The sequence below is a fragment of the Populus trichocarpa genome, chromosome 3 (assembly GCF_000002775.5).
Source record: "Populus trichocarpa isolate Nisqually-1 chromosome 3, P.trichocarpa_v4.1, whole genome shotgun sequence".
NCBI classification, from domain to species: domain Eukaryota; kingdom Viridiplantae; phylum Streptophyta; class Magnoliopsida; order Malpighiales; family Salicaceae; genus Populus; species Populus trichocarpa.
The window spans coordinates 11,569,243-11,707,168 of NC_037287.2; the positions used below are offsets into that span (position 1 = coordinate 11,569,243).

At 34.7% G+C, this 137,926-nt stretch overlaps 16 protein-coding genes, 1 long non-coding RNA gene, 1 other non-coding gene and 1 pseudogene across 44 annotated transcripts; 10 read left to right on the plus strand and 9 right to left on the minus strand.

The window, feature by feature from the left end:
- The first annotated feature begins 638 nt into the window (after nt 1-638).
- LOC18096942 (serine/threonine-protein kinase BSK2) lies at nt 639-7,676 on the plus strand. Its single transcript, XM_024596819.2, has 10 exons — nt 639-1,052; nt 1,306-1,529; nt 1,970-2,105; nt 2,815-2,948; nt 3,130-3,235; nt 4,126-4,211; nt 4,818-5,006; nt 5,138-5,296; nt 6,373-6,486; nt 7,189-7,676. Exons 1-10 carry the CDS (start codon nt 986-988, stop codon nt 7,438-7,440), a joined length of 1,467 nt encoding a protein of 488 aa, XP_024452587.1. The 5' UTR covers nt 639-985; the 3' UTR covers nt 7,441-7,676.
- Nucleotides 7,677-9,691: 2,015 nt separating this feature from the next.
- Nucleotides 9,692-13,789, plus strand: LOC18096945 (uncharacterized). Of its 10 annotated transcripts, none has more exons than XR_002981103.2 (4): nt 9,702-9,892; nt 10,784-11,919; nt 12,361-12,408; nt 12,509-13,789. It is a non-coding gene; the product is annotated as an uncharacterized LOC18096945 (long non-coding RNA). The 10 variants fall into 10 exon arrangements; XR_008058861.1 differs by having other exon boundaries at nt 9,705-9,892; nt 10,784-11,684; nt 11,793-11,919; nt 12,361-13,789; XR_002981106.2 differs by having other exon boundaries at nt 9,692-9,892; nt 10,784-13,421; nt 13,515-13,789.
- A 1,910-nt stretch (nt 13,790-15,699) lies between these two features.
- On the minus strand, nt 15,700-17,035 carry LOC18096946 (glycine cleavage system H protein 3, mitochondrial). Its single transcript, XM_006385563.3, has 4 exons — nt 16,828-17,035; nt 16,632-16,720; nt 16,132-16,302; nt 15,700-16,013 (listed from the first exon to the last, which is right to left on the minus strand). The coding sequence occupies exons 1-4, from the start codon at nt 16,937-16,939 to the stop codon at nt 15,888-15,890; spliced, it is 498 nt and encodes a 165-aa protein (XP_006385625.1). The 5' UTR covers nt 16,940-17,035; the 3' UTR covers nt 15,700-15,887.
- Nucleotides 17,036-18,186: 1,151 nt separating this feature from the next.
- LOC18096947 (uncharacterized) lies at nt 18,187-22,058 on the plus strand. 2 transcript variants are annotated; one of them, XM_006385564.3, is made up of 7 exons: nt 18,187-18,465; nt 19,044-19,170; nt 19,968-20,047; nt 20,150-20,228; nt 20,308-20,417; nt 21,362-21,426; nt 21,600-22,058. In XM_006385564.3, the coding sequence occupies exons 1-7, from the start codon at nt 18,328-18,330 to the stop codon at nt 21,691-21,693; spliced, it is 693 nt and encodes a 230-aa protein (XP_006385626.1). In that variant the 5' UTR covers nt 18,187-18,327; the 3' UTR covers nt 21,694-22,058. The 2 variants fall into 2 exon arrangements, with proteins under 2 accessions (XP_006385626.1, XP_024452637.1); XM_024596869.2 differs by having other exon boundaries at nt 18,201-18,388.
- A 10,333-nt stretch (nt 22,059-32,391) lies between these two features.
- Nucleotides 32,392-40,035, plus strand: LOC18096949 (protein phosphatase 2C 29). Its single transcript, XM_006385566.3, has 4 exons — nt 32,392-34,511; nt 37,063-37,176; nt 38,031-38,295; nt 38,951-40,035. The coding sequence occupies exons 1-4, from the start codon at nt 32,667-32,669 to the stop codon at nt 39,073-39,075; spliced, it is 2,349 nt and encodes a 782-aa protein (XP_006385628.2). The 5' UTR covers nt 32,392-32,666; the 3' UTR covers nt 39,076-40,035.
- Nucleotides 40,020-42,927, minus strand: LOC18096950 (pentatricopeptide repeat-containing protein At5g46580, chloroplastic). Its single transcript, XM_006385567.3, has one exon. The coding sequence runs from the start codon at nt 42,449-42,451 to the stop codon at nt 40,286-40,288; it is 2,166 nt and encodes a 721-aa protein (XP_006385629.1). The 5' UTR covers nt 42,452-42,927; the 3' UTR covers nt 40,020-40,285.
- On the minus strand, nt 42,619-42,748 carry LOC112327056 (U6atac minor spliceosomal RNA). Its single transcript, XR_002981132.1, has one exon. It is a non-coding gene; the product is annotated as a U6atac minor spliceosomal RNA (small nuclear RNA).
- A 348-nt stretch (nt 42,928-43,275) lies between the features above and the next one.
- Nucleotides 43,276-48,879, minus strand: LOC18096951 (protein ABCI7, chloroplastic). Its single transcript, XM_006385568.3, has 3 exons — nt 47,622-48,879; nt 44,416-44,675; nt 43,276-43,799 (listed from the first exon to the last, which is right to left on the minus strand). The coding sequence occupies exons 1-3, from the start codon at nt 48,495-48,497 to the stop codon at nt 43,478-43,480; spliced, it is 1,458 nt and encodes a 485-aa protein (XP_006385630.3). The 5' UTR covers nt 48,498-48,879; the 3' UTR covers nt 43,276-43,477.
- A 6,435-nt stretch (nt 48,880-55,314) lies between these two features.
- LOC18096953 (NAC domain-containing protein 71) lies at nt 55,315-58,265 on the plus strand. Of its 2 annotated transcripts, none has more exons than XM_024598190.2 (6): nt 55,315-55,785; nt 55,941-56,110; nt 56,743-57,020; nt 57,109-57,438; nt 57,522-57,759; nt 57,846-58,265. In XM_024598190.2, exons 2-6 carry the CDS (start codon nt 55,954-55,956, stop codon nt 57,956-57,958), a joined length of 1,116 nt encoding a protein of 371 aa, XP_024453958.1. In that variant the 5' UTR covers nt 55,315-55,785; nt 55,941-55,953; the 3' UTR covers nt 57,959-58,265. The 2 variants fall into 2 exon arrangements, with proteins under 2 accessions (XP_024453958.1, XP_024453959.1); XM_024598191.2 differs by having other exon boundaries at nt 55,945-56,110.
- Nucleotides 58,266-60,020: 1,755 nt separating this feature from the next.
- LOC18096954 (uncharacterized) lies at nt 60,021-60,919 on the minus strand. Its single transcript, XM_024598193.2, has 2 exons — nt 60,710-60,919; nt 60,021-60,635 (listed from the first exon to the last, which is right to left on the minus strand). The coding sequence occupies exons 1-2, from the start codon at nt 60,882-60,884 to the stop codon at nt 60,115-60,117; spliced, it is 696 nt and encodes a 231-aa protein (XP_024453961.1). The 5' UTR covers nt 60,885-60,919; the 3' UTR covers nt 60,021-60,114.
- Nucleotides 60,920-65,869: 4,950 nt separating this feature from the next.
- LOC7465482 (MND1-interacting protein 1) lies at nt 65,870-71,185 on the minus strand. Of its 4 annotated transcripts, none has more exons than XM_024597413.2 (3): nt 71,017-71,182; nt 69,229-70,885; nt 65,870-66,556 (listed from the first exon to the last, which is right to left on the minus strand). In XM_024597413.2, exons 1-3 carry the CDS (start codon nt 71,139-71,141, stop codon nt 66,038-66,040), a joined length of 2,301 nt encoding a protein of 766 aa, XP_024453181.2. In that variant the 5' UTR covers nt 71,142-71,182; the 3' UTR covers nt 65,870-66,037. The 4 variants fall into 4 exon arrangements, with proteins under 4 accessions (XP_024453181.2, XP_002303476.3, XP_024453182.2 ...); XM_002303440.4 differs by having other exon boundaries at nt 69,229-70,935; nt 71,017-71,136; XM_024597415.2 differs by lacking the exon at nt 65,870-66,556 and adding an exon at nt 67,285-67,510 and having other exon boundaries at nt 71,017-71,185.
- A 2,586-nt stretch (nt 71,186-73,771) lies between these two features.
- Nucleotides 73,772-76,539, plus strand: LOC18096955 (plant intracellular Ras-group-related LRR protein 5). The gene is made up of 3 exons (XM_024596379.2): nt 73,772-74,456; nt 75,142-76,058; nt 76,151-76,539. The coding sequence occupies exons 1-3, from the start codon at nt 73,922-73,924 to the stop codon at nt 76,271-76,273; spliced, it is 1,575 nt and encodes a 524-aa protein (XP_024452147.1). The 5' UTR covers nt 73,772-73,921; the 3' UTR covers nt 76,274-76,539.
- Nucleotides 76,540-86,502: 9,963 nt separating this feature from the next.
- Nucleotides 86,503-89,082, plus strand: LOC18096957 (protein LOL1). Of its 2 annotated transcripts, none has more exons than XM_006385574.3 (6): nt 86,503-86,724; nt 87,048-87,240; nt 87,561-87,674; nt 88,071-88,184; nt 88,304-88,413; nt 88,748-89,082. In XM_006385574.3, the coding sequence occupies exons 2-6, from the start codon at nt 87,150-87,152 to the stop codon at nt 88,784-88,786; spliced, it is 468 nt and encodes a 155-aa protein (XP_006385636.1). In that variant the 5' UTR covers nt 86,503-86,724; nt 87,048-87,149; the 3' UTR covers nt 88,787-89,082. The 2 variants fall into 2 exon arrangements, with proteins under 2 accessions (XP_006385636.1, XP_024452725.1); XM_024596957.2 differs by lacking the exon at nt 86,503-86,724 and adding an exon at nt 86,744-86,816.
- Nucleotides 89,083-91,464: 2,382 nt separating this feature from the next.
- Nucleotides 91,465-96,940, minus strand: LOC18096958 (ferredoxin C 2, chloroplastic). Of its 8 annotated transcripts, none has more exons than XM_052451778.1 (8): nt 96,612-96,940; nt 96,449-96,512; nt 95,784-95,872; nt 94,774-94,842; nt 94,576-94,620; nt 93,503-93,547; nt 92,065-92,085; nt 91,465-91,963 (listed from the first exon to the last, which is right to left on the minus strand). In XM_052451778.1, exons 1-6 carry the CDS (start codon nt 96,870-96,872, stop codon nt 93,503-93,505), a joined length of 573 nt encoding a protein of 190 aa, XP_052307738.1. In that variant the 5' UTR covers nt 96,873-96,940; the 3' UTR covers nt 91,465-91,963; nt 92,065-92,085. The 8 variants fall into 8 exon arrangements, 6 of the variants coding, with proteins under 6 accessions (XP_052307738.1, XP_024452428.1, XP_052307737.1 ...); XR_008058894.1 differs by lacking the exons at nt 91,465-91,963; nt 92,065-92,085 and adding exons at nt 92,116-92,451; nt 92,762-92,839; XR_008058895.1 differs by lacking the exons at nt 91,465-91,963; nt 92,065-92,085 and adding exons at nt 92,116-92,451; nt 92,762-92,854.
- An 868-nt stretch (nt 96,941-97,808) lies between these two features.
- Nucleotides 97,809-98,721, plus strand: LOC127905143 (late embryogenesis abundant protein 6-like; annotated as a pseudogene).
- Nucleotides 98,722-99,080: 359 nt separating this feature from the next.
- Nucleotides 99,081-102,679, minus strand: LOC18096960 (uncharacterized). Of its 2 annotated transcripts, XM_024596472.2 has the most exons (4): nt 102,207-102,351; nt 101,396-102,076; nt 101,225-101,282; nt 99,081-99,589 (listed from the first exon to the last, which is right to left on the minus strand). In XM_024596472.2, exons 2-4 carry the CDS (start codon nt 101,497-101,499, stop codon nt 99,353-99,355), a joined length of 399 nt encoding a protein of 132 aa, XP_024452240.2. In that variant the 5' UTR covers nt 101,500-102,076; nt 102,207-102,351; the 3' UTR covers nt 99,081-99,352. The 2 variants fall into 2 exon arrangements, with proteins under 2 accessions (XP_024452240.2, XP_006385640.3); XM_006385578.3 differs by lacking the exons at nt 101,225-101,282; nt 101,396-102,076 and having other exon boundaries at nt 102,207-102,679.
- Nucleotides 102,680-103,400: 721 nt separating this feature from the next.
- LOC18096961 (AP-2 complex subunit mu) lies at nt 103,401-110,242 on the plus strand. Its single transcript, XM_006385579.3, has 12 exons — nt 103,401-103,713; nt 104,784-104,961; nt 105,365-105,455; nt 105,674-105,768; nt 105,937-106,026; nt 106,103-106,151; nt 106,266-106,404; nt 107,104-107,220; nt 107,827-107,917; nt 107,997-108,139; nt 109,530-109,689; nt 109,768-110,242. Exons 1-12 carry the CDS (start codon nt 103,631-103,633, stop codon nt 109,846-109,848), a joined length of 1,317 nt encoding a protein of 438 aa, XP_006385641.1. The 5' UTR covers nt 103,401-103,630; the 3' UTR covers nt 109,849-110,242.
- Nucleotides 110,243-113,230: 2,988 nt separating this feature from the next.
- Nucleotides 113,231-121,463, plus strand: LOC18096962 (AT-hook motif nuclear-localized protein 13). Its single transcript, XM_006385580.3, has 5 exons — nt 113,231-114,009; nt 114,087-114,142; nt 116,733-116,864; nt 120,409-120,570; nt 120,744-121,463. The coding sequence occupies exons 1-5, from the start codon at nt 113,502-113,504 to the stop codon at nt 121,011-121,013; spliced, it is 1,128 nt and encodes a 375-aa protein (XP_006385642.1). The 5' UTR covers nt 113,231-113,501; the 3' UTR covers nt 121,014-121,463.
- Nucleotides 121,464-123,759: 2,296 nt separating this feature from the next.
- Nucleotides 123,760-132,433, minus strand: LOC18096963 (uncharacterized). Of its 4 annotated transcripts, none has more exons than XM_024597639.2 (11): nt 132,266-132,433; nt 131,246-131,323; nt 129,767-130,585; nt 129,424-129,678; nt 127,669-127,754; nt 127,110-127,552; nt 126,244-126,934; nt 125,896-126,126; nt 125,695-125,819; nt 125,217-125,602; nt 123,760-124,501 (listed from the first exon to the last, which is right to left on the minus strand). In XM_024597639.2, exons 2-11 carry the CDS (start codon nt 131,246-131,248, stop codon nt 123,977-123,979), a joined length of 3,564 nt encoding a protein of 1,187 aa, XP_024453407.1. In that variant the 5' UTR covers nt 131,249-131,323; nt 132,266-132,433; the 3' UTR covers nt 123,760-123,976. The 4 variants fall into 4 exon arrangements, with proteins under 4 accessions (XP_024453407.1, XP_024453408.1, XP_024453404.1 ...); XM_024597640.2 differs by having other exon boundaries at nt 132,332-132,403; XM_024597636.2 differs by lacking the exon at nt 132,266-132,433 and adding an exon at nt 132,115-132,198.
- Between the last annotated feature and the right edge of the window lie 5,493 nt (nt 132,434-137,926).

Genomic DNA, 137,926 nt, shown 5'->3' on the forward strand with positions numbered 1-137,926 from the left:
AAAGGCCGAATGAATTATTTAGTGATAAGATTGCAACTAATTTAATGAGACAATAAAAGTAGAACCTTAATATCACATTGTTGTATTTTTGATGTGTTAATAATCTGATACATAATAATATAATTCAAAACTACATGTATTTTTTAGTTATTTTATTATCAATATCATTTTTAAAACCAGTTTTAACCAAATATTTTTAAACTACTTTTTATTCTACAACAGTGTGAAACAAAATTTTAATAAAAATACTTATTTTATAAAACCAACCATAAAAATTAATTATTTTAAACTAGTTTTTTTAAACCACAACAACTAAAGCCACACCTGTTTGTTTTTACATTTTAAAAACGGTTTTGAAAAAATTTAAATTTTATTTATTTATTTTAAATTAATATTTTTTATGTATTTTTATATCATTTTGATACGCTAATATTAAAAATAATTTTTTAAAAATAAAAAAAATATTATTTTAATATATTTTTAAATAAATATCATTTAAAAAAACAACACAACCATACATCCAAAATCAATACCAATACGAGCCTAGATTCTGGCCCAAGGGAAAAAGGACCCCGAAGACTCTCTGTCTTGATATGTTGACTGCAATCAATGGAGCGGAAAAGAAAACTTTTTTGGTTTTGTGAAAGGTGTCCTTTAACGTGGATGTATGTGATGACGTAACTATCATCATCATGGTGGCCGGACCAACCACACCTCTCTCCTCTGTACTCTATAACTCAATAAATCTAGTACTTGTCCCTCTTCACAGATTTACTTTTGACGTCCTTCTACACTCACTGCCTTGCCTTTTTCAGTGCCCCTCTCTCTGGCTCCCTCCTCTGCCAAAAACTAAAGAAAAGAAAACCAGCTAGCTGCATCATTAATTCCCACCCTCTTCACCCTCTCTTGTGCTGCTGCTGCTGCTGCTGCTGCTGCTGCTGCTGCTTCTTCTTCTTTGTTTTGTATGTGAAATATTACAAGGCCAATGGGTTGCTTTTATTCTCGAACCATCCACCTTCCCTCCCCCGACGACCTCTCTAAGCTTCACTCAGGTTTCTCTCTCTATCTCTCTCTCTCTCTCTCCCCCCTCTCTCTATCTGGGTTGTTTTCTTTTCTTTCTTTCCGTTTCTGTTTGGTATCTCCAGCATTGTCATTAATGTGTTTTTTTCTTCTTTTTTTATGATTTGTTTTTTCTATTAATTAGCTAGTGTTGCTTGCATTTGCCTTTTTTTCTTCTTCTTTCTTTCTAGTGCATACTTTTAAATTATTGATGGGATTTGGTTGTTGTTTCTTTTTTCTTTGAAGAAAATGGGGATGAGGGTGGTCAAGTCCAACAAGTGCCAGCATTCAAAGAGTATAGTTTGAGCGAGCTAAGAAAGGCCACAAATGGGTTTTGCCCAGATTTTATCGTCTCTGAGAGTGGTGAGAAAGCGCCTAATGTTGTTTATAGGGGTATTCTTGACAACAATCATTTGGTGGCTGTTAAAAGGTTCTCTAAACTGGCATGGCCTGATGCTCAACAGTTTGTGGTGAGTCTCCATTTTCTGTCTGTTGTTGACAAAACGAGAAGAAAGAAAATCAAGTAGCAATAGTAATTTGGAATAAGGAATAGGAATGTGGGTTTAGCTTGTGCCTTTTTTTCTTTTAATTTGAAAATTAAGAGCCTCGTCGGATTTAGATTATGTAATGAAGTAGTTGTTTGGACTAATAAAGAAGCGGAGTAGAAATTCAAATGGGTTATTGACGAGTAAGGGTTTTTTTTTTCTTTTTCTTTTGGAGATGGATGCTCCAGCTGGAGTGTCAAAGGCCCTACATTTTCTTAGAAACCAAACACACTAGTTCTTTTCCAATTCGGTTGAAAATTCTCTTATAGTCTTTTGTTTTTCTTAACATATCCAAAATGCTGTTTATGGTTCCTGGCTAATTCATAATCGAGTATGATTGCGATGGAAATTCCTTGGCTGGTCAGGTGGAAGCGGCAGGGGTGGGGAAGTTGAGGCACAGGAGACTGGTAAATCTGATTGGTTGCTGTAATGAAGGTGATGAAAGATTGTTGGTAGCGGAGTACATGCCCAATGATACCCTTTCCAAGCACCTCTTCCACTGTACTATTCAATGCCCTTTATTTAAGTTTCATTCTAAGAAATGTTTCACGGTTTCTTCTTGCTAAATCATGGTTGTTTTGAGCCTAATGAGAAGGTTCGTTAGTGTTTAATTTAAGAGTATGATCATCTAATAAACTGCCTCATTACTGATTTGTGCGATCATTTAAGAATTTTCTCAATAGGCTCTCCAGTGCCAATGGAGGATAAAACATTTTGGTTGTGATATGTTTTGAACATGCTGTTATATTTGATTTGTGCTTGTATGCCGAAGCTATTGTTTTGAGATTATTCCTTATCCAGAATTTTCAAGATTTACTACTCAAAAGAATCAGAAGTTTTAATATGCCATGAAATGCCCAAATTCCATTACTTTGTACTTCTGTTACCTAAGGGCAAGATTCTGATACTGTATTTGAGAGTGGTAGGCATCCATTACTTACCTACTTTTGTTTTCTTGTTAAGTTCTGTTTTAGACTATGAATATCAGCTTGTATCTGTAAATAAGTGGTTTTTAGTGGGCCTTCCATTATATTGTTGAGAATGCCTTAAGGAATATTGGGAGATATTGTAGTTGCTGCTGATCTATCTGTTGATATATGCTCACGTTTTTATGTATTTGTATTTGATGTTTGTTTTCATTTCTCATCTTAATGGGTGCTTTCTTTTTTCATGTTAATGGCTTTTTGTAATTGTTTTTATTTATTTACAGGGGACAAGCAGCCACTGGCATGGGAAATGCGCGTTAGAGTTGCCCATTACATTGCACAAGCACTTGATTATTGTAATACAGAGAACCGGAAGATCTATCACGATTTGAATGCATACAGAATTCTTTTTGATGAGGTATATATGCAACTCATTACTATGAGTATGGTAACATCATACAATGTGGAATTAATGTGGCTTGTGCCCTGGTCTCTTGATACGACCACTTGTATGTACTGTTTCTTAGATGCTGTTTTCAGAAAAATGGCCCACTCTCTTAATCTTTGTTTGGTTAGATCTAATTTGTGGCTCCTTTCAGGATGGTGACCCATGTTTGTCGAGTTTTGGCCTTATGAAAAATAGTAGAGATGGAAAAAGCTACAGTACAAATTTGGCTTACACTCCACCTGAGTTCTTGCGGACAGGTATATGTGTATTTTACAATATAACCATTTTTGATATTTCAATGAAATTTAATGAGAAGAATTTGCCTAATTCACTAATATCATTGCATGTTCAGGAATTTCTACGTTGTTTATACTTTATCTTGTACACTCAAAGCATTATTTTACAGCAGCTAATTATAAGATAAACAGCATGTGCCTAACCTATTCAAATTTTTGTACTCTAGGTTTTATTTAAAGGCAATTGGTATGTGTATAGAGTTGGATGATGATTTGAAGAATTTATCACAAGATTTCAAATAAACACAATGTATTTTTCTGGCTTTTCACTGTAGCATATATACTATTAATTTCATCATTCGAGAATTTTATATAAGTACGATATGTAGAATTTTATATAAGTACGGTTATGTACTATTCATTTTTTGGTAACTCAAGTTTTTTAGTCAGTTCAGTGTGCAATGGAACATATCAGAAGAGACTGTGTAGATCATATTCATGACTCTGACTAGCTTGTGAGATGGCATATAAATTCAACATTGAGTCTTAATCCATCGCTCAGATTCAAAGATCCCTGGTCTCTGATCATAGGGCAGGAAATTATCATTTGAGAAATGGCTGCAAGAGGCCATGCCAATTTGTGAGAAAATTACTCATGAAAAAAAATTCAATTATTGTATATTTGAAATAATGGAGTAATGGAAAGTAATCAGATTTTCATTTCAAAAATAAGTTTCTTGTGTGAGCGAAGGTACATGTGCAAATACAGCATCTTCTTAGTGGTATTGCACTACGCAATTAATACATGATAGTGACATGACATATTTGACTACAATGGTAGATATGCTTAATTTTATAGAGATTTTTTAGAACCCACGTGCCCTAAACTTGATTGGCGTTGTACTCTGCAGGCAGAGTCATTCCAGAGAGCGTGATCTACAGTTATGGAACTGTTCTATTGGATCTTTTGAGTGGAAAGCACATTCCTCCTAGCCGTGTATGTTGCCTCTCATTGAATAAAAACTTAAGAATGTTGGGATTTACTATACCTTTTTTTCCTGTAATCCATTTGAAATTAGTAAATTAGAGCTGCATATCTAAGGTTGCATGATCACAGGAGTGGAGGTGCCACTGCATGTGCTATAGACTTGCTTATGTATGCAGATTGCTGTACATTCCATGTGGTTCCGGTTTTGCTTGTATACTTCTGTGTGTTTCCTTGCATTTCGTCTCTTTCTATTGATTGTATGGTGCAACTGATAAGCAGATCATCGAGACTATAAGAACATGGTAAATGGTTCCATTCACACTGTGTTCTCATGTACTTCACTTGGTTAATTTTTATATTGTTTAATTAATTTTCTGTTTTTATTTTCTAGCCAAGTTCTGAAAACTGGAGGATCTCTGAGTTTTTGGTTGTTACGATATGTTCTTTATTATTATTATTATTATTATTATTATTATTATTATTATTATTATAAATCTAATTGATATTTGTTGACCATTGGGTGAAAAAATCTCAACATGCATCATGTTCGACAAAATCATATTCAATTCCATTTCCATAATATAAACCTTGCTGAATGGATGGTAACATCTGCAGGCCCTAGACATAATAAGGGGAAAAAATGTTCTGATGTTGATGGATTCATCGTTGGAGGGGCAGTATGCCAGCGATGATGCTACTAATTTGGTGGAACTTGCTTCAAAATGTCTTCAATCTGAGGCTAGGGATCGGCCTGATCCCAAGTTTCTCCTCGCAGCAGTTGCACCACTTCAAAAACAGAAAGAGGTGAAAAAATTGTAATCTTAATTAAAGCTGCAAAAATTCGATGCTTTTATTGTTTTTCAGCTTCTGTTGAGTAATATTCAGCACTGTGTTTTTCTTGTCTACATTTTCTGACTGTTTCATGTGCTGTTTAGGTTGCATCTTACATTCTCATGGGCTTGTCTAAAGATACAGTTACTCTGCCAACCATTCTTTCTCCAATTGGGAAGGCTTGTGCCAGGATGGATCTTACTGCTGTACATGATATTTTGCTTAAAACTGGTTACAAAGATGAAGAGGGCGCAGAAAATGAGGTATGTTGAACTCTATGTTCTCTGGACTTTAATTGCCTGGCTCTGTTAACTAGAAAACATGGTTGTCATCAAATCAGAAGATGTGCTGAACAATGAAAGTGTTAATCCCAAATGACGGGACTATAGATTTAGCTTACAAGACAGATCATGTAATGCTAAAATCAAAATTTGAAGTACCAGAACTTTTTCATTTCTTGTTGATGCCTAACCTTAGCAGCACTAGAAACACTTGGGGCAAGCCATGTTGGTATTGGATACTTTACCACAACAGTTCCATATGTTAAATGTCATTGAATAATGTTAAATTTAAAACCATGTTTGTGAAATTGTGTGGATGGTCTGTGTGGATAAATTAGCAATGGACATGTAACACCATAATTGCTTTTATATCATAATTAGAAAAACAAAATTGTTAAGAAGGAGAGCTAGCTGGAGAAGGATGGCGATGAGAAAAAGGTAAGCATACCAGCAGAACATAGTGAGGAAGCTCTAATCTTTATTATTAATTTATTGGTATGTCCTTACTCTGTTCTTTAAAGAGTTTCTGACTTTTGTTTTCTTTTTTTGGGTAAGAGAAAAATGCATTAATATAGAAAACAATTGCAAAAGTTTGATGGGAGAATCAAGTCTTCCTACCAAGAAAGGATGAAAATGGAATGTCAAAACAATTGCATTAATATCTAAGGAAACTCCCCTAAAACCACCTGAATCATGACACCATAAAGTAGGAAGGAAAACCATTTTTCCCACAACAATTGTCTTAAAGTGTATTGGTTTTTAAAAGTTCATGCATTCCTCTACAACCAGGTATGCCATAGAGCAGCACAAATGACAGAAAACCATGACGAGTGACAATCTTTCGTCCTCCCGAAACCCACAAAATATACTTAAGAATCTCCACCATAAACTAACAATCTACACCATGTATCCTTCCCATGTGAGCAATGTAACAATAATTGACAATCAGACAAATCATTTTGCTGACACAACACAAATACTGGGAGATATGTTGGTCCAGTATGATATCTTGATCCTGTTCTTGCAATGTTCTGAAAAAGTTGACCTTTTGTTCGTAGCTTTCATTTCAAGAATGGACACAGCAAGTGCAAGATATATTGAACACCAAGAAGTTTGGGGATATTGCATTCAGGGACAGTGATTTCAATAATGCAATTGAATATTATTCAAAGGTAGGTGTATTTCTCCCCATGTGTCATAGTTATATATGTTGTCCCAAAGAAAGAAATTCGGAATCCATTGATTAATGTTTTGTTGGCTCTGCATGGGCTATCTTGGAGATGGTGAATCCTTCATTAATAAGCAGACAAATGGACTATTATGTCTATGTGCATATACAGAGAAAAACCAGTGTTAAGATTATTTAGCACAATTTGCAAAGTAACTGATTATTAGCATTTCACAACTTGAACACTGTAATTGGTAGATGATGCTTGTGGTGTTCAAAGTTAATAGGAAAAAAATCCGTACAATAATTTTCATTCCATTGCTTTCTGCATGTCGAAAATTCTGTCATTGCAATTCTTTTGTCTCATATGTGAATGGTTTAATATGATATTTTAGTAAAGCTGATGATCTAATGGTAACGAAGTTATTCTTTCCTCAAATAATTGAAATTCTTCTTGCATGTAATACTGATATAGTGCTCTTCTGTTCAGTGGTGAACTAATAATAACCCACCAGGGCACCAAAATATTAGGTGGTACAGTGTTTTTTTATTTTTAAGACTGTTCGTGAATTATTACAAATAAAATTATCTTGCTCAGATTAAAAAAGCGAAACCTATAGTTATGGTGCCGTGGATAAAGCAGTCTTGTAGTCTGCAGATTGTCTGTCCCTGGTTGATTGTCTAACATATCCTTTCCATGAAACAGTTGGTAAATCTGATGTCAATTCCTTCTGCAACTGTCTTTGCAAGGAGAGCCTTCTCCTGCTTGATGAATGGCCAAGCAGAACTCGCACTGAGGGATGCCATGCAGGCTCAAGTGTGCATACCAGAGTGGCCAACTGCATTCTACTTGCAGGCTCTTGCACTCTCAAAGCTTGGAATGGAAACTGATGCTAAAGACATGCTTAATGATGGGGCAGTCCTCGAAGTGAAGTGGCAGAGTAGATACAAATTTTAGACCTCATGGTTAAAGGTCCCAAGTCTCTGTGATATCTGGTCTATGCTACTGCTATGTAAACAATAACTAGAATAGACAACAAGTAACACTTAGGAGAATGTACTGTGGTATTTGTGTTCGTGAATTCTATCGAATACTGTGTTTTAGCACGCAGTTACTGGTTTTGCACAACACAATCCCATAACATAACGCTTAAACTGTACTGAGTTGATTTATAAAGCATAGGAAGTTGCCAATGGATTTTGTTGGTTCAGTAAAGGGTCATTATGCTCAGAATTTAGCTAGTTTTCTTCCTTGTTGGTTCATAGCCGATATGTCGTGGGCAACGGCCCGCTATAATAAAATAAAGAGACTAAGCTGACACATCAAGCTATTTACATGGAGCTTTTTAAGAAGAAAAAAATGAACAAAGATAAAGAAACAAGCAAGCAATATCAACAACTTAAAACTCGAGCGTTTCCTGAATAAACAGTGTCAAAACTGATTGCCTCTATAAAGTCCTATCAGATGTCCAGACTCAATTTCCCAACCCACCAGCACACACCTGAACAAACACCCAATCCTTAATTGAATACTCATGATGCAGATGGAGTTTATGAGGCAATCACACACAAGATAAGTAAGTAAAAGATCCCACAAAGCATAACTCGCCAGTGCTTTGGTTTCAATGCTACGAGTACAAGTCCCTACTTTTATATTCCATATCGTAATGCATCCATCTCCGGTGCCTCCTCCCGAGGCCAGTCCATTGAATTGATAGGGACACCAAGCAAGTGCTTTGGGCATTGAGTCGACCCAAGAAGTTCAACGAGCTCATTTTTGAAGCTTCCCACATGTATATAAAGCTTTCGTTTCCTCCACTTGCCAGTACACCACCTTCAAATGACCATTTCAAATCACACACTTCTTCGGTGTGTGCTTTTATGCATGAAGTTGGACTCTCTCTTATTGTCAGTGAATTTGCAGATACAAGGAAATAGGAAAGTTATAATCATCTCACTGTGTTGAAAAGTAATAATAAGTAAAAAAAGTAAAAGAAAAGGTGAAGTAGATTAATAGTGCCACGGCTTCCTGATGTTAGAGATTGACCATTCCAAGCAATGGATGCTCTGATGGCCTCCCAAGCTTCCAACCCGTGAGTCGTAAAAATAATGGTTTTAATTACCATAAGAAATTCCAATTCCAGAACAGTTTTCAAATCAAAAGAAAACATAGAAAACTTGCACATTCGGAAGCCTCAGGATCCCAAATTTTCAAATCTGCTAGTATAGTTACTTAGCATTAAACAAGTGAAGAATAAAATAGTTAGACAGTTGAAAGATTAGTTAGTTAGTTGATAAGATTGTATAAATAAGGCATGTGATGGGAATGGAATGTAGGTATGATGAAGTATCTTTTTCCATAAATTTTGTAGAGTACTTTCTTCTCTCTTTTCTTCTGATTCACAATCTCCTTTTCTCACTACATTAATCTCTTTGTTAAGATTGAGTTCTTAACAAACTGGTATCAGAGCCTTGCATCCAAGGCAATTACAACAGTAAAGAAGACCTAAATAAAGATGGTGGAAAACCACAAAGTCAAAGCTTTGAATGAACATGGAAGACAGTTGGATGATAGGATGCAAGTTCTTCATCAAGAATTCCAAGATTCCATATCAGATAACAAGAGGCGGTGGAAAGAGCAAGCTTAGTACTGGAACGATAAACTTAATGCACAAATGGAAACCTTGATGGCTTCTATTCACATATTTATTACTGGAAAGGAAGCAGAGAGGGATGAAAGGAATCAAGTTAACAGTAAAGGAGTGGTTCGTCTACAATAAAATCACAATCAAGAGGAAATTATGGGGATCAATGAAGGCCATAGAGGTGGGTACAATGCAGCCTTATCCGTTATCTAAATTTCATGGAGATAATCCACTCGGATGAATTAGAAAATGTAGGAAATTGCTTCACTTTACTTGGAAGGCAAGGCAAAAATATGGTTTGACCTTCCTAACTGGGAGGGGTCTATATATCTCTTTGTATAAGACTTTACAGCAAAAAAGACGTGGTAGAGGAGTACTTAACAAGTAGGCTAGGGGTATTTGACAGCGCGGTTAAAATATTATTTATATAAAATTTAAATTATTTTTATTTAAAATTATATTTTTAGTGTTTTTAAATTATTTTAATATACTAATATTAAAAATAATTTTTTTAAAAATATATTATTTTTATATATTTTAAGTTTAAAATACAATTTTAGTAGACTTTGAAATAGTATCCAGAGTCCTCAACAATCCCTCCCTGCTTATACAGTTACGCTTGACCCCAATATCTTATAATATTCGGTGGAGAGGGTGGTTTTGTAAAATTGTCGATAATAGAGAGTTTAAAAGGATTTGCTATCTCAGGCCGCAGTCCAGACGGAGGCACATGAGTCGTTAGATCTATAACACCGAAAAAAAGGGGTGAGTTAATATTTCTATTTTTTACCTTTTTTTTTCAAATTAATTTGTTTGTCTACTGATCTTGGTGGTTGCGATTCTCCGTAACTTCTGTTTGTTTCTCGAGAAATAAGGAATGAAAATAAAAAAGGAGAGAAATCAATTTCTTCGACACTCGATCGAGAAAGAAACATAATATTTCTTCACGGTTTCAATTTCAATGACTTGAGAATCGAACTTTGACTTATCTCCCGCAAATAGAAATTTATGTTTTATGAAATTGAAAAGGACTCTTTAGAATTTATGGTTGATTTGGTATCTATTGGTTGTAATTGAAAAGATATGTTTTATGACTTATCTCCCGCAAATAGAAATTTATGTTTTATAATATATTTTTAATTGATTGTAATTGGAATAAATTTCATATTTGACTGGATTCAGTTTGATAACTTTCTTTGAATTGAATGTAAATGTATTTTGCGAGAAGAATGTTCAAGTTGTGTTTACAAAACAACAACAAAAAATATTGAGGAATTGAAAAGGGTGGGAAGAAGATGTATATAGTGGTGGGGATGAGGTGGTGTTGTGAAAACAGAAGGCAAAGAAATTAGGATAGTTTGATGCGCTCCATTTGCAGGATTTTGACTCAAATCTTATTTGTTTTTGTACTGTACATCTTCCCTGCCTTGCTTCTAGCTCCCATCTATGTAACTCTAATTTTGAGTTTTTCTGCTGACTCCTGTCAGACTAGAGGAACAATATTTACCCTTTAATTGTAAATGTAAGGTGCAATGCATGTGAAGTTTGATTTAAATTTAGAAACATAAAAAAAAGAGTTGATTCCTTTTCTTTGTTCTCTCTCTGAGTTTCTTTTCCTTTTGGTTCAATATTTTTGTCCTGTGCTCAAATCTTCAGATTGAACTCTTGGAGAAAAAAGTAGAGACATTTTATGGATAACAAAGCAGCAGCTTGTGAGAAGGTTTCTCAAGAACTGGCCCGTGAGTCACTTATTGGTATATCTTATTGCATACCAGATAAGGTTCCAAATTCAGAAATTGTGCCTCAGGCGGTCAACGTTGAGGAAAAGCTTCCGGTCATGAATGGCGATGGAGCTGAAATGTATAGATCCGAACTGATTTCCATTTCTTATAGCCAGTCTACTGATACTGCAACATCACCAGAGGCATGAAAAAACCATTAGGGTTAGCAAGAACCAAACTTGCTTTGAAACGTTGTTGTAGCATATTTCCCATTTCCTTTTCTATCAGAAGTTGCGTCGTGAAAGGTTAGTTTGTCGTAACTGTTGTGTTGTGGGTTTACAACCAATCACGGGTTGTGCTGTCTGCTTCTGTTGATGTCAATACGAACAAGAATATGCAGAAGAGTTTACGTACAAATTAAAGTACTTGATACGGTGAATATGTGTTTCTATAAAAAAATAGATGGATTTCAGAAACAGTTTGTTGTTGTCACTCGCTTTTTGTGGTTTATATTGCACAGCCGCGGAAGTGTGTTATGTGAAAAATAAATGTACTTTGGTAACAGTGCGTTGTTGTCACTTGCTTCTCGTGGTTTACATTGCACAACCGCTGCTTGACTTTCCTAGGAGTTGTATGAGCCTGCATGTATATTCCTGGAATTTTCTTCTTACTTTAGTAGTTTAGTTCTGCAAATTCTTTTCTTAACATGGATTTGATTATTAGCTTAGCAGAAATATTCACTCCATTCCTGCTCACTATTTTGATGACACTGGTTTTCTTGAGCTTTTTCTCTCATTCTTGGGCAATTACCTGGCAGATTTACTATAAGCTGGCCAGTAAGTAAACAAATTTCATGAGGCTGTCTCTTGCAGAGCAGAGTTGTAGGAAGGGACAGAGTGTGTCATTAACTTTGTATTGTTTGTTTGCCGCTTATATGCTTTCAGGTGCTCCTTGAATCATTGCAGTTTTTCTGCGTGAATTACACTGTCAAGCTGTTAGATATAGATGCTACCCAAGGGTCAGGCCCAGCATCCATGCAGGAAGGCCACATTTCTTTTAGCAACTATTGTGGTAATTTTAATTGCCAATAAAAAGTTCTAACGCGTCGACATCCCTTACTTCTGCTAAATTTCTTTTTTCTACCCTTTGTCTTTTTGTGTCTCAAGGTGGGGGTTCATTTTTACTTCAGTGGTTCTGATAATAGAACTGTTGCGTATCGAATAGTTATTGGAACTTTACTATATTCCTTGGTATCCTTTCGGGTTAGGAAGGTGGAATTCAGGATATGGTGCCTGGTTAGAGAAATCTCCAGTACCGTGTAGGATTTCCACTAGCTTTATCCGTTATGTGTGATTTTGATAGTTGATTGTTGGCCTTGGTGAAGAATTTAGGTTTGATTTGCTGAGATCATTTAGACCCCTCTAGCTTTTTACATCTTCCATGGAAAGAACCCCAAAAATACAGCTATTGAATCTCATTTCAACTGTGATCAATCTCTATTATGTTTTCCAGGTCACTTTGCTGGCTCAATCCAAACATCGCCTTGCACTCGTGATTCTGGTATGCCCTGTGTAGTTAGTAGGGTACAAAGTTCACCTGTCCAGAAGTGTTCAGCTCTTCTTCTCGTTTCTTCTGACTGATCCTGCTGTTGGAATTTTAGGCTTTATCCTTGATGAACCAGCCTGATAACTAATGAATAAGGTTTCCTTCTCTCCTAAAATCCTTGATGAACCAGTCTGATGTTGCTGTGCTCATTCCAGGCGAAGAAGAAGTTGTTAAGGATTCTACAAGCTGTTCTAGATGGAAGGAGGGCGAGAAAGAATGGTAATCTATCAGTCTGAGAGACGCAAAGATACGATTGATATGCTAATAGAAATTGAAGATGAAAAGGGTAAAAATTTTGAGGAGGAGATCATAGAGTTAATCCTTATGTGCTTAATTGTTGACCATGAGTCTTCTGCCCATGCCAATAATGTGGGCAATTGTCCTCCTAGATGAACATCCAGAATATTTCAATCATGCAAAGGTGAGTGAAAATCTCAGTGGTTCTTGAATATATATAGTTATTTAAGCTAAACTTGCACAGTCCCTTACAATTTGGAGATATGTATAGTGATTTTCATTTTCCAATTAACATTTGGTATGCTGTTGAATTACTTGTTCAACTTTTGTTAGTAGAAATTCCTGCTTGCAAATGACTAGAGTTTTTTTGTGCATCCGACTTTGTTATACAAAACTAGGACCCATATCTCATGGGCCTCTCCCTTAAGTTTTGGCAGAACAGGAGGAGATATTAAGAAGAAGATTTATCCGGACCCGAATAAATTCAATCCTTCGAGATGGAATGCAAGGGAGGACACATTTCTTGCTTATTAGATGAATGTGTTCTCATTTTTAATTCAGTCGCATATGTTGTGTGCTAAAAGCATGCAGGACATAGATTCTGTGTAGGAACATAGACCGAAATCTAGCTCTGATATTCCATTTGGAATAGGAAGTAGGCTGTGCCCTGGAGGTGATCTAGACAACCTTGAAATTTCTATCTTCCTTCATTGTTTACTCCTTAACTACAAGTGAGTTCTTTTGCTGTTTCATGCGCTTGCATTTTCTTTTGTATAACAGTTTTATGGTAGGCCCGAATTCCTCTCATTTCTAGCTGGTTTCAGCAAAACCATGCTGGTGGACTCGTGGTCATCTTTCAGCAATCAATCAGAAGTGATTGTATGGTTTCTGATGTCGCTTGTTAAAACTTCACTTGGACCTCGGCTCTCTTCACAGATAAATGAGGCTCGAGATGTTGGTGTTACCTGTAAAATGATACTATAATAGTTAAGTCAATATAGTATTTGAAAGGTTATAAGAAAACTGTAAAGAGAGTAATTACAAGTATATAATTGTGAATGATATTCTTCATCTTTATTTTACCTTATATAATTATTTATATAGTTTATCTCATAAAAAAATATCAGGAATAGCTCATGATAAGTATAGATAAAGTGTAATATGTAAAGCATGATGTCTTCCTCGACATATAGGTAATTGAGATGAATAATAATAAACTAGAGAGACGGAGAAAGAAAAAAGAAGAAAAAGAGAAGGAAAAGACTGAATTGTTCAATCAAACCAAGCCCAAGGTGGGCTAGGTTTAACCATGGTCAAATTGAGCTTAAAAGGTATCAAACTAAGCCCAATGTGGGCTCAATCGGGTTTTGTTTGATGAGGTCAAACCAAACCCCACATCAGGCCAGGTTTAATCATGGTAAAATCAAACTTGAAAGGAGTTAAACAAAGCTTGATATGAGTTCGATCAGGTTTGGTTTGGCTGGGTCAAACCGAGCCTCATATGAGTTCGGTTTTATCATGTCAAACTAAATCCATGTTGGGTTAAGTTTGACTATGGTCAAATTGAGTTCAAAAAAAACCTGAAAGAAGTTAGATCGAGCCCACAAGGCACAAGCTTAGCTAAAACCCGTGCTACATCTTTTTTTTCTAATCCATATCATCAGTTTCCATGATGATGCGCGCAAATCATGAAATCAAAATACAGCCTTCTATTATTCTATACACTAGAATAAAATGCTCCTTTTCTTTTCCGTAGCTACAATGGGCATTTTGATGTGCAGGCTAGGACGATCTAATCCAACATGCAGGTTGAGATTATCCACCTCGTGTCGTGCAAGGCCCATAGACAAATGCCTTGCAAAAAATGAAAAAAAAAATCGTTTGGAAAAGAAAAGTCAATTTTGATATCAATGCATCCTGTGGCTTCAGTCATGCGTTTGGCATTGCTGTTGGAAAGCACTTTTCAAAAAATTTAAATTTTTTTTTTTTTTTTTGCTTTGAAGTAATATGTTTTTGATGTTTTCAAATCATTTTGATGTGCTGATCTCAAAAATAATTTTTAAAAAATAAAAAAATATTGTTGGCATACTTTTCTGAGTGAAAAGCACTTTGAAAAGCAACCACAACCACACTCCCAAACACCCTAAGCCGTCTCGCAATGTTTTGTGTTTTACTAAAAACCCATTCTGCCATTCAAGACATTTCAAATCTGGGATAGGATCCTGGCAGAGGAGGCACTGTGGTTCACCATTTACCTTGGCCCGACTACTTTTATGGTACACCAAGTCCCCTAACCAACAACGTACAATGAGAGTTTCCTGTCCTACTCTATTTGATAAGACTGAGCGATGTTTCTTTAAATTTGAGATTTCTTGGCTCAATGATTAAAAACCAAAACACTTCAGTTTTTTTATTTTATTTTATATCTTCTTCTTCTTCTGATGCTTTTCATTGAGCCAATCCTGCAACTAATTCAAATCCATGGTTTCATCTGTAATTTCTCAATGCTGCACTTGAAATACTGGAAATCATGTAGTGCATTATTGGTAATGAAAATATGCGATTCTGCTGCTGCTTTGTTCCTGGGAGCTGCAAATTAATATTCTGCTGTCTTGACTGGTTTGTTAAGGAGGGTGTTTATGTGGGTAGAGTTTTCCAAAATCCAGAGCTCTGTAGAAGAGTTCCAAGGAAAAATATTGACTGAAGGAGTAGGGATGCGATTCAATGTTGGATGGATGCAACTTGCAGTGCTTCATTGAACCTTAGCTCATATTGGCTGGGATGTTTCTGTTATATGGAATTGTCTTTTTTGTTTAATAGGATATCAGGTAGAAGAATGAAGAATACTCCCACCAATTCTTTTCTCTGATTCTAATATTTGATATTTCATAAAAAAAATATGTGAGCATGACCAAGCATTAATTATCCTCATGCAAATATATATATATCAGAAAATTCGTGAAAAATCCAAGGTAGAACATAACGCAATCAACAAAGAAGCAGAGGAAGTGAGCGAAGAAACGGTTCCCGATTAGAAGAAACATGCAGAATTACAACATAAAAAACAAGAAAATACTGGACAAAGTTGGAAAATATTTTTTGTGATAATTGACAAGAATTCAGAGGACATGAAACCTTTTTACGTTCTTAGAATAGGTTAGTTCAAGACAATAACATTTGCAAAGAGTACTAAAATTCTAATGAGATTCTTCTTCCTCACAGAATTTTGTGTATTCCTTTGGACCAAGTAGGGACTGTAATTCTGATGGGTTGCTTGGCTTCACCTTGATCATCCATCCCTCTTCATATGGACTTTTATTTATCTTCATAACACAAACAGTCAAAGTCAGACGTGCGTATATAGAAAATGTATCTCTCAGCAATTAGAAATGGACTTGTTGTAAAGCTGAAACAATCTGGCTGATTTGATTTTATACTTACCAGTCCAGGAGTTTCACTAAGCTTTGTATTAACCTCAACAATCTCGCCGGAGATTGGAGAATTGATATCACTAGTTGCTTTCACGCTTTCCACTGCTCCAAAGCTCTTCCCTTGGCTGACAGCACCTTCCGGTTCTGGCAAGTCTACGAACACTACTTCTCCCAGATGATCCTGTAAAATGTACCCGGTATTTCCTGTTGTGATATTCCATTGACTTCCCAAACTATGTAACGAATATGTATATCAAATTACAGTCAATTGTGATTTTCCTGAAGAAGAACCAAGTAGTTAATGCCCCTTGGTCTTGCCCTTGAATGGTTTGGTGCTGTGCAATCCTAGACTATCAGCTAGGGTTCAAGCTTTGGTAACAGCAGGAACAGAGCAAACAGCAGTAAAATAAAGTAGACAAGCAGAAAGCAAAGTAACAAGAAATACTAAACTCAGGTGAAGGCAAGAAATACTAAACTATGAGTGAGGAGGGGAGATAAGGAAAAGATGACCTGAGCATGATCTGTAATGCCAATAGTGGCCACCGGCCCTTCATGCTTCACCCACTCATGTGAAGATGCATACTTCAACCCATCTACAACTGCGCAATCCAACAGTGTTCTAACGTTACCCCCCCTACACTACAAAAAAAAAAAGCCTGCAAAACAGGTTTTAAAAGGACAAATGCAAGGAATAAAAAGAGAGTACCAGTAGAGAAGCATCTTGAGAGGGAGTAGGAAGGAGAGAGGTGAGCTGTGGAGGAGGCAACAGAGATTCTCAGTGCATTGGCCGTTGAAGAAGCCCACAACCTCAGTGCCATGTTATCTCTTCTTTGTTTGCTTTGGTTATGCGTGTTTTGGCTGGCAAATAAGAGGCTGTGTCTATATATTTGTCGGAGGTTTTATCCTGGATGAATGGTGGGCAGCACGAGCCTCATCCTCAGACCTATTGTCATCCTTATCATTTGTTTTTGTGATAGAAGAATCTGCCTTGTGATCTAATCAAGTCTTTAGCCCCACACTCGAGGGATTGATTAACTGAGTTCAGAGAAAGTTTTGTGTAATGTGTGGCAATGGCATGGTTCAAATGTTATTTTAACACCCACATAATAATTTATGTGAGGGAGATAGTCTCCGTGAGGAAAAAATAAATAAAATTAGCCTGAGATCTTCTAGGCTTCTCAATTTTATTGGATATGATGTCTTCTTTTTTATCATATTTATAGTTTGATATTCAAATATTCATTGTTCTCTTCTTCTAACAATTTAATTATTTATTAAAAATTAAATTTTATAATTTAATATTTTTATCAAGTTATTTTAGTTCGAGTCGCGGGTATGATATGTTAACTTAGCTAACTCAATTTTTTTTAATTAATTTTTTTCTATTAATCCATCAACAATTGAGTGAGAACAAGACTTTATAATTTATTTTAGTTTATTTTTATAAGGTTATTATGGTCTCATACGTCAAATCGTAGACTTTGTGAGTAACCCAGTTGACTCGGGTTATTTTTTAAATTATTTTTCTTCAATTTTATCTTTCAATTAGACTTTGTAATTTGTTTTGGTTTATTTTCTATGAGATTATCCTAGTCTAATAACTCGGGCCACAAATATAGTCGGTTAAACCGAGTTAACTTAGATTGTTTTTTTAATTGAACTTTTTTAAATTTTTTAATTTAATATTGGGTTGATTGAGAATTAAAATTTATAATATATTTTAATTTACTTTTTATAGAGTTATCTTAGTCTCATAACTCAGGTCCTGAATTTGATAAGTTATTCCGAGTTAACCCGGATCAATTCAATATATTATTATTATAATATTTAAGAAAAATATTATCTTAAATTTTTTTAATTAAATTATATTTTTATATATCGTTGATGTTATTTTGGATCCACAAAGTTAAAGATGTTATATAAAATCAACCCCAAATTCTTTTTCTATAAGAAAACATTTTAGGTTTTTTATACTCCAAGAAAAATTTAATAAAACACTAAAAAATATATAGTTTACCTTTTATCCTATATTTATCTTTTACTTTACCTTGTCACTTTTTAATTTTTATTCGAGAAAGCAAACAGTAGAAAAAACCAGTTTTATATTCTATACATGAAAAAAACAAACATGAATCGAATTGAGGGTCAAAATTAATTCCAAATCAAAACCAAATTGAGATAGACCGATCGATCCGATCAGAGTTTGATGGGAGAGATTAATGAAGAAGACGAAGCAAAGAGCAATCACAGCAACATCGACGATAATGGTAATATGGCTGAAATCACCGTCAAAACTATTGGCCCTTCTCCTCCATCTCGCCTCCTCCTTCCTTCTCCCATCAAAGTGTGTCTCTTTATCTCTTCCTCGCTCTCTTTATGTACATATTTGTATCTTTTGGGTTTTCTTAGAGTTTGTTGTTTTATCCAATTTTGTCTGTTAAATAAAATTTTGATTCTTTATGCTGCTAAATTGGCTTAACCATGGATTACAGAAAGGCCCACTTAATATTTTGCATTTAATTCTTAATTTAATCCTTCCTTGCTTCATATTGTTGTGGTAAATCTCGAAAACCCATTTACTAAGATAGGGTTTCTCGGTCAAATTCTTGATTATAAGTGCATAAATTAGAGCAGCATTGTGGTCCATGGTTATTTATTTTTTTCCTCTCGTTCAATGTTATGGCTTGCCTTCTGAGGATTTATTATTGCACTGCAGTATGAAGTTTGAAAATATTGAATGTCCCTTGAAGTAGAAAAATGTGAGGTTTAGTTTGAATTCATGTAATTCTGTTTCTCATCAAAATGGTCTGCTTGCTTAAAGACCATATGCATAGTAACAAAAGGAAAATATCTAAATTTGAAAAGGATAATAAGATGCTTGTCATTGTGAATTCTTATAATTTTCTTGCATTGTTGTAATAGGTCCGTGATTTGAGGAAGTTGGTTGCTGAAAATAGGCACCTACCAATTGAGAATTTAAGGCTTATCTTGCGCGGGAATGTATTGCATGATAGTAGAGATGAGGATGATATACGGCTTAATAATGGAGGTACATGTCTTTTCTTTAGTGTTCGTATTACCATTCATATGTTGCTTGTTCCTGTTATTGTTGCTGTCCTGTGATAGGATTATGCAGTATATTTTTCTTCTTTGGGGAAATCTCCGGGTCTGATGGAATTTGCTATAATCTCTGATGTATTTTTAAACAGGATAATGAAGTTTTTAAATTCATAACATTATCCGATTATATTGACGTTAAATATCTTTCTTATGTTACTAATGATACTTTAGAAACTAAAAGTGGTTCAAGAAATATCAAAATTAGATAAAATGCAGAAACATTGTCCAATTTCAATCTTTAACCAATTGAAAGAGAGTCTGCTTTAAAGGGCAACAAGATTTTCTATAAAATAGATAATAGGGTTCTCTTGCCATTGTATGATTATAAGGTACTAACTAAAACCCTAACTATGTATTAAAGTGCAAATGTTTTTTTTTTTGCAAAGGTTTTGAAAACTGATAACCTAGTTTAAAATAATGTGGCTGTTGATTTTGATGGAAAAAATTTTGTTCTATATAACAGCTAACACTTATTTGCTGACAGAAATTAATGTAATTGAAAGCTATTACCAGATTCAAGATGCTATCAATTGTATATTTTAGGTTATTACTTTTTGCTCAGCCTAATGTATCAACATAACAAAAATGCTAACTACAAACATAATTATGTGGGCCCATGCTGCGATTTAGTTTTACTGATAATGTTCAGTTCAGCTTCTGCGAAGTTCTCTAATTAAGCTCCATGTTCTTCTTCTAAGATATAGGCATTTTCTGTTTACTTTCTAGATTCCCTGATTGTCGCTGTCAAACCAAAGCCGCCAGCAAAACATCTCCGAGATGGATTTGACGATGATGATGATGATCTGGTATTAATGAATAATTAATTCTACTGAACTGAGTTTTGGCGATTCTTAGAAATACTAATTTCTTATTAGTTAAATTGTTTTTCTTAATTTTCAACTCTCCAGAAGTTTCAGCTGCCACAATCAGCAAGTCGGTGGAAGAGGAGGCTTTATTTCTTTCTGCATGATAAGTTAAAGCTCCCTGGTGAGCATCTAGTAGAAGTACCTTTTGACGTAAAAAAACAACATTCTTCTGATAAAATTCTATTTTATTTCATTGATAGATATCCTTTTGATGGGACTTTTCTCTCTCAGTCTGAAGGCATGGGCTGTTTTTATTTTATGGTTCATTTTGGCACCTGTTGCCCACAGATGGGATCTGGGACCAATATATGTAAGTTGCTTCTCTTTGTGAGTTCTTTTTTTTGCAAATGTGTGGTACCTGTTTTATTTTTCAGCAGCAACTTTGATCTTTCTAAGAAAATGAAGAGGATTTGAACTGGATCTTCTCTGACCTCTTGCTAGCCATTTTGCCTTCTTTTTGCTTGACCTGAGTCGAATGAGAATGAATCCTGCTCAATGTAACCCATTAAAACCTCACATCAAAGTCACCTAAACAATCATTCTGATAATCTGCCATAAGATTTAATGAATAAAATGTTCCATTAATATATTTTTCCCTTCCCCGTGCTGAATTGGTGGGCTGCAATAAATTCAATAAGTTGGCTTGGAAGCTCATTTATGATTTATCGCTGCAATAAAAAGAAAAAAAAAAGTTGGAGTAGATTACATAGGTAGCATTGACTTTACCTGCAAATTGTTTTTGCCAGGTAGACATCACTATTGAATAAATATTTTTCCTTTAAAACCTCAACTTTTAGTAAAGTTTCCAAACCTAATAAAAGCTTACGCAGCAAATGCCCATTAAAAAAAATTATGGTAGCTGATTGCAAATGTGGACTGGTGATGGCATGCTAGTGTTTCTTGAAAAAACAAATTTGCAGAATTTGGACCATATCTATGCTACCAGAATTAAATGTTTGCATGGTTGAACTGGTTACTTGATAACAGCATTTTAAACCCTGTGAAATGCTATCCATAGCATGACCATAACAAGCCTGAAATTTTCTTTGACTCATCTTTAACATATAGAAAGAGCAAAGCAAAATCCAGTTGTCATGCCCTGAGGACCATAGGATGTTATAGAAAGCAGATGGATAACTTTGGTGTGCTGTAGAATCTTCTATATAACCTGCATTTTATTCTGACAAATTACCTATATTCATTTCTCATTAGTATTTCATGTATCCTCATTTCTTGCTGCTACTTAACTTTCAGATAATCGGCACTGGCTTTGTTATCATCCTTCTGAATCTTGGGCGGAGGCAAGCTGGTGATCTCAGGTATAGAGTATAGACTAATAGGAATAGTTAGCTTGTCCAATTCCCCATGTTGTTTTCTAGTGTCCTCTAACTCTGCTGCTTGTCCATCCATGCTTCTATTTCTTGCATCTTTTTAACAATGTGATTCACCCATGTGTGTTTCCGGTCTCATTTATTGGTTTTTAATATTGCAGCGCGTATTCTATCTTCAATGAAGACTTTAGGGAGCTTCCTGGGACCCTTAACGCAGATCGCCTGGATAGAGACATTCGGGCCGGCCAGTTTTGAACCTTAGACGGGTTACATCAGTGCTACTTTCAGGCCATGCATGCTGTAACAATGTATACTCACAACTTTTTGATGTATGTGTATACCATCTGCACAGAGAGTCGCTTGACTTGTACTAACAAATTTCCACCCACATTTTTCCTTCACTATGTTTCTCGCCGTAAGATTTTAAACTGCTTTTTTTTTTTCCCTACTCGTAGAAACTGATGAAAACATCATTTGTCTCATTAAAGCAAATATACCTGTGTGAGATGAATGTGAATGGAACACGTCCAGAATTGGAGGGTTAGATAGAAAATGAAAAGCAATGTAATCCTGGAATTATTGCTCCTTAACTGTGAAGAATTTGGGGATTTTTGTTGCTAGCTTGTTCTGTTGGGCTTAGAAAAGCTGAAATGGAGTTCCAGAATTATTATCCCCCTCCAGAGGAAATGGGAATTGGATTCTTCCCATGTAGGAACTAGGAAATTGTTTTTTTATTTTTTTTGGTATTGTTTATATATGATAAGTATATCCTTTTTATTTTAGTATAGTTTAAATACTTTCTTGCTATAAAATTTTCCTTTCTCAAAACCCTCTTTTATTTAATTTTGTGACTATTAAAATAAATAATCAGAAAGAATTTGAATTATGGAGTAAATAATGTATTTATCCAATGGAAATTATTTTTTCTTATTTGACATGGTCATGACTTTTTTTATTTATCACTAGCATGATTTTTCCAATACAAACTTGAAGCAATTAAAATAGAAGTTTGAAAGAATTCAAATGATTTATATTTAAGAGAAAAGAAAATGTTATTCTTTTGACAAATTTTCCACTTCATGGGCCGGTCCAAGCAAAGCTTAAATTCTCAAAGCTTCTCTTCACTCGGTGATGGTGATTGAAGTGCAAGAAACTAGACAACAAGAAAAAATGATGTGAGGCATTAACTATCCATTACTGCCATCAAAACTTCCTTGAGCACTCTGTCTCCTTTTTCTCTTCAATTTTCTCCCCACAGCTTGGCCTCAGCAACAACTCGTTCTCTATCCAAATCTCTGTTTAACATCTTAGCAGTTATTTTTTAGTGAGTCATCTTTTTCTGTACCTTCCGAGTCCCATCTGCATTCAGATCCTCCTTCCTTGATTATGATGATGCAAGGAGGGAAGGGGATGGGCTGGAATTCTTTTAATATAAATAAAAATTGAGATTGGAATTTTTGTGTAGATTACAAAAATCTCATATCGAAACTAAATTAGTGTTTTGATTCGTGGTGTTTGTGTTATGTTATATTTGATTTGTGGATTGTGTTATATGTAGGGGTGAAGAAAAAATTGAAGAGCTGGATTATTGCAAGATTTATGAGGTTTTTTTGGTCTATTGCTTAAAAACAATAATTTGATTTTGATTTTGGTTTAGAATCTTTGTTCATCAAGAGAAAAAGAATGGAATTATATATGAACATGGAGAAATCTGTTTAAAAAGAGAAATTCTATATTTTTTATATATTATAATATGGATAATTTGATCATTTTATTAAATTCAAAAATTTATGTCAATACATTATGTAAATTGTGATTTTTTAAACTCTAACATCTAAATATAACACAGAATAAACTATAAGATGCTAGGATTAATTTTTTCTAAGTAACTTGAAATGTGATGATGTCCCAAAATATCCAAGCAACTTAGGAGCAAGGGTCATATGTTGGATAGTCGGTTAATTTCTTGATTCTAGCATTATGATCCATTCTTCCTGACCAATGTAACTGGTAGCCTATACCTGGTGCTTAATAAGTCAAGGTGACCGCTAACTGATATCAGCCAAAGATCCTTTTTGGTAGTTTTGAGGACTCTATGATGCTTAAATAAATATATTTTTAGAGAAAAAAAATACAATAATATTTCACAGAGAAAAACTCTGAAAAATATATATGTTAAAAATATTGAAAATAAAGAGATTGTGACCCTGATACCTCAAGGATTAACGAGGTATTTATAGCTTATAAGTTTTTTTTTTATGAAGAGGAGAGGATGGAGTGTTATTTTATCCTTGTAGCATTTAATGAGAGATAAATATTTTATATATGAAGGATAAATATCATTTATATATCATTAATATCGATGAAAATATAATAGCTCTTTAAAAAGCTTTTATGCACCTAATAATGTTGAAAGATAAACATTTTTTATCTTCATATTTTATGTTAAGAATTAAAAAAAATGGAGTTTTGTTATTCAATAATAAACCTAAAAAAAATATCATTTCTATATCATTGATCTTTTAAGAGAGCGTTTGGAAACGCGGGCTAACCCGAGTTTCTAAAAAATTCAATCTTTTTTTATGTTTTGGATCGTTTTGATGTGCTGATCTTAAAAAAAAAATTAAAAAAAAAATTATTTTAATACATTTCGGCATAAAAAGCATTTTAAAAAATAACCATAACCACACTCTCAAACATACTCTAAGTCTTGGCAAGTAGCTTTTGCTAAATCTTTTAGAAATTTTCCTCTTTTAGGGAGATTATTGCAAGGCTTCTGCAACACTACTAATGTTCGCTTAAAACCTTTCCTGCGATGCTTTCTTTTCCCAGCTAATCAATAAACTGGGTTGTCGTTGGAGGGCAAATTAATATTTGTATTATACTAATATTAAGGAGTGTCTATATATATATATATTATTGAATTTTTTTTATAAAAAAAATTGATTGCAAAGAGAAGTTGATTCTTGATTGTGGATATTAATTTCTCTATTTCTAATTCATTTAAGAAAGAAATAAAAATGAAAATTATTTCATTTGCAAGAAAAAAAGAGAGAAAGGGCCAATATTCGGTATAGGAAATGCCATGGGACCTGCGAGATCAATAGGTCCAATAACAAGCTGGGTCAGTATTTATTTCTCTCCTCTCTAATCCTCGAGCCCAGAAATGACTCAGCATCTCCTTATAAACTCTGTTCTTCTTCTTTCTTTCTTTTTTTTTTCCTGATAAATAACTATATAAACCTTCAATAACTTTAAAGTTTATAGCACTCAAAGTGATGATTTTTAAAAAACAAATTCAAAACCTGATGAGTTAAGGTATACCTCTTGATTTTTTTCTTTTTAGGGGTTACATAAGCTTATCAATGATAAGCCATCGCTTGCATTATTAGGAAGCGACACATGCATTTTGAATTTTTCCATCCAAACAATGGAACCAGAGCAGTTGTCCCGGTGGCCACCACAAATGAGATGGAGACATATCTCCGGGAGGGCCTGCAAATTAATTTAGGCATACGGCAGAGGGTATTGGTAACTATCCAACCCATGGAGTCTGGTACTTATCAACATAAATGCCAAACCCTCCTGATTCACGAAATGGCACAAAGATTTTCTTTTTTCCCAGCTTGAAATAGTCATATGCTAGGTTGTCATTTTAACATCAATTTTGCGTTGCTGAGACAAGGTTTTCATGGCCTTCACGCAAGCCTATACATGAGAGATTACTTGCTATTGCAATCCAAAGTTCGAATTCAAGCACCTAATAATGATAATAATGAGCTTAGATTCACAGTTCTGGGACACTTACAGAAAGGAAAGTGTTGTCACAAAGTTCAAACCATTTTCAACAGAGTCTACATTTTGAGGTGGAGAAGAAAAGGCATGCAAGTCCTTCTCACATATCAACTCAATCATCAAATCCTTTTCAGCTGAGGCTCTTACAGCACATTTCCTCTTGTTCGTTCTCTCTTTTTCAAACTCATACTTCAAATTTACGTCAACGCTAAATTCTCTTCACTGTGTGTGTCAGTTGAAAGGCAGAGAGAGAGAGAGAGAGATTATGAAAGTGGCCGATCGGCTTTAACCAAATCTGGAAGAAGAAAGAGCACAAGTCCTTGTCGATTTTTCCATTAATGCACACACAAATCCAGGTCAATGCAAACCAGTAACTATTCAATCACCATGTTACCTTACATCTATACATGCACACACGTGCAGATGTTTGTGTGCACGCTTGGCTTATGCTACGTGCCTGTTCAATATTTAAGGTTTTTTTTTTAATGTTAGCCGTGAGTTTTTGTTTTTCCCATCAGGAGATTCATGCGACTAATTTAGATTTATACTATTACTATAGATGAAGCTAGTTCTCTCTCGTTACATGTCAATTATACAGTTGTTGTTATTGGAACTTATTTTAATAAAAGTAAATGCTGAGTATAGTATATAATTGATAGGCTGAACTTGTCAGTATGTTGTTAGCCATGATTTGATGAGGACTCGTGTGTTCGTGTGTGTGTGTGTGTATATATATATATATATATATATTGGTTATGTTGGTGTGTTTTTAAGCAGAAAAAAAAAACCATAATCATTGTTTCTCAATTAAGCTTCAATTCTAAAAATAAATCCTAATAAATTTAATGCGATTGTATTAAAAAAATATAAAAATAGCAAAACATTTATGTATTGTTGTTGGGAACTTTCCATAAGTGCAATTAAAGCTAATTATGTTGGTTATTCTTAAAACTGTATAAACTAGGTTTCAAATCAAATTACGAGAAGATCGACTGATATAAACTAATTAACTTGATGAGTCTAAAAATAATATAAAAAATTAGTAAAATTTATAACTTAGCTAAAAAACTTTCAAGACAGCCTACTTTGTCTATAAAGATAAAGATGACTATATATTGGATCGCCAAAATATATATATATATATGTTTTGGATTATTATTATCTAGTCTGGGTGGCCTAGCATGAACTTTTAAAAAAAGGGCTTGACATATTGATCTATTAGCCCAGACCCGCGTGCCTTGATCTTTAATTTTTTTTTCTTTTCTAAATTGAACGAGCGATGCGTCAACTGTCTAATTTTTTTTTGAAAAAAAACAAAGAAATAGATAATACGTTGTCTACTAGCTTGTAATCTAGCTGCCACAAAGGGAGCTAGAAAACCAGGGCAATGATGTTTTTTTATCTAAAAATCTAATTTTCAAACTATTTTCATCTAAAAACACCTATATTACCCTAATAAACCAATCCTTCAACCCTAAAAATCCCCAAATTGATTAAAAAAATACAAAATCAAATTGTAAAAAATATATCTCCTTAACCATAATCTAATATCTTTCCCCGAGCACCTAATTTATTTTTTTAAAAAAACCAAAGAAGTAGACAATATGTTGTTTGCAAGCCTGAAATGTAGTCATCAAAGAGGTGGCTAGAAAATCAAGGCAATGATGTTTTTGACCTAGAAACCAAATTTTTAACCCATTTTCATTTAAAAAAAAACCCATATTAGCCCAAGAAACTAATCCCCTAAACCTCAAAAATCCCCAAATTAGTTCAAAAATTCAAAATCAAATCGTGAACAAATATATTTCCTCAACCTTGATCTACCTTTTCAGGCTATATGGAAAAAACACCTTAACGACACTCCTCTCATCAAGAGAAAGATTTTAACAAGAAGTTTACCCATTTTTGTCAAGGAAATCAAACTAACCGACCTTTTTTCCTCTTTCATTGTTCTCAACAACTCTATCTCTATCTTATCTCTCAAACTTAGAGACTAAAACATGAAGAAAATAAAGTTTTTTTTTATCAAAATATAAAAAATCTCAGAAAACATGGATTATAGATAAAAAAAAAACTTCAGGGACCAAATATGATAGAAATGAGCCTTTGCTACAATAATAAATAAAACATCCTAAACTTTTTTTTAGGTGTCGAAATTGTCCTTGAGTTTTAATTATATTTAATCAAGAAAATTAAACTTGATTTTTCCAAATCGATCATTGATTTAATGTTGGCATTTTTTAAAAAATACTGGGAGAAACCAGTAAAAACCATCGATCCTAATATTGAATTAACTAAACTTTGAATGATCCAATTGAAAATAAAATGATAAAAAAAAAACACGGTGAGACCAAGCCTTTATGGTTTTTTTTTTTTGGTTTTTTATAATTATGTGTTTTTTAAAGGTGGTTTAAGGCTATATTAACAAAAAATATATAAGTATGAGATTTAGCACTATACACAATTTACTATGAATTGCTAAAATAAAATTATCGTTTTGCCCTTGAATAGAAAAAATGGAAATCTTGGTAGCGGGACAGTTTGGTTTTTTCTAGTGGTCCATTGGTCATTAAGTGATTGTTCGGGTTTATTAGTTTTTTTAAATTTTTTTGCATAATGAAATAATCTAAATCTAAAATCTAAAATTAACAAGGAAAAAATCTAAATCATGATACGAAATTTCGAATGCAATTTTGAGAAAATCTACCTGAAAGGATTTATATAAAAAATCTACTTGTAAAAAATTAAAGCTATATCCAATAATCATATAAAACATTATATTGTTTCGAGGCACTTTTTGAATTGCACATCGAACTTTTATGACTTTTGAATTGTTTCAATTGATTATCTCATTGTTTCTCGGGACTCTAAAAAGTCTAAAATCCCAATATTAATTCTCTTTTTTGAACGAACTTACATATTTTATGACACAATTGAGGACTCAAACACAAATAAGATTTGGAGTCAATAAATCTCTTCATCAGTTAGCATTTGTTTTTGTATTTTAAAAATACTTTTAAAAAAAATCAAGAAAAATTTCTTTGCTTTGAATTTTTTTTTTGTTTTCATATCTGATATTAAAAATAAATTTAAAAAAATAAAATAAAATATAAAATTACGTAATTCCCTTTTACTGCTAACCAATCTGTCACCAAAGTAAAACCCATAGAAAATAAAATAAAATATGTACACCGCATCCCCATCCCCTACCAACTGTGCACGTGATGTACCAAATATAAAATTATAAATTACGTCGTTTGATGAAAGAAATAGCTATTTCATTCGCGTGGTTTGGCTGTGTATCCAATAAATTTTTTACAAAAAAATAATCGTACAAGTTTTTTTTTAATGTATTTTTAAATATAAAAATATTCTCATTTATAAATTTAAAAAAATTATATATACATTTAATTAAATAAATTAAAAATTATTCATATTAATAAATATAAAAAAATATTTAATAATAATTAAAAGTATGTTTGGCAGTGTGGTTGTGGATGCTTTTCAAATAACTTTTCGTGCCGAAATGTATGCCAATGATTTTTTTTATTTTTTAAAAATTATTTTTGACATCAGCACATCAAAACGATCCAAAACATATTAAATTTTAGCAAAAATATTTTTTTTTGAATTTTTGAGAACGCGGTTTGCACTGTGTTCCCAAACGGTTTCTAAAAACTAGACTTGAAAAATCTAAAAATAAATATAGATCTAAATATTTGATCTCGTAATATTGGTCGTATACCCGATTGTGTTTAATAGTTTTTTTCTTAGAATAAATTTTTTATTTAATTAAATAATTATCCATGCCAATAAATAATTAAATAATTATCCATGCCAACAAAAACTATAAATGAAAATGAAAAAGAAAATAAAAATTTAGAGAGCCAGAGCAAAATGAGAGAAAAGAAAGAAAAAGGAAACCAAGATGATCAAAGACTACAAAATATAACAGAAAAGAAGAAAATGAAAGAGAATCATCATTTATATAGACCTGTGTTAAACGCAAACAGTGGCTTTTAGATCCATTTTGAATATAATTAAAGAAGATGAGACCAAGTCTAATTATTTATAACCATCATTTATAATTTTTGTTACTATTTACTATTTATAATACAAATTCCCCTCAAATTTCATTTCATTTTGGATTAAAAATTATGTAATTGTACGTAAGACTTATACAGGTTGTGAAGGTCATTCATACGTAAAACCACAAATTAATTTATTTTAAGATTATAAAATACTTTTCTAAATTTTCACCCCAAATTTATAAACATGCTTGCTATTTAGCATTAGTTTATCAATTTTCTGGTTACAAATCCACTGTGTACCTTTTATGTTCGTCATGTAATATTTCCTATATTCCACCATTTGTTTATACAAAATTTAACCCGGGTCATTTTAAATTTCATTAAATCATACACCACTATTTTTGTTTCATCGTGCTTCACTTCCATTTAGTTTTTTATTCGTGTTTATTTATTTTTTATTTTTCGATCATTTTCATATTTTTATATTTTAATAGTATCACATCAACATTTTATTTCAAATTCATAAATCTATCATCATTCCTATAATTTTAATATTCAATCTACTCATTTAATATAGTATTTTCTTCATTAATATTGTGGATTATATCCAAGGATTTACACTTCAATTCAGGATTAAGGCGAGATTATATGTCTTTATGAAAATGGACTCCAAAAATTGATCGGTGTAATGTTTTCTATTGATCAATAAAAAGGTAATGCTCAATTGGACTGGGGCTAGAGCCTTAATCAAATTAAGTTTATGGTTAATAATTTATCCCAAAAATTATCAGCCATAATTGCACCATTAATACCTACCTAGCTCTAGCAAGAATCTTCGCAAAGCATGGAAACACAAGCCATCCTTGGTCAATAATTTGATCCAACAAAAACATGAAATATTGACCCACATGATCTTAATTTGTACTTAGAGTACAATGATTCAGGATTAGCTACGTAATCAACTTTCCCTTTCTTCAACCTTTAACGCATCAACTTGCTCTTTATTGCGGCCATGTTACTAACCCAACGTTTTGTGCACTCCATACGCCCATATGCGCGCGCGCGCGCGCGTATCCATGCACGGGGGGCTCTCACACGCTTCGCGTGACATTTTATACTCTTTGTCGTTTTTCTTTAAAAATTCGTATCGACCAACAAACCCTTTGACTTGCAGCCAAAGGTAGAGAGAGAGACAGTGGGAGAAAGATTTTCCCGCCTTCACATGCAAAATTCGCCTTTTTATTTATTTGACTCTCTCTCTCTCTCTCTCTCTCTCTCTTAAACTTAATGAAGAGAATATTCAATAGATAAATTATTACAGTGGGGTTTTTTTATTTTTTTATTTTTTGACTACTGGGAAGAAAGCTCTCGACTCGGTGCGAGACTTCCCATGATAATTAAAACCACCATTGGATAAGGTAGTAAATAAAGTATTTATTAAACACTAATTGCTTGTGAATGGAATTTGATTTTTTTTTTTATATATATATTATTAATTTATTACTATTATCGATTAACTAAGACTTAGTTGCACAGTGATAGACTAAGTGCAGAATGTGACAGCTCTTTTCAAATGTTCTTCCCGCTTAAAAATATTTTAAAAATAATATTTTTTATTTATTTTTAATATTAGTATATTATTTCAAAGCAAGAAAGAATTTCAAAAATTAGTGAGACAGTTATTCAACCGCTGCGCCTAACAGTCACTGATTGTTTGTTTTGAAAGTGTATTAAATATTATTTTTGAAAGTGTTTTTTATTTAAAAATATATGAAAAAAAATATTTTTTATTTTTTTTAAATTTATCTTTAAGATTAACATATTAAAATAATAAAATAATAATTTTTATTTCACAAAAATTGCTAATTTTTTTTTTAATGGGAGCTCTAGATGACGCAAGGCAAAGATGAGTGAAGAGGAATTCGTGTCCTTCGACTCCTCCTCTGATAGATTTCTCATATGCCAAGACAAGCACAACTTTCTCACCCTATTGCCAGATTCAATCCTGGTCGTCCAGCGTTTTATGTACTGTTTGATGACGTGGCAATGAAAGATACCTGACCAGGAGCAGCAGCGGCGATGCAGATGTGTGATTGCCCTTTTCTTAGGTTGGATTTGGGCCCATCCAAGGTCAAGGGCACCCTGTTTTATATTCCATGGCCCTTGTGGTTGTTCTTTCCTGACATTACTACCCTTTATTTTTTCTTCTCCCGTTTTACTATTCCATATTAAAAGTGTATTTTGTTTGAAGGGGTGATGAATTTTTTTTAAAAGGTAGAATACATTTTAAGTATAAATTATATATTTAAAAGCTATAAAAACATGTTTTTTATCCAAAAAAAAGAGCATAAATTACCTCCCATCCAAACACACATTAAAAATAAAAGTTATAGCTAGTTTGGAACTAAAATTTCAATTACATGGCTATGTTGGCAATTCTAAAAAAAATCATATTATTTTAATAAGAAGAAATATACAATTTGGCTATTTTTTTAACTAAAAAGAATTAAGAGTGTTTCAATTATATCTGTGATTTTTAACTAAAAAAATCCATATTTTTTGAGATATTGATACTCAATCAATAAAATATTATAAAACACAAACTTAGAATATATAACATGTTTAATTTAGAATCAAAATTAATGTACTATGTAATTACTATTACTATGCAATATTTTGTTTTACCGTGCATTGATGAAGGAGTGTTCTTAGCATTAAAAAAATCTAAAAATCAATGGCTACACACTCTTAAGGGCATAACTGTCAATGCGATGCAATGCCACTCCCGTTTTGGGCCCGGGCTTTTCCCAAAAACGAAGATCACCGCCTCACGCAAAAGCTAGGAAGACAAAAACGCCCCTCTCAGTCCAAAAGGGACAGACAACTCCAGTCCATCCAAAGCTAACTCATTCTCGTTGACTCAACCACTTTTTCCTTATAAGCCCACATAACACACATTCATTTCAATGCTGAATGTCAAAAATACCAGTCTGGCGCTTTGCCACGTGGCTTGCCCAAACTTGACCCCACATATTATCCCATGGCTCCTTGCGGGGACCCCACAAACCCGTAGCTAAAAATCGCCAGGTGTAACCGTCAACCAAAAAACAACAACTGCACCCAACAGATCACCGAAACAGAAAAACAATTTTCAAATTCACTCTCTCAAAAACTCTCTCCCCCCTCCCCTTCCTCCCTCTACGAAATAAAAAAAGAAAAGAAAAGAAAAGAAAAGAAAATCAACAAGTCTCCTCACTCTCTCTCCCCCTACACTTTAGTTACTTTCTCTTTCTCTTTGAAACTTGAAAAGAGAGATTCAATTTTCTCTCTCATTTTCTCTGTTTTTCTGAGCTTCCAAACAGAAAGTGGAGGAGAGATAGAGAGAGGAGACTATCAAATGTGATGGGAAGTGGACTCTCCACACTCTTCCCTTGCTTCAAACCGCCAAACAACAACCAACAGGACTTGATTTTCACTGCTTCTGAGCCGTTAGATGAAACCCTAGGCCACTCATTCTGTTACGTCCGATCTTCTAACCGCTTTCTCTCTCCTACTCCCTCCGATCGCTTTGTCTCTCCTTCCCACTCTCTCCGTTTCTCACCGGCCCGGCCCGTACCCGAAACCGGCTTCAAGTCCATTTCCGGTGCTTCCGTTTCTGCTAACACCTCCACTCCTAGAACCGTCCTCCAACTTGACAATATTTACGACGATGCCATTGATGTTATTAATTCTTCGAACGATACTGGCGGCTTTGTTACTTATTCTGCTGGAGGTGCAAGGGCTAATAATACTGGCAGTATTGTGAATAATGTGAATGGATTTGAGAGCACGGCGTCGTTTAGCGCGTTGCCGTTACAGCCAGTGCCACGTGGAGGGGGAGGGTTTTTTTTGTCGGGTCCGATTGAGAGAGGCGCATTGTCGGGTCCGCTTGACCCGAGTACGAGTGGAACAACCGATGGAAGTGGCGGGCGGGTGCATTTCTCGGCTCCACTTGGTAGCATTTATGTAAAAAACAAGAAGAGGAGGGGGAAGGGCATGTCGGGGTTTAAGAAGGCTATGTATCGGAATATTTCGGAGAAGAGCCGGCCGTGGGTTGTTCCGGTGTTGAATTTCGTGAACCGGAGGGAGAATTCGGGGACTGTAGAGGAGATGGAGGGGAGAGAAGAAGGGGATAACGTGCAGTGGGCGTTAGGGAAGGCAGGAGAGGATAGGGTGCACGTGGTTGTATCGGAGGAACACGGATGGTTGTTTGTTGGGATTTATGATGGGTTTAACGGACCTGATGCGCCGGAGTTCTTGATGGGGAATCTATATAGAGCTGTTTTTAATGAACTTCAAGGTTTGTTTTGGGAGGTTGTTGAAGAGGAGCCTCAAGAGACTATTCATGTGGAAGGAATTGAAAATAAAACAGACCCATTAGTGGAAAAGAGTGGTGCAAGTGACGTGAAGGATCTAATTGTCAAAAGTGAATGCAACTTGGTGTCAAAAGCGGATCCATTAGAGGAAATTTATGTTAAAAAGGACGGCGACGGCTTATCTTGTGGAATGGAATCTAATGCGGTAAATCAGGATAGAGTGAAGAGGGTTACGTTTCAACCAGAGGAGACGGAGGGGACAGCTAGTACCCGGAGGAGGAGGTTATGGGAGTTCCTAGCGGAGGATGATCTGGAAGATGGGCTTGATCTTTCCGGGTCTGATAGATTTGCCTTTTCTGTTGATGATGCGATTAGTGTAGGTAATGCAGGGTCAGCTGTTAGCAGAAGGTGGTTACTGTTGTCAAAATTGAAACAAGGTTTGTCGAAACATAAGGAGAGGAAGTTGTTTCCGTGGAAGTTCGGATTGGAGGGAAAGGGGAAGGTGGAGGTGGAGGTGGAGAGTAGTAGTAAAGTAGAGGAAAGGGTTTTGAAGAGGAAATGGAAGGCGGGACCTGTTGACCATGATTTGGTTTTGGGGGCATTGTCAAGGGCGTTAGAGGCGACTGAATTAGCGTACTTGGACATGACAGATAAGGTGTTGGATACCAATCCGGAGTTGGCATTGATGGGCTCGTGTTTGCTGGCTGTGTTGATGAGGGATGAAGATGTGTATGTGATGAATGTGGGTGATAGCAGGGCAATTGTTGCCCAGTATGAGCCACAAGAAGTTGGTTCTAGTGTGTGTGAAAATGAACTGAGCACGGAGGCAATAATTGAAACGAGATTGACTGCATTGCAGCTATCTACTGATCACAGCACAAGCATTGAAGAAGTAAGTTTTCAATTCTGGTAAATCAACTTTACTTGGCTCATCTAGTTTTATTAATGGTTGTATGTTGTCTTTGATTACTACCGACTACCTAGTTGTATATGATGTTGACTTTATATTGGTAGAAATTCCATGGTGGGCTGGCTTTGTATGTTAACTAGTTAATAATCTTACTTTTTCCTTGAACAGTGGCTGGTGCTTAGAATCATTAGGATAATACTGGTATTGCTATTCATATATTTGCTTTGATTTTTACTATCATGTTGCGCAATAAGCTCCATGAAGTTATGTGCAAAGGTGTCTAGAATTTCAGTTTAAGAAATATTTTCTTTAGATCCTTAAGCTGATCTATGAGTAACATCTAGTCATCAGGGTGTTTGTTGAGTCTTTCAAATGCAGGACGGTATCCATATCCTACAACAGTTTCATGCATTTCTGTAGTTATTTGCTTTTTTCCTTCAGTATCTTAGTGATGCCAGTTCTCTACTGGGAATGTTACTTAAATGCCCAAGGTTAGATTTTGATACTTTGATGTGGTATGACTCTTTGGTTCCACATTCGATACCTTTTTGACTCTTTTCTTTCTAGTTTTGACAGTTTGGCATTATGACTTACAATCATAGATTGGAGGGCATCTTTAGTTTTCTTTTCAAGCAATCCTCTTTCCTCGAGAACCTTGCACTAACCCATAATGATGCCAAGAAACTATTTATCCTGTGATTTTTTAGCTCTTGATGTTGATTCTTTAATTACTAGAACTTGGGATGTTAAAGCATGATGCCAGGAGAATTTAGTGCTCTTTTGACCTTGCTTGTTGTATGACAAGTTGCAGACTGAATTTTTTTTCCCTTTTTTGTTTTACCATAGTTGTTTTAAAGTGTATGCTCTATTTTGACTTGTAGATTTTAGATGTTGTCAAAAATCTCATTCTTTAACATGTGGACATGATATTTAAACAATCTGAAATTTGGAAATTATATTCTGCAGTTCCTCTTATTTTACTGTTTGCTAAACAAAAGCATTTTGCATTTGAAACTTTTATATCACAATTAAATTGTTAGAATAAATCTGCCTCGTTTTCTTTCATGTTATGGAGTGGCATGCCACATATCCTATCCTATTCATTGTACTTTCCCTGTTTGTTATTTCATATCTTCTTTTAGGATAGAAACAAGGGAGATGCATGGAAGCTTCCTTGTAAGTTTCATTTTCATAGCTGGCCAGTGTTTGGAATGTTGGATGCTTCCTTTGTCAATCTCAATTCAATTTGTTATTTTGTTTGCATTTCCTAGTATTTGGCAGTTTCTCAATGAACGTCAATCTTTGTTTGTTGCTTAAAATTAATTGCACCAAGTATAATTTTCCCCTCCTCCAGTGGTTGTGTCCGGGTAGAAGATTTACTTCAAGGAGCAGCCTTGTCTTTGTAGACATTTGATTGGAACTTTCTTGGAAAGTCAAGTAGCAAACTGATTCTGTATCATGTGCTTATAGTTCTAGAGCATTGCCATATCTCAACAGGAGGTGACATAACACTTCCATCAAAGGTGCACAGTTAGCTATAAGCTCACCTTGCATAAATATAGAAGTTTGTTGCTTTAGTGGCTGTTTGCGCTAGTCTAGTACAGTTGTGGCCTCCTTGCACTTTGGCAATCTGCTGCTTGCTAAACTAAAATATATTATTCTTCTATGGTCCATCAAGTTGTGCTTAGGGCATATATGTTCAAGTGTGATGTAGGCTGTAATATATTAGTATATTTGTGTGATGGAATCATTTCCATTTGGTGCAAATGCTCATTACATTTTCTTGAGCAGTTTTTTGTGTTAGTTACAGGAATACATAATAATTTTTCCCATCAATTCAAATTATTGTCAAAACTTGTAAATACCTCAAATCTGTCTTCTCTGTCCTTTTAAGGCTGATAGAGTAATTAAGAAGAAATTCTTATGTTGTAATTTGATGGACATTAAAGAGACTTAGTAATTTGATGACATTAAAGAGCTTGAATTGACAGATAGGATATTCTGTTTTAGAGAACTTTTTTTTTATGGTCATCACCATGTATGGAGGCTGTTAGAGTGATGGGTTCTAATGATAGGTCCCAAGGTTTGTTTGCAACTTCAAAACTAGCTGGCAGGGACACATGTTTATGTCTGGAAGAGGTACTTGTATGGAAATAGTTGATGCCTTTAACGTTGCATGAAAGTTTGAGAGCCTTGCTATTTAGCGTAGAGAATTAAGCATCTGAACTTGCTATGACTTTGCTGTTGTGGTTGAACCACACAATTACTTTATCACTGTCTTGTTCTGGAATTATTGAAGTGTGTTGCCGTATTTCCTATATTTTTGTCTGGTAGCATGAAGATTTGCCACCTGTATATATTTTCTGTGATGAGGGGTAGATATTCAAATTTCTGTTACACTTGGAAAAAAGAAAAAAGGATCTGCTTCATCATGTATAGCATCAATTATAACTTTTTAATCTTTATCCTATTGTGAGTCTTGTTATTGATAGATGAAGTGGCTGATAAGTTTTCGTCTTCGCTACTTATGCAGGAAGTAATTAGAATCAAGAATGAGCACCCAGATGATAACCAATGTATTGTGAATGACAGGGTGAAAGGTCGTTTGAAGGTTACCAGAGCCTTTGGGGCTGGATTTCTGAAAAGGGTATGTGAAACACGTTATTAGACTCTGTTTTGCTGAAAATACTTAATAGGAAGATGTTTTCCTCCATTTTTCAGTGTGAAACAAATTATGAAAAATATTTTCCAGTTAACCCCTAAATAGTTACAATTTGGAGGAAAATATTTTAACCTTATGAAGGAGGGGAAAGTATTTTCCGTGATGCTATAACTCATGATATTCACCAATTTTCTGTGATGCTATAACTCATGATATTCATCAACACCACCACAACCACCACCACCACCACACCCACCTCAGTCCCATCACCACCACCCACCCCACCATAATCTTCCACCACCACCACCATAACCACTATCAACACAACCATGGCCCCACCACCATCAGCCAACATCTTATTACTAATATAATTACTATTTAATCACCATCCCACCATAACTCTCTAACACCATTACCACCACCACCTCCACTATTTTTGCCACTGCCACCACAACCATCTTGTTATTAAATTAATTATCATTTTATCATTATTGTCATCATCACCATCATTACAACAACTATTATCTATTATCCTCTGACCACCACCATTATCATCAATTTTATTAGTATTATAAATGCTATAATTGTAACCATCATTAACACTACCACAATAGCTATCAGCACCACTACCAGCTTCATTACAATCATTGCAGTTTTTCTCATCTTATTATCCTTGATATATCCAAATGATGGAAAACAACTCATTTTCAGGAAAATGTTTTCCTTGGGAAAATATTTTTTTGCAAAACAAACGTGCCTTTAACGTAGATATTTTTCTCAGTTGAGGATCTTGTGTTATTGATGCTTATTGACTTACATAACAATTTATGTTGGCACAGCCCAAGTTGAATGATGCCTTGCTGGAAATGTTTCGAAATGAGTATATTGGCACCGCACCATACATATCCTGTTCACCTTCTCTTCATCATCATCAACTGTGTCCAAGAGATCAGTTTTTAGTCCTCTCATCTGATGGATTATATCAGTATCTGACAAATCAGGAAGTGGTTTTTCATGTTGAGAGTTTCATGGAGAAGTTTCCTGATGGAGACCCTGCACAGCACCTGATAGAGGAGCTTCTTTCTCGTGCAGCCAAGAAAGCTGGTACACCTACTTATTTTTTTCTGCTAGTCATATCAATTGCTTGATATCACATCCACTTTTACTTGTATATAATGTGGAGAAACATTTCAGGTTCACAGAAAGCCTGGTAGAAAAATGTAGGGTACCCAATGTCCTACCCACATAATTAAAAACTTCTCTATATTAATAAGATGGGAGGTGATGTTGCGTTGTAATTTCTGCCACCCCACTTATGTGATTCTGCAAATTTGTGTAGCAGATATTAGATCAACTCTACTTTTATCTAGAGACCAGCCTTTGCTCTTCATGCTTTCCTGTTCTGCCCTCTGAATCCTGGTTTTGATATTTGCTTGCTATGTGATTGCAAATAATATTCTACAACTTGGGTCTTCAAGGGGGGTTATGGTTCTCTCACTATTCTTGTTATGGTTCTCCCACTATTCGTGTTTTCCATTTGTTTTTTTTCTTATAATATATCAAAATGCCAAGTTTGTTAAGAGATGCAAACTATTTCTGGGGATTTTCTTTGAACATTATTTATTCATGTAGAATAAATAAGACTGGTACATTCTATTCTTCATGTTTATCATAGTTTAAGCTTTCTAGTTGATTCATGTACTGTATTTTCCAACTGTTTGAGCAGTGCTGATTTTCAACCTCCATGGACTGTCTGCAGGAATGGATTTCCATGAATTACTGGACATCCCGCAAGGGGATCGCCGAAAGTACCATGATGATGTTACCGTTATGGTAATATCACTTGAAGGAAGAATTTGGAAATCATCGGGGAAGTACCTTTAAAAGTCTTTGTGCATTGGACAGTGTTTCCATTGCCGATGACCTTCCTACACAATATGGGATGCAGTTCCAATTCTCAAGTCGATTTTTTGGTAAGCAGTGACCCATTTGTCATGGGTCATGGAAATTTTCTTGGGGTGGTATACAGTTAACAGGGGTGAAGTCCAAATGATATGGGCAAATATTAATGCCAGATTGCTGTCTATAGCTCGTAGATGTCCCGAGGAAATGATGGGGGTTAGCAAATGCTCTAGGAATTGAAAAAAAGAAAAGGAAGTTCCTATTCCTTCTTCGTTTAGACAGATGTTTGCTCAGGTGGAGGCTTTCTCCATTCCTAGTTGCCTTCATTTTTCGTTCATTTCATTTCATTTTTCTTCTTCTTTTAGAGCAAAAAGAAAGGGGGGAGATGCTTGTAATCTGGGTTGGGGGGGTGGGTATACTGAACTAGGAGAATGCCTAGTTAAAGGTGAGTTGTAATTTTGAAGGTGGATTTCTCCACTGCGGTTTAATAGAAAAAAGGAGGTTTCTACACGTTCCTTGTGTGGAATTTTTATCTTCTGCCTGTACAAACAAATTGTTGCAGAAGGCCATACCTCTCAGCAGCAACTGCCCCAAAGGGAACCGAAAGCTGTAATTACAGTATGAAATAAGGATGGATGTAGGGGATGAAGAAGTGAGGAGGTAGTTCTATTTCCGCGGTGCTGTCGGTTTGGTGCGGCACGAGGTTAACTTCTGATTTGAGTCATTAAATTTCATGTAAACTAGTTAGCATTCAAACAATGTCTGGTTAAGATTAAAAAGATTGTTAACCATCTCTGTCGTAATTAGCTTGAAGGCATCGCAATGATCAGATTGTGCGTCAAAAATTTATTTTTGACTCTATAATTGTGGTGCCTGCATGCGATGAAATGTAATTGCAATTCAATCTTAAAAAATAAAAATAATAATGATCACAAACAAAAAGAGCACCTTGATCTATTTATTTAAACAATTAGGAAGTATTATTGATTGCATTTGGCATGAATATAATTGCAGTTGCCTCCAAATAGCCATTAGCAAACACCATCGTATTTCATGCATCTCAATAACATTTTCCAACATCCAGAATAAATTGAAACCAAACAAGCACCCACAGAAGCATCATGATGGCGCATCCTATTTCTTCTGATGCCATGCAGTAGAAATATTTCCACGCACCATCTGGGCTGTGCGGTTACATTGCGGTTCGTGCTGTAACCGAAGACGGAATCCTTGATTGCACCCAAGTTACTAAATCCTCCCGTGTGGCCACGAAATGACCAGCTCTCTCTTCACTCTGCCTAAAAGGTGCTGCAAGTTTCTTCACATGGGAATCAAAGGAATTGGCTAAGCCTTGTGAGAACTTGTGAGTTCCTGAACCCGTGTGAGCTGAAAATAACTCTGGCAATTCCTCATTGCGCTGCACGAATTTGGTCAAGGTCCCCATCCACTCTTCAAGTGCAGTGTGAGCTGCACCCACAGACAGTGAGCGCACATCCAAACTCCACTCCTTTACAGTCTTGTGGTGTAAATCTGGGTATAATCCGTAAAGGGTTCCCAGATAGAGCAGCTCATGTGCTCTCCCATGAAGATCTCTCTTCCTACATATATCTATTAAGCAATTACAAAAGGGTCTTCTTGTTTCCACCACGGCGCCGCTGACAACAGCCCTAAACTCCTCTTTTAGGGTCTCAAAGCTAGTTTCTTCTTCTTCAATCAATCTCACAAGGGCAACCAACCTTGGATTAGCTTGCTTCAAACAAGCTAGGACCTTAGCAACATCCTCACTCTCATCACATAACGATGCAACAGAGAGCAGGCACCCACAAAACCTATCATCCAGCTTAACCCCTCCATCAATCGCAACATTAAAAACTTTAACCAAATCATCAATTCTTCTTGCCTTCCCTAAGCACTGAACCAAACAAGTGCAACCCATTATATTAAGCCCAATACCCAACTTAGACATCTCTTCAAACAACTCCATTGATTTATCAGCATTCCCTCCACTGCCATATATATTTAGCATTGCAGTGAAAGTCCAACTATCTGGCCTACATTTCTCTGATCTCTTCATATCCTCAAATAACATCTCGGCCTCCTCAACGAGGCCAAGATCTGCGCACATGTTCAACAGCGTATTGTATAAAATGAAATCCATTGGCCAGTTATTTGACCTCATTCGTTCCCATAAATCCATGGCATCCTTGGCCCACCTAGCCTTACCATAAATCTTAGCTAGTGCAGTTAGTGTTTTCTCACTCGGGGTTAGCCCTGAGTCCACCATCTCCTCAAATAAACTTCTAGCCAAGCCAGGCTTCCCTGCCTTGCCCATTGCCTCCAACAATGTATTATACACAACCAAATTAGGCTGCACGCCAAGAGACTTCATTTCTTGCAAAACATACCTAATGCCATCATAATCTCCAGCCTCACCAAACATCTTTGCCAATACAGAGAATGTTATAGGGTCGGGTTTCCACCCACTAGCTACCCCTCTCTCATACAAACTTAAAACCTCTTCAACCTTGCCTAATTTAGCATAAACATCTAAAATAGCAGAATATGTGACCTCATCAGGCATTAATCCAGTTTTATACATTCTTTCAAACCACTCCACAGCCTTATCAAACCTACTGCATTTTTTAGCACAAGTAATAATAGTTGAATAAGTAATGTTATCAAGCTGAATCTCATTGCTTACCATCTCATTAGCAAGCTCCTCAATGATATCAAACTGCAACCCGTACCTCAAAGACTTCATTGTGACATTGTAGAATATGGTTTCAATGGGAAATACATTCCGGGTCTTGATCCAGTTGAAGAAAAGATGAGTCTTTTGCCATGGCCTCAAGCTATTGAGTATCAAGAGAGCATTTTCTCTAGTTGGTGGGTATGGGATTGTCTCAAGAACAGACTCAAACTCATCCTCACCAGAACCACAATCATTCAGCTTCTTCGCAAAGAGTTTCAACTCTCTAATTTGAGGATTGTAAGAGTAAAGAGACTTCTTTTGCCTTTGAAGTGAAAGCACTGACCTTTTTGGTCTTGTGGGGTTGACCCATGTGGACTTGGGTTTTGACAAGAGTTGAGCTTTATGGTCTTTGGTGGAGAGAGTGGTTGCGGAGAGAGGCTTGAGTTGGTCAGATAAAGAAGGGTTTTTGGGGCTGGGTGATTCTGAGAGATTTTGTGGTGGTTTTGTAGAGGATGATGTTTCTGAGGTGGAAGAGTTGCAAGAAATGGCGAGTCTTTTCTTGGTGGGGTTATGCCTGATTGGTGAAGTGAAGAAAATGGGTCTCTTTGTATCTGATTTTGGTATTGTAAAATGGACATCGAGAGCTGTAGAAAGACTGGCAGCCATGACTCAGGCGCAGTGAGCACTCCCTGGTTGAAGAAAATATCTATCAGTTCAGTTGGAGCGGGAGATGTTTATGCCCCTCTCGATATTTTTGGACACCTTATCTTAATCTAGATGGATACTGAAGAGGAGAGAAGCCCTATATAATCAAGTTGAGGGGTAAAAAAGAAAAAAAAATTTGGTTATAGATCCACCTATAAGGTGGAGAGCCTTAACCGGATGTGTGGTAACAGGGAAGCCCGAAAGCTGTTCCCGTCCCTGTCAGGGGAGATGCCAACCATCTCTCCTTTCTACGAACACGAAGCTCTCTCCTGGAGAAGGCATTAAAAAAGAGGGCAAATATTGTCAAGTGAACGATGTGGGATTTCCAAGATGCGGGCTTAAGCCTTGGCTTGGACTGAGTCCTAAATCATGGAATATTGTTTTAGTGCAAAATTTGGAAGAAATCAAAACTGCTGCCTCGAGTATGAAAGATTATGGAGGTGGAGGAACATGTATCTTGGGTTCAGACACAAAACTCTTGGATATATTTGGTTAAACTCTTTTAATTTATGCACGTCTGAGAGAGCTTGCCTTTTATTATTATAATACGTTAAGTGGGTAAAAAAAAATCAGTTTTGGGCCGTCCTAATCAAATCCATCGTCCTCTGTCACAGTGAGCTATTCCTCAGAGAGACACAAGTAGGCACCAAGTGATGGTAAGGGCGGCAAACATTACTTGCGAGTTTGGGACTGAAGTTGTGAGCATTTTGTTAAATAAAATTCCAGGTGGTTCCTCTCTTCTGTCTACAGTTTGGATAACCACCGTAGCTCAAAACAGTGACAGCTTTGAAACAACAAAAGAAATCTGCATTAATTTTGCATTTTGATGGTAGCACAACATCCCTCCTCATCGTTGGATACATGAAACCCCAATAGAACATTACCAGCTACTTGGTACATGCCAAAAATATACTGGTGGTGACTATCCCTCTGCAAAGCAATTTATAACTCTGTCAAAACACGAATTTGCAAAACTTCCACTACCCCTCAATGCGAGGATCCCTTGAAAGAGGAATCCAGCAACCCCTTGACATGATTCTCGACTTGTTTCCGGATGAAAGAATAGGGTAACTTCTCAATCACCTCAGCACCAAAGGAAAATACAAGAGCTTTTCGAGCCGTCTCTAGGTCAATGCCACGTGCTTGAAAGTAGAAGAGTTGGGTTTCTTCCAGATCACTTATTGCAGCTCCATGGGAGCACTTGACATCATCAGCAATAATTTGGAGATTGGGTTTGATATTCACAGTTGCACGTGGTTCAAGGAGGAGGCTCCTTGTTAATTGTCCCGCATCTGTCTGCTGAGCATATCTGCAGAAAAGAAATATAGTTCTAAGAAAGGCATACACCAAGAAAGACCAACCAATAAGATGCTTTGCACTTGCTATATCAGCGAGTAAAATGTACAAGGTAACTGATAGAATGACATTAACTAATCAATATTCTCTCCTGCCATTCTTTACCAACGAAACACAGTGAGCATCCTTTGGAGCGCTGAATGCGAGTACAACTTAAAATTTGTACTTCCATCTTTCCTATTCCAGACACATGTTAGACCAATTGATGCATGTGAGACCAATTGACAGTAAAACACTTCCAACTCTATAAATTCTCATCACTATTTTGAACAAAAATGTCAAGGAGCTTGACAAGCTTGCAGCAACAATTTAGCGAAAGAAGCTCCATAAAATTACTGTATTTGAGTTATCATTGCATTAAAATTAGGTGCAATCATGTGAAACAGTCGTCATGATAGGCATTATAATTTTTTACCTAGAATTCAAATCTATAAAATTTCAGGATTATCCAAAACATGAGGACGGGAATGGTAATGAGGCATCAGAAAGATAAAGATTAACAAACAACGAAGCAAAAAAATATAAATGTTATAACAAAAACCACATATGATGGGACACAACAGCCTTACCTGTTAACCTTTACATTCCCATCAAAGACAGCTTGTCCTTGTGAATGAGCAACAATACACTTGTGAAGTTGCTGAGAATAACCTCTTGGATGGTCCAAGACTAGCCTACTGTGTAAATCTTGTGTTTGATCACCAACAGACAAGTGGAAAGTTGATAACTCAGTTGCTGTATCTGGGCCCAATTGTTGAACATGGAGATTGTGCCTACTCAATTTCCCACCAGTGCTTACCTCTACAAGCTCATAGGAACTAGCTGCTTCCTGCAAATGATCCACTTGAAGTCAAATTTATTGTACCTGGGTAAATTCATCACCCAAAGATAAAGTCAAATTCATTGTTGCTGGATAAATTCATCACCCGAAAATCATTGAATAGGCCTGAGAATTAACAGAGGTAAAATTGTCGTAATGTTTACATTCTTCTATTGAATTAATGACTTATTATGAATAATTTCAGCGCCACTTCCATGATCAAAAGGTGCCAACAGAAACACACCAAGCAAGAAATACCAACTGAAATCACTAGAGCTCAAGCAATTTACTAGTAAGAACCTGATTAATTTATAATACAAAAAGCCCATTGCCATCTCACGTTTTGAGCAAATTTAGAAAAAAGAAAAATGTTTCCTTGAGACATTCCCAAAAGATAGGCTTCATGATAAATTTGTCAAAAAGCACTAAAAATGGTGCAAGCCAAATATGGGAAGCACACAAGTGACACCCCAGCGAAGGAATTAAACCAAAAAAAAACCACCAAAAGTCAAGAAAAGAATAGCAAGTACTAACAATCCAGGTAAGACTTAATCTGAAAATCAAAGATTTGAGTGAATAAGAGGAAGATTTAAGACATTCCCACGTCTCATTCCAAAAGCACCATGTGAGAAACAAAACACAGAACCTATTCAAACTTCTTGTTAACACTTAGCAACATTAAAACCAAAATTAACATTTCCTAAAGAAATACACTTTAAATAACCTGCTACCTTCATATTCCCTTTAACTAAGTGAGTTTCTAAGGTAAAGATATAAAACTCAAAGACAAATTTAATCACTCTACAAGACAAGCCCTCTATTTTGAAATCCATATCTATATTCTCACCCTAAACCTCAATGGCTTCACATAAACACAAAAGAGAAGATTCCCATGAAACCAGCAATATTTCTACACATACCATAGTTTTCAAAGGCCGGCAGTATTCTCAGGTAATCCTAAACACTTCAAAGCAAACTCCATCCAGCAGATTAAGATAATGCTCTAGGTTATCAGCAAGAAACAACCTAAAAAAGCTCAAGGTCAATCCAATTTTGGTCTTGAAAACAACACAGATCAGGTCCAACTAACCTAATATTCACCCTTCAGATTCATTCCCATCCTCCTTTTTCGACGCATCAAGTCTACACTAGAAGCAGGACAATTATCCATCCTTGTCATTCAACTAGCATGCATGCAAGCAAGTCCTCGGTTTCAGTTAACATCCACAATGGACTCTACCAAATATATGCCACCACCAAAAATCATGAATATTAACTAAATGAATCAAGTGAACAGAAATACTCCAGAGAAGTAGATACCAAAGGCTCGGAAACCTCACCAGCTTTTTTGTGCCTAAGCAATTCCTCAACTAATGCAACAGCCAACAGCAACTCCTAAGTAATCCCGGGCACATGACTAGTCACAAGAACTCCCAGTTTTGAAAAAAATGGCTTCTTAATTGCCATTTATCCATCTCTAAAACACCTCTCATGACAGATACTGTTGAAAAATAAAAAAAACACATTTGGCAAGATCATAAAGAGAAGAATGTACCAGATCAATTTGGTGAACAAAACATTCCCCAAGCTATAACGTAGAAGAAAATGTAACAAAAAGAAAGGTAAACGACCACTCCAACCCGATTGGATATCATGAACAAAAGTAGGCACTCCTAATAACACACAAAGCATACTCTACTTGGATGCAAGAACATTTTCCCATCCCACAGCATCTGCCTCAAAGAGAAGTGAACTAAATTATAACAATTGGAATTGTTTTGGTAAGAGATAAAGTATTTAAACACATGAGAATGAAACACAAAAATGATGGATGCTTTCCTCAGGAAGGAACAGAAATAATCAATGCAAAAACCTCAGACCAAGATCTGCCCTCACTCATATCATTGATGTGCAACATGAACTCAAGACACTTCTTGTGGGTTAGGGTTTAGAGGATGGGTGAGGAGGAGCTTATCAGATGACAAGAGCAACCAATTTTTTTTGGTAAAGACTTACTTAGGGAAGAATCTCTATTGAGATAATCAGATTTCTCATACCAACACAAAACCGTCTCTAGATTAAAAATGCTCATTGAAGTCAAAATTAGTTCAATGTAATAATTATACACAATCTCTCTCACAACATCATCTGTTAGCAAGAGACATCATTACTTCTCCTCAAAGGCAAACCTGTCTCCCATCACCCCTTGTCTCCTTATATATTATTGAAAGAACAGTTTCTCTCAAAAGAATCTTCATTCTAAATCCTAACCCACAGCAGAACGAACAAATCACAAGAAAGGAATGGTGAATTTTGTCTTTGGAACAATGATAATGACCTCCATATAAAGAAAACTGCTGCTTCATCTGAGGGCCCTGCTCCAGAGTTAAGAATAGCCAAATACAGAATCCTTTTCGGGATCTGAAATTGAAAACCATTAATTGAATTGCAGTTTTGGAAACACTCACCCAAAAGCAAAGAAGTGTATAGCCAACTTCCTTAATTATGTCCTTTTGCTACATATGAAACTTCACTTCAGTATGTCAAGGTTTTCATTATATAATATCTCGAATCATTCAAAAAGTGTTAAAACATCAGAATTGGTAACGAAATAATAGATGGCTTCTAACAATTCCACTAACAAGAATTACATGATTATTTGATTAATGAGATTCTTATTTTACTTGGTGTTCCATAAAAACCTTTCTTTAACTCAGCAGCATATGCAAGTGCAATTGTGTTGAAACATGAAACTAATTATACAGCAATTTGACCCGTTTACACGCGCATTGAACTCATTTCCATATCCTCCTAACATGATTATATTCTTCACATGCTATGTTTAGCTAGTTACTAAACAAGAAAAGAAACGAAGGAAAGCAAAAAATATGCAAGCAAAAAAAATAAATAATAATAATAATAGAGAAAGAAAAGAAAACCTCCAAAAGAAATCACCTGTCGCACTGCAGTCCACTTTATATGAGCAGAATTTAAGGACTGACTCTGCACATAAGAATGCCGAACCTTTGCTCCTTTCCCAATCACCACTTCTAGAACAGGATTCGCCCAATAACGCTTATCATCATTCCCTTCTTTACTCACGAACTCCTCAATTATCCCAACCTCCCCTCCCTCCTCCACCACTACAAACACCCTCGGATTCGAAACTGGCAACTTTTTAGACCCCTCCTCTCCTCCCTCGACTGAAACATACTTAAAATGGATTGGATTGTCCACCTTTACACCAGCAGGAACATAAACCACAGTCATAACAGGAGTTCCTAATCCATTAATTGACCAAAACAAATCACCCCATTCAAAATCACCTACAAACTCCAATACCCTTTTGGCAATTCTATCACTAGAATTACTCAACAAACCACCTACATAAACCCCATCAGGTAAAGTAGACACCTTTGACATAGAATTTAACACAAACCCATCAGCAATAACAATATTAGGCAAGAGGGTATCCCCATTAATGCTTGGTAAATAATCTAATTGTGGTGGTTTGGTGATTGGAAGGATTTGTGAGTGCCTGATGAATGAAGTATCGGTGAACCTAAAGGGCTCATCTTTACGAGAAGGCCAGGAAGTAGAGAGAAGAGATTCAGAGGAGGAATCTCTGAGTTTTTGAAGAGAGACAGAAGGAGAAAGGGAGTCTTCAAGAGTCTCGGCTAATTGAAGAACAAAAGGGTCAGAGAAACTTGCTTGTGTTATTGGGGTTGTGAAAAGTGAAAAGCTTTTGGGCTTCTGTTTCTGTCTGTGCTTGATTTTGGGTTTAATTGTAAGGGGTGTGTGAATTTGGGGAGTGAAAGCTGAAACAGACATAGATGATGACGATGACGATGCTTCAAATAACAGACTAGATGTTCAAACAAAGACACACAACACAAGTGACAAAATTGTTGAAACTATATGGTTTTAACTAATAAAAGTACTGTCTTAGTTTTGTAGAATCTCAATCAATAATGCCTTGACTCCCAAGTCAATCACCAATACATGTCCCCTGAGAAGAGGGAGATGGTGAAACCAGAAGTTTGGGGTTATGATGTGAAGCTACCAACTAGCTCTCCAAATATTCCAAAGAATCTTTTACCTGTTTCAACATGATCGGGCTTTAGTCGTATTGAGGCGAGGGAGCGGAGCTGATGACAAGAAAAGGCCCAGCTCAATCTCTAACTCAACCTCAGATCCTGATAACAAGGGATCCACAAAACAAATTGCAGCTATCAACTTCGATGCATTTCTACCCTTTTGTATTTTTATTTATCTACTTTACAATCCACTTGAATGCACTCAATTTTCCTTATTTTTCTTTTTGATATAGGCTTCATGTCATGATAGTCCATGGATATGGATCTTCCTCTCGGTCTTGATTTCATAACAAGGTGTTTCTATGCAGGTTAGGCTTGGGTTCTGATCTTAGAACTAGGCTTGAGTATGGCCCATTTCTTCATTCAAGCTAGTTAGTCTGTGGAGCTAACAGCCTCATGATGACGATATCCAAATAGTGGATGGTGGGCTACTTTTGACTGTGGCTTTCGTATTCGTCGACCATCATCTCTTCTGGGTTCAAGTCATCGAGTGCGGAATCTTTGATCGCCCTTTGTCCTTTCTTCTTCAATGAAATCAACATTACGTTTGTTCAACAGTCGTTGATAACGCAAAACACGAAGCAAGACATCCAAGAAGCTCTAAAACATTCTGCTATTAAATATTGCCACTTTAGGGAAGAATCGCATGTCATTTTCGATATCAAAGATTATTGTCTGTTTGAGATTTTCTTAACACTCAATGCATTGTTTGACCATAATGGTTAGATTACATATTCTTACCCAGTTGAATCCAATTGTTAAGCTAGTTCATCGCCAGCAGAGAATATACAAGTCTTGGTCAATATTCTCATATGAAACAAAATCTTTGAATTCTCTGCTAATTACTATTAAGTAATAATGTTAGGTAGTGTTTGACAGTGTAATGTAAATTTATTTTAAAGTATTTTTTATTTAAAAATACATTAAAATAATATTTTTTTTTAAAAATTTCAACATCAATATTTAAAACAAAAATACTTCATATCTTGACAAAAACATAATCCAGCCATGTAGCCAAACAAGTTTTTAGTCTATCCTCGAGCAATTACATGTGGAATTAAATACAACAAAAATACATATAAGTCGCCACTTTACTGTCCTAACATGTCCCGTACATGAACTCATAGCTGTAGCTTGATTCACAGGCCAAGGTTTCTTTATAGAACTATGAATGATGATTAGGGGGACATTACTGATTAACATAATATTATTGTAAAGAGAGGGGAGAGGGCAAATGCAAACGTCCGTTGTCCTATTTCCAAGTTGCCAAATAGGGTTTGGAGGCTGGACCTTCTTATCCTTTTTAACATTTTCCAAAAGACGAAATTATTACAGTGCATGATCATAGATAGATCATAGATGCAGCCAAAATGACTCACAGGTCACATCTCTCTCTCTCTCTCAGCACAATAATTTGTTGGATGCAGCCAAAATCATGGGTAGGACTTGGGAGCTTTTCCTTTATGATTATCACTAAGATCCAATCTCCAAAATGCAATCTCACCCACTGATGTGGGAAAGCTACCTGTCCCATCTCTCTCTCTCTTGCTCTCTCCGTCTCTCATATATGGTCCTGGTGGTTGGCCGGGAAAGGAACATCTATGCGACCCATTATAACAATGGCGACGGACGTGAACTTCTTCCGGCAACTGTAAATGCTTTAATATTGATTCGAGTTTACATTGAAGTTCTAATATTGGGGTTCAAAAAATTGCCAATTCCAGGGCTTGACTGTCACTAATGATCTATACCTTCCTTAGATTTTCACTGGATAATTAGATCGTGGTAAGTGCATATTAGATAAAAAAAAAAAAACTTAAAAGGAAGTTTTAATTATAAAAAAAACTCTAATAATTTTAATGCAGGCCCATTAAAAAAACATAAAAATAATACAACACTTGTGTATTTTAACAGGGAATTCTTTGGAAATATCATCAAATTTAGCTCCCCGTGAACCCCTAAACCATTTCTTAGCTTGGATTATAAATCAAACGGTTGATCTGATATGACCCGATTAATATGACAAGTTTAAGAACAAAGTGGAAAACTAGTATAAAAAGTTTCTTGGCTAAAAAAAAATATTTAGCATGATATTTTTTTAAAAAAAAAATTAAGACAGTGATATATTAGATTGATTTAAGCCAACCCGTCAAATTTATGGTTCAGTCATGGACTCGATTGGGTTAACTAAGTTCACTTTTTTTAAACTATTTTTTATTTATGATAACAAAAATAAATAATCCTAGCATTTAAGATTATAGAAACCCTTTTAGAAAATTAACAAGCATTCTTTTTGTACAATTCATCATGATGGATTTTTTTTTTAAAATAGCATTTTAATCATTTTAATGCAAACATATTAAAAAAATATATGAACAACACGGCACTCACGCATTGTTGCAGGAAATTTCTTGTAATTTTTTTTTAAGCTACATGGAGAAAAGAAAACAAATACAAAAGAAAACATGAAGAGTTGTAAACAAGCAACCTTCAATCCTGTTTTGCAGGTAAAGATCAAGCTCACCACCGACACTAGAAGAAAGAGTGAAAGAAATCATTCTAGATCCATCATTTTTTTTACTTCGCCAACGGCGGCTCGTGAATCCACACGCCATCAGTAGTGGTGGCTTGTGGAGCATGCCTGCCACCATTGCTCCTCCATGTCCAATACTATTTTTATGGTTGTAGAGGATCCTAGACAATATAAATAAGAGACACTCAGACGGACAAGAGACAATAATGGAGATTGAAGGAAGAGATTCTTGCAAAGAAAAACCTAGCTAACAAAAGCAAATATCAACAAGAAAAAAAATGGTCCAAAAAATTATTAAAGACAGATAGTACTTCTGAACCGTCAGTCTCTCTTTACCAGAGAAGTTCGTCTACACTACCATCATCAGGAGGAGAAAGAAGAGGAGAAGTAGCTACCCTAATATTCCTCGTGCCTCCCTTCCTTGACGATGCGTAAAAAACACCTTGCCATCCTGATTGGTCCTTCACGTGTTTAGTCAACGCACTAATACTGTTTTGTTTTTCATTCATTATTTTTACTGTTACAACTTTTTTGGTTAGTTCCAACTGATTGACAACTCGTAAAGGTCAATTTTTAATTTTCATATGTGATTTATTTGTTCAAATAATTTTGTGATTTGTTTTTGTGAATCTCCATATTTTTTTTTTGTTAATTTTGGTCCTGTTTACCATGAAATAAATAACGAATATTTTTCTTATTTTTACTTCCTTCCACATGATTTTGAAGGCGATTAATGAGAGGCAATATATATTGGTGTCCTTGTCCGCTGGCTCTTCAAAGGTCACAGACTTCCTCAACTGTTGACGACAGGGGGCGGGCGGGTGGTGCTAACCATGGTCCAAGGCGCCAGGGACAAAGGGGCCGAAAGCACTAGACAAAGGGGATAAGGTGGTTCTCATTTTCCAGTCCCCCCCCACCCCCCACAGAAGAAATAAAGAGCTATGTGCCCTCTTATTTCTTCCATGATCGATCCTTCACTGAACTTTTCTATGTGCATTTCATTTCACATTTGATTTTATGGGGCTGTATATTGTAAACCACCTCATCAAATGAGACTTTGGAGTCCTCTCTGTGGGTCAGTTTTCTTTTTGTATCTTACCACTTTGAGATTTCGGGGCTAATTCATTCAATCGGAAAGTGGAAAAACAATCAACTTAAATTACGGTTGATAATGTGATAGCGGTTGTTTTTTAAAATATTTTTTTATTTTAAAATATATTAAAATAATATATTTTTAAATTTTTTAAGACTTATTTATTACATCTATATATCAAAACAATCCAAAATCATAATAAAAAATTTAATTTAAAATTAAAAAATCTTCAATTACACTCTTAATATAATATGTTTGAGATGGGCAGTGATTGAAAATTTTAAATTTAATTGACAGAATTTAAGGAAAAAAAATATAAAGATAACTTTTGGTTTAATTTCAGTCAGCAAAATTTGACAAGTACTGCTTGCATTCATGTGTATTTGTTATTACAGTCCATGACGATGCTTTTTAAAAATATATTTTGATTGAAAATATATTAAAATGATATTTTTTTTAATATTAATACATTAAAATTATAAAAAAAACATTTAAAAAATTAATTTAATATTTTTTAAGATAAAAAATAATTTGGAAAGTACTTTAAGAAACAAAAACTACAACAACGTAAACAAAAATTGCAACAACGTCAAAAAATTTCTTCAAATTTCCAGATATTTCCAGATTAAGCAAGTTACATCTTTGAAAAACGGGATAGAAAGAAACATTGTTAAACTCCTAGCCAAAAAAGAAAGAAAGAAAGAAAGAAAGAAGGAAAGAGGGATCCAAGAACTTGCCTTTGGATTCTCGACTTAAAAATGGTACTCCTTACATAGTTTCCGTACTCCTTGGAATGTCTAAGTGGATGGAGATTGCTGCTGCTTCTGCTGTGTCCCCTTAAATTAAAACCCTACTGCATTGAAGCTTCAACTCAAAGGTCACATGGAGTCAGGATGACCAAAACATCCACATAGCTTGCAAAAACAATTTCCGACGATCAAAGAGGAGGAAAGAAATCGCGTCCTCAAACAAGCACCGGTGGCCTTTGAGAAATTCGTACGGTTAACATTAATCTATGTAATAATTAAAAAATATTTATTTTAACTTGCATAATTAAATATAAAACAGTGTGCGGGTAAACCTACGACTACGAGGGTTGCTTGTTGCCCGATCGAGGAGTGAAACAATAACTTAAAATATTATAATTCAAGTCTTGCGTTTAGACCCCCAATAGGGTTTTGCTTACGGATTTTCTTTATTTCATAGCCGCATCAAGTTTGTTCAAGGATTTGAAATTTATCCGAATTTGCAGAGTTCATATTGCTTGCTAAATCTTACACCCAGCCGACTCTCTCTCTCTCTCTATATATATATATATATATATAGGTGGAAATCCAGGCATGCAAGCCAGGAGTCAGCATATCGGCTCTCCCTGCTTGCCGCTTTCCCATATGAAAAGAAATGGATTTTCATGACATGTAATTTCCCTTGTAAAGTCTGGCAATAAGAACCCTATCCGATATATTATAAGGATTGAAGGTAAAACTTTTGATTATATATCTCCTTCCATTTTCCTAATGTAAAATGCCAGATGGCCCCGTTAGCTACTATTTTGTGTGAAATATATTTCAAGTCACCATCAAATTATCACCAAATTAATAAACGCACGAGTTAAGCATAGCCAATAAAACAACTTAAGCTTTTAAGTGATGTTTCTCGTTGCGATCCAATTATATTTTTAAATTTTTTTATATAGTTTTAGATTATTTTTTTGTGTGTGGTTTTAAATTGTTTTGATGTGTTGATGTTAAATATAAATTTTAAAAATTAAAAAAATATTATTTTAATATATAATAGAGTAACAGTAATCATATGCTTTTTTAAATATTTTTAGTTTTGTGATGGCTAAGGATTGTAGTTCATTCTCTTTTACAAAATTATATATATTAATTAATTAAAAAACAAGAAAGAAAATAGAAAACCAACCTATACATTATTACATACCGTTGTCATCCTTGTTAAAAAGGTTAAAAAAACTAAGCAAGCACTTTTAGGACACTCTTTTAGAACAAGGGACCCAGTTTGATGACTCAATCAGTTCCAAAAAGAAAAGAAAAGTGTTTTGTCTGACTCAGAATGACGCGGTGGGAGGTTGGGCGACGAAGAAAACCCAAATTGTCCCATCAATGACAGCTTGACCACTCCACAGTGGCAATCCTTAAAGCGAGTTCAATGCTCTCTACTAACACCCGAAATGGGCGTAGGATTAGCAGAATCTATTGAAAGATTAGAGCTCTCATCTCCCGATAATATGTCAAATTTGTGTTCCTGTGAATCTACAAGTGTTTTTCCTAGGCAAGAACAGAGTGTTGACAGGAAGAGAGGTTTTGTTTTTTTTCTGCAGTTCAATCCAAGATCCCTTGCATTGACAAGTATTTTGTAACCACGTTGTTTGAATGTTATAAATTGACAATCTTGTAGTCGTTTTTTTAAAAAATTTTTAATTCAGAACTAAAAATTTGATGAACTTCATTATCTTGTAGTAAGAGAACAAATCCTCTGTTATAATTATTGGAATTATTTTAAACCTGTAAATAATCTTGTAGTAAGAGGCATGTATAGGGATGTTCAACCCACCATTTCCTTAGAAGAAGAAGAAGATAATATTTTTCTAATATAGAACAATATATTTTTTTATTTTTTATATGTTTTAATTCATCATAAATTGATAACCACTTGAATCATTGAATTATTAAAAGAATTAAAGCTAAAGAACAATTAAAATTAATTAAAAGTAACGGTCACGAATTATATTGGCGGGAAGGAAAAAGAACAGTAAGGTGTGAACTGAAGTTGTAAAGTAGGTCCCATCCTGTGGAATTTTGGGCACGCTCTAGACAAGCAACCTCTCCACTTTCGGTGTGCAAAAATTTGGACTTTGCTGCATACTCCAATCGTATATTATATAAACACACACATTACAATTCCATTGTTACTCTACCAAGCTTCGCCTTCTCTCTTCTTTAATTACACACACACACACACACAATCTACTCCTTTCTTTTGTCAATCTCTCTTTTTGAAGCCCACATAAAAAGTTTTTGAGTCCATGCCATTCGAGATTTGCAGTTTTTGAGAGATTCTTGAATGGTCTTGGCTTCTGGTCATTGCAATAGGTTCCGGTTTTGGAAGTTCTAACTAGTTTTTAGACCAAGTTTTTTTTTCTTTTTTTTTTCTTGTTGAATTCACTATCTAAATTTGCATTTAAGGCAAATTTCTGGCTTCTGGGTATTGGTTAAAATAAGTTTTTAGATTCATTTCAAACTTCATCTTGTGACTAAATTCTGAGGGGGTTAGTGGGGGTTTAATACTTTAATCATAAGAAAGTCGAGTTTCAAAGGAAAATGATTCAGTTCTACAATGGGTACAACCTGTGGAAGTTGTGCTTGATTCTTGGTAAAAGATCTAGTGTTGATAAGAGCTTTTATTTTTGGATTTTTCAAATCTTTAATAGATACAGTCTGGGGACTTAGCAAGAAACCTTCCTTACTCTACTCTGTTTACTCTGTTTTTTTGTTTTTTTTTTCCTGTTCATTTCTTTTTCACTCTAGGTAGATTGAGATAATGGGAGGGGCTTCATTGCCACCGGGATTTCGTTTTCATCCAACTGATGAGGAATTGGTAGGGTATTACCTGCATAGGAAAGTTGAAGGGCTTGAAATTGAGCTTGAAGTGATCCCCGTGATCGATTTGTACAAATTCGATCCATGGGAGTTGCCAGGTAACTTCTCTTCTAGTAGCCCATCTACTGTTATGTTTATAAGATGTAAAGAGAAAAATTGTTATCGATGATTTGTAATGCTTCGTCAAAGTTTCCTTATTCCTATCCAAGAAATGATTGGCATGAGAATGTGAATAGTCAATGCCCCTTGGTTTGAGAGAGGTAAATATGACGCATGCAACGCTACTTGCCATTTAGATATCTTTGGGATATGGATTAGTTTTTTTCGTGGGCAAGTTATGACCTAAGCTCAATAAATTCATACGTTGTTGCTTTAGATTTAAATTGTTATGGTTCGAAAGAAGCTTCAGTATTGCTGTCTGAAGTCTGAACACAGATATTTTTTAGTATTGGAAAAGCACTTTTTTGTTTTGTTTTCTTTATGCTTGATATCTTTTTTGTTTTTTGATTAATCTGATCTCAAGAATACTTTTATCGGTGGAGCCTTCAACAACTTTTTTCTTGCAAAGTCCGGTTCGGCCGGAAACTTTCATTTTTCAGTAACAGTTTATTCAAAGGAAAGCACTACAAGAAACAGTTCCGCGCTTTAATTTTCATATCACTCTTTTCCTGTCGATCACATTGTTCTAACAACTTGGAAATCTAACTTAATTTCAATATGTGATACACAGAGAAGTCATTCCTGCCGAAACGAGATATGGAATGGTTCTTCTTCTGTCCCAGGGATCGTAAGTATCCAAATGGTTCGAGAACAAATAGAGCCACTCAAGCTGGCTACTGGAAGGCTACTGGCAAAGACCGGAAAGTTGTCTGTCAATCTGCCGTGACTGGGTATAGAAAGACTCTCGTTTTCTATCGCGGACGGGCTCCTTTAGGAGACAGGACAGACTGGGTAATGCATGAGTATCGCCTCTGCGATGATCTTTCTCAAGGATCACCCAATTTTAAGGTAAACACATTTAAGTTCAATGCCTGTTGAACCTATATTTGAGTTGTTTAGAAGACTGAGAAAGCATCTGGTTACTTTATTTCTCCAGGGAGCTTTTGCTTTGTGCCGTGTTGTTAAAAAGAATGAGCAAGGTTTGAAGATGAGTGATCCACAAGGTGAGCCTAAAGCCAAAAAGGTCGGAAGTAGCTCGAGCAATGTGGATTTCACCTCTAATGTAGTCTCGAACGAGCCTTCGAACATCTCATTTGGCATGTCTTCTCAAGCAAGTTACCTGTATAACAATGGGAATCAATATTCAACTCCTATTGCGTCTCCTTATCAAGTCACAACAGTGTCAGAACTTGAGCCAGCTGCTTCATTGGAAAGCAATCCTCCAAGCCATTGGATCTCACCCGAACTAATTCTTGATTCCTCAAAGGTATAGCTTAGGTGAAACGTAATTAATAGACTACATTTCTATATAACGAAGATTTTTTAATCTTTTCTATGGTTTTGTTTCAGGACTATCCACATGTACATGAAGCTGCATCTCAATACTTTCCACAGTATGAGTATCCAAGCTCCATGAATACATGGCAGCCAGACACACACGGAGAATTCTCGCCGGGTTCATCATACTCGAATTTTACAGGAGAAATTGAGCATGCCGATGATCTCAGTCACATTGGGTTCATGTCACCTTACTCAGAACATGGAAACTACATGGGTTTTGGTGGGAATGATGACATGCACTATCAAGGTTATTGACCAGATCAGTTCACTAAGATATGCACGACCCTTTGAAAAAAGAAAGGAGAGATCATTGTAGCTCTTATTTCAATGCAGGATCAGAGCGTTGGAACAAAGCTCCAATTTGCAGGCAAGCAAGTGGAGATGGGAGTTTGGGGGAATATGGCGGTCTTTGGTCGCAGGAAGACAACATGGTGATTGTGATCTAGGGGTGTACCTCGAGCAAAACAATCAAGAAGGGGGGTCTCCAAGACAACGCCTTTTAATGTTTGTTCTTGGGAGGGAAATAAAGAATAAATCCCCTTCCTATGACTTGTGTTTGGTTATGTTATCTTGTTTAGTAGCTAAATGTTATTTCAGTTCCTGTTTATTTAAGTAAGGCTGCACTCCCCCCCGGTGGTAATCACTTTTATAGATTTCACTAGGAGTTGGTTAATGTCAGTTTGAATTGTCTACTCTATGGCTTTAAGAAATAAAATAAGCTTCTTTCATGGAAGAAGCTTTGATGTTGTATAAGCATTCAAAATCTCCGTTCAGCCTAGCACAAATGAAATCACCCTAATTACCAACTTTTTCCGAACGCCAGTAAAAGTCAATAATAATTTCTTTCTTAAATGCAAGCACATTAAGAGTAATGATGCCCATTCTGGTCAAAATTTGATGCAAATTGTGATGAACAAGCAACTCTCTCACATGTTTGATGGAAATCCTTGAGTGCAGATGTTACTGTGGTAGAAACCTTTGAATTCGTCACCAAATATTTTCCGGATTCTTTACCTTTTCCTTCCCCTGTTTGAAAACAAACAAATCAATTTTGTAGCAGATCTGAATGGAGCATATGTGATTATGTTAGGGTGGGGTATGATGTGGAAACTTGAGATCACTTCTGCTTCAACTTTCGTATACAACAGTTGTAGTCTTTACTCTCCATAATTTGTCAGATTGCTTGGAGCTTTTGAATGCAATATTCTCTAGAGATTTAAAGCATGCTCATGTCATAATCCAGTCATGCTCATGTCATAATCCAGTCCATAAAAAAATTTGCTTTAAGAAACCCATTTTTATCTTTTGGTCGGCCTTGTATATCAAGCTGGTTGATCAATCAGTGTCAAGGTTTCTCCGTATCCAAACAAATTCTAGCTTCTTGTGTTTATAACTCTGGACTGGACTGGACTGGACTCTAGAGAGGTCGTTTTTAGCCAGCATTAAAAGTGTTGTCTGTATGTGTGCATGTCAATGTCTTGGGTAATTAGCATGCTATCTTTCCATTCAAAATATTTAAGAAATGTTTTTTTATTATCTTTTATGTATATGTGACGAGACAATCTTCATTTTATGTTAAGTGAAGTGGTCCTTAGGCTCCTTTGCCATGAGAAATCACCCCATAAGGCCAATCCATCAGAGCAATATTCTTGATCAAGTTTAGCCTTCTTTTCCTCTTCTTGTTATGGTGACGAGGTAACTGACACCTCTACATCAACTTTCAAAGAGCCCTAGTAATGGTATGCGGCGACAATTCTGAATCAACTTCAAGGGAAGAGCTAAAACCAAGTGCAGGTCTTGTTTACTGTTAAATCGCACGCAACTAAACTTTGACCAGAAACTGAACCAATTCTGCAGTCTAAGCAATCTTTAAAAGGAATAAATGCCGAAACTTGTTGACGAATATTCGTCCATTTCCCCAATACGAAGCTCTCCATCCACATTGAACTTCCATTACTTTCAGGAATCGCCAATCACTTGTGTGGAGGGGAAATCAAAGGAATATTTCCTTCCAAAGTTGCAAAATATATCATTAACTAATGATTAGTGGAATTAAGATGAGCAATGAGAACTCAAAAGCAAGTGCCAATAAGCAGATGGCAAATATATGTGTATATCCATCAACGGTAGTTTAGACAGTCCCCCCTCTCACTTTAGCAAGAATCTTGACAAAGAGACTACACTAATGCAACCTTTAAGAATGCTTTCCTAAAGGGCCTATTATCCCCAAGCTCTTTACACACCACAACAACCAAAATTTATTCTCTGGAATAGATTCTGCCACCCCGCCCCACCCAATCCTTCTTCAAGAACACCTATACTTTGGCCTTTTGTTTGAGCGTGTGGTCGGCCCCTTTCCATCACCAATCAAACACAAGATTTGGTTTTTCCTAACATTATGCTCCACTTAGGAAAACAAGTTGCAGCAGAAAAGAAGAGCACCATTTAATTTAATTAAACATGATCTATACTGTAGAAGAGTGAAGCTTTGCAGAGATTGAGAACCAATTATGTAATCAAAGAACCGATTTTATGTGACTTGGAAGAATACTCTAAAATGGTTTTTTTATATATATAGAGCCTTATACAGTATCTAGATACCTCAGTATAGACTTGCTATTTGAGGACTGCAGAAAACTTGGACTTCTTCTAGAGTTGCCCTGGAATCATCACCGAATATAGACTCCTTGCCGTCTTCTCTTTTAGCGTATGACAATCCCAGTCTGGACTTGGCTTGCCTCAAGTCACCAATTCCTGAATTGGTATCAGGTCCTGCAAACCCGCCCATGACAGGTGCTAGTGGAGGCCCGATTAGCAACCCATCAGCCCCAAACTGAGGTCCACCTCGAGCATAATCAAAGAGGGCTGCACCGCTGCCACCAACTTTGGGTAAGATGATGGGGTCAATTTTCTCAGTGTCTGTCCAATAGAAGAGAAATGCATCAAACGTGTCATAGTAATCATCTGTGCTTCTATAGCCTTCAGGGTTAAATGCACCAAACTTGAAGGACTTGTTTGTGTAACCTATGATCACACATGGTCCCTTGAAGTCAGAGCCATCATGGAAATTTGTCGCACTAAATCCGTCAATGGTGGCTTTGTAGCAGCACTTGAGCTCCCTACCTGTTCATAATTAATTTATCAAAAATGAGATTCTGCGAGAGAGGGAGAGGGAGAGGGAGAGGGAGAGATTTTACCCCTCAAGAATGTTTTGTCAACGAGAGATGTTGAGAAGGGAAGATCAACCTCGTGATACTTAGGTTGCGGTCTATCATTAGTATTTCTCTTGCCTATGTTCCAACCAAACAGGCTCTGAGGGCTTGTTTTCCTCCACACATGGCAGGCTGAGTTTGAGACACAAGCCATCTGCATGTAAGTGATCGAACAACATTCTCTGATATCCTCTAAAAAATTCAACTAAAATATGTAACCTTATCCTTAGAACTCTTGTGCGTGGCCCAACCCCTGATGACATGTTGCTTTTGTATTGGTCTAACCATATTATCATTTTTTAAAAAAGAAAAAAGAAAAAATGAAACTAGAACAAGTGTGGTAAACCAGCAGGGAAAGTAAATTAGCGTGTGCAATGCACATGCTAACGGGTGGGAGGAGTCTCTTTAGATAACACTAGTTACATGCCCCGCGCGATGTTGCAGATTAATTATTTTTTCATTTTATAAAAAGCTAAGATCTAAAAATATTAGGTTTTTTTGCAAAGTTATACCCAAGAGTCTTAGGTTTAGTTGCAACGTCTAATCCAAGAGTAATATTTATAATATTAATAATAACATTAAACTTGCATGGCCTAAATTTAAGTGGGTTTGACTGCAATACCAGATCCAATAGCATTGGACGTGGGTCTAACTGCAAGGTCGTGTCATAAATGTGTGATAATTAAATAGATTAGTTAAAAAGAAAAAAACAAAGAAAAAAAACCAACAGGAAAATAAAAACTAATGAAGAAAAAGAAAAAAAATTATGAATTAATTGGGTTAACCCTTCAAACCAGGTTAACCCGTCATACCTTGAATTCGCATCGTGAAAGTTTGATAATTAAAAAGAAAAAAAACAAACTAATGGGTTAACCCAGAATTAACTGGGCTAACTCGTCAAACCAGGTTAACCTGTCAAACCCGGAATCCGTGTCATGAAAGTTTGATAACTAAATAGAAAAAAAATTAACATTAACAATTTAAATTAAACAAAAAAAATTAATTAAAAAGAAAAAAAACAAAAGGATGAGCATTTTCACTGTGGACTGCACTGTACAGTCCACAGTCAAATGCATAAAAACAACAAAAAAACAAAAAGAAAAACTAAAGGCATCAGCCGAGAACTATTTAGAAAAAAATTTAATATTAATAAACTAAATTAATTAAAAAGAAAAAATAAAAGAAAAAAAACCTCTAAGAAGAAAAAAAACTAAATAGAAAGAAATTTAACATTAACAAACTAAACTAAACGAAAAAAAAAAGCAAAAAAAAAAAAATTCCAGGTTAACTCGTCAAACCAGGCTAACCCGTTAAACCCGGGATCCGTGTCATGAATGTCTGGTAACTAAATAAAAAAAAGTGAACATTAACAAACTAAATTAAACGAAAAAAATTAATAAAAAAAATAAAAAAAATCTGAGTTAACTCGTCAAACCATATTAACCCGTTAAACCTAGAATCTGTGTCGTGAAAGTCTGATAACTAAATAAAAAAAATTTAACATAAACAAACTAAATTAATCAAAAAAAAATTATGAAAAAAAAAAACAAAAAAAAAATTGACGGGTCAACCCAGAATTAACTGGGTTCACCCGTGAAACCAGGTTAACCCGTGAAACTCGAGATATGTGTCATGAAAGTCTGATAACTAAATAGAAAGAAATTTAACATTAACAAACTAAACTAAATGAAAAAAATTAATTAAAAAGAAAAAAAGCAAAAAAAATATATTTCTAGGTTAACTTGTCAAATCAGGTTAACCCGTTAAATCCGGAAAACGTGTCATGAAAGTCTGATAACTAAATAAAAAAACTTTAACATTAATAAACCAAATTAAACAAAAAACTTTTGTTAGAAGAAAAAGAATAAAGAAAGAAGCAAAAAAAAATCCCAAAAGGCATAAAAAACAGCTAAAAAAATAAGACAACTTAAAAAAAAAAAAAGCAAAAACGGATCAGTGTTTTACTGTGGACTGCACTGTGCAATCCACGGTAAAACACTGATCCGTTTTAATATATGTTACAATTAATTAAAAAGAAAAGAAAAAAAAATTCGGGTTAACTCGTCAAATCAGGTTAACCCGTCAAACCCGGGATCCGTGTTATGAAAATTTGATAACTAAATAAAAAAATTAACATTAACAAACTAAATTAAACAAAAAATACACAAAGATAAAAGCAAAAAAAAACCCATAAAGGCAATAGAAAACCAAAAAAAAAAAACAGAAAAAAATAAAAAATAAAAACAGAAAAAAATGGGAAAAAAATAAAAACAAAAAAAAACAAAAAAAAAAGAAAAAGAAAAAAAGAAAAAGAAGAAGACAAAAAAAAAGGGAAAAAAAAGGGAAAAAAAAAAAAAAAAAAAGAGAGGACTGCTCAGCATTTCACTGTGGACTTGCACAGTGAAACACTGAGCAGTTTTAGTTTTTTCTTAATGTGAGTTGTCTTTTGACGGCTAAGCAGTGACTTTCATAGCGATGTTCAAACCCTTGTGCCTTGCTCTTCATAGTGGTCTAACAAGTGTTTGTAGTGGCGTGGTGGTTGAAAATAGATAATTTTTTTTTCTTTTTTTTCCCCCTTTTTCTTTATGGATTGCCAAAATTGAGAGTTAATAAATTGTATTAAATTTTATTTTTTTATTGTTATTTATTTATTTTTAGATTGATTTATTTATTTGATTTTATCCCTTAGCATTTGATTCCATTTAATTTTTATATTAAGTTTGGTCCTTATTCTTTTGATTGTTATTTTTTTTTATCATTTTTTTATTTGAATTTCTTTTCAATTTCATCCCTAAGTATTTTGTTTCATTTTATTTCTATGTCGAATTTTGTCTTCTTTGTTTTAATTGCTATATGTTTAACATGCAATTTATTTTTCAGATATTCTTTGCACATCTCTTTTTATTTTTGGCCAATCAAAATGTTCATGCAATACATCTAAATTTTTAGCAACCCCAAAGTGACCCATTAAATCACCCTCATGTGCTTCACAAATAAGTAATTCACGTAAAGAATTAGCAGGAACACACAGTCTATTCTCTTTAAAAAAGTAATCATCCATCATATAAAATTTTTAAAAGCCAAATGTCCACATGCTTTGTAAGTCTCGGCAAAGTTAGAATCATTAGCATATAATTTCTTCACATGTTCAAAGCATAGCAATCTAGTTTTCATAGTGTTTAAAAGAACATGTTGCGTGAAAGTGCATCAGCCACTATATTTTCCTTACTTTGTTTATACTTGATTATGTAAGGAAAAGTTTCTATGAATTCAATCTATTTAGCATGCCTTCTATTCAACTTTAATATGCAATAACCTTCATACCAAAAAACAACATATCTTAGTTTATAGGTTGTTCTTCTATACCTAGGTATCAAAAACCTGTGTATGATCAGTTTACGGTAAAATTAAACCCCGAATTGAAATCTCAAGCAAACAATATCAAAATAAAACCTTAATTTTATTTGCGGAGCGATTTTACCCCTAATAAAAGTATATGAAATTTCAATTGATTATAAGGTGGTTTGCTTAGGGTTCTTTATGATTTGTGTTTTCACTACAGATCTGAAAATAGGTTTTAAATAACATTTAATTTTCCTTTTTCTTTTACTTTTGTTTATACTACTAAAATGTTTAGAGATAATAACAAAATAAAATAACACCCTTTTTTTTGTACTAAGCTGTTGAAAAAAATAATAATTTACGATACACATTGCAACTTAAGGAACACTAAGAAAACAAGCATTACTACCTTTCTATTATGCACCACCGTCATCTTATCACCACAATCTTATACTTTGTATGCTTTAGTAATACGATTTTTAATTAAAATGATATCTTAAAAAAATTATTTTTAATATTAAAATATCTAAAACATCAAAAAATATTTTTTAAAAAATCAATTTAAAACACAGGTTAGAATTGCAAAAACAAACACAAAGTCCTATTATGGTCTCAAAAGCAGCCTATGCTTAATTGATCTAAGGTAAGTGCTTCGAAAATAATTGGCTTCCGTACATGTATTAGATGTGATATTTTTTTTTAAAAGTCTCAATATGACAATTTGAAACTTAATTATTCATCTTATATTTTGACAAAAAAAAAAAACAATGTGTCATCCATAATTTCTCATATTCGAGTCATTATGGTGGCTGTAAAAACAAAGTTCTTGTTTTTGCCACTCCAAAATCCATTTTAAACTTGTTTTTTGACCTAAGACGTTTAGAAAATACCTTTGAAACCTTGTTAAACCAATTAATACCTTCAAAAACACAAAAATAGCCTCAAAATTAGTAAGCAATCCAAAATAAAAAATCTTCTCAAGCTCAGATATGTTTTTTCAGGTGCTTTCAATGTAAAAAGAAAACACTTAATCTTAATTTTTCTAATTATATGAAACCATTTGATATAAAAATTGATCGTTTTAACGACCGAAATCATCTCTAATGAAAATTTTATTTCTCTATGCTGGAATCCAGCGACCCTCTTTCTCTTCTCTACAAAAAATAATTGAAAAAAAAGAAAAATAAAATTTAGTATCAAAATTAAATTTTTAAAAATTATAGGAACTAGTTAAACCTAATATTTTTTTAAAAAAATATAGAACTAAAATAAACTTTTCAAATAAATCTCAAAATCATCACCTAATTTACCCGTTCTTTTCACTTAAATCCTTACTTTGCATGGATAACAACCAGATCCATAAATTTTGTTTTATTAACAATCATATTAAATTAATTACATGTTTATTTGAAATTTATTTGACATGTATTGAAGAGATGTAATCCAAGTTTTTTTTGCTATAAAAACAAACACATGACTTGTATCAACAAGAAAAAAGGGATGATTTACGCAGTAATTGTTACATGTATTTCATTGTTCTAACACGTCAATGGAGATAACAAATCAATTTACTATACAAAGCAGAAAGCAAGGCTAACAAAATTAACCTCTCCGGAGTGATATTCACCCCTTTCTTTTTAATATATTTGTTTCTTTTTTAAGTCCACGTGTATTCATTTTTATTATTTTCTCTAATTAATTTCAAATTGTATGCTAATATTTTCCAATCTAAACACTAACGTCATATTTGGTACGAATATATTTCAAGCAAATGACAGCAACAAAGCAGAATTGCATCGAGGCTGGCTGAAAACATGTTTTTATTTACATACATCCAGTGTATTTAGCTGAAGTACCAGCAGTAAGACGAGTATATGTAAAAAGAAGTTCCCATAGCATGCCAGTATATGATTGCATATACATACCAGGGGGAAAACTGCGTTTTCTTTTTATTCTTATGCCTAACTTTGTCTATGAACTCGCACCAAAAACACGGATTCTCTGTTCAATTGGAACCCGGCAGCACGGACAAGTAGCTTTCCCCTTCTTCCCGTAATTATCACTGCAACTTGCACATATAACTTGGTGAGCACAAGGGAGAAAAACAACAGAGACTTCATCTTTTAGACAAATCATGCATTCCCTGTCACAGTTGGCTCCTTTCTCAGACGAATTTTCCAGTTTATCTAATTCATGAAGCAACCTAGCAATTGTTTCTCCTTGGGGCTTTGCCCTCTCAGACTTTCCCGAGGGTAAAGCATTTGACTGATTATTCAACTCAGTGGACTCTGCAGCAGATTTCAGGCGTGAAAACTCTTGTTCAAGTCTTTGGAGATCATCCTTGTGGCGCTGGAAGTCAATCTCTATCTTTAGGCGCAAAGCCTCAAGCTTCCTTTTATTTTCAGCCTCAGCAGCTTCCTTGGCGCATCTTTCCTCTTCCACTAAGGTCAAAGCTTGCTCTTTGGCCTTCATCTCCTGCCTCCACTTCACCTGTAATAATAACATTTCATGGAATAACTGCTTCCCTACTATAGTTTAAGATAAGTAGAATGCATCCATAACCAATTCTGGAAACAAAGAACTGATAACTTAAACAGTTGCGGCAAAATTGAGAACTAGGCAACTAGGTTGCTAACTATATCAAACAGTTGGTTCTAAGACAACTGGTGCGATCCAGAAAAGGCGTCTTGAAGGAATACAGCCTACCAAATGGCTTAGTAGACCATGAAAAACAGAATGTTGGCAACAAAATTCAAAGACACAAGCACAATAAACTAGGATAGATTTTATTTTAAACGGTGTTTAACTTGCAGATTCCAGCTTTCAAAAATAATCTCAAGTTTTATCATATAGTCTAAACTAGAGAGTGCAACAAGGAATCAGTATTCATTCAACCATAATCAAAATTTGATCACATATCAAACAAAACAAACAGAAATAATTGAGAGTTTCAATCAAAACTATGGAACAATGGTGTCAAAGCAATGCATGCATATTCTCAAAAGCCACAGATAATAATTATGAAATATTGACCAGTTTTGGAACATCAAATGCATCATAAAATATGAAATAAAGATAAGTAAAATAGATAAGCGTATGGCTAAATGTATATGATGTCACGAACAAGTAACAATGTATGGATAAATGTATTTTATCATGTAAACAATGAAAAATCACTAGGCTTCTCTAAATCACATCACCATCGAAACAAAAGGATAGTTTGGTAACCTTCTTTGATTGCATTCTCACTCAGTTTTATGTAGTAAACTGATAAAGGAAAGTAGACAATGATTCAATATAAAGCTTAAAAAGGTTATGGAAGTTCTGTATCCAGGCAAACTACCACTTTGGAGTGCATTTTGAGGGTCATGGCACCTAGCTGGTCTCACTGGTGTTACCTTGCATACCCATGCAACTTTGCACCAGTAGGAGGGGCCACACACTCTAAAAAAGAATAAGATAACACGTAAGCTTACAGGTCCACATAATCATGGGACATCAACTAGTTCTTACAAGAAAGAAAGAAGATGGGACAAGGAAAATTCTAAAGATTACGATTGTAGATCCAGTTTTTTATTAAATAATAATAAACAAGTATTTCAGGTCGCAGACATTGGAAATCTTGAAAGTTTTTGCCATTCCCTTCCTACTTTCAATGATGTATAACTAATCTTTCCCGAGTAATATTTTCTCATTTAAGATGAAGAGAGGAATGAAAAAGGTTTCTTGAGAGAGTCCCAGTAGAGCCTTAATTTACATTTACCAGTACTTACTCAAAACCTGTCTCCAACAATCAAAACATTTCCTCACAGAGCAAGGCCTCACCTATACATTGATTAAATATACAATCATTTCTCACTAGACTTGCACTTAAATCAACCAAAAGGTTTGATTTCATGACCAAAATCTAGCCATTGGATGTAACGTGACAACAATGGAGCATCATCTTTCCACTAATAGTGTATCTGCCTTTTTAATTTTGCTTAAGTTAATGCATGCCATTAAGGATACAAACAGATCATACTCATTTATTAGAACCTCATGTTTGTAATTCTAAATGAAGTCCATGCCAAATCACTTGCAGCTAGCCTAAAATGTCATCCACCTAGAGGAAGGGGTAGCTCAATCAACTGAAGCAGATAAATATAACAGATGGAATGATATTGAAAAGGCATGTTTATGGACTTTAAACAAACTATAACTACCCTCATTGCTTCTTCTTCGAATAAGTTGAGCTCCAAGATCAGACACAGAGGAACACAACATCAAAGACAAAAAGTTATTCTATCAATAAGTCATACAAGACCATGTAGCCTTTGGTTCTATAAAACTCTAATCCCAGTATTAGAGTCCCAACCAGTTAAGAGGTAGGAATCACGTGGTATGGTGGTAGAATATAATATCTACTATCTAGAGCTAAGTGATGCATTATTTCACATTCATTTCATCCTTGCTGTGTTCTTAGTCACATGTAAACCTTGCTTAGCAGGAGATTAAACTTTCAGTTTTCCTCTGAGACATGTACATCTTTGTCTTCCTATATGACTACTGTAGGAATACCAAATAAGACACTATTTTGTTTTAACTAATGGACTTCATGAATTTTGATTCTATAACCTTTTGGTCTGTGAAACTCTACTCCCAATAATTAGAATCACAACCAGTTAAATGGTAGAAAGCATGTGGTTGAATACAAGTGACTGGAGCTAATTAATGCATTTTTTTTTCAGATGCATGTGATTTTTCTTTTTTTAAATTCACTTGCACTGTTTCAGCTAGCCCTATAAGATTCTTGCTTAGTAAGAGGTTAAACTTATGCTTTCATCCGAGACAAATGTGCATTTTTATCTTCCTATCTGATCACTACAGCAATACTACACCATTTTGCTTTAACTAGTGAACTATATAATTCCAAAGGCTCATCTTCTGTCTCTCACACTCCAGGTTTTTCCTTCTGTTGGGGGCGGGTGTGTGGAAGCAGTGTTGAGTACTTGAATGATTTATCCTTAAATAAAGCATGCTAAGAGATACTCACCAGTCTCACAATTCACTGTACCTTAATTACAACATGAAACTGTGACAACACATGTAGGCAGGAAAACTTGTTGGTGCTTGTGCATGTGTGTGTGTCCTGGATTTAGGTAGATAGATGTATAACGCACCTCAGCTTCCTTCTGAGCCTGCTCAATTTTGCCCAAACATCGCTGCAACTCCTTGATCTTCTCTTTCTCATCTGCAATCTCAGCCTGCAGCTTAGTTTTCTGTTTCTCCCAAGCCAAAAGCCTCTTCAGGCACTTTTTCTCCCTCTTTGCTACCTCCAAACATGTTGTTACTGACTCTGATGCGCTTAACTTAGAAGCTTCCATCTCTGCCCTGATTTCAGCATTCTCTGTCTCCAGCCGTCTCACAGCTGCATTTGCCCTGTCCACTTGACTGCTAGCCTTCCTTAAAGCATTCTCCATCTCAGACAGCCTCTTCATGGTAGAGTCCTCCAGAGTCTGTTTCCCCTTCTTTAATCGCTGGGTCTCCTCCCTTTCCATCCTCAACATTTTAAGTTCTGTTAAATCACTACTAAGCTTTCTGGCAGCTTGCATTGCCTTCTGATGTGCCCACTCCTTCCGCTCCTTCAATTGTTTCTCAAGATCCTTTATCTGTTGAAGCAGGGTTACCATCATCTCATCCTTCTGATCTTCTCCTACAATCTCCAAATTCTCATCAAGCTTCAAATTCTGAAGCTTGCTCAGCATCAAACTAACTCCATCTTCGTTCTTCAAATTCTGAGACTCCTCACCCTTCTCGACCATACCTTCATTTGCCTTTACAACTGGGGCAGCATCCCCACCTGCAGTAACACTCATACAAGCCTGAGATTGCAACTGAGGTTGCATCTGCATCTGTTTTGAATTAGCCCTAAAACCAGCAGCAAAAATTGCAACATTCCTCTTCAATAAAGACTTCATTGAAGGCGATAGATTAAACCTTTTAGGACACTCAATATCCTTATGCAAAGACATTTCTGCACTATAAGAGAAAAGCCCATTAACTGAAAACTCAGATCCTCCCCCACTTCCAAATCCCCATCCTCCATGAAACCTACACAAAGCCGGGGCCACAACACCAATCCCATTACCATTATCATCCCCACCAACACTCTCTACATTAGTCTGAACATTACCACTCCCATTCCCTGGCAAACTCGCAATAGGAATTTCAAGCGCACTTGCTCTACCCACATGAAGATCACTCATCAACAAACACCACATAGCATCACCTTTACTCAAATGTGGCTTAACTTGTTGCAACAAACAAACCAAACCCGCAAGAGAATACTCCTCTAGTTGCCTTAAATCATCAAAAACAAGCTCAGTTTCATCTGCATTTCCGGTACTACCACCACCACCACCACCACAATTATTATTATTATTATTATTATTCAAAAAGGCCAATGAATTGTGCAATATATTAGTTAGCACATCCATGCCACCATAACAATGCCCATTGCGCAAAATGGCCTTTAACGCAACATCCTCATCATAACCTAATCCAACAAGCTTAGAAATGGCTTCTTTGTACAAGAATTCAAGATTTTTTAAAAGAATCTCTTCCAATTGTTCCTCAGTACAATAACCCCATCCGTTATCATCAAAATTAGAATTGGAGTTATTGTCGTTGTTGCTATGGGTTGGATCGTGAAGGCCCAGATGGTAAGCTAAGGGTTTGAGACCCGATTCAAGAAGGGTTTTGGCATAAACACAGGGATCGAATTCAGTGTAATTGGCAGGACGGGGAACCCTCCGATTAGCACGGACATGTTTCTCTCTTGCAGTGCAACCCATATAGATTTATTTATGGAAATACAAAATCAAGAACTGTATAAAAGGATAGATATACGAGAATATAATAATTAAAGTAGGAATATTTGCAAATAGATAGAAAGAAAGAACACTTACAGGTGGTGGTGGAGGAGGAGGAAGAGATTGGGGAGCTTGTTTGGTGATTGTCTGGGGTGAGTTTTGGTGAATTTTGTGTGTGCGAGAGAGAGCGCGAGACAAAATGATGACAAGGGAAAAGGCATGCAGGCAGCTGAGGTTACTCGTATAGTTGGGTGGGCTTGCAAGAAGTTTGGTGGCTTGCTGCCCAAAAATAATTAGGGCAAGTCTTGAATTAATAATCCCTCTAACTATCGAGTAATTCTCAATTTATTATTATAACAAGAGTTACATAGTATAGAAAAATCATTGTAGATTAGTTGAGGTTTTACTGTAAATTATAATAGTAATTTTATTTTTAATTTTTTATATTTTCACAAGTGAATAAATGTTTATTTGACTTTCTACCATAAGAGTATTCAAGTTTTTTTAATTTTCAAATACAGTTAAAAAACGCTTTTAGACTTAAAAAGATAAAAAAAAAAAAGCTTTGTTTTTGGAGGTATTTTGATTTTTTTACATGGATATTTTGTGTAATTAAGAGGACCATAGGCGGCGTTTTAGTATTTTCATGATATATTTGTTATTTTTTAATTGAAAAGTTGTGGACGCGTATTTTTCACATCCCAACAAGTGGGCAGCACCCATACCATTAAGGAAGCGTGTATGACGCTTCCTGGTGGCCAACTGTGGTCATCTGTCGTCTAACTGGATGCACAATAATGCCATCTTCCATATGTTGTGTCACGTATAGGCAGATAATGGTTGGATTGTCGTCAGTAATCAATTGTTTGTGTTTTTTCTTTCTTTTCTCTCTCCTGACAACTAAAGTGCACAATTGTCTTTTTTGTTTGCGACTCTATTAGGGCATGTTTGTGCCGACACATGCAAGCTCAGTGCACCCGAGAATTTGAAAAAATTATATTTGCATGTTTTTTCTTGATTCGATGTTTTTTGGTAAAGATATATGAAAATATACCGATAAAATCTTGGTTCATCAATAGCCCTCGTCTTTTTGATATAATAATATGCAAAGACTTTAATTAATCTCTCAATTCGGGTAGAGTGATGAGAAAACATTTATTAATAATAAATATATTTTTACACGAACAAAGTTAGCATAGTGTGTAACTATTTGATTGGCTACATGATATATACATTAACACTAAAAAAAGCATCAATCCTTCCCATCAATAACACAATAAGACACAATAAAAAACAAATCATTTTTCTCTACTTTTCATGAGGTACTTGCAAGGAAGAGTAATTATTCTGTATTATTACTTCACTTTTCACAAGTAGTAAGTTGATATGACCAAGGTATATAGATGTTTTAGGTCACCAGGTAAACACGTCATTCAAGAACTTCACACGGAACATATCTTCATACATAATCATTCACTCTTCTAAACTCTTTTAATTATACTTTCATTCTCTCCTACAAATTACTAATTTAAGCATTAGAATGTTCTTTATTATGATAAAAGACTTTTGTTTTGCAAGGAATACAGAGTTTAGAGACAAAGTCCACGTTCAAGTCCAAACACTTTGGCTCAAAACGCAACTATGAAAAATCCAAATTTAATATGAAGTTTCATCAAATTTTTTTTGAAAAATAAATTTGCACACTCTAAATAACAAGAGTTTGTCAAAAACACTATATGAGCCAAAAATTAACATATAAATAAAGCTAGTAAACTAGAAAAGATGCTGTTTTTCACCACTCTTTCCCTATTACTATCAACTAGAAATGGCTCTCATAATTCATCAAAAATCATGCTTTTCTATATTATTGTGTTCCTTTGGGTGTAATATATTTAAAAATAGTTGTGTTATGTATCTTTTTAGTTTGTTGAGATTTTTTATTGGGTGCTTTCCTTTATTTTTGCTTCTTTTAGTGCATGGAGGTAACGAGAGACTTCAATTTTACAAAAGTAATTGTTAATGTTTTTGACGAGGGAGGAGGGGAGAGTCTCTACGGAGGAATTCTTTTGTCTTTATGCCTTCCCTTCTCTTCCTTAAATTCACAATTCATCTTTTCTCTCTCTTTTTTATACTTTGCTAGTGGGCCCCTTAGTTCATATATATTATCGTTTCTTTCAAAATAAAATAAAATTATATGCAATTGACTTCATTGACTTGCTTAATTCACATAATTTAAAACATTTACCCTTAGAGATCATCCATAAAACAATTTACCTTGATTTTAATTCTTGTAAGCACCGTAGAGATAACGGAACGGAATTTAATATTAACGTGATTTGATTAACCTGTGCCCATCAGGACTTGAGAGCTGATAGATACAAGCCTTGAATGCTGTCGATAAAAGCACAGATAAGAAGCAAGAAAAACAATAAAAAAAAATGAGAAGATACCTTAACATGGAGAGTGGATAGATGCCATGGAAGCCATAGCACGTCACGAGGTAAGAGAGGAAAAAAACACTTTATGTGGCGATGACTTTTTCGTTACCTTTGATGGCATTTTCATCGCAGTGCTCACCCAAGATGTCAGGGTGAAGTAACGCCAAATTCTGTGTGCAGACTTTTTGTTCACAGTCATCAGCTTTCTTCCAAAATAAAAATCTTGTACTGTTTTTAACCTTTCATAATTTCGATCTCTTTTCCTGATATTAGTCAAGGTGTAAAATGTTGAATAGAATAATACTAACGGTAATTAATTAACAAAATAAAATAAAATTATGCGTTCTCCCTGTTATCTATCTATCTATCTGTATATAGCAGTACATGCTTTGTTTCCAAAGTTAATATCTCCTTTTAATTTAATTATTCCATAGATTAGACCGGTGATAATTATATAAATTCAGTAGCTGTAACCATTTCCAGTTCAAATCATATTCAATAAGAAATAAAACAAAGTTCACATATACAGCCCATTTGTAGGCTTCCTCAAGATCGCTATAGCCATGGCTGTGAAAACCAGCAAAGATCAAGACCCTTCACCTGCTCTTTTAGATGCAGTGGAAGAAATCATGAGACTCTACAAATCACTACCGTCAAGACCCTCCATCGAAGAAGTTGAAGCAGCCATTTCTGTGATCAAGACTGTCAACAATGAAGAGCAGGCAAAGCTTGATGATATTTCAGACCAGGAATGTCCTCAAGATGTCCCACGGGAGCTCTTCTCCGTGCTACAACAAGCGAGAAAGACCGCGTTGTTGTTTAAAAGCCATGAACAGAGAAAAGAGGCTCTTCAATTGGTTGAAGTTGACAAGATGTTCGAGACCTTTGATGGGTTGATTCAAAAATCTTCTCTGTTGGTTTCCGGTGGTACTCAGAAGGAGAAACTGGTTTCTATCAGTGAGTCAGTTGAGGAAATTGAGAAAGAAAGTGTGGTTAGTGATGAAAGTTTGATCAAGAAGAGAGAAGATGGAGAATCGAAGAAAGATAGCTTCAAGGGTTTGGCGAAGAGCTCTTCCTCGAAAGCTACTTTCTTTTCAGGTAAAGAAAAAAACTTTCTTTAATGTTTCCTTTGTGTTTGGCTTCAAGAGTTTGTATATGCATATACTTGAAGATTGTAGGATCTTGGTATTCAAAGACAAACTATATTGATCACTTTAATTCTTACATGTTCAGATTTCAGAACATTAAAAACGGGAGAGAACAAAATTAAACTTGTCTAAATTCAGTTGTGTATTTGAAAGTTCAAGAATATCTTGGTTGTTCTTGACTCATATATGCAATTTCAGAAATGAAGTTTTGTTGTCAATTCGATGTGATTATTTAAAAGAATATTGTGCTGGAAGAGAAGAAGGTAGTTTTTCGTAATCGATTTAGGTTTGTTTACTTATGATCTTACATCCTATCAATAAGATGTTTGAATTAACTTCTGTGCTGTTGAGTTCTTCTGTTAAATTCTGGTTGAACATGTAGTTCTCTTTATTGCTGATTCTATGGATAGCCAAAAAGAGATGCCTGGACTGCTCAAGTGCTGCTTGTAGTACCAGGTTGAGTGTGAGGCTTAAAGTAAGGATGAAAAGGCAAAAGAAACAAAATTCTAATTTGGAATGAAATTCTTATTTTGTTTCCTGTAACGATATGGTATTCCAGCTCCATTTCAGTTTTTCCTAATCTGAATATCCTACTCTCTTTTTTTAACGCGTGGATGTGTTTTGGTGCATTACAGGTGAAGTGGGCACTGAGAAATTAAGTCTAATGAAGGTGGCAGCGATCATAGAAAATTCTGCAAAAACTGGAGCTGTAGTTCTTGATCTTAGAGGCAAGTTGATGGATAAAGTTGAGTGGCTCCCTCTGTCAATTGGGAAATTATCAGTTATTACCGAATTGGACTTATCCGAAAACCAAATTATGGCACTTCCATCCACCATTAATAACCTCAAAGCCTTGACAAAGTTGGATGTCCACTCAAACCAACTAATAAACCTTCCTGAGTCATTTGGGGAGCTAATCAATCTCACCGATCTCGATCTCCATGCAAACAGGTTAAGATTATTGCCAGCTTCTTTTGGGAAGTTGACAAACCTTGAGAATCTTGATTTGGGTTCAAATCAGTTCACTCAGTTGCCAGAGACTATTGGGAGTTTGACCAGCTTGAAGAAATTGAACGTGGAAACAAATGAACTTGAGGAGCTTCCACACACAATTGGAAGTTGCACGTCACTAGTGGAGCTGAGATTAGATTTCAATCAGCTCAGAGCTCTTCCCGAGGCAATTGGAAAGCTGGCTTGTTTGGAGATTCTTACTTTGCACTATAACAGAATTAGAGGGTTACCAACAACGATGGGCCATCTTTCCAATTTGAGGGAACTTGTTGTAAGCTTCAATGAACTAGAATTCATACCTGAAAACCTGTGTTTTGCAGAAAATCTCAGGAAATTGAATGTTGCAAATAACTTCGCGGATCTAAGAGCATTGCCACGAAATATCGGAAACCTTGAATTGCTCGAGGAGTTGGATATAAGTGATGATCAGATCAGAGTCTTGCCAGATTCTTTTAGGCTCTTGTTAAAATTGGTAGTTTTTCGTGCTGACGAAACTCCTCTGGAAGTTCCACCAAGACAAGTAACTACATTGGGCGCTCAGGTAACGTTTGATGAACAACTTTTGGCTTACCAATTACTAAATTCTTACCTGTTTCACACTTGAGACTGACTTATTCAACTTCCGTTCATCAGGCTGTTGTTCAGTTCATGGCTACACTTGTTAACAAGAGAGACACAAACCCTCAATTGTCAAAGAAGAAGAAGGGTTTTTGGCACAGGGTCTGCCTAATCTTTTGGCCTTGCCGGAGCAACTAAACCCTCTAGTTGACCAATGCTTGAAGTCATATACATGTTTATCGTTGATGTGCATAAGCTGAAATGTCCTGCTTTTCCGACAAGTTTTCATTTTGTATTGGTTAATGTATAAATCATTCCTTGAGACAACGCTGGCTTTGTTTAGTTCAATTGTAATTAAGGAGAAACAATGTAAAGGCATTCCTATTCTGCAAAATCATTTCTACTGTGAGATACGTTATCTGTAATTTTCTGCAATTATTTTAAGAGATGAACTATTCTTTAAACTACCCTTATTTCCTTCTTGTACATCATCACTTTTGGTTCGAGACTCGTGTAGAATGGCTCCTGTGTATGAAACAAAGGTATTTGAGTTGCGGCAAAATGTTTCAAGTACAATTGGTGTCAGTAGGAGCACTCACTGGCCTATCCTGAACCATTACATCTTGCATAGCAGAAATGAGAGGTTTTTTTTATAACTGTTAATATTTTAGTTTACGAGTATATTTTGATTAATTTTATAAAATTTTTAAAATTAATAATTATATAAACCTTTAACAATTTGTAATACTTAAACTAGTAATATCTGATAAACAAATTCAGAACTTGCTACAGTCATTAGAATTACAAAATAAGAGGATTTTGCTAATACCTTCGGTATATCAACAAACTCTGATTACAATTTATAAAACATGCAGTGTTCATCAATCCCTGAGATTTTTGCTAGGTTACATCACTTGACAACAGATAAAAATCTAAAAATCTTGATAGAAGTCTTTATTTCATTAATTTTATTTTTAAAAAAATTAAAAATCTTATTTATAATAAGTCTAGATGTAGAATATTTATAAGAAAAGATTCTCATCGAAAGCTACATGGGTAATAAAAATCAATTAACAGCATCATTATAAGATTAAACAAATCCTTGTAAATCCTAAGGATTAAATAAACATTACAATGAAAGTAATTATATCATAAAACTAAAAAAACTGCGTCCGAGTCAACATCCAACACTGGTTGGCCCAGCCTACCTGATCTTGGGTTTGAACAATTTAAAAACTCTAAATGTTAGTACTTATCTCTGAAAGACGAATGATCATGGCGATAAACCATCTGTATGATCGGCCTCTCGTCAAACTTATCCCAAACAAAGTGGGAATCTGTATCATACATCTCTGAAATGGAGCCATCATCCAAGTCTTCTTTTATCTGAGAGCAACTCCCAATATTTGTATGATCATGAGCATTGGACAGGCCTCGAAAGCCATAGTTTATCTTAGGGATAACGTTCTTTTTTTCTTTTTTCTTTTTTTTTAAGATGGAATGTTACTGTAATATTGGTACGTGGAGCATTGATTGAGGTTGACCATTTAAGCTACTTTTAAAAGAAACCTTGTTTCAAACCAGTTGGCTTAAATCTGTGGTCGGCACCCCGTTTTTTCAGTTTTAAACAAGAGTGGACCAATTCGAGTGATGTTTCGAACGTGGATGAGTTGTTTTTAAATGTGTTTTTTTATCTAAAAATATATTAAAATATTATTTATTATTTTATTTTTTTAAATTATATTTTGATATGAATATATTAAAACAATTTAAAAACATAAAAAAATTAAATTTTAATCTAACTGTTCGGCCTCAATCCCAAAAGGACACGAGGTGTTGTGGGAAAAAATGTTATCCTCCTTTTAGTTTCATCACTACCTTTATATTTTGTATCAGAATCTTCCCACATGCAAAACTTTTCAATCCATGGATTTCAAATTACCAGACATTTTTATATACATAAAATTCAAGGTAAGCGGAGTTTTATTCTTCGAAAGAAGTTTTATGGGTTTTTTTGAACTTTATTAATTAAAGGTATTTTAGATATTTCATAACCTTTAAGCCGTTCATCCGCCCTATAGTTTATTTCTATTTTATTTTGGTCGCTGGTTCAACTTTATATATAGAAGTTTTTTTTTCTGCATATACGTTTTAGAACCAGGTTTGCCTGGCCAAGTAGCATGGTGGACCTGCATGTCGAGATGTGTGGCCCTGGCAGCATAACACAAATTTCAGTTTTCTATGTTTTTTGTTTAATGATTAAGCTATTTTTAGCTTCCTAAAAATTAATTACTTTTTTTTTTATTTTTTATTTAAATATTTATAATATAATCCGAATCACATTCTTAAATTATTGTGTGTGGGTGTTTATATTATTGGTCTTTTATTGAAAATTATAAATTCCGAAAAATAATAAAATTATAGATAAAATGAAATCTTTTTAGTATTCTCAATCTATTTTATAATAATAAACATCAGGAAAATGAATATAGCATCAAGAAGTTTATTAATTATTTTTCTTATGTTACTTTTCAAATGATTATATTCTTATTTTGAAGTTCACCAAATTACTTGACATGTTTTAGGAGTTTGATTTTCTTTTCTTTTATTTCAAAATAAGCACAACAAATAATTTATTGTCTGAAATTATTTACGTACATGAGTTTATTATTAAATTTCAAATATAATGAAACTCAATATTTAAAACTTTTCAGCAATGCCCCCATAAAAATAAAGAAAGTTTGAACGATTAATTTGATTTCTATTGCCTTCTACATCACTTAACCATTTATTATAGAATCTTTTAATTTTTCTTATTAAATAAATTAATAAATATATTTTTATTGATCAAAATTAAATATTTTTGCAAGTTAAATTTAGCTTTCAACATAAGATACGTATATGTTGGTAAATAACACAAAAAACACCAGGAAACAAATCATTATAGATTGCCATAATAATTTATTTTTTTATTTTATTTTTATTGCAACCTTTTAGACATTTAATATTCATTTAAAACATATTTATTAAAAAATAGCATGATTTAAAGATAAGGGACTGCAATGAAAAAAACGGTAAAAGTAGATGGTTTTTCTAAACTTAGAGCTAAACATACACTTTGATTCTTCACTTTTTAAATTATAAATTTTTAGTCCCTAACAATTTATGAAATTCAATTTTGATTTTAAATTTTATTATTTTTATTTTTTGATTTTTTGTTTTAGAGAGGAGAGAGAGAGTGTTCGAATTGCAATGACAAAGAAAAAAGGTCCGGGTTGAGACCCATTTTAATAATGAACCTATGCTGTGAATAACCAGAATGTGAAACTAGGACTTAGTAATCTACCATCCTGATGCCAGATTGCTTGATCTTGCTTTTTAAGACATTCAAAGTTTTCTCCAATGACTTGTGGGACATCATAAATGATTGTTATATCAATCTCAAGGCCAATTGTATTCAATCCATGACAAATTGCGTTGTTGATTACTCCTTTTGGATGATTAACATTAATATCTTTTGATGATCCCTAAGTGGTACTCTTGTCTTGCTTTGGTGTCTGAGATGACATGTGCTGGCAGTATTCTCATATATTCATAATGTTCTTACTCATATTATTCATCTGTCACAAATCTAGCGCGGGCATTCTTGGAGCAATGTTCAGGCAAGAAGGTTGCGTTGCCTATACTGTGGGATCATCAATCAACCAGATGCCGAGTTTGAGCACATTAACGTTTTGGTGACTTCTGGATCATTGATCCCCAGCCTCATAAAATGTTTACCTTTTCGACTTGACATTTCAATATCACTTAGAAATGGTCAGCGTCCCTTTTGCCTCATCTATACATGCATTTTTCACTTTTCATAATTGGTGTTTGAATTAGCCAGCTTCATTTCAGCATTCTTTCAGCCTTTGAATGCAATGCGTTGTTTCTCAAACAAAAGGCAAGTGGATGTCCAAATTATCTTGTTTCTCCATAAGAAAGCATTTGTGGCTATACTAGGTGATGCTGAAGTTATTACCTGAATGAGAATCCGGGTGGCATTGTAGATTAGAATTTTTTAAACTGTTGAATTAATTTACATGCTGTTTCACCTCACCTAACTCACATGGTGAAGGAAGTCTTCATGGCAGAAATAGTTGAACTCTGTTAACTTACTTTTGACCTTGTTTATGCTGGATTGCTTGTAGTCATCACTTGGTATCCTCAGAAGATAGTTTCTAGGAAGTTAGCATTTGCCGTACTTTACTGGACAAAACAGTCCTATTATGGAACTTCCATTGTTTTGTCTTCGAAGTCAGTTCAATTGACTTTCAGTTTAGAGAATTGTCGTTATTTGAATGTTATCTGGTCAGGTGCTGAATTTGAAGCTCAGCTGATAGTAGATAAACCTGTCCAAATAGTGCTTCAATTGGATGGCGTCAAACTATAATTACTAAAACTTCAGAAAAACCTTGAAGGGGAGCCTAGGGTGGTATTATGCGATTGGTGGGGAGGTGTAGACTGAGATAGGGACTGATTTTCACGACATTTTCTTTGACTTTGCCATTCCCAAGGAAACACACAACAGATAAAAAGATTCTTTTACAGCCTTGTTTTTGTTTTGTCTCGCTGTAATTGCATTTCTGGTTTTTCATCTGCAAAGTTTTATTATATGGTTTAAACCCAGTGCTTACATTTTATGGATAAGCAACTTTCAATTCTTGTTTGGTGACTGGTTTCTTGATGGGCACTAAAGATGCCTGATTAAGTATGTGGCAAAAGCTAACATGCATGAATGTGACGCAGGTTTTCCAATTGATATATTCATGTTCTAGATAATAATTACAGGAATATATTCTCATTATTATAGCCTTTTTCCTATTTTCACTTAATAATTGATTGAGTACGTCTAGTGAATTTCCACTTTTTCCATGACTCTATTAGTTAAGATAGTAGGCCTGAGACGAAGTGTTCTGTTGTTTCAGTCTAGCTCATGGGAAGTGAGGAAACCTCAATGTTTTCAGTGGATCAAGGAACGTTTTAACGGTCCAAATGTCCATTGTTGTGTACATGGGGATGGGTGAGAAGAGTGTGAAGGTGTACAGGCCATGCGATGGCCATTCGTCAAGATCTATATGCACCCAGGTGGGGATCACCGGTTTCCAGGCCTTCCAGTAAGAACTCCTGGCTACTACTTTGCTGTTGTGTACGGAGATCCTGGTACTGAAAATAATGAAGATGACTCATGATGTAATTTGAAATGTGTGATCTGGGCTGTTCTGGATATTTATTTGTACAGTCTTAGGATAGAAATGTGGAAATCGTATACAGTAACCATATAGACATCGAATGCCCGCAAGTTCCCCTCGGGCGACACTTCTGGCATTATATGTCCCTGGTTCTTGTGGTTAGGAAACACCTGTTCAGAATGATTCTCCAATGATAAATTCTCTTAAGACTGCCACATTTTGTATAGATCACGCTGTATTATAATCGTTGAATGAACTCTTTTATACATATCTTGCTTCTTGTTGCAAATATTTCAACAGATTATTCGTAGGAGGCGATTTACATAGTGGAATGGTGTAATCTTGCGTTTGAACATGCTCACCAAAGAACAGAATACTCTGCATATCCAGAGATACATGCAGATCAAATTCAAATGGTCAGCCTTGTGGGATAGAGATTGATCGACAGTGTCCTCCATCGAGCAAGATTGTGAAGGACCACATTTGGATCGCTTAAAAAGATATCAGGTGTATGCACACCGTGTATATTTTTTGAATTCTCTCTTCATAGCAGTCCATTCATCTCTAGAATGACTGGTTTCAAGCCTGAAATTGCGATCGAGAAATGACATGCTTGCCTAAATATTCCATCCACAGAAATAGTCCGCATCCTTTTTTATTATTATTTCTTAGTTTCGGCTGCATTAATGAAAACGTGGCTGAAAGATGGATAGCTGAACTTTTTGGGTGGTGTAATGTCTATGGGGCATCCAATGGCTGTCCAGTCAACGTCTGATATAATTGGCCAGTGATTTTTTGCAATAGAAAATAAGATCCCTGTCCATGTCCCTCTCTCTTGTCGGAAGTACATTTTCCTTGTGTTCGAACTTGAGTTGCTTCTCTTCATTTTTACCCCTGCAGATTAACTTTCCATCTCTGAGCCTATACTTTAAAATTTCCCACTGTTATCTCTATAATTGCTTTCTGAGAGTTTCAATGTTATCCCTCGTCATTTAAACCAGGAAAGCCAATGGCCTCCTTAATTGCAAGAGATTTTTTTCCATTTTCTTTCTCCAATTTTCTTTTCTGTTTCTAGTTTCGTTCTCATTTCTCTCTAGAGATATAATGTGGAATGGGCGTTCATTTGGTGATTTTGAAAAGCTGTTTTCAACTTTTGGAAATTGAAAGATCAAATGAAAAACTTGTAGCATCATTTTCAACTGTTTTCTTTTCTTTTCTTTTCTTTTGACAACCAGAAAATGAACAAAAAAAGAAAAAAAATTGCAACTTCAACGGTTTGAAATTATTATATTGTTTTCATAGACAGTAACAGCTCATCCATTCAATAAGAGATAAGTTCAAGTGCATCACTATGGATAAAAGGAAGAAATGGAACCAGGGAATCAAGATATTGTTAACAATTAGATTTTCCTCCTGATTTATTTTCTCTAGTTCCTGCTGTAGAGCTAATGTTTAAGTGCAGAATGTGATGGGACGAGTTAGATATTGACCATTTTCTTTAGTTCCTGCTGATTCAATAATTTTATGCTGGGTTTGTGCCAGTAGTCTCCATCTTCTTGAAAAATAAGTCATTTATGCAGATGTGGGACCATTCGGTGTCTAAATTGGTGAAGTGCTGGAGAAATATAACATATGAAAGAAGATCGATGTTGCACAAGAAGTTTATTTTGGTTGTTTTGAGTGTGGATATGTTATCTTTCATACCTTCTGATTCTTGGGTATTCATACACCCAGAGATCACAGGTATTTACATTGCACAAGAAGCTCCATGAGGGCTCTTTAATGTAGCAGCTCCGGTAATAGTCTTTCAATGAAACTATGTTTTATTTTATTATTATTATTTTTTTTTTGTTTAATGTGGGTGTCCGGGCCAGCTTGCGCGCACCTCGACTAATCCCACGGGCCCTGAAGTTAACGACCATGTAAGCCTCTAGTGGCCATCATATGAGCAACCACATAGCTCGAACCTGAGACCACAGAGGGAACGAACCTCTTGATCCCAAGTTCTTATCACTGGGCCACCACCTAGAAGGTTTATGTTTTATTTTATTTGATTGAGGGGTAATTGTTTTCCAAGAAAACTATTTACTTGATTACTTGATTGAGAGTAGTCATCTCTCAATAGGACATTTTATTTGTTTTATTTACTATGAGGTTAGTCGCCTTCTAAAGGTAGCTGTCTCTTTACGTGATTGTTTATTTGATTTTAGGGTAATAACCATTCAATAAGACTATTTTTTTTTTAAAAAAAAAGTTACCTCTCAATGAAACTTGTTTTGATTTTTAATTATTTTAAAGGTAGTTCTCTTGATAAGATTTTTATTGTTTGTTTTAAGGGTAATTGCATTTCGAAGAGACTTGTCTTGTTTGTCGTTTTATTTTGGAACTTTTTTCCGATGTTATTTTTTTATATAAATTTACTATACAAAGCCAAAAAAATAAATACATATTTTTCAATGAATTTATGCCATAAGTATTGTAAAGAAATGGTAGTTGTCATAACTTATTTTTTATCCCTAATTATTTTATGTAGTTTTAAATATTTTTAGAAGTTTCATATATATATATATATATATATATATATATATATATATATATATGAAACTTCTAAAAATATTATGTGTTTTTGTGTGTGTGTTCAATCTAATTTAAAGTTTTATATTTAATTTTATTATGATAACAATTATTTAAATAAAAACAAAGAAAGAAAGAAAAAGAGTTTAGGGACTAAAATAAAAAGAAAGAGAGAAAAATAGACTAAGAAGAGTAGGGACTGTAAAATAATAGGGGATGAGTATGCAAAAGATGAAAAGAAAAATAAGTTGAAGAATCAAACAAAATTAAAAAATTATGAGAAAAAGATCTTACACATTAAATAGATAAAATTTAATTAATCATGAATCAATTATAAAAAAAAATAACAATAAAATTATTTAACATTATTTTTTCAGTTTAATTTTTTATATTTTATAGAGGATTCTAGACAACATTAAATAAGAGACATTCAGAAAAAGGAGAGGGCAAACAAAAAGATTAAATGAGAGATAATAAATATATATATTTAGTTTAGATAAATATTAACATATATACACACAATAAGTATTTTTATTAACCATCTAGGTGGTGGTCCAGTGGTAAGAACTTGGGATCAAGAGGTTTGTTTCCTCTGTGGTCTCAGGGTCGAGCCATGTGGTTGCTTATATGATGACAACTGGAAGCTTACATGGTCGTTAACTTCAGGGCCCGTGGGATTAGTCGAGGTGCGCGCAAGCTGATTCGGATATCTACGTTAAAAAAAAAAGTATTTTTATTATTAAAATTAAATAATAACATAATTTATCTTAAATAGAATGATTTTTAATCTTTCCTTTAACGTAATGGCTCGAGAGTGCTTCATTTAGAGGGAAAATCTCCAACGAACGTATTAATTGAAGTAGTAAAAAGGGAGAAACATCGGTTTCAAGTTCACCATTAGAGACGAGCTTCTCTAGAAAAAAGAAGAGAGAATTAACGGCAAGAATATCCAATTGGGATCAAAGTCAGAAATGCGGGGAAACTCCAAAAGAGGTACGAGTAGAGTGGTCCCTTGGCTCTTCGATTTGCTCTTCCATGGACCTCTTCTGGTTTTCTGTATTCTATACTATAGGATACTTCCAAAAGTGCAGAGCGACTGCCCATGCCTCACATAATTCTTCTCCGTCACCGCCTCATTTTCCCCACCCCCACCTCCCCTTCCCCCACTCTCCCTTTTCTCTTGGAACTTAGCCAAGTCCTGGTTGGGTTTTTATCTGTCTGCTGATGTGACTTCTCGCGAATTATAAAAATCATAGCTTCTGTGATGTTAATTTTTAAAATATTACCAGACGGAGGAGATGCAGGAGGAGCAAGTACTCTCTCTGTCTCAACTTTCCACCATGCCTGGTTACATGACGGATGGAGAGGGACAATGATGAAGGAGGATGTTGTTTTATTAGGACTTAATTGAAAATTTTCAAAGATGAAGGAGGATGTTGAATCATAACTTTCACTGTACCAACCTTAGTTCCTCGTCTATGTTGCTAAGTAACTAGGTTCCTTTCAATGATTATCTTTTCTTTTTGTTTGGAAGCATTTCGTTACCAAAAAGGTGAAATTATTGATGGAAATAATTCTGTCGGTCCAATTAATGATGGAATTATTTTCTCCGACATAACATAACTTTATTATTGATTTCGTTGCTAATTAAAAAAATAATAATTCGTGTTATTATTTTTTTCAAATTTATTTTAAAAATACTGAAATGTATTTATTAATTTCATAGATAAAAATAACATTTTAATAATTTACTCCAATAATTCCATAGGAAATATTATAAATTCCTTTAAAAAAATTTAAATTTTAATATGCCTCTGTAAAAAAATTAAATTGCAAAGAATTTAAGCAATTTTATAGTTTTTAATTTCAAGTCTGAGTTGAACTCCATTGTATCTACCCTTTCTTTATTAATTTTTTTTTTCGTGAAAAAACATATAGTTATTTTTTATTTTATTTAATAAGAAAATGCCCATGCTTTACTTTGATCCCTATCCAAAAGTTAGGTGTGGGTAGGGGGGATGGGTGGGGTCCAATATTTTTCTGATAACCTATGATTCTGATAATCCAGGGGACAAAATAATGTGAGAAGAAATGAAAATTAGATAGTGGACCGGTGGTCCTCATCTTTTATTACACGAGGGTATTTAAAAGAATAATAATAATTGTTTTTAAAATGTTCAAAAAATATTTAAAAAATATTTTTTAAAATTTATTTTTAATATTAGTACATTAAAATAATTAAAAAAAATTTAATTTTTTTTGTATATATATAATTTTAATAAAAAGTAGGTTGAATTTCATTCTTAAACACACTGTGTTTTATATATAGGGTGTGTTTGGAGGAAAGGTAGCTTGTGCTTTTTTTAAGTAAAAAATATGTTTTTATAGCTTTTGGAGGTGTGGTTAGGTATAGTTTGTGCTTAAATGTATTGTGCTTTTAAAAAAAAGTCACCACACCTCCAAGCCAAACACCCTCATAGACACAAAAACAAAAGTAGGCGGGCTAACCGGTTCAGAACTCCTTCTATTTTCTAAGTTTTCTTAATGCAGTACTTCATCTATTAGTTTTACTAATATGGTCCTTGTATTTATACTTTAAACATTCAAAATATCAAGTTAATCTAATTACTTGGATCGGTTGTAGGATGACTCGCTTTCGCTCCTCTAATCCAAAACCAAGCTCTCGCATTTATTCTATAATGTTGGTTACAACTTTGTCATAGTTTCATAGCTAAATTGTAGTTGTGTGGATAGACAATCTAATAAGCCAACTTAGTTAAATTGTCCCCTTTTATTCTCTCTCCCTCCCCCTCCTCTCTCAAGTGCGTCTGCAAGTCGTTAAAGGTGCGTGCTTGCCCCACTTTAACTGGATTTCTGTGTTTCTTAATCTCTCCAGGCTTGTTTATTTCTCTAAATGATATCCAGCAAACATTCTTGTATGGTTTCCAGGCATAATTTTAGGCAACTGGGTGTTGGTTATTTCTGTTAATAATCATGTGTTTAATTACCTTTTCTCTGATACTATTTCCCTTTGCCAAGGCTAAATAGTGCTACAATTTAGATTTGCAACTTCCTTGTGTTCTGCACAAGCTACTCGTACATCTGTAATGCTATAACATTAGCAATGATTGTGCATCTTTGTTTTCATGTGCTGTCCTTGTTTCCAGGCATTGCTGAAATGGGAGAAAGGGCTGTGGTTTGTGTGTTAAAGACTCTGTAAGTTTGTAGGAAATTGGAAAAGAAAGCTACAACTTTTGTGAGATATTGCAATGCCAGTTCCTCTTGCACCTTATCCAACACCTCCAGCCCCATATGCTCCTACCCCTCCTCCTCCTCCTCCTCCTCCTCCAGCAGCCAATGGTATGTTAGTTTCTTGCGCACTTGTTTTAGCTTCAAAAGTCAAAACTATTTTGGATTTCCTGTGCGTTTCAATTCTCAAAGAAAAAGAAGACGAGGAATTAAAGGGAATGGCCAAGAGCCCTTTGAATCTTGCATCTACTTTTTGATGCTAGTCTTTCTTTTCTTTTTCTTTGAATAAAACTATGCATCATGTGATTCAGCACGAGTACAGATTTTCTGCTATTATTAATTACTTGATACTGCAAATGCAATCTATAATTTAAATTGCTCGTTATCAGGTGCTAGCTCTGTAAATATTTTAATTTGATGATGATTTTCAGGTGCACAGAGCCAGCTTGTGTGTTCTGGATGTCGAAACCTGTTGCTCTTTCCAGTTGGAGCAACCTCTGTATGCTGTGCTGTTTGCAATGCAGTCACAGCTGTGCCACCTCCTGGTACGAGTAAATCTATCATTTCACTAAACAATCTTCATATATTTACTAATCAAAAACTGAATCTGTTAAATCCAGTTTAGACTAAAGAGTTCTCTTGTTTCATATCCATCGATAGCAATAGGATCCAATTTTGTATCATCTTCCTTGATACATGAGAAATAGTCAAGACATTTATCTTTTCCATCGTTGTTATAACTTAAACCAGAAATAAAATTTCTTTCCCCTCCTATCAGCCCTTGGCCCTTTGCTATTGTGTTATGGAAATGTTCAACAGATGCATTCACCATTCGATGAACTGCTGCGACGCAGAAACAACACTTTCACATATAAATTGTTTATGACATCCAGAGAAATATCTGAACATAGTAACTTGTCTGTTCAAAAATATATGAATAGGCACGGAAATGGCCCAGTTGGTTTGTGGAGGTTGCCACACCTTACTCATGTACATCCGTGGAGCAACCAGTGTGCAGTGTTCTTGTTGTCACACAGTCAATCTAGCCTTGGAGGGTAAGGAACTTGAGAACCTATTGCTTTTCAACCACTCTACTATGTAATGTATTACCTGCCGAAAGACTTTTTACTTAAGATTAAGCTGGGAAATAAACATCACATCCATAATATGACAGCAAATCAAGTGGCACATGTCAATTGCGGGAACTGCAGGATGCTGCTGATGTACCAATATGGAGCACGGTCTGTGAAATGTGCTGTTTGCAATTTTGTGACACCAATTGGGGTCAGTACATAACTTTTTTCCTCTTTTTTTTTTTTTTATTTTGTTAGTTCAGAAGCCCCTAAAGTAATTGATAGGGTCCATTCCTGAAATAGCAGTTGAAGGCTAAGTAATAGATGGCATTCATAGGTGTTCAAGACCTCAAGCCAACAAAAACCTTAAAGCACCCCGCGCGTGGAGGCTAATTAGAACATGAATTACATCTGTGGATAAAATGATCTTAAAGAGAAGTTAATACCAATATTTAAGTAATCAAGGGTCTTTTTTCTTCTGATGAACACTCAAAACCTCTACATCTTTCTGTTGATTTTTTTCCTTTGTTTGTTGGATGATGCAGGTCTCGACAAGCGCCACTGAAGAGAAGTTCAATGCCTGAATAGTTACACAGCTGTACTAAGTTGGTCATTACAGATTCTACAAGTATGTTTTTGCATATTACAATATAATCCTCCGACGATAGCATCTCCTGGTGAAGCAGAGGAAAACCCCTCCAGCCACAAGTATAGAGTTATGTTTTATCTCCCGTTTGCGTGACCTACCTACTTAATATGAATAAGCAGTTTTGAATGAATGAATGTGTGTGAAGTGTTAAGATTCTATGGAAAGACTTTTAGACTCTGACTCTGAGTGCATTTGGAAATCCTGTGATAAGATGAACTTCATTTTCTTCTACTTTAACAATATGTGACTGCACAAGTAGCATCAGGTGCACCGGAAAGATTCATTTCACATACTCTCTCTCTGCTTTGGAATTCTCTGAAAAAATGGTCTCAATAGAAACAGTTTCTACAAAGTCATTTACTTAGACCAGATAACTTCTTGCTTGGATTAGAGATCACATAGGGTACCAAAGAGATATTTTAAGAAGTATTTATAACCTAATCGGTGACCACGCCTCCCCTTCATGGAAGAGTTTCTATCTTCAGAATTCTTCCTCGAGCAACAAAAATGAAAAATGGTCATGTCTTCAATCAACTCCCTACCAGAAACGTTTTCCTCGTGGTTTGAACTCACCCATCTTCCTCTTCTTCTTTTTTTCACCATGGGGATCTTGTTCTCTCTTCAGCTGGGATACAGTAATTAGTCCTTTGCAATACAGTACGAGTCATCCAATCAACTTCCTTGGGTCCCTTTTGTAGATGATCCAGGAATTTCAAAGAAAAATAATGAAGATTCCAACACCACTTAGGCAAACCATGTGGCTCACCTCCTTTACAAGATTTCACCCATCTCGGCTTCAACTTCACTGTTGATTGCACATGTATACTGAAACCTAAAATTTGTGCTCAGAACACAAGCATATCTCATTTCTTTAATAGCTTAGAAGATAATAAATGCCATTGAAATTCTTCCACATCTGACCATATCTCATATCACCATTCACAGAAGAAATATCAGCTCTCTTGTCTAACGTGCAATCACAGCACTGAGTTCAGGTTTTTCCTGAAGTTTAGAGAGGAAGGAGCAGAAAGAACAGTTGTCTAACGTGCAATCATTTCAATTAAGTACTTCTATCCATCTTCCGTTAAGTTTTCTGTTATGTTGATGATGTGTCGTTTTTCCTTAAATCATTATTGGTCCTTCAACTTTTATTTTATATCAATCAACTACATTTTTTTATTATTCCAATCAAGTACTTTAGTTAATTTTTTATTTTCTAACGTGTGTTTTTTTTAAGTTACACTCTAAGATAAGGTTATTTTTAATAAATAAAAATATCTTAAATTAAAATAAATTCTTTTAAGATTTTTTTCATCAACATAAAGACTAAAAACTATTTTACAAGTAATTAAAACTAAAAAACAATAATACAACTAAAATAGCCCCCTCCATCCAGATTCCAGTCTCTACATTACTTTTTTTTTTTTTTTACTTTTCAAATCACATTTTCTTATGATACGTTTATAGGCTATCATTTGCAGTCATAATTAATAATTAATGAAAGAGCTTATTTTAATTAAAAAAATAGTGTGAGGTATTCAAATTAAAAAAAAAAATTCAGGAGTTAAGTTTAGTTTGATCCAAAGTTGAAGGTAGTTTTAAGAATAATTTAGGAGTTATTTAGTTGAAAAATTGACTAAAGTACTTGACTATAAAAAAAATCGGTGGATTCAAAATAAAAAAATATTAAAGTTCATGTACTCAGTTGATATAAATGAATATTGGAGTACCAATAGTGATTTAAGAACAAACAACGCATCATCGAAAAATAATAGAAAGTGGGTGAAAGTACTTAATTGAAAATAAAAAAAAAATCGGTGTACTCAAAACAAAAAAATTTAACATTCATGTACTCGATTGAAAGGTTGTAAAATTAGTATACTAATAATGCAATTATCCCCAATCCAGGTGATGCGATTTTTATTTTTCCCCCCCTTAGCTCCTTATCGGAAAGACGGAAACTCTTGTTGTTTAATTATGCGGAAATTATTTCTGCCCTCTCATTCTATTAAAAGTAAATTGTGTTTATTTGAGGGAGTGGCAATGTTGTTTTTTAAAATATTTTGAACTTAAAAATATATTAAAATAATATATTTTGTATTTTTAAATAATTATTTTTAACATCAAAATAATTTAAAAACATTAAAAAAACTAATTTTAAATAAAAAAATCAAGTTTTTTTTTTTAAAAACCCGTTTGAAACGAATCCTAAACTGCCACTAGTTTCAGGGGATGCATTTATCAAAAAATAATATGAAAAGAGGTATATTCGTCTCTACACTTGCGGGAATGTGATAGACCAACTGCTGTCCATGGACCCCAATTTTGTCCATGGATGTTCATCGCTAAACTTCTCATGTCTACATAAGTCTGCCATCACAAATCAAGGGTCGCTATTGGGGCCTTGAATAAGGACCTTGGAGCCCGGTTCAGTGATAAGGCTTGCTGTAATTGCTTTTCTTTTGTAGCTGCAATTTAATTCAGAAAGTTACCCATTTTGGGCTCCGGTAATTACTGGGGAAAAGGTGGTTTTAATGAAATTGAGTGTATTGCATTGTGATGGTGGGAGTTGTGAGATGCATGCAGTTTAAAAAAGAGCTACACTAGAGGCGCTTACATGAGAGGTGTTTAGATTTTAAATTTGTTTTCTAGAGCAATTCAAGTGTTACAAGATCACTAAAAACTTCTAGAGCTCGAGAAATTAGTCATTCACCTTCAAATCTAAAGGGTCATCAGCACAAATATCATAGCCTGCGCCCTTTCAGTCCCGCAGATTACCTTGATTACGGTCACTCAGTTGTCGTCATCTTTCAGCCCGAAGATAGTCCAATCTAAACGAGATAAGATTCAAAACAATGCCAGACGCAGCCAGAGATGTCCTGCATGTGTATCCCTATCGCTCGAGATTATAGGAAGAAGATAAATCAAGAACCACCAGCCACGCTATGAATCTAGTTGAAACTAAAAGGCTGATTTTGGTGGTCCATCGAGCGTGATCTGATAGATCCATCTCTGTTCCTTGTTACGTAGGAGTCATTCGCTAAGAAAGCAAAAACCAAGCAATTCCCATCAACATTTCTATCAGAAAGCAGGCCCGTGAAGATGGATAGCAATGCTTATGATGCTATACTGTGTGCAACAAACAGTGACAATAATGCTGACAGCAAGCTAACGTAGTATTGTTGTATGCCATACGACCGGTTCTGGTCATCTTTCAAGTCAAGTCACTATGATCTGGATAAAACGCATATATATATATATATATAAACAAATAAATAATTCAATTCAGCTTAGATTCATATGCAAGTTAACGAAAGACCAGAAAGTTTCAATTGAGGCGAAACTAAAAGAAAGAAAGGAGATTCCCAGACTTTTGAACTTCAATAAGCTGAAGAGGCCAACAACGGATGTGAAGCACATAAAGATTGGCCAGATCTTTGTTCGGTGAGCTTGCTATTGGTTAGGATAGATTAATAATTCTAAAGGGTCATCCTCGGCTATATACACAGCCTAGACGATTGTTCTGTAAATGGAAATGGAATCTGCCCAACATGTCTTGGATTTATTGGAAAGAGCCTAACGTCAATATTGCTCCTACGCCTGTGCAAAGGGCTCATCAGTGTGTTAATACAGGTGAAAACGGAGAACACATTCAATAATAACCCATTAATACTGACGCTAGAATAAATTGATATAGGAAATGGATCGACAACAAGATCAGTTCTATCTTGCAGGAGCTGCTTCTTCATTTTCATTGCACCCCATATATGCAGTTTCCTCGAATTATTAATCTAGAACTATTTATATAATCTGCTTTTCTAGCTTCAGCTGTTTTCTCAACTTACAGAACACAAACTACTTTAGACCTTTATAGAATTACACGTCCTTTCACTATCATAGTAAGACGTACCCTAAATTCAGAAATCAGAGGTGGTGTGTTGTGCTAGGACTGCAAAGGGTATGTTCTCTATCGCCAAAATAACTTAGCCTGCAAGAAAGAAACCTTCAGGAAGTTCAATTGGTCAATAGGCAGTCTTCATATACGGGAAAAGGCAATTAGGAGACCCGGGCTTTTTGTTTGTTTTTCAATTGGGGGGACTCCTAATTCTTATCACCATAACAAAACTTTAGCATGCATGAACGTCTGCTTAGTCTTCCTTTTTTCTTTTTTTCTTTTTACGAGGACCTTTTGCTTGTAGCCTTTAGGTTCACCTATACATCTATATTACTATAGGAGCCAACAGGCTTTATTGTACACATTCCAAATAGAGAGCATCTCTGCTGAATTCTCTCTTCTCCGTAACTACAATTTCAAATATAGCAGTCATAACAAGCACTAAAAGCCCCACAGCTTATAAGGCTCCCAGCAAAGCTCATATATAGTTTTTATGTGTTGATATTAGAAAACCACAAGATGGAAATTAATGCATATCTACAAGTCAAGAGCATCATCACAACTTCATTCATGCAATGAATCACGTTTGAAGTTTCAATAAATCATGAAAAACATCCAATCAACCTGTAAACCATATATAGCATACAATGGTTAAAAAAGATTTAGGAGGGCATAATGAAAATTACAGGAAGGGAAAAAGCAATCCGCTTGCTAGACTAGATGGATTCTCACTTTTGATCAAGTATACTAAATTACCTATTCATCAGCCATGGCCAACTCCAACGCATAGTCATCCCTTTCCTGTGGAATTGAAGCATTTAAGAGTAAGATAACCCCTCCAAAAAATGCAACTTGGTCTTTACCTGTCTCCTTTATTTTTCTCGCTTATTTTTTTTTAAAAAAAGTGGCCTTCCTTTTATATAGATGTATTTACTTTAAACTTAGGTCTTAATAAATTGGACCATGATACAGTGCCATATCTGTATAACACACTGACCTGAGGCCGTTAGACTGTTATATTATTTGTATTTTAGCTTATTTTGTCTCCTTGGATTTGACTCCAGAATACTAACATACTTTTTTTTCCTGCTGAATTATAGGTCTCTGTGTATAAGCATCAACTACATCTATCAACCAATCCCACATTCCCATGATTCACCAATTACCTAGTCTGTGTATCTTACTAAGTTTTTACAAAAATCAATCACCCATATTGTTTCTCCAAAAATCAAACCATGAATGTGTGCATTATGAAAACTCTCCTTCTTGGAGCAAAATCTGCAATCCTTCTGTTCCTGGTCTTTACTGCTGGAATTACTGATCCAGTAGTTGCGAGGCTTGAAGCCACTAGCATACAAGGACTATTTTCCGCATGGTAATCATCATGTGGCACCTTCTGGACCTAATCCGTGCACTCTCCTCTCTGTGCATGATCCTAGGTCTTGCAAGCCTCCAAATTAATGCTATTCTGAAACTAGTTTCAAGTGGGGTCTTCAAAATCTTGCTTATTTCTAATGTAAAAAAATCTAGCTAGATTTATATGACTCCTGCTATATTTAGCTGGACTATGTGCATATGTACGTCTTCCCTTTTCTCCCTCGGTTTTTTCTTTCTTTTCTTATCTATGTTCTAGCTGGATTCAGTTCACTAATTTGTACGTGCTGATCATAATTTAAGTTAGTGGAACTGCATTAATTTCTTATCTTTTATTTATAATGTCCTCGTATGATGTTTTAGTAGACAGTGTTGACAGGAAACAAAACAAGAAACATGTGCCCTGGTTACCATAATTCTTCATTCACAGCATGTTTCAAGAATTTGGAACTTACAATTGGTCCTCGGGCAAAATATCTTCCAAACTGAAGCCAATACACCTGCACAAGCCAGTTTTCAGAGCTACAAGCAAACAAAGATTCAACGCCTGAATAATTTCATGACACTGCAGTCTTATTTTTTCTATTTCTTGTGAGGATCAGATAAACATAAATGATGTTTTTCAAAAGTGAAAAATTGAGTTTGCAAGTCACCTCATCCTCATCTTGTGTTTCTACTTCAAGATCAGAAGACGGGAAGCCCACACAAAGAAGTGCATATCCCTGCAGATTGCAAGTCAAAATCATACATTTTCAAAGAACATGGTAAATTATCATCACAAAATTGCAAATTCAAACACAGCCAGCTAAATTATCTGATTTGGAAATACTAGCTTAGACAACAAGAGAAAGTTGAGCAAGAACAGAAATGTTAACTACTTTCATCAATGAATTTTCTTTCTGATGTTATTTAAAATTTGCGATGTTAAGCATAAGAAAAGCTAGATCTTGGATGCAACCACCCACTTTTAAATTCCACATCTGAAGGATTTTTTCAAAATACACTTAAATTAGAGGTCTTTCATATTGACTAAATTTGATTTTACTGTTTCTGCAATTGAGGATCACCGTGGGTGTTATGCAATCCTTTTAATTTCACATAAGCTTACATCTCTGGCATCCAAGAGGGAAAAATATGGAAAAGTTCATTAAAAGACAAGCTTGACCAAAACGATTTGCCAAAGATGTCCTAACAGCATAAAGCACCAAATCATTACAAACTAAAGAGCACAAAATACAGAACTTTCAATCATGGTGCTAATATCTGAATACTATTAAATATGAAATAAAATATAAGCCCTTCATTCACCTCTTACTTCTGAGAAAAAAAAGAAGAAGAAGAAGAATAAACTAGACCTTCAATTCCATGTTATGTTTTATACTTATTCTAAGAAACCATGTCGTGCTTTATTGAGAGGCATGGGATATCCAATTCAATTATCATTGTCTTTTTTTCTTCCTGAACTCGTCCACTAAACAGGATTTAATTTGTTGCCTCTAGACAACTGTGCATAGTTGGTATAAAGTGAAGCTTCAGAACTCTGCCCCTTCTACAAGGTCCCTAGAGCACAATGTCCATAAACCTAAATTATACGTAATATTCAGAAGCTATGTCACTGCGATAAAAAAAATTAAGAAAAAAATCTGAAATAAAGGGCACAGACCTTCGACTTCAACTCAGCAGAGATCCCTAAAGCTTCTGGCTGTCTAAGTTGCCCTGATTTAACACGTACAGCACAGCTGGTGCAACAACCTGCAAGTACATAGCATTTCATCTAGATCAATTCTAACCAGAAAAATAGAAAGGGCCATAGACAGCAGAGTAAATACTCAGGAAATCCTATTCTCAGAAGAAGAAAAAAATCATACAGAAATTATCATCAAGTGGCCTATCAGAAAACAGTGGCGTAATTTTTTCTATTGATTTGGTAGTGTCAATAACGCAGATGCAAGAGATCTAATAAAACTAGCACTTCCTTTCTTATAAAGTTAAGTTTTGGGTTTAATGCGCGCTAAAAAAGTCATGACTGCAGTGAGCTATAAGTTGCATAATACATTAAAAGGAAGCTACTCCAGCGGGTGGAAGAACTGATAGATTAACAAATAAACAAAAGAGAGCGAAAGAGGAATTATTTGTTGGGTTTCCTTTTCTTGTCTTCCCTCCCCACTCCCACTCCTTTTCATAATAAGCTAAAATGAAAGACCCAATGCACCATATCCGACCGAAAACCTCTAAACTCCCAAATACTATTTAACCATGAGTCTTTTAAAATAAATAAAAAATTAATTTAATTTAAATTGATAGAGTGGCATTTGAGAACCGTATTACCGTGCCTGCAAGCAAATGGAAGTGTGATGTTCTGTGACTCCGCTGTGTGCAATATATACTGGTCCTGCATTTCGATTTTAAAAAATAAATAAACAAAATTTATACATGCAATTCAATCACTGTCAATTAAATTCAACAAACATAGTCTAAATTAATAATTCACCTCTGGAACAAGGAACTCGTGAACAACGCCTCGTTGCCTGTCGTGAACAGTGACCTTGTGAGTTGGAATCGAGGGAGAGTAGCTGTTGCCGGTTCGATCGCTCACTCCTACTGAAGATTGAAGCTCCGATGTCGTTTTAGCAACGCGGCATTTAAGAGAAGTGGAGTGTTGAGTCGTGGAGTTTGGAGATGAAATTCGCCGGTAAAATGCCGGTTTCCTGCAGAGTGAGTTGCAGGAGTGGCTTGAAATGATAAGGTCCATGGATTCTTTTTGTCGTTTCTCCTCTCCTCTCCTCTCTGGCGGTTATTTTATGTTATGTAAGGGTGGAGATTTGCTACTTGCCTTTGTAGGAATCGTTGGATGTCACACCACTTGATTGTTTTGCTGTTTTTTTTTTTTTTTTAGAAATATTGGGATTGACTTGTTCTGTGGAATAGTAACTTTCTTTTTATTTGGGTCCGAAGGGCTGCTTTGGATAGAAAGGAGAAAAATGCATCATATGACATAGAAACAAGGTTTATTATAATTAAAAAAAATACAATATAAGTTGTAGGGAAAAACTTACTAGTATAAAAAAAATTGAATTAATAATAAATGCTGGTCATAGACCTACAAATGATATAAATAGTATGTTTAAAGAAATTGAAAATGATTTAGCTTGAATTTTCAAATTAAAGTAATATAGTTGATTTTCTTATAAAACGAGGCATCCATGTCCGATTAATTTCAATCATAAAGTTATTATTATCTTTAATATTTTAAAGAATATGAATTTAAATCCTTTTAAACGTGATGGTACGTATCCCTCTTTGATTCATATAATTAATACTAGTAATTAGTGGACTTTCAAACGCTCTACTATGATACAAGTGTGATGAACTTTTTTAAAATTTATATAAATATAAAAATGTATAAAATTTCATGTATGGTGCCTATCGTACATTCATTTTATGAATGATTTATATATTTTGTCCAACAACAAGCTACTATTTACTAGTATAAAAATGTATAATGAGCCGTCATACTTTTTTTTTTTTCCATTATATATTTTGTCCAACAACAAGCTACTAAAAATATGGACGGCTCATTGAAGCTGCCGCTCATCAACTCCTTAAGAATTTTGCCTCTCTTGTGCAAATCATGTTCGCTGTTTGATCTCACTCTATGTCTATGAAGCACAGTCGCAGGCCATTAAAAAAACAAAATGTCCTTGTTGCTGCCGTTTTCCTTCTTTCTTTTGCCCCATGTTAAGCGCAAGAGGCCCGCGTCCAAGGAGGGTGCATTTGTTCAACCTGGCACTTATTCGAAGGCATGCAGCTGCATGAACGGCACTCGGCAATCACCGTGGCGTCCTAGCAATTCCTTACATTTCTAGACTGGAACATCATGCGCGGAAAAAGCTGTTTCTATTTCAGCAAAACATAAATCAAAAACTGTAACGTGTTTCTGTTGTGAACGCGAAAGGAGAAGGATGCAAGCTGCTAAGGAGAAAATCAGCAATCTTGCTAGTGTTGCCAAGGAGCGCATGACCATTTGCAAAGCTAAAGTCGAAGAGCAGGTTATATTTCTCGAACAACTCAAATAGAGAGAACAAAAGGAAAACATCTGTTTGGATATTAAGTGTTTTATCCGTTACAGTGTACCGTTGTTTTGTAAAGCTTGCTTGGTGAAAACTTGCAGGCACAGTAGGCGACAGCCAGGACAGAAGAAGAGAAAGAGCTGGCCAAGGAGCGTGGAAAAGTAAAGGAAGCACAGGCAAAGATGGGGTTGCATCACCAAGCATGCAGCTGAGAAATTGAGTTCCAACCACCACCACCAACGTCCTGCGGTGGGCACTCAGCCAGTGGTGGGAACTCGGCCCATGGTTGGAACCCGTGCAAACCAACCAGTTGGGACTGCAGGTACCGTGCCTGTAAGCACAGTTCCTACATACCCCCTAGGAGGGCACCCTCCTGGACAGAACTATGTTTAGACAATTAATCATGCAGTGTGTTGGAAGGTGGGACTCCATGGGTGTATGTACGAGTGTAGAGTGTAGACTTGTCTGTCTCGAGTTTCAGCCTTCTGTTGGAAACTCTCTGTTATGAATGGAAAAATAGATTCGATCAAGCATCCCTCTTTACCATGCTGCAAGTCATCGGACATACAAGTATGAAGCAGGTGTTTCGAGAGTCGAGCTGGTCTGGTTTCAGTAAGAAAAATTTCGTTTGGTTTGCCCATATAACTCATTTCCTGCAAGGATATACGGAAATAGTTGATGGACAGATACATGAAAACAGTCAACTGCACGGCATGCAAGTCATTGGATCTTTCCTGTATTTAACTTTGTGTGCAAACAAACAAAATATAGCAAATCCGGGAATAAGAAAATGTGAACAATCAAACCAGGTGTGCAGAAGACCGGATATGAAGGCCTCTTCAAAGGGAAGGATGAGAAAATATATATACGAGCAAGTACAGGGAACAACATGGATCAATTGGTGCATGCATTCAACTCCAACAGAGTCAGTTTTCTAGAGCATCTGTGACATTTATCTGATTAGATGGTCTAAATTAAAATCTTATCGCATACCAGTTGGACAAAGCCTTGTAACATAAACAACAATACAGTTGGGTCTAGGGTCTTCACACCACAAAAACAAAGCGTGAATCTATTCTAAAAGAATAACCCAGCAGCAAACCTACCCTATAGACCTTACAGATGAAACCCAGCCACCCCTGAGCCCTGAACATGAAGACCATTATACCCACTGCAGTCTCCCTTGATGTTCCACACGCTGTTGAATTTTTCCATCATGTGACATCATCTGCGTCTTGATTTTAGCTGGCCGGGTACTGTACTTCACTTCAAACCTCAGCAGAGGCTTGTGTTGTTCATCAACACTGGAAGATGTATCTGGTAAAACCTCGTCAAAGAACTCATCTGCCACGTCTCCATCTTCATCTATCCTGAGGCGTTTTGCATACCATCTCAGACCCTAAATAGGAAAAGATAAACAGACCATCAACATACTTTAAGAGATCAAATCAATAAAAATGTGAGCTAAGACACGGATCAACTGTGTACTGTCTTCATAACATTTGGAGCTTGGAACTACAAGACAAAATACATAAAATAAAATTAAGCAGGATAAATTGACTTGCTAACTTTGCTCTGTTTTACCATTGCTGCTCAAGATTTCAAGGAGCCTACCAATTAAATCCATGAATAACTAGTGTAATTCTGCGATTCAATTGATCACATGTGTGAAGCATCCCATTTATACATTTCGTGAATTTAAATTTTCCCGAACAAAAAATTTATCCAAAGGAATGAATGAAGAGAAAGATCAGAGTGTAAAGATTACTATGCTCAAGAAACAGCGACATTGCATACGGAGGAAATGTTGATTTTTATGAGGTCACAAACATGAAAAGCCCAACTTAACTAGCTAGGTTTATCAGCACCTACGAAAGTTCAACTATTTCTATCCTTCCCTATGTACACACAGGACCTCCTAGTTCGGGCTTCTCCAACCTACCTACTTCTACAGATGTTATTATCTCTGCCTCCTGTAATTTACCTAAAACAAACCAGCAGAGTATAACCCTTATTCATTGTCAAGTTGATTAAAGAAGAAGTAATGTTTCCTCATGCCCTTTTGGTCTATACAGCCAGGTGGCCCATCCTCTGCTTGCCAAAGGAAATTGAAGCTGCCAAGTATTTTACCTCAAAATCACCTAATATGCATGCTTCATAATTATAATCTCTCTCAAGAATTTGTGCTTCCAACAGCAACCAATACATCTCAAACATGCCATTATCTCTGGTACCCATTTGGATGTAGCCATTGAACATGAAATAAAGAAAGAACCAAAAGACCATAAGCAACTAACAACTAGACAGTGCTGCAGAAAATGGAATACACTTCATCCTTCTCTCATTCATAGAATATGAACTTGAAAGAGTATGATTTTTGGCTGCTGTCCATGTAAAAAAGATAGCTAAGAAGGAGACCCAGAGCAAACTCCTCAAGGGGAAAACATCTTGAAATTACCATACAGACACCTAAAGTACTCTTCTAAATTTTAGTTAAAATCCAGCTACCTCTTTGTAAATGTGCAGAAATGGCTAGGGGTAATAGAACGGTTATCTCTCCATTTGTCAACTAATTCACAAAATGGAAAGCATATTCTGCCCCTCTCAAGCATTGTATTGTGATGCCTATGCTATTGCAGTACACTCTTTCTCTTGTTTCTTCAAATAGATGCCTCTTAGTTAAACATAGTATCAGCAAAGGTTAATGCATTCCATTACTTTGTATCCATACCTCCGAAAACCCACCTCCGTCAATTGCATAAATACAATGGCTCGTTTATTTTTTATGGGTATCACACATTGCAACATTCAAGACAATGGGTTATCACTCAACATTGCTGCCTTAAAACTTATAGATCTTACTCCTACTTGATTATTACCAGCTGATATTTGAGACCAAAAAATTTGCTAATGTCCAATGAGCCTAAACATTATTTTAAATGATCTAAAGGCATAATAATCTAAGAGCAATAAACACAATGAACTAATGTTCACATTTTTTTGTCAAATCATTTGAAAATAGCAGACACCCTACCTTAGAAAAATTTACAGAGGCGACCATGAAATAACTAATAACTTCAGCGGCACAGGAACTACACACCAAACCAAAGCAAAAGGCCAATCAAAATGCCAGTCAGAAGGTTCAAAGTTGAGCTTCACCGCACATTAATGGTGATTTGAAGTTACTACCATAGGGTCATCTCACCAGAAAACACTCTGCAGTAGCATCATATGTTGCAGACATTCACAAAGATTAACACCAATGTGAGGCAGGCACAGTAAAATGTTGCCAACGTGACAGCATGTCATGACACAAGAAATTATTAGAATGCAGAAAACTAATAGAAAACAACAGGCCACATTCCATAACCCTGATAAGAAAAAAGTTTGCAGAAGTTATTTTATGAGACACTACAAAAACTCAATAGGTTTACGGAGGTAAGGGCGAACCAACTCATTAGGTTACAAGATTGGCAGTTTAACTTGCAAATAAGACTACAACGGTGCATCAATAAAATTTGGAGGATGAACATTGCTTTCCATTTATAACTGCATTTATAATGCAAGATTCCTCGTGGAAGAAAGCTAGAAATAACAATCATATGTTAAAAACTTTACAATCAAACTCAAAAATTTGGAGCTGCATTATGAGAACCTCAACAAAACTCCAAATGTAAAAGGTCCAAACTCCATCTTCAATCATTCTGAACACGTTAACCAAGGAAAAGAAGAGTCAGATTCTCATCATCCATTCCCTCTTTTCGAAGGAAAGAAACAAAGATCCTACTGACCTCTATTGGGATTGACAATAATCTAAATGAAACACAGCAAATTGATATCGAAACTTACTCCTTAGTAAACACCAGCAATCATATATCTTCCGCAGCTACATTGTTTAATGACAATTCAACAATACCAAAACAACCCAACACTTGTCATTTCAAAACCCCAAACAATCACTAAAATCGAAAACTAACAAAGCAAACAAAAATGTGAAGTCTAAAGAAAGAACAGACCTGAACGCCGCCGTCGCCGGAGTTGCAGGAGACGATTACGGGTCCAAGCTGGGGGCGTTCGACGGCGACTTGGAGAGGAACGCTAAAACCTTTACGGGGAAGCCCGGTTTCTTGGAAATTGGAGCGAAAAGGAGCCTGGTTGGGGTGTTGATGATGATCTTCTTCGTCTTCTTCTTGTTCTTGTTGGTCTTTCACTTCGTGGCCTCCATCATCTTTAGCAAATCCAAGAAACCCCGCTAACCTCTTAAAGAATCGCATCGCATCCCCAACTACGAGTCGAACTTAATCGAGAACTAGACAAGGAGAAGATGGGATTGTTTGTGGATTTTATGGAGAGGGAGAGAGTTGGGATTTAGAGAGAGGGGGGTGGGGTGAAAGTGAGGTTTAGATTAGAGACTTAATTGTCGGAGAAGAGATGACAGGGAGAGAAATGATCTGTTTGCTTGCAAATCTGTTTTGCTTTTGTTTTGTTGTTGGTCTGGAAATGAAGGATTTCGATAACGTTTAATTTTTAAAAACAAATATTTAAAAAAAAAATTTAACTTTTTTAATTTTTATCATTATTTTAATATGTTTATATTAAAAATAAATTTAAAAATAAAAAACATATTATTTTAATATATTTATAAATAAAATATATTTTAAAAAATTATTATTATCTTAATATCAAACAAACTTTTTTAATTAAAGGGTTCGTTTTGTTTTGTTATTTTTTTTTATTATTGAGATTTTTGTCCATTTCTTTTACTTAGCATGAATTTTTTTTCATGCAAATTACCTAATTATTTTATAAGTAATATATTTTTTAATGTTTATTTTTAAAAAATATTTTTTAATTATTATAGAAAAAAATAATGATAATGTTGGTTGTGAGATGATGATAATAATTAAGAAAATAAAAAAAGTAAAATAATAGTGATAAAATGGCGGTGGTAGTGAGATAACAGGTTGTGAGAAGTTATTTTATATAAAAATTAATGGTTTTAGTTAAGTGATTCAGATATAGATATAAGTCATAATCAAGAAATCAAAATAATTTAAGGATAAAATCAATATAAAAAATAGTTTGGATGCAAAATTGATACTACTTAATAATTTGGGGATATATTTTATGTTTTCCCAAAAATAAAAAAGAAAAGTAAGAAGGCGCGTGCGAAACAAAGGAAGACCAACGAGTTAATTGCTCTTTGACTTCAAACAAAACCATCTCTTCAACATCTCAAAACAAATGAAATGAAACAAAGCAAAACCTCATTCTTTCTTTAAAAAAATCTCAAAATTTCCCACATCACCGATTACCTAATCAACACCGTCCATCAGCCTCGAGACTCCCTAGATCTGCATTTCCAACCTCCACCGCCTTCTTTTACCGGATAATAGTGGTTGTTTGAGTAATATTCGAGGCGCGATCCACTGGATCAGAGATGCCGGTGGCTGCTTCCGCCGTCTACTTCTTGAATCTTCGCGGCGATGTCCTCATCAATCGCCTCTATCGTGACGATGTCGGGTAATCTCTTAATTTTCCCTTTTATATATGTTGCTTTATGAATTTGTAGGAACCTGACCTTGTTGTGTGAATGTTTTTTTGTGGAATTGAATGTTTGGCTCTGTTAAATGTGAAGCAGGTAAAATCATCTTTATTTTTTCTTAGATTAACTCTACTAGATTTCGAAAATAAATTCACTCGAACAACGAGTTAATAATGTTGTTGGATACTGGAATCATTTTTTTACCATAAAGGAAGGAATAATCGTCACGAGGACACACGATACTTGCACACATCAATTTCTTCGAAATAGTATTTCAATTCCATAAAAGAAGTCCTGCTGACAGTCTAAAACTTGGCAAACGTGAGTGAAATGGTTCATGCAGCTCGCAATTTCACCCTGCTACTTTGCTTTTGACATATTCAATGAGGCATGGCCATTCTCATTTTTTGTTGTCTTGAAGAAGAATTAAACCTCAAATCTCTAGCTAGCTCAAGGATTTAATTTCACGAATCTACCCCTTTCCCTCCAAGGAATATTGAGAGTGAACAATATTCCTCCTTTACTTTTGCAAAGAAGACAGAATGCGGTGTTCCGTGTATGGTACAGGCCACACCTGTTTTGTAATTAAAGCATTGCAGCAGGTAATGCTTGTTAAGCATGGGCTCTTGAAATCTTTTCCTTTTCACGGGAAGGTGAGGAACTGCATGAGTGGAGCCACACACGGTGTTGGCAGATGAACACTGGACGCCATAGCTTCTTTATCAATGCTATATCATTCCCCCCTTGATTCGTGAAAAACCTACTATGGAATCCATGTGCTTTTTTATTGAGAAGCAATGCCTCCTGCTATAACTTCTCTATCAATGTTGTATCATTCCCCCTTGATTTGTGAAAAACTTATTATGGAATCGAAATGCTTTTTTAGCAATGCCTCCATTTTTTCTGATTTATTTTAGCCTGTTCTTCCCATTTCCCCATTTTTTGCATTTTCTGTTCTGATCCTCTTGTTTGTGTTTGAGATGCAATAATTGTGGCGGCTTTGCAGTTTGTAATCTTCAATTGGTACTAAATTTACAAATTTTTTCAGTGGAAATATGGTGGATGCCTTCCGGACACATATAATGCAAACGAAAGAACTGGGAACATGTCCAGTGCGGCAGATTGGAGGTTGCTCTTTCTTTTACATGAGAATTAGCAATGTCTACATTGTGATTGTTGTCAGCAGCAATGCTAATGTAGCTTGTGCATTCAAGTTTGTTGTTGAGGTAGTCAACTTCTTCTTTGTACTTTTTTTTCAGGTTTAGCTTTAAATACATATAAGGATTGGCCTAGATGGTCTTACAGAAGGCACCTGGAAATTGCCTTCTGGCGTTAATGGATTTGAAAAAAACAAAAGGGTGCTGCCTACAAAACGATGAGCATCCATCATTATCTAATTATTTTTCTGTTTGTAGTATGATTCTTTTACTAGCATGATTACATTGTTCTGTTATTATTCTTGCTAATACACACACCAAATTTTATTGTACTTTCAGTGTCAAATGAAGTCCTTAGCCATCACAAACCCAATGATCAAAAAGCATATCTGTTGGATATTTTATTTGTAGGAAACCAAAAGTAAATTTTTTCTTCTGCAGCTGATACTGCTATTTTCCGTGCTGTATGCAGGCTGTTGCATTGTTCAAATCATACTTTGGTGGGGCTTTTGATGAAGATGCCATCAGAAATAATTTTGTTCTGATTTATGAGCTGCTAGATGGTAAGCAATTGAAAGCTACTAGACTCTTAGGATTGCTTGCTTTTACCCCCCCCACCTTTTTTTTGGAAATTTTATGAAATCCACTTTACTACTGTTTGTGTTGTGGGGTTATTTTGCTTGTCATTATCCAGCAAATGAAAAATTAGATCAAATTTGCATTTCAGAACTGTAATATTATGCAGATTAGTAATTGATTGGTATTTACATTGAAATTGCAGAGATCATGGACTTTGGTTACCCACAAAATCTTTCTCCTGAGATTTTAAAGCTTTACATCACACAAGAAGGAGTCCGCTCACCGTTTTCGTCCAAGGTTAGTTGTTTGTTTTAATAGATGCTGTTCAGAAGAACTATGACATGGAACCTTGATTTGCTATAGCTTTTTTATTTGCCAGGATTGGCTCTTCAATAGAAATGTTGTGTTAAATAGCCATTGACCTTTTCTCTTCTTGTGTTTTCACCAATGGGAAAAATAAAATAGCCTACAGATAAACCTGTCCCCAATGCAACTTTACAAGTTACAGGTGCTGTCGGTTGGCGCAGAGAAGGCCTTGTTTATAAAAAGAATGAGGTGATTCAATTTTTCCTGCTTCTCACTTCACTGGAATTTGGCCATTGTGCTGGATTTTCACATTATTTGCGTACAGGTTTTTTTGGATATTGTGGAGAGTGTTAACCTTCTTATGTCTTCAAAAGGTGGGTTATGAATTTTTTTTATAAAAAAATTCTCATGTAGCTTTTCTATATCTGTTCTTTTGGATATAATAGAATCACTGACTCGGTTGATCATAAACAACTTGGTGATTATAGGTAACGTCCTGCGCTGTGATGTAACTGGGAAGGTTCTTATGAAGTGCTTCCTCTCTGGAATGCCTGATTTGAAGTTGGGTTTAAATGATAAAATTGGTCTTGAGAAAGAGTCACAACTGAAATCTCGTCCTGCTAAAAGGTAGTTTTTTAATGGAACATAAATATCATCCCTTCCCTCCCTACTGTCAAAAAAGTATTTTGCTTGACAATTCCGTCCTTTTCTTTTTGTTATTCTTGTATTTCATTATGACCTTCCTTTTTTTTTAAGCATAATGCATCATTCTATTTTCTTTTTCATTTTCCTTTTTTCCATCTTTTCTGACTGGTTAGGCTGAGAAGTGCTTTCCTCGGATGTGATTTTTCTTCTCTAACTGAACTTTGGGCTCAGCTTGATTCTGCAATCCATTTGAAAAAAAACCCATAATAGAAGGCTTCGCCTCTGCTGGTTTACTCACCCTAATGCAGTCATAACATATGCATATATCTAACCTGGGATGAATAAATACTAAGCAGTTTTCTTTGTGAAATCATCTTTATGCTGATCTCTCTCTCTGTCATCATCGTCATCACAGTATTGGAAAGGTTTTTGCTTGCTGGGTCTTGAAACTAATCAATTATGAATTGCAACAGTATTTCATTTCCTCTTCTGCTTATAATTCATTGCTGGGATGGAATAGCCTCAGCTATTTTTGCTGCTTGGTTTTGTGATTTCTTTTTGTTTTTTACATCAACTTTTGTCTAAACACACAAATAAATTGTGCCTTGTTGGTTTTAGGCTGCAAGTTGCTATCTTTATGTTTGTTTCAATAACTTGGTCTTTGAATATGCTGTTATGCAGTGGCAAAACAATTGAGCTTGATGATGTTACTTTCCATCAATGTGTAAATTTGACGAGGTTTAACTCAGAGAAGACTGTAAGTTTTGTCCCTCCAGATGGTGAATTTGAATTGATGAAGTAAGTTGAAGAAATCTCTCTCGTGATTTGTTATATGCCTGAAGTTTATGTTTGAATTCTCAAGTTTTCCATGTGAATTTTGGAATTTGACGATAAAAATATATACCTGCTGGGGTGCCCGTCAGAGTCTTCCAAATGAATTGGTAGTTTGTCCATAAAAAGGATAAAAATAAAAATTAGATATTATTTTGTTCACTTTTGGTCTGATAATAGTCTGGTGTATCTCATACTTTTCAAAGGATTTTAATTGCATTAACCATGGTGAGTTTACTACCTTGTATGCTTGACAGTTGATTGTGTTTTGATTTTTTGCTTCTCGACAGCCTATCTGGACCCTTTATTTCCATAGACTGCTCTATTTTAATCCATCAAATCTAGACTAGCTTGAACTTCTCTTCCCCTCATTAACGATCATGCACTTTGGATTAAATTCTTCAATTATTTGAGGCTTGCTACTGAAGGCCTGTCAACATTTTTTTTATACCATAAGAAGTGCAATTAATTTCTTCAAAAATTAAAGTGGCTGGTGCTGATTTAATTGTGTCATTGTTTGATGATCTTTTAAGGTTTGATGTATTGATTTGCTCAGTGTTTTATTTTTCACAGGTATCGTATCACTGAAGGGGTTAATCTTCCATTTCGGGTATTGCCAACAATCAAGGAACTTGGTCGAACACGCATGGAAGTGAATGTCAAGGTTTGTTTTTTGGTTCAGTTATCATGCTCTATGTGGATGTTTGCAGTTGTCCAGTTATCTTATGTAGACTAATCTTCAGGTTAAGAGTGTCTTTGGTGCAAAAATGTTTGCACTGGGGGTTGTCATCAAAATTCCTGTTCCAAAACAAACTGCTAAAACCAGTTTCCAAGTTACATCTGGTCGAGCAAAGTACAATGCTGCAATTGATTGCATAGTTTGGAAGTAAGTTTGTTTAGCTTGTTAAATGTGTAAATTTAATTTGTTTTTTGGGTTCCTTTGATAGATTTTCTAAATATAAGAACTGCATTGTTGTATGCATCCCTTTCAATATCACGTGTTAGTCTTATATTTATTTCAAATGTGAAGGTGCATGGAAATGGCCTTAGTTTATGGTGACTTTCTGATCCAATAATGATCCTTCATACTGGTTTAGTTTATTTCTTCAAGTTCAATAATTATAATACCACCTATTCTTTCATAGCCTCTGAAGTTCAATTACACAGAAAATAATGCCAACTGGCAGAGGCCATTCTTGAGGTTGGATGACCTGTTATGAATATTTGTATACAAATTAACTTCTAGTGAAATCTGACTTGGATACAAATCATTGGAAGAGTCAGATTGTTTAATTTGTTCAAGGCTATTGAGCTCAGGCAGTACAGATAGATTCGTCCGATGCCTTTCTGAGGATTATACTGAAATGACAGTCTGTGTGCCTGTAATGCCTGCAGTGTTAATTAACATGAAGGTTTACATTTACTTGAAAATGAAAATAGATACTGATCACAGCCTTCATTAATTATTTTTTAATGAACATTCAACATTTAGTCATTGTCTCTTACACCGCACATCAGGACTATAACCAGCAATGCTTGCATGGAAAGCCTGTTGGGGTTCTATAATTATCATTTGGAAAGATGGCACAAGTGTGAACACATGTAATCTTAACTAGTCACTGTATGTGAGAAATTGAGCAAAACTATTATTCAACTATAAATACTACATAACTTACAAGCAGTTAAAATTTCTGTTAAATTTTTTGTTTTCCAAACTCTAAAAGTTGGCTTATATTTGGGGTTTTAACTGTCATCAATAACTAATGTGATAAATTATTTGGAATCTCCTTTTTTTGTGGGTTAAAAAGAAGATTTTATTGCAAAGTAATCAGATCTGAATTGCAGCAAGGAAGCATTTGCTATCCAGTGACCCTGCCATTTTTTCTACTTCATAAAGGTTTTGTCAATACTAACTTGGAAGTTTTGATGTGTATTCCAAAAGATGGAAAAACTTTAATTAATGGCTTCATCAATTATTTTTTGTAATTAATATAACGTTTTGGTGGATATTGTTATTGAGCCCAGATTTGATTTCCCATGGTATAGATGGTTTACAAGATGTCCTGCTGTCATGCTTTTTGCCTGAAAAGGAAAATCATTCTATGATGTCATGCTACTTTGGGCATGTCTTGATTGATCAACTCAGACTCTAGTGCATTTACTAATTTGTGCTTGTTGGCTTTATTGTATAATTATGTTATATTGTAAATGTCTTGTTATCTTTAGATTGCACTCCGAATGCTATTGCTCAATGGCATGTTTTTTGATCTGTTTAGGATAAGAAAATTTCCTGGACAAACCGAGCCAACCATGAGCGCAGAAGTCGAGCTGATTTCTACCATGGCAGAAAAGAAGTCTTGGACGAGGCCTCCGATTCAGATGGAGTTCCAGGTTCCGATGTTTACAGCATCTGGTTTACGCGTTCGTTTTCTGAAGGTATAGATCTGAAGTTAAAAGTTACGGATACCTTTTTTGTGTAAAGAAGCAGCTCTGACCATGAATGATTTTATGCAGGTATGGGAGAAAAGTGGGTACAACACAGTTGAATGGGTTCGTTATATTACCAAAGCAGGCTCGTATGAGATTAGGTGCTAGAAGCGATTGAATGCTGTTCTGAGACTTATATGCGGAGGACATTGCGGGGAGATTGAATCATTTGCTAGTTATTCTAGCCAGGTTGAAATGAAACCATTGCTTCTTCATTAACCTTGTTGGCAACAATGATAGAGCCTCCCTTTCCTTCCGAAATGCAGCTACTGGGTTTCTCGGCCTCTTGATTCATATTTTTGTTGTCAATATATTATTATTTGGAGTGCTTAGTGGTTGTACTGTAAAGGCTCGTCCTTTTGGCAGAACTGAAAGACAGTTTTTCCAATCACGCTCAACTGTTTGTTGCACTATTGCCAAAGTTTCTGTTTGTAATTTGATGTAATCATTAGTGACCCGAGATTGTGGTAATTTCAAGTTCTCTATCGAGTGGTGTTGGCTATTTTGGTCTGAGTTCTTCCATCAAAGCTAGTGCAAGAAAACATGGTTTATAGCTTCCGCCTTACCTGCGGTGCCTCTGTGAAACGAGCTACATCGTTCAGATAGGGTGGCACGATTGTCTGCCAATGCCCATGCCATCTTAAGGATAAGCTCCTTCTGCTCTCGAGAATCTAGTGGTTTTGGAAGATGGATTTGCCTTGCCTACAGCCCCATGAAATTACAAGAACAGAACCTTGGCGTTAAGCTGGTTTAGATCCGGTTCATCGCAATGGGACTACTACAGAACGGACGTTAAATATCTACTGGGTAAAATACAAGTTTGCAAAATGATCCATCTAAAGATAATAGAGCAAGTGTTTGAAGAAGAGAGAGAATCATTGAAGTGGGGAGGAGCTTAAAACATCAATGCTCAACTGATAGAATTTTTCAAAGGCCCGAAAAACTGAAGACTGCACAGAACCATCATCTAGGTAGAGATTTTATAGATGCAAGAGATTATGAATATAGAAGAAGAAGTACAGTTTCCAAGGACAAAAATAATAATTATTATTGAAGTTGTGGTGATAGCCATGCATTTGGTTAGAACTTGGAAAAGTTCCATTCCAACCAATTAACGAATGGATAATGAGACAAAAGTGACGCGGAAGTATTTGAACTATGGAAAGAGGAATGGATTATGTATTTAAGAAAGTAATAGTTGGACCACAGATATTTTTTTAATTATTTAGAACATAGTTTTGCAGGAGTATTGGCAGACAAGTATAATAATCTATGGTTCGTTACTGGAGATAGAATTAAGAAATGAGACAATACCAAACTGAATGTTCGTCAAATTTGTAGAGCGGCACGAGGAGGATTTTTAGGAAGAAGTTTAAAAATATAATTATTTTTTATTTAATTATATGATAACAAAAATAATTACTTGTAAATTGAATATCAACTCAAAATTAGAAAGTTTACTTAAGACTGTGATAACTTCATAGAAAAAAATCAATATAAATTAGGAAATTCAATTCTGAATTAACTCAAGTTAATGCACTAAACCGACAACTCAAGTTATGGACTTATCTGAGTTCAATAATTTTTAAAAAAACTATTTTTATTTAATTATATGATAAAAAATAGATGCTCGTAAAATTAAGTATTAATTCAATGTCAATATGTTTGTTTGAGATCACAATAACCTCATAGAAAGTAAAACAAAATAAATTATGAAACTCAATTCCTAATTAACCAAAGTTAACCTACCAAATCCGTAATTTGAGTCATGAACTTTATAAATCAAAATAAAATTTTGAACTAAATCTTTTAATTTCAAAACTAAAAGGACTAGGAAGAAAAATTGATAAAATCACAGGACACAAAGGCATTAACACAATTCTTTTAAAAGACTTCCCCTTCTTTTTCCATTTCAATTTTGTTCCTTTTATTTTATTTTATTTTTATTTTTCCTCAAATAACAAAATATTATTATTATTTTTTTCATGATATCCAAACTAATAATGCAATTTTTTTATTTAGATTAAGATAACTCCATAAAATTAGATTAAAACAAATCATCTACCTCAAATCACAATAAACACAACAATGAAAGATTAATTTGAAAAGAAAAAAGAATTTTGATTATTTGAAGGGGAAAAAAAGAGAGAAAGATGACAAAAGTTGACACCACTTTATTTCTATAAACAAAAGGTTCAACATTTTTTATATAAAAAAATTTGGTCCTCTCATTTTCAATCTCTTGCAAGCTATAAAATCAATTTCTTTTTAGTAAAACTGAGTACCAACTGAAAGCCAAGTTAATTTTCAAGATCTTGCTAAACATATAAAAAGTAAATCAAAATAAATTGATAACCCTAAATCCTAATCAACATAACATTAAAAGATAATTTTTTTAAAAAAAATCAATAACAAAAAAAAGAATGAAAAAGAAAAAAATATAAAGCAATGTGAAAATCCATGGGTTGTGATTCTAAGCCAAGACATGCAAGCATAATATGGGCCTTGAGGTTAAGCTTACTAGTTGTTGGACTTGACTGGTAACTGAAAGTTTACCTAAAAAAACAAAGTTTCTCATAGAATGAAAGACTTTTGATCCTTAAATGAGTACGTATATGAGAGAGTTGAGAGAGAATGTTAGCAGGAATTATCGAATAATGAAATTGTTGAGTATGAAAAAATTATGACTTTTGTGTTTACCTAGTGTCCAAAAATATTTATAGACCTTGGTTACGTTAGTTCATCTCAAGAGTTGCATGAAAATTGATTAGTGAAAACATTGATGCCCACCAATAAATATAATATTTGGCACGTCATTTAGGCTGAGCCCGGATATAGTAAATGTGATTTTCTTATACAATGAAAAATCATACGCCATCAATTCTCATATTATTCTAGTTAAATTTTGTCTTTTAAAACCATATTTAAATGACTTTTTAGATCAATTTGTTTTTGGGTTTGTTTTAGGAATTTTAGTTTATATAGGGTGTCATGAATGTCATGCATAAATATTATAAATAATTCATTTTTCTTATATGTTTAGAAAAATAAAAACATGAAATTATGCAATTTGTAACCTAGTTGGAGGTAAAAGTTGGATATTCATAATCATACACCTCCAAGATTTATATCCAAGTAATAATGATCCTAAATGTCTTTTACTTCTATCTAATAATATAAGTGCACATTTAGGTTAATTCTTATATATTAAGATTAAATTTCACAATCAAATTTTAAACAAGTCATTCAAATCAAAATTAGTATATTCTAAGAATTAAATTGGCATAGTCATATCAAATCTATACAAATACACCAAGAAAATAAAATAAAATAAAAATCAAACCTTTAAAACGTTTTGAAAAGCCACTTATAAAAGTATTTGGGCATTAATTTAAGCCCTCACTATCCTTGGTATGTACTTATTTTATTTGCAATTAAAAATTTGAAAACGAAAAGGAGGAGATGGATTGGATTGAAAACATTGGGGCATGAAGTGGGGGGAGAGAGAGAGAGAGAGAGAGAGAGCACTTTTTAAAGCCCTAAAATCCAAAACCCTACTTTTCAGCCTCGCTTAAGTTTTTCGTTTCCATCTGTACACTTCGAACTTCTCCTAAATGTGAACGAAGTGTTGGGTTCCATTCTCTAACTACACCACACCTCTCTTTCTCCCTTTTCCCAATTTTCTCTTCACATTTTCCCACTCCCCTAAAAGAAAGAGATACCTTTTTTTTTTTTCTTTTTTTTTAAGGAAACGAAAACAGATGGACTCGAGAGAACCGCCACAGCCATCACCACAACCACAGCAGCTACAGTCACCGCATGCACCGCCACCGCAATTACAATCACAGCCAAGCATGATTCTGGTCCCCACCTCCTCCTACCCATCAACCACTTCTCACCTGATCAACAACCCCAATATCTCTCCTCAAAATGCTGCTCTTGGCGGTGGTTTCCCCTTCAATACGATGTCAGGAAATCGGCTGCAATCCAAGCCTGAAGGTGCTTTTGATGGATCGTCGCCCACTTCTTCTTCAGGGATGAGGTTTAGTATAGAGCCCGCCAAGAAGAAACGGGGGAGGCCCAGGAAGTACACACCCGACGGTAACATTGCCTTGGGTTTGTCACCCACCCCCGTCCCTTCAGGAATTTCGGCTGGGCATGCGGATTCGGGTGGCGGCGGTGTCACGCATGATGCGGCATCTGAACATCCTTCTAAAAAGAACAGAGGAAGGCCGCCAGGTTCTGGGAAGAAGCAGCTTGATGCCTTGGGTAATTGTTTGCAAATTTGTTAAATTTTTTCTTGAAATGTGTTCTTGTGTTTTGATAAATGTATTTTTTCTGGACAGGTGGGGTTGGAGGCGTAGGGTTTACACCACATGTGATCACGGTGAAAGCTGGAGAGGTATGTATTTGTGCAGTTTTTGAAGTTTGTGCTTTGTATGTAATGCATTTTTATTTTGTTTGTTAGATTAAAAATGCTGGAAGTGCGAATAATATAGTCTTTTTGAGTATTTTTGTTGATTAGTTAGATGATATCTCGGAGATAGTAGAATATTAATATTTAATTTTTTGCAAATGAAGTTTTCATTTTGATTTCAGCAGTGTTTCTTTCATCAATCTTTTAGATGCACAAAGGCAATACCCAAAAGACCCAAATAGTTAAGTTCTTGGGAAAGTGAGAGATCTTTCCTTTGGATGGTTGTTGGTTATTCGTATATGTTTATAGTGTGACGAGAGACTTATTTTTCAATATTTGATTTTAGCTCATTTTGAAGGTGATACATTTTCTTAATTATTTATTACCTGGATGCCTAAGCCTTTGAACTTTACCCTGTTTTTCAAGGCATGTCCATTTCAATAATAAATCTAAGGTTGCATTTTTTTAATGAAACAAGTTCATGTTGCCAAAACAAATTAGAGGTAGCCTAGACTCTTGGGTTGGTACTTGCATGTAACATACGTGGTTGTGCTGCATTTCAGCAATTTTGCAAATTCAACAATTTGGAATATCTGTGTGTGTGATCAAATTATGTGGTAACTTTCAATGCTTTTTTGTAATGATTTTGAGAGATTGTTGGCAAAGCTTAATGTTTGATAAATAACGATGATCATAAGTTTTGTACAATTGCTATTAAAGTGGCCATGCTTTGTGGCAATGTGTTGGATGAGGAAGAAGTAGCATGCTCGTAACATGAGCGCAAATTAGATGCAGTTTTTAGCATAGATTTTATATATACCAGAAAGGACCGAGTAAGAAATGACTACAACCATTGTAATGTGGAGCTGACAATTATCGATGAAAAGTTAATGTCATTAAGCTTGTTTTGTTATATCTAATGTTTAGTGTTCAAATTCAAATTGAAGTATTGGAAGAGATGGGGAGCAGAGAGAAACCAAACATTTATTTGGCTTAAGTGACAGTCTGTCGAGTGATAGCTTGCAAACCACGTAGCCCATAACAAATGATCAAGGAGGTAGAACATGCAGCCTGCTCCAAGCAGTTTGGAACTCAGATGTAATTGTGCCAAAGAGTCTTCTACTGGTTAAGTCTCTTGTAATTTACTGGAGGAGGGGAATTATTTGCTTTACCATTAAAATATATGCCATGCAAAATAAAGTTTCTGTCTTTTAATGTGTGAAGGTTTATATAGAATGGGATGGAGGCAGAAAAGGAAAAAATATTGGAGCAGTGATGCCATGCTTCAGATCTGGAGTTTTTACTGGATTTACAAAAGTCAAAAGCATTTATTCTCTGATATGATGTTTTGCAAGGATTTCTTCTCTCTTGCTGTATCAAAGAAAGAATTTTTTTTTCTTGAGAAGATTTCAGTGGGAATATTGAACCAATAATTTGGATGAAAAGGATGAACCTTTGATAATGCAACAATTTAAACATGTTTGTGAATGTTATTTTTGACATGCAATGGAAGCAGAGCTTGAGTTTTTAACATAGATTTGCAAAAAAAGGTATTATTTTTTGAGACCTGTATGATAGAGATTTATTCTATAGATAATTAGACTTAGATGAAGAAACCAAATAGTCAGTGTGCTTGCAGTGTATGTTTAGCCGCCATGCGCTTGTGTTAGTCCCCCTTTGTCACTTACAAACCTGTCAATGATGTTCATTATTACATATCGGGGGAAATAATTAGGCTATGTTTGGTAACGCATTTGAACTGCCTTTGAAAGTGCTTTTCAAAACACGTTTTTATGGAAAAAACATCAAATTGATGCCTTTGGATGGTTTTTGATATGAAGATTTCTAAACCATGGAAAAGCATCCAAAAAAGCATTGCTTTTTCAACCCAAATGCCTTTTTTAAAAAACTTGTGCACTGCATTACCAAACACACTTGATTCCTGTTTTTTTTTTTTTTTGAAAAAAGGGGAAGATAAAGTATTTTATTTTATGGTTCATGAACAAAACATTTTAGTTGGGGGAGGGTTCAAGACTTTTATGCTTAATTTCAAGTTTGTTTGAAATTATTAATCAGAAGATAAGGTTGTTTTATTGCTCTTACTCTAAAAGCATCACATCACACTCAAAGTATTTGCACTTAATTGCTTCTGCTGAAGGGAGAGCTTCTGATAGCATACTCCAAATTACTTGCAAGCCACATAAAGCACTGACATTGATTTATTCCACATGGGAGGCGCTCAAATTTCATTATTTCCATTCCTCAAATTAGCACTGTCCTTCTGAGTCATTTTCTGAAAATAAGTGCATCTTAATGCAATTTGATGATTTGCATTCACACTTCCTGATGCTTAACGAAATATTGTTTAAATTAGCACCACATTATCTTTTTTTCACAAATGTAGATATGCTTCATAGATCTCAATGAATAGCTATTTTCTCTACCTTTCTATTTTCTGAAATTAAAGGTGGGGATATGGTGGTGGAGAGGTGGCTATGAAGTTCTGTTATCTTTCTTTAAATAGGAACTATGAAAGCATGTGAAGTCTTCTAACAATATACCCTTCATTTTACAGGACATAGCATCAAAGATTATGGCTTTTTCACAGCAAGGGCCACGGACAGTTTGTATTCTCTCTGCAAATGGTGCCATCTGCAATGTTACACTTCGCCAACCAGCAATGTCTGGTGGTTCCGTGACATATGAGGTACTTGTGATGTCTATAAATCACCATTAATCTTGGGAAACTTTTGTTTCTTGCAGTATAGATAATTCAGGTATAATGGCCTTCAAGTACCCTTTGCCATCGCTATAATTTAATCTCAAATGCCCGTAACATCTTCATTCCTTATTAGAACCAGATGTGTGATGTTCTGTGAATTTATATTTTAGATGCCCTTGTCAGCCTTGCACACCAACACACACATTCATTCTGGACCTGCATTTTAGCTTGGTAAGAGCAAATAAGATGCATTGTGTGTGGCTATTGGGAGTGTTCTTCCTAAATATATAGCATGCTGTGAAGCTGGAAACCAAGGTCTGGTCAGTCTATTGGTTGAAGTTTTCCGGGGCTCCTCATTTGCTAATTTATTTGCAAAATATTTGATAAGTATGGTCTTGGTGAAGTTGAACCTGGACTATAAATAGTAGTGTTCTTGATTTATTGGAAATATAAAAAAAACTCTCTTGCAAAACAGTGTGTGTATTGAACTTGTGTAAATGTTCTGCTTCATATCTTGGCATGGTCATTTTGTGAAATATGTCAAGGTTATGGCCATTTCTAGGTCGCCTTTTCTGGGTCCACTTTTGCCAAGAGCAGTAGTGGATGACATTTTATTGAAATTGATCTTCCCCAAGAAATCTTCCAAGAATGGAATTGTTGCACTTGGGCTATGAATGGTGGGCTTCTTGTTTTATGGGAAACACATTCTTTCCCCACAAAAAGTAGTGTATGCATTGAACTTGTGTAAATGTTCTGCTCATATCTTGGCATGGGTTATTTTGTGAAATATGTCAAGGTTATTGCCTTTCCGAGGTCACCCTCCTGAGGTTCATTTTTGCCAAGAGCAGTAGTGGATGATGACCATATTATTGAACTTGAGCTTCCCTGAGAAATTTTCAAAGATTGACATTGCTTCTGTAGATTCGAGAACATATGTCCCATTCCTACCACATATTGGTTGAACAAAGTATTTTCTCATTTACTAGCGTAAAGGAGTAGAATGAGAACTAGGAAAATCTGTAACTTGACTCTTAAATTGAGTTTTTTCTCACAAAATGCTACTGGTATTAAGCTTACTGTTGATTGTGATAGGGATATATACCAAAAATTTGCATTAGGCTAATGCTGCACTTTCTAGAAGTGCACTAATTGTGCACTTTTATGCTTGCCTTGACATAAATCTTCAGGCAAGTTCCTCTTCTCTTCACAATCCTTGTTTGCATATCATTTACTCGATGGTGATTTATCATTCTCCTCTTGGAATGCTTGGAGGGTGTGGCTCTCAGCAGATAACCTCAAAATAAATCAAAATTTAGCCCTAGGGAAACTGAGGCAGCTACAACATGTATATGTACTTATTTGCACCTTTAGATGCTGTTAAGCTGATAGTTAGAATTCTGCTTGCTGTCATTTGAAATCAAGAAGCAGAAAGATGATGTTGATCCAAATCATTAAGTAAGTTACATCCCTGGTATTGGTGGTTGTGTATGTGGAATGACATTTCTTAGGTTAGATGAACTTTGCTTAGTTGCTAATTGATATACAAAGTATTGATGAGCTTCTTTCAATATCTATTGAATTTAAACCACTTAATTGCATTCTTCATGGAAATTAGGTAGAAATTTGACAATGAGGAAAATACTTCCATACTCTCGGGAACAAATGTTTGGTCGTTTGGAGCAAATCATAGAAGATCTAGCTCTATTAATGGGTAACGCAAACAAGGACTGTGAAGAGAAGAGGAACTTGCCTGAAGATTTATGTCGAGGCAAGCCAAACCCTAGATCTATTCTTGAATTTGATGAGATTCTATTCTATGATGGGAGATTTTCGAAGAAAAGATTTATTAAGTGGTTGGTAAAGTTGGAAGCTTACTTTTATTTCAACAAGGCTTATTTTCATCAAAAAGTAGGACTTATTGTACACAAACTTTATTATAATGCTAGAAAATTGTGGTTTGAATTTCTACACTTTAAAACTCGTATTGGCATGCCTTTAATTTCATCGTGGCAAGATTTGAGACAATCATTAATTTTGGAGCTTATATAAGATAATTATGAAGAGATTTTATTTTGGGTAGATAAACAAATAGATTATTATTATTTGTCTTGTATTCAACCATCTCAAAAGGCGAAGAGAAAAATGTGGAGGAGTTTGATGAAAGCAAAATTTCAAAGTTATCTAATCTGTTGAAGATAATGTGATCAAAGAAGGTGCTGACAAGCAGTTTCAGTCTTTTGACCTTAAGTTGGAGAAGCCAATGGTAAACAATAATCTTTCAATCATGGATGAAGATATTGCAAACAAGGACATGAAGGACATGGGAAGTTCTGAAAATTCTCCTAAAAGTATTTTCAAAGATTATCTTGAAGTTTCTTTATATCCAAAGGTTGAAGTATTGGAAGTCATAGATGATGATGAGGTCAAGCTTGAAGAAAAAGAATGTGTGAAGGAACTACAAGTGGACTTCATAGGAACAAAAAATATAATATTAACTATGAAGTTTTTTTTAGCATTCACACTTTATAAATTAAATTTTAAAGTTCATTGGTCAAGGACATGCTACTTCATGAATATGTTAGCTACACTACTATATTTGAAATATTTGTTCATTTGGAGTCGAAAAGTTCAATTCTTGATAGATAACTCGATGATGATTTTTTTGGAAGTAGAGGGGATTAATCGGGGGGGATTTCTTCCATATTCTTGGCACAATAATGTTTATTGCATTATTTCATTAATGGTTAAGATTTGTAGGTTTTGAGGATTTTAAGAAGAGTTTAAGATGCAGTTATGTAAATCAAACATAAATTTTAATTCAACCGTTGGACCAAGTTGAAATTTTGATAGAAGACTCTAAAGGCCATGTTTTCTATTGGGTTTAAATTTCATGATGATCGGAGATCAAGAAGACCTTCAAATAATGCTTAAAAGTTACTGTATATTGTTTTTATTTACCTTGTTGTATTTGAATTCTTTTTTCTATTTAGCTTAGGACTTTAATGTAATTAGTATTTTATTATTTAGAAATTTTAATGCTAGATGGATTCTATTAATTATGTTTTAATTAGAAATTATTTCCTATAAAAGATTTTAGAACTAATATAAATAGGGATGTCTAGTTTATTTTGAGAAAAAAGACTATTATTAAGACTTTCAATAAAACACTAGAGAGTTTTTCCTAAATTTCTTTGCAGTTCAAGTCTGTAACCTTAGGGTCTGAGAACCCTAGCTTTTATCCACGCTATACGCCGTGTCAAAATTAAAGCTATTACCAAGTCAACAGGTTTAGAGTTTTTAGGTCTTAGATTTAATTGACTGCTTAGTACCTTCCTCACTATTGGTCTTTTTCCTGTTATCTTCAGTAAAATCATCTTCTTTCAAGATTTATTTTTGTCTGAATGTGGTGGTGGTGGGTGTTAAACTTTTAACCAGCAGGTCCATCCCCTCTACTTATTTTTCAGGATTTAATGTTTCCCTCATGTGGTAATGCTGGCTTTTCTGTTCCTTTACACCATTTTCTTTTCAGGGCCGATTCGAAATCATTTCTCTATCGGGTTCCTTCTTGCTTTCTGAAAGTAATGGCAGTCGGAGCAGATCTGGTGGTTTGAGTGTATCACTGGCAGGGTCAGATGGTCGAGTTTTGGGTGGGGGAGTTGCTGGGATGCTAACAGCAGCTTCTCCTGTACAGGTATTCATGCTGCTAAAAGCTGTCTTTATTCATGCTGCCGTCACTCGTCTTTTATTTGTTGCTATAATACTATGATGGTATTGGAGCATCAGGGGATCTTTGATATGCAAAAGCCTGACAGAAATATCGTTTGTTTGATCTATAATTCACATGTATTCCTTGTTTCTTGCTAGGTAATCGTGGGCAGCTTCATTGCAGATGGAAAGAAATCGAATTCAAGTGCTTCAAAATCTGGACCTTCCTCAACACCCCCACCCCAGATGTTGAATTTTAGTGCACCATTAACCACAGCAAGCCCCCCCTCTCAAGGGGGCTCAAGCGATTCTTCTGATGAGAATGGTGGCAGTCCTGTTAATCGGAATCCTGGAATTTATGGCAACCCCAATCAATCCATTCATAATATGCAGATGTACCAACTATGGGCTGACCAAAATCCACGGTGAAAATGCTTCCCACTCAACACTACCGCGCTTTGGACCATTGACATGGCACTCCTTCCATAGTATATTGAAGTCGACACTAATCTTAACACCGTGATTGAATCCAAAGCACGAATGCTCTCCTCTTTAGTGTAGTTCAGATTTTTTTTTCTTCACTAGTTTTAATTAATTCCTTCCCGGTCTTCTGATCTAAACAAGCCATGGCTGCCTTAGGAACGTCTTAGTTGAGCGTGCTGTCTGGTTATGTTACTTTACTGTACTACTTCAGTTGTAAAAGTTATGAATATAACAGATGTCTTTAAATGGATTGAGTGGGATTCTACCGCCTATGCTCTTTCTGCTGGCTTACACGTGCGCATCGGCGCGCACAAATATCGGCGGGGATAATGTCAACGTTACATGCTCGGTTTGAGGTTTTAATGCCAGTGTGATGAGAGTGATATTGTTGTTGTTGTTGTTCTTCTTCTTCTTCTTCCCTGGATGAGGTGAAATATTATTGTTGCTGTTTCTGCTTGATAAAAAGGTATAGGAAAACTTTAAATTGAAGTGTGGCGTGGTGATTTGCTGCTTATGGGTACGTACGCCTTGAGGTGGCAGAAGAAAATGGAATGCTGATTCTTTAAATCCGTAGGTGGATTTTATTTGAGAGTGAGATGCTTACGGTTATTGTTCATCATATTTTTAAGCCATTCATCATGTTTGGGATGACAATTTAACCTAAAGTTAATGGATGCTGATCCGAAGTTAGTGGATGTTAATCTAAATTGATCTAAATATATAATTAATTAGGTTTGAAAATATTGGTAAATTTTTAATTTGATACTCAATTTTAACCCTATCCAAAATTCATATGTTAGTACTATGTACATATAAATATAAATGTTCTACATTTATATTTTTTAAATTTAATATAATATATACATAGTTACATACTCCAACATTTATATTATATACTTGTATAATATTTGTAATTTCATCATTTAATATAATATATGTGTATGTATCTTGATTATTTATTATTTTTACTTTATCTTATGTTAATAATAAATAATAATTATCCAATAAATATTTTTAGATATCAAAATCTAAATAATAAAGTATGGATATCTATTTTTTTTATTAGATAAATTATGGTATATATTTTAAAGTTATTTTATGTTTGTCTTAATTAAGAGGACTTTGAATTTGAATGTCAAGTGCTAAGTTTGACGTAAATGAAGAATATTATAATCTCGTATTTAAATTCTAGATATAAAATCTGGATTATCCTTACAAATCTAGACTTTTAACCTTAAATTTGTAATAATATCGCTTAAATGTAAGTTTAAAGCTTTGCAATCTTTTTATAGGCAAACAAAAATTATAAACTTAAAGAGTAATCAAATCACTTAATATTTTGAATTAAAAAATAACTAAATATTTAAGAACAAAGAACTTATATAGAGTGATCCCCAATCTCATTACAAAAACAAACTGGACATCCTTAATAAGATAAAATATTTTTAGGTTTTTTGTTTTTTTGGTAGTGAAAACTATAAGTTTTTGCTGGATTCTTACAATTATAAGCATACTGGTTATTAGCCTACAAGCTATATACTTACAAGTAATCAACCTGCTAGATTACAAACATATTGATAGACATGTTTTGAAGATCATGTAAACTTGATCTAATTATAGATTATTGCTATTTTGTTAAATTGTTGCTGTCCTCCTCTTCCTCGAACCTTGATCTATTTAGGAAAGATCACCAGCAACCACATGTTAACCACTCATCTTCTTCATTTCTTCCTTGTTTCGAGGATGCATGACTAAAATTGCTTTGCTCCATTACCTTGCATGCTCAAGGTAACGAGTTATTTACACAACTGTGGACCTTGTTAGGTCTAATTCACAATCGGGCCTGCCCTTTTTTTTCTGGCCCAAACTCCATGACTTGTCTTATTAATTTTAGTATATGATAGTAAATGTATAATGATTTGACGAGAGCAATGAGAGTCTTAAAATGGAGAAAGTCAATAGTGTGATGCGACACTTAAATTGGATAGGTTTATTTGTTTAGTAGATATTAATACGATGAGCCTTTTCATTATAAAAACAGAGTTGATCTACATATACATAATATGTAATAAACCCATAACATAATGTTGGACATTTTGTATCCATATAAAAAAAATAAATAAATCTAGAAGGACCTTTGAAATGGTATTAACAATCAATATCCAATACTTATCCATGCTCGTAAATTGGGTTTATAAATATTGGGTGGTCCTACAAGCTAAACAAGTATTCATGGATATTATGTTAGTTGAATTTGGATAGTTGTTTTAGAGTTTTTTTTATGCCTATCTCGTGGAATAATTTTGAATTTTAAAGTTAGATAATTTTAAAGTTAGATGTTAAATTTGATGATAATAATATTAACTCTAACTATTATTTCTATAATTCTAGATTTATAATTTCAAACTTGTAAAGATATCTCTCAAATATAATTTTTATAATTTTTTTATATACAAAAAGCAAACTAAAAACTCGTGGAATAATCAAATAACCTAAAAAAGATTAACTTAGCTTTTTATAAATATTTTAAGGTAATTAATTTATTTTTTAGTCTAAATAATAATTATTTTGCTCGATAGAATACCAATAGGTAAAAAGGTATTTTTGAAAAAAAAATTATTTCTACAAGTCGTGCAAATCATATGTCAAATCCTTTAGTTTGAATAAAAACAAAAACTTCAATGGCAAGAGCTGTAAAGAGTACGCTTTCATATAGAGAAGACATTTTGGCTGCAGGTACAAAGATGTCGTTCGCAACCACAAGGACACATCCTACACTAATTCCCCTAATCTTTCCTTCTACATTTGCAAGGGAGACTTGCATGCAGAGCATCACTAAATGTGCAAAAAAGTATACTGCTGGAGCATGAACTGATTCTGTCGATCCATTATGAAAACCTAAACATTATTTACAGTGAAAGAAACAGTGAAGCATCCATGGTAGGAAACAACAGCTGTGGTTCCATAACCTGCTTCGCTTCCTTCTCTTCGATGGAGGTAGCCGAGGCCAGAGAAAGAGTGAGAGACGTCGAACATTCGTTATTTTTGTTGCTCGTTACTTCATTGGAATCCTTAGTGTCCTTGCTTCTATTATGCCCGACATTTGGAAGCAGGGAAACAGCCCCATGATCGCGTGATTTCCCAAATCCCAAGGAAAGTTCAAGGTTTAGATTTCCAGATTCCAAAGGATTCTCACCATTCATGGGACCTTCTTGACACTGCACAGACTTCATATAAACAGGACTAAGATCGATTACCCCAGATGGCAATCTATCACCCAAAAACTGGAAGTCACCAGAAGTATTATGTTCCAACATTCCATTGAATTTTTTTATCCTTTTGCCCTCGCATTCTTCATCGACTGTTACCATTTCTATATCACTCTCTCTATTTGGATCAATTTGTTTTCCTTTCTCTTTTTCCTTTTCTTGCCCCTGTACAATAAACAGCAAATATTTGAATTCATGTTCTTTTGTCAGTTTCGTATGATTAAGATGGTGAACTCCGTAAAACTACAGCAAAGGGGTCATAACTAGGCGAAGATAGTAACATTAAGATTTAAACTTGTGAGCATATTTCAAAAAAGCATTATGAGGCATATCTCAAGTTCAATAAGATTAATAACTGGAAAACCCTTTAGAAACATGAAGAGAAAGCTTGAAAATTATCGTGGTCACGCGAGAGGATTACATATCTGTTAGAGTTGCATCGATGAAGGAAAGTCATAAAGAATCTATTCTTTTAGGAAAACTCTAGAAAAAGAAAAGAGGAAATTCAAGTTGAGTTATAATCAGTTCTGCATCAAGTTATCCTGAAAAAGGTACGCCTTATAAACAGCATCTTTGTGGGGAACAGTATAAATAAAAACATGCTGACAGAGTACTAAAATAATCTAAAAGAACATCAGTCTAACCCATCAGACCAAAGAAAGAAAAACTTGCAGTCTGATTCATGAATAGCAAAGCTTCCAAGATGGAAACAGCAAGCAGAATTTATGCTCTGTTGGTGCTTTTTCATTCTTTTGCAAACTAAGGTGAGGTTGTGTGTGTTTCCTTTCTTCAGCAACTCATTTACTTAACATGATGCATTTCATGTACAAAATGAAAGATAAACATAACCAGACTAGCAACTAGGGATAGACCACATTACCTGAGAAGGGTCATTGTTTTTCACATTCCTAGACAACCGTTCACTCTTCATTGAAGTGCCATCAGAACTCAGCCATTTGTCAGAAATTTGAAAAACTAAAAGCTTCTTAAGTGGAGAAGAAACCTTGTTTTCGCAGCTCTCGCCCATTCTAGCAAGAGTAGGCACTTCGAATGAGGTAACAGAGTCTGATGTTTGTTGAATATTGTTAAAAATATTTGAGGGAGACATAATTCCACTCGCATGAGCAGAGGAATGCAGGTTCTGCAAACCAGAATGTGCCACATTCAACTCGGAAAAACAATTCCTTTGAGGATTTGGAGTTTCCTGTGAGCAATTTATCTTCCTCCCTCTAAATACACCCCATAAAAACAGCATTTGATTCCAACCTGGAACAAGTTAAAAATTTAACTGAAGTACAATAAACAAATCCTCATTTCATCTGGACAAGTAAAGCCAGTTTTCAAAAGTCATTGCTTACGCTGGGATCTTTTTGGAAGCAGCTTAGATGAGAATATTAGCAGATCAAGTCCATCAATGTTTGCTTTTAGACCCAAGTTGTTCTTAGTCATGTATTCCATCAGGATCTTGTAGTTACTTTCATAGCTGCATGAGAAGTGTACAAAAAAGTTAGACACCATGCAAGGAAGCATTATAATCTCCATAAAGTAAAACTTTAAACCTCTCCAAATCCTTGGCAAAAAAGTAGAGTGCAATGTTTTCTTCTTTGGCCTCGCTTTCTGGGGGCTGAGTTGGCCACATAACCAAGGAGGATGCTTGCTCTGCTAGAATTTTCTGGGGAAATTTACACACTATTTCATGAACTTTAGGTGAAGCACAACTTGATGCATGTGCTTGAATGCCATCGCAAGAACTAATAAACACTCCACTTCTCTGAATTCCAAATCCACCTCTGCACAACAGACCAAAATCCATTGATGAGACTATTCCAGGAAGAGCAGTGCCAATTTACAACATATGTCTTCAACAAAATAAAAAATGTAACAGTAAAAAGAGAAAAATGACATACTGCCATATGCACTCAAGCTGTGGGACAACAGAAACCCAAGAAGGAATATCCACTGCAGAAGGTAACCAGGTCAATCCTTTCAGATAAGATGGTTCATTGGAAGGGTGGATGGAGATCAAATTATTTTGATTTGATCTGGCGGCAAATGCTTCGTCATTTGATGCATCATTGAGAAGCCTTTTTTGTTCTTCATTTGGAAAGTTTCTAAGAGCAACATCCCTGATGGATGTTAATGAGCTACTTGATTTTCCATCACCTTGGACAGCCGTCATATCATGATGTCTGGGCGTAGACAAAGGCAGTACGCTAGCTTCCCCTCCATGCGGGGTTCTCTCATCCCTCATTGATGCAGAAGCATGATTATCGGCAACTGGTGATTTCTTCAATGATTTATGGAATGTAGTTTCTGATACAGCCAAATTTTGCCCTTTTACATGTCTTAGTCTTTTCATTTCTTCTACATGGGCCAAATTAGAAGAGATCTTTTTAACCTTGGAGTCAGCAGCATTTACATGGTCTGAGCTAGCTTTCTTGAATGATGTAGATTTGCATGGTATCCTGCCAACCCCCTCCTTATTGCCACAGGTAGCAGTTACTCTCCCCAAATTTTGCTTGTTGACACCACCCTCTGACTGTTGGAGTTCAACTTTTGAACTTATATCAAGAGGTGATTTTGATTTTGAAAGAGAACCTGTAACCAAGGGTTAAAACTTAACCAAACAAGTAAAAGAAGAAATAAAATGAGACTTAACACAACTTCTTCCTCAAGTTACAGTAAAAGCTTAACATGAAGTGATTTATTAGCTTAACTGTGGCTACTTGTAAGAATTCCAGAGAAAAATAAGAATTATTTCCAGAAGAAATACCTTCATAGGCTGGTTTCATTTTCCTCGTATCAATGTTCTTGAGGGAAGAACCCCGACAAATTTCCACTTTGCTGCAAGGATAGGATTCTTTGGATAGCATAGATGAGTTGTGACCTTCTTCAAGGGCCATTCTTTTTGCAGTGAAGGTTTCTGAATCATCCGCTGGTCTCTTAGCAGGGAAGTGACAGGAAGAACTATCATTTCTTCTGTTCTTATCAACACCCATCCCTTTAGTATTTGATTCCAAACTAATATTACAGCTGAAAGCACCTGAATTTTTGGAGTTCTTTATTATCTCATTCAGTGATGATTTCTCTAATTGAACTGCCTCTTCTTTTTCAAAGTTATTTTTCTTTTGTCTTTTATTTTCATCCCCAAGCATGCAGTCTTCACACATCCAATTTCCTTCAGGAACTTTCTCCAGCTTTTCACGCATGCAATATCTGGTTGACAGAAGTCAATGGGAATAGCTTAAATGGCACCCACATGAGTAGCACATATTTTCAACAGAATGACTAAATTAAAAGATAAGGATCCAGAAGATTAGTTATGTACTTACATGTGTTCTGCTCCATCACTGCACTTGCTACATGTAGCAAGCTTCTCCTCCTGACCCACATCCCCACAGATATCACAGACTTTTACCTGCTTTGCAATGACATCAGAAAATAACCAGGCCATGTCAATCCTGAAAGTATTTTAAAGTTTAAGCAAAATGATGGCAGAAAATGTAAAGACATATATGAAATGAAATTAGAACAAGGTGCATATCAGGAGACTCTACAGAAATAGAAACATTCATTAAATGCAACATGGTGAAGCGAAGTTCATGTTTCTAATGGCAAATTGTTAAGACAAGAACCCTCAAACTAATAAACAATAAGACTTGAAAAGTTTGATGTGATGTTTCTGTTACATAATTATCCAATAACTAACAAGATACAAACACTAGAAAAAACATCTCAAATAATATACAATTAGCCAAATTCAGGAAAGAATTTGGCAATAAAATTAATGTAGTAAATTACCAAGAATATATGGTTCTCTCTCTCAAACAGCAAAAGAGAAAGGAATGCGCACGGATCTCTAACCATAGGATGGAGAACAAAAGCTTAGATAGAAATGAAGGGAAAAAGAACTTTTTTAGCAGAACTCTTATTGCTGGATTCACACATCACTTTAGTGAATCAAGGTAGGTCAACTGCACAAGCTAGGTTGAACGGTAAATAGGCATAGGTCATAATGGTTGCATCATGCAATCAAAATGAGAAGTCTAATTAAAAGTTATCATTTCCACATCAAATGAAATCTCTTTAATGAGTCTTGTAAAACAAGAATAAGAACTTGTTCAACCGTGGAGTACTTAAGGATGGATGTGGTATGTTAACTAGCAATACTTTATATCATTCTAGTACCATAATAAAAAAAAAATTCAGGACTCCATATTGTTGATCACAATGTAGACCAAGAATCATGGGTTCACTCCATTCAACTCAATAAACCTGTGACACAATTGTTTGAGGCCAAGCAAGCAACTTCCTTTCCATGTCATTTTATAAACAATTATATCCAAGCCTGCCACACTAATTAACATTCTCTCGGTCATCTTTACCTTGAGTTTTTTCATTTATACTGCACATGACCAATCCATCATAGACAACCTCTCTCAATTTCTTCGGTACTCTGCATCTAACTTGTCGTGTTGTATTCATTCCTTATTCTCACGTTTCTTCTAAAACTTAGACACGCTATTAGCACCCAGTTTCCGCAATGCATTTAATAAATATTAGCTTCTTTCCCCCTCTAGTAATCTGCACTAAACATAGATTGCCTATCAATTTTATTTCTTCCATTAAGAGCACTTCCATTTCAATCCTTGAGCTTATTCTGATGGTCATGCATGTTCACTTTGGCGTTTTCCTCCACCATCAATCTTCACCACAGGCACATCTTTACTTTTAGATTACATCTTCTAAATTATAGCATACACCATAAGACCACTTCCTTAGTTCATATATTTTCTTCAGCATAGCTTATCTATCACAACAACTCAGAGGACTGGCCTTTGCCAGAAAAGTTTCTAGTGTAAGTTTGTGTTGGTAAGCAGGATTTCAATAGAACCTAGAATATATATATATATATATTAAGTTTAGAATTTTTTAAATATTTCATACAAAAAAAATATTATTGTTCAGAGCTTTCGGAAGTTGAAATTACTATTTTGCCAGCTTTACTAGTTTCATATTAATAAACATTATAAGCGCAGTATATAAAGCTCAAAATATGCCAAAATACATAAGAAAACAATACATACCTCATCTTGTATGTGGTCCAGTTCACCATCATGGACCATGGGCTGAGCCTTTGGAGTGGGTTGCCATTTAGCAGGTTCATCTCCCTTCTGATCTGAACATTTTGCAACCGCAGCTTCTCCATCTTTCCTTCCAATCTCAGATTTCACAGGTTCTGTGTGGTTCTCTTCTTCATGTATCTGAGCATCAACCCAAAAGGTTGCTGCTCTCATCAGTGGTGATTCTATTTGCTCTTCAGAGCACTCAGATGGTTTTCCCTGAAAGAGAGGAATATAATAAGTATATAGGAAAATTAAATTGCAAAAGGTGTATTTATCTGCTTAGGGGAGAATGTCAATCACTCACCTTTGATGAGTTGGCCCCAATATAGAAATCTCTAGCTGAAGAAATATCTATTTGGTTAGATTTATTTGAAAAAACTGCAATTGTCGGTGAAGATTCTTTGGTAAACTTAATTAAGGTTCTAGGCTGATTATTGTCTATTGTATCAAATTGACCTTTAGCTAAAGAACAGAGAGTAGGTCGAACATTAGCAGCATTCTCAATTGCAGGAAAACTGTCAATTGAGGTTGAACTAGACGATACATTCTTCCTATCTGTATAGCAATGATGATCACCAGCAATCTTGTCTGTGTACTCTGAACCACTAATACAAGAGGCATCATCACCAATGCATTCCAATTCTTTTGGCTTCTGATGATTTTTAAACAAAATATTACTATCATGAAATAGTATTGTTCTGGATAAACCAGGATTTTTCCGAGCAGTCTGCTGATCATTTTCTTCTACTAGCATCTCAGAGTGTTCAGAAGTACCAGATGCTCTCAAAGTGTCTTTACTTTCTTCATTTTCAGAGAATGAATCATGACTTGAGCATGCACTTAGAAGGTTGCTAATCTCGCTGGTGGAACGATTTCTACTATTGCATGAACTATCTACGGGGGATAGCATATCAGCACCACTGCGAGAGTATTGAGCATCTACTTTTCCCTTGGAGATTTCATATGAAAACCCAACATCGGCCTTCATTCTCAGCAGTGATGCCGCCATACAACATGAGCATGAGCCTGTGCACTCGTTACACGTCCCAGATTCTTCTTTGATGTGAAATTTATCACTTGAATACTGTTTGCTACCGAACATATTTTCTGTGACAGAGGATCCCTACAATTGCAAACTTTAATAATTACACCTAAGATGGAAATGCAGTAATAAGGAAACAATATAACTCAATAATGAAATTCCAAGATTCACAAACTTGAATGCACAAAAATAAAATGGTAGCATGGATAGTTAAACCCATTGTTGGCAAAACTGACAGATTATAGCAAACAATACTGAATGAGTAGGTAGATAATTTATTCACTAAAATTCTATTTTAGATACTTAAAAGAATAAAGTGCAATATAACTAATGCTACACGGTAAGAAAATTAGTTTGGTATCATAAATGAAGCCATAAAAGCATTAGTGTTCAATACATGTAGAAAAATGAAACTTTCTCCATTTGGAATTGATTGTGCAATGAATCAAATCCAGATTTTCCTATTTAATTTTGGAACACATAACTAAGAATCTAAAGTCCATCACAGACTGTGATGTATGTCCTGGCGATGCTGAATATAATTGGGCTCATTTGAAACAAAGCTCCCCGACAAAACTTGTCATAAATTAAGTAATTATTGGAAACTACTGGATAAAACGACTGATCGGCACGTTGCTTTACTATCGTGGCAACAAGATTCATTGATGATCAAACAAGCAACGAAACAATCAACATATCAAAAGCATCAAACAAAATCAACTATGGTTAGATCACTCTTACCATATTCAACCCAACAGTGTGGTTCTTTCCATCTGAAGGCCCTTCTACCGGATAACCGACTTTAAATGTCGGCGCGATCTATAAAACAATAACAAAAAATTCAGCTAATTAATGTCCACTGTAAATCACCTTACCAATAAAATTCTCACAGCTCATAACAAAACACAAACGTTTTTCTCTTTCTAAACTAAGTTCTCAAAATGAACATGTTTGCATGATTAATTCAGATCACAGTGATAAAATGAAAGGCTTATTTCGTATTCCTGCTGTTTAATTACTCAGAAACTGCGTAAACACTTACAAAACAATAGTTGCTTATATCACACATTTCCATTGCAGTACGGCAGTGGTCACAATAATAAAATAAAACTGAGGGTACAAGAACAACCAAAACAATAATAAAAGTTGAGGTTAATGATCACATATATGATATATCATGTCTTCTCCTACCAGTGCACAGGCTAAATGAATTAATCAGCAGTTGTAATTTTATATAATAAAAAAGATTTGAGCTTTATCATAAAGAAACGAAACCCAGTACATTAAGCAAACAAAATGGACAAACTCAGCTTCCTTCACACAAAAGAAAAGACCAAAAACAGGTCAAAAGAACATAGTCAACAACACCACCTCTAATCCCTTAAAAACAAAGAAACCAATATAAAAAAAAACCAGTTTTATTAGCAAACTGAAAAAAAAATGAAATGAAATGAAAAGAACTTAGATTATGATCTTTCGAAATTGAATCAACCCACAAGCTCAAACCTTCTCTCAAAAAAAATGAACCATTAGCACCCCAAACAAAGAGAAAAGAAAAAGAAAAAGGGGGCTTCAAAATAAGAAAAGAAACCCGTGAACAACAATTCTACCTTGTACTCAATAACCTCACTACTATTCTCATAAACCTCCTTCATACTCTTAAACCTGACTTTCCTCATCTCTCAAGAACCAAACACACAAACAACAACAACAACAACAACAAGAACAACAACAACAAATCTAACCCTTTATACAACTTACCTTAAAACTCAAGAAGGAAACCAGCAAGACACAACGACATAATCCAAAACATGACACCAAACTTACTCTGCTTTCTTCTTTCCTTATATATCTTACTCTCTTTCTCTCTCTATAGATTTTGTTTTTTTAATTTATTAGGTTGCTTTTCACAGAAGGGGACTAGAGAGATTTTCTTTTGTATGAGGTGGCAATTATCTCTATTTGTTTTTATTATTATAGAGAGAAATGTCGGTGTGTTGCAAGCTCATACGATCGCGTAAATGTATGTTTGGGGTTTTGAGCCGCCTGATTATGGATTGGGACTAGTAGAGTTTTTGGATGGTGATGATTTGAGAGACGTGGACGGTTATTATGGAAGAGAAGTTGGGCTGTTGCTTGGGATGCTTGCACGTGTCAAACGTGCCAACGGTTTTTGAATTCTTAACCATCGTATTCATGGGTGGATAAACATGGAAGAAATGAAATCCCTTTCATGGAGGTTGCTTTTCTTAGTTAAATTGAAGCCTTTATTAAACAATACACGTTAAGAGCAATAAATTTAGAAATCTTAGTAAACCGCGTACCGTAATATTAATATGATTATTATTAGAGGTTTATATTATTATTAATTTTAAAATTTATAAAATTAATTAAGATATATGTAAGTTGATCTGGATATCCACGTTAATAAAAAAAAAACCCTTAAACACTACCAATAATAAAATCTTAATACATTTTTTTTATTTGTTTTCTGATATTGGTTTCTGTAGTATTCATTCAATAAATAAATGGCAAAAATCATAATTACCAAACATCATTGTTTGGCATTGTTATATATCTTATAGTAACAAAAGGAAAAGAATCTAGAATTAATAAGTCAATTCATTTATTATTCATGTTTTGATTTGGGATTTTGTTTTTTAAAACATACATTTATAAACAAGGAGTTATACCAGTAGTTTTTTCTAAAACCGTAGACTGAGAGTATTAAAATCCCGTTTATTTATGCGTTTCAAAAGTTTATTTTTTTAAAAAAAAATTATTCGTTTAAAATTAATTTTTTCAGTATTTTTAGATCATTTTATTGTGTTAATATTAAAAATAAATTTTTAAAAATAAAAAATATTTTAAAAATCAAACGCTACCACAATACTAAACGGGATCTAAGATATCTAAAGCAATCATCTAAGATTTATAAATCTATTTTTTTTTTTTTTTATCCAAGTTCAATCATATACATGAATAAATGCAAAACCACACCTACACGGTCAGATTGCATGTATTGGAGAAAAAAATGGTAGAAATCCAATATAAATTTGGAGAATTAAATTTCTTGACATCTAAGAGTAACTATCAGGACTTAGCCCATTAACAGAGATCAAAAGGGGAAAAAAATTTATTATTTGTCTTTATATTGCCCTATAATAGGAATATTATTAATTTTAAAACTGAAAATAAAATAAATACACTGAATAATTTTGACATTTTATTTTTAAATTTAATACTTAATTGATATCACGGTTTATTTGATATTATAATTGTGATTATGTTTTAAAATTATATTTTTTTAATATATCAAAATAATATTTTATTATTATTTTTGATATCATCACAATAAAATAATAAAAAATATAAAAAAATAATTTTTAAATAAAAAAGTAAAAATAATATTTTTTTGATAAACAGTATTTATTTTGATGGAAATGAAAAACACGGTGCAAGTCACACAACGTTGCCTGGTACCGGCGTGACAACGAAGGACATGCAACTGATTGGCAGTGATGCAAAACGAGCGGGTAGGGAGGTCACAGGTGGATGAAGTCAGGGACTTATTATAACTCGCTCCGTGACCCGTCAAATAGCTTAGATTTCAAAATGACAGGTGGACGGGACAGCGACAAGCACGTAAAATGCAAAGAAAGAAAAGATGGTTAAAGCAAAGAAGGAAGCAGGTTTTACATCCATTGATCGACGCTGCAGGGAACGAAGGTGTCTTACTGTCTTTCCCTTGAAATTAGGTCATTAAGACTTAAGAGGTGATTGCATGAATTATTGGGATTGCGGAGGATGGTTAAGATTTCAGTATTTTTTTTTAAAAAAATTTTAATTATATTTTTTAATTATTTTAATGTGCTGTTACCAAAAATTAATTTTAAAAAATTAAAAAAATATATTATTTTGATGTATTTCTGAGCGAAAAACACGTTCAAAAGCAATCACTACCGCAATATCAAACACCCCATGAATTATTGTTATTTAGAGCCCGTTTGTTATTATGGTAGTGCTTATTTTTTAAAGTTTGTTTTTTGCTTGGAAATGCATTGATATAATTTTTTTTAAAAATCAATACATCAAAACGATTTAAAAATATTAAAAAATTAATTTGAAAATAAAAAATTCAAATTTTTTGCACTAGAGCTTTCCAACCGTAAAAAAATGGAGTTGTAGTTTCAACCCACTTTTCAAAGTGCTTTCAAAATTTTTTTTCATAAAAAAAAATTAAATTAATATTTTTTAAAATGTTTTGAAATAGTTTTAATATTATGATATAAAAAAATATTTTAATATATTTTTAATTGAAAAACACTATTAAAAGTTACATCATATCACAAATATCAAATACACACTGAATTAGAAATACATCACTTTTTTGTTTTAAATATTTTAATTAAAATATTATTTTTTAATTGAAGAAAGCTGTGTTTTTACATTATAAAAAAAAATACCGTTTTGATTTAAATATTTCAGTTTAAAATGAGAAGATAATATCTTTTTAATGCAGGATATGAAATTTTTTTGAGATTTTATTTTAAATTTTATTATTTACAATAGATATAAATTATTTATAACTTTTTTACATATGATATTAAAATTCTAAATATTGTTTTAATTCTTATGACAATCCAAACCCTAAATAAACTCACTCATTAATGAGATTAAAAAAATTACATTTTTCTCATAATTATAAAAAGAACAAAGAGCCATTAGTGATTCACATTGACATCTGAGAGCAATTATCATGGATTCTATACTCGTTTTTTACGCATCTCACTTTTTTTTTGGTTCCTTGATTATTTTTTTTTAATTTGATTCTTTAATATTATATTGATTTATATTAATCTGGGTGATTTGTTTTTATGCTCATATATATATATATATATATATTTGTAAATTTGGAACCTCCAATGAAAATGGGCAGGAGGTAAATGATGCATACCATCTTTAACTCGTTACATTGACATGCTTATAATTTTTTTTGTATTGTTTTTAGATGGAATTAACCGTATACATGCGTGCTATTGGGAGATGATTTGTATAACCTATTTTTATACAACTTTGTGATAATAAAAATAAATATTTTAAAGAATCACAATGATTTAAATTACACAAGAAAACTTTAGCAAAAACTCCATTGTCTCATCAACGCTTTTCTTTTTTTATTTTAGCAAAAATATATGTATTTTTTATCATGTTATGATTTTTTTACTGAAAAATCCTTTTTATATATATGATGCGTAGTTTTTATTTAGGGTAAACTCATGACTGTATTTAGAAAACAACAAGAAGTAACAAAGAAAGAGGTTCATCCCAAATATTTGAGTAGCAACTTGATGAAGGCAGGAATAAAACCAAGATAGGAAACAAAAACTGAATAAAAACAACAACAATAATTGAAATGAAAAGGAAAAAGTGTATACAAAAGGGGAAAAAAAGTAAACGATGAGTGAACACATGGAAACGGAAACGAAAAAAAAGGGAAAATAGAGTTTTGTGTGTGTGTGTGTGTGTGTGTGTGTGTGTGGGGCTGAAATAGAGCAAAGAAGAAAATCATGAAGAGATATCAAGAGCAAAGAACATTAAATGAACATAGGATGGAGCCATAACAAATGAAAATGAATCAAAACCAATACAATAGAAATTAAACGCGAGATACAAAGAAGAAGAAAGGCTAAAAGTGAAAGATGGGAGTTTACCATGCTAGATCTTAATGAAATGAAGTCTTAACTGGTACCGAAGAATGAAAACAAAAGCTAACTGAAAAGGATGATGTCTAAGTAGGGTTTTTGTAAGTGAAAACACCAAAGGAATTGCCGATGAACACGTCTATTTTGTTGGCATTTTCAATCAATAATTTCGCACCCATTCCGTCAAAAAGTTTATAATTCGATGATTATTGCCCGTACACATAAAACAAGGTTTGGTAATTCATCCATGTCTACGGAGCAGCCATTATCAATATATAGAAAGAAAATACATATATACAATAATGGAGGAGAAGAAGGAATAACTCTACTTAACTCAACTCTCACTCACTGACTGCTTCAACTAGTAGACATACATCAATGATTTTCAACTCAACTTCAATCATAATTTTAGCACACTTTAGCTATGCTTTTATCTTCATATCTAACAATCTCGTACTTAGATAAAAGGAATCAAATTTTCTTCTACCCTCGATTATATCCGTATGGTAAACTCCCATTTGATATGAATAAGCATCACTTGATGAACTTTCACTTGATTAAAGTAGTCCATCTCGCCTATGTTATTGTGCATCCTTGCACTTCATCTAGGCTACAACTTTCTTTACAATATGGTAGAATCTTTTCCTCACCTATGAATCTAATAATAACTCTAGTCTAGAAAGCGATAAACATCATTCGTGTATTATAATGCTATTAAGAGCTCACCACCCTTTCAAAATATTGTTTATCCAAGAGTTTTTTCCTTACTCTATTCCAACCTAGGAATCATATCTTACCACTTTATAAGTCATCTGCTCTTTATCCAATAGTTTAACTAGCTCTCCACTCTTCTTGAAGAGGCAATATATAAAATTGATTTGCACTTGTCTTCATACTCCGAGTATTGTAATGTCATTAAAAGCTCACTACTTTTATAAAACCCTATAAATGTGGTTCGCTCCTAACTAGGAGCTTGTCTTACTACTTCATGAGTATTTTGCTCATTGTCAAGAGACCTACTTAGCTCTGCACTTCATCACAGGGGTAATATCATCTCCATATTCATTCTAGTCAATACTTTATCATTATCTATGCCAATACTTGTCTATCTATGTATCTCTATCTGAGTATTAAATTAGTTCTATCATTAGAGATAACAAATCACACTTCTATTCACACTAAATGATCACTCAATTAGATGGTTAGCCACATCATTTTTAAAGAATGTTCACGCTTGTCTCTAACATAAAACTCCAACTACAAGTTTAACTTTATAAAGATAGACATTCTACTTTGTATCCTAAGACTTTCACTTGCCTTTCTCTTTATAGATAAAATGTGGTGTTAGGAATGAGATTTAATTTAATGATCAACAATCTTATTTGGTAAAAGTTTTTTTTGGCAATTCCATATTAGATAGAACTTTTTAAACTATATCGATCCATCGTACTGACTTTTGTATATTTAAGCAATCTTGTATATGTGAATAGCATTACATAAATAATTTTAACTTATTAGTTGTGTTTTACCTATCTTTAACAACTATTCCATCATATATTTGGTCATAAACTTTTCCTTTCTAATCCCATCACAAATTATTTGAACATCTTAAGTAATCAATTTATCTTATTTCTCTACACCTAGCGAGACTACTAATGCTAGAGACTTGTCAATATTGGTTTTTCATCTTTTTCTCTATGCATCATGACCTTTCCAC

Excerpts from the sequence above, each read along its gene's own strand:
- LOC18096942 (XM_024596819.2), top strand. The coding sequence starts at position 986 with ATGGGTTGCTTTTATTCTCGAACCATCCACCTTCCCTCCCCCGACGAC. Across the intron at positions 2,949-3,129 it reads ACAGAATTCTTTTTGATGAG|GATGGTGACCCATGTTTGTC; the intron begins GTATATATGCAA and ends GGCTCCTTTCAG. Across the intron at positions 3,236-4,125 it reads ACCTGAGTTCTTGCGGACAG|GCAGAGTCATTCCAGAGAGC; the intron begins GTATATGTGTAT and ends TGTACTCTGCAG.
- LOC18096946 (XM_006385563.3), bottom strand. The coding sequence starts at position 16,939 with ATGGCACTGAGGTTGTGGGCTTCTTCAACGGCCAATGCACTGAGAATC. Across the intron at positions 16,303-16,631 it reads GCATTACAGATCATGCTCAG|GATCATCTGGGAGAAGTAGT; the intron begins GTCATCTTTTCC and ends TACATTTTACAG. Across the intron at positions 16,014-16,131 it reads TTAGTGAAACTCCTGGACTG|ATAAATAAAAGTCCATATGA; the intron begins GTAAGTATAAAA and ends TGTGTTATGAAG.
- LOC18096947 (XM_006385564.3), top strand. The coding sequence starts at position 18,328 with ATGGGAGAGATTAATGAAGAAGACGAAGCAAAGAGCAATCACAGCAAC. Across the intron at positions 19,171-19,967 it reads TATACGGCTTAATAATGGAG|ATTCCCTGATTGTCGCTGTC; the intron begins GTACATGTCTTT and ends TTTACTTTCTAG. Across the intron at positions 20,229-20,307 it reads TGATAAGTTAAAGCTCCCTG|ATATCCTTTTGATGGGACTT; the intron begins GTGAGCATCTAG and ends TTTCATTGATAG.
- LOC18096949 (XM_006385566.3), top strand. The coding sequence starts at position 32,667 with ATGGGAAGTGGACTCTCCACACTCTTCCCTTGCTTCAAACCGCCAAAC. Across the intron at positions 37,177-38,030 it reads GGGCTGGATTTCTGAAAAGG|CCCAAGTTGAATGATGCCTT; the intron begins GTATGTGAAACA and ends ATGTTGGCACAG. Across the intron at positions 38,296-38,950 it reads TCGTGCAGCCAAGAAAGCTG|GAATGGATTTCCATGAATTA; the intron begins GTACACCTACTT and ends GACTGTCTGCAG.
- LOC18096950 (XM_006385567.3), bottom strand. The coding sequence starts at position 42,451 with ATGGCTGCCAGTCTTTCTACAGCTCTCGATGTCCATTTTACAATACCA.
- LOC18096951 (XM_006385568.3), bottom strand. The coding sequence starts at position 48,497 with ATGTCTGTTTCAGCTTTCACTCCCCAAATTCACACACCCCTTACAATT. Across the intron at positions 44,676-47,621 it reads AGTGGACTGCAGTGCGACAG|GAAGCAGCTAGTTCCTATGA; the intron begins GTGATTTCTTTT and ends GATCATTTGCAG. Across the intron at positions 43,800-44,415 it reads GGGAATGTAAAGGTTAACAG|ATATGCTCAGCAGACAGATG; the intron begins GTAAGGCTGTTG and ends TCTTTTCTGCAG.
- LOC18096953 (XM_024598190.2), top strand. The coding sequence starts at position 55,954 with ATGGGAGGGGCTTCATTGCCACCGGGATTTCGTTTTCATCCAACTGAT. Across the intron at positions 56,111-56,742 it reads CGATCCATGGGAGTTGCCAG|AGAAGTCATTCCTGCCGAAA; the intron begins GTAACTTCTCTT and ends TGTGATACACAG. Across the intron at positions 57,439-57,521 it reads TAATTCTTGATTCCTCAAAG|GACTATCCACATGTACATGA; the intron begins GTATAGCTTAGG and ends GTTTTGTTTCAG.
- LOC18096954 (XM_024598193.2), bottom strand. The coding sequence starts at position 60,884 with ATGCAGATGGCTTGTGTCTCAAACTCAGCCTGCCATGTGTGGAGGAAA. Across the intron at positions 60,636-60,709 it reads TGACAAAACATTCTTGAGGG|GTAGGGAGCTCAAGTGCTGC; the intron begins GTAAAATCTCTC and ends AATTATGAACAG.
- LOC7465482 (XM_024597413.2), bottom strand. The coding sequence starts at position 71,141 with ATGCCTTTTCCCTTGTCATCATTTTGTCTCGCGCTCTCTCTCGCACAC. Across the intron at positions 70,886-71,016 it reads CTCCTCCTCCACCACCACCT|AGAGAAACATGTCCGTGCTA; the intron begins GTAAGTGTTCTT and ends TTGCACTGCAAG. Across the intron at positions 66,557-69,228 it reads AGGCTCAGAAGGAAGCTGAG|GTGAAGTGGAGGCAGGAGAT; the intron begins GTGCGTTATACA and ends TTATTATTACAG.
- LOC18096955 (XM_024596379.2), top strand. The coding sequence starts at position 73,922 with ATGGCTGTGAAAACCAGCAAAGATCAAGACCCTTCACCTGCTCTTTTA. Across the intron at positions 74,457-75,141 it reads GAAAGCTACTTTCTTTTCAG|GTGAAGTGGGCACTGAGAAA; the intron begins GTAAAGAAAAAA and ends GGTGCATTACAG. Across the intron at positions 76,059-76,150 it reads TAACTACATTGGGCGCTCAG|GCTGTTGTTCAGTTCATGGC; the intron begins GTAACGTTTGAT and ends TCCGTTCATCAG.
- LOC18096957 (XM_006385574.3), top strand. The coding sequence starts at position 87,150 with ATGCCAGTTCCTCTTGCACCTTATCCAACACCTCCAGCCCCATATGCT. Across the intron at positions 88,185-88,303 it reads AGTCAATCTAGCCTTGGAGG|CAAATCAAGTGGCACATGTC; the intron begins GTAAGGAACTTG and ends ATAATATGACAG. Across the intron at positions 88,414-88,747 it reads ATTTTGTGACACCAATTGGG|GTCTCGACAAGCGCCACTGA; the intron begins GTCAGTACATAA and ends TGGATGATGCAG.
- LOC18096958 (XM_024596660.2), bottom strand. The coding sequence starts at position 96,872 with ATGGACCTTATCATTTCAAGCCACTCCTGCAACTCACTCTGCAGGAAA. Across the intron at positions 94,843-95,783 it reads CTGCTGAGTTGAAGTCGAAG|GGATATGCACTTCTTTGTGT; the intron begins GTCTGTGCCCTT and ends TGCAATCTGCAG. Across the intron at positions 94,621-94,773 it reads AAACACAAGATGAGGATGAG|GTGTATTGGCTTCAGTTTGG; the intron begins GTGACTTGCAAA and ends TGGCTTGTGCAG.
- LOC18096960 (XM_006385578.3), bottom strand. The coding sequence starts at position 102,464 with ATGCGATTCTTTAAGAGGTTAGCGGGGTTTCTTGGATTTGCTAAAGAT. Across the intron at positions 99,590-102,206 it reads CCGGCGACGGCGGCGTTCAG|GGTCTGAGATGGTATGCAAA; the intron begins GTCTGTTCTTTC and ends TTTCCTATTTAG.
- LOC18096961 (XM_006385579.3), top strand. The coding sequence starts at position 103,631 with ATGCCGGTGGCTGCTTCCGCCGTCTACTTCTTGAATCTTCGCGGCGAT. Across the intron at positions 105,769-105,936 it reads GCTCACCGTTTTCGTCCAAG|CCTACAGATAAACCTGTCCC; the intron begins GTTAGTTGTTTG and ends AAAATAAAATAG. Across the intron at positions 106,027-106,102 it reads TTGTTTATAAAAAGAATGAG|GTTTTTTTGGATATTGTGGA; the intron begins GTGATTCAATTT and ends ATTTGCGTACAG.
- LOC18096962 (XM_006385580.3), top strand. The coding sequence starts at position 113,502 with ATGGACTCGAGAGAACCGCCACAGCCATCACCACAACCACAGCAGCTA. Across the intron at positions 114,010-114,086 it reads GAAGCAGCTTGATGCCTTGG|GTGGGGTTGGAGGCGTAGGG; the intron begins GTAATTGTTTGC and ends TTTTCTGGACAG. Across the intron at positions 114,143-116,732 it reads TCACGGTGAAAGCTGGAGAG|GACATAGCATCAAAGATTAT; the intron begins GTATGTATTTGT and ends TTCATTTTACAG.
- LOC18096963 (XM_024597636.2), bottom strand. The coding sequence starts at position 132,183 with ATGAGGAAAGTCAGGTTTAAGAGTATGAAGGAGGTTTATGAGAATAGT. Across the intron at positions 127,755-129,423 it reads TGGACCACATACAAGATGAG|GTAAAAGTCTGTGATATCTG; the intron begins GTATGTATTGTT and ends ATTGCAAAGCAG. Across the intron at positions 126,935-127,109 it reads AATGAAACCAGCCTATGAAG|GTTCTCTTTCAAAATCAAAA; the intron begins GTATTTCTTCTG and ends CCTTGGTTACAG.